Source organism: Anopheles marshallii, chromosome X (genome assembly GCF_943734725.1).
Source record: "Anopheles marshallii chromosome X, idAnoMarsDA_429_01, whole genome shotgun sequence".
NCBI classification, from domain to species: Eukaryota; Metazoa; Arthropoda; class Insecta; order Diptera; family Culicidae; genus Anopheles; species Anopheles marshallii.
In genome coordinates this window covers 6,557,085-6,673,233 of record NC_071325.1, presented here as the reverse complement: position 1 = coordinate 6,673,233, position 116,149 = coordinate 6,557,085, and the positions used below count along the sequence as shown (strand labels likewise).

The 116,149-nt window shown below is 46.0% G+C and overlaps 9 protein-coding genes across 9 annotated transcripts; 6 read left to right on the top strand and 3 right to left on the bottom strand.

Moving 5' to 3' along the window:
• Positions 1 to 3,509: 3,509 nt before the first annotated feature.
• On the bottom strand, positions 3,510 to 4,460 carry LOC128709431 (BTB/POZ domain-containing protein KCTD9). Its single transcript, XM_053804429.1, has 2 exons — positions 3,711 to 4,460; positions 3,510 to 3,626 (listed from the first exon to the last, which is right to left on the bottom strand). The coding sequence occupies exons 1-2, from the start codon at positions 4,455 to 4,457 to the stop codon at positions 3,510 to 3,512; spliced, it is 864 nt and encodes a 287-aa protein (XP_053660404.1). The 5' UTR covers positions 4,458 to 4,460.
• Positions 4,461 to 7,413: 2,953 nt separating this feature from the next.
• Positions 7,414 to 16,485, top strand: LOC128718471 (uncharacterized). The gene is made up of 4 exons (XM_053812096.1): positions 7,414 to 7,470; positions 13,425 to 13,605; positions 13,688 to 13,897; positions 14,573 to 16,485. The coding sequence occupies exons 1-4, from the start codon at positions 7,414 to 7,416 to the stop codon at positions 16,483 to 16,485; spliced, it is 2,361 nt and encodes a 786-aa protein (XP_053668071.1).
• A 2,105-nt stretch (positions 16,486 to 18,590) lies between these two features.
• LOC128718448 (DNA ligase 4-like) lies at positions 18,591 to 21,414 on the bottom strand. The gene is made up of 2 exons (XM_053812075.1): positions 21,274 to 21,414; positions 18,591 to 21,209 (listed from the first exon to the last, which is right to left on the bottom strand). Exons 1-2 carry the CDS (start codon positions 21,412 to 21,414, stop codon positions 18,591 to 18,593), a joined length of 2,760 nt encoding a protein of 919 aa, XP_053668050.1.
• A 629-nt stretch (positions 21,415 to 22,043) lies between these two features.
• LOC128711713 (UPF0184 protein AAEL002161) lies at positions 22,044 to 22,464 on the top strand. Its single transcript, XM_053806598.1, has 2 exons — positions 22,044 to 22,176; positions 22,259 to 22,464. The coding sequence occupies exons 1-2, from the start codon at positions 22,044 to 22,046 to the stop codon at positions 22,462 to 22,464; spliced, it is 339 nt and encodes a 112-aa protein (XP_053662573.1).
• A 10,633-nt stretch (positions 22,465 to 33,097) lies between these two features.
• Positions 33,098 to 38,549, top strand: LOC128717917 (branched-chain-amino-acid aminotransferase, cytosolic). Its single transcript, XM_053811597.1, has 7 exons — positions 33,098 to 33,115; positions 36,425 to 36,649; positions 37,138 to 37,347; positions 37,414 to 37,644; positions 37,736 to 38,039; positions 38,119 to 38,273; positions 38,361 to 38,549. The coding sequence occupies exons 1-7, from the start codon at positions 33,098 to 33,100 to the stop codon at positions 38,547 to 38,549; spliced, it is 1,332 nt and encodes a 443-aa protein (XP_053667572.1).
• Positions 38,550 to 42,785: 4,236 nt separating this feature from the next.
• On the top strand, positions 42,786 to 45,032 carry LOC128718268 (ethanolamine kinase). Its single transcript, XM_053811918.1, has 4 exons — positions 42,786 to 42,938; positions 43,934 to 44,367; positions 44,432 to 44,884; positions 44,960 to 45,032. Exons 1-4 carry the CDS (start codon positions 42,786 to 42,788, stop codon positions 45,030 to 45,032), a joined length of 1,113 nt encoding a protein of 370 aa, XP_053667893.1.
• Positions 45,033 to 50,233: 5,201 nt separating this feature from the next.
• Positions 50,234 to 64,765, top strand: LOC128712578 (syntaxin-binding protein 5). The gene is made up of 23 exons (XM_053807473.1): positions 50,234 to 50,380; positions 53,448 to 53,545; positions 53,617 to 53,805; positions 54,140 to 54,274; positions 54,356 to 54,419; positions 54,518 to 54,725; positions 54,804 to 54,879; positions 54,968 to 55,128; positions 55,217 to 55,682; positions 55,762 to 55,840; positions 55,915 to 56,031; positions 56,347 to 56,483; positions 56,558 to 56,744; positions 58,763 to 59,081; positions 61,507 to 61,623; positions 61,714 to 61,836; positions 61,917 to 62,042; positions 62,119 to 62,310; positions 62,640 to 62,748; positions 63,032 to 63,118; positions 63,707 to 63,802; positions 63,871 to 63,995; positions 64,503 to 64,765. The coding sequence occupies exons 1-23, from the start codon at positions 50,234 to 50,236 to the stop codon at positions 64,763 to 64,765; spliced, it is 3,621 nt and encodes a 1,206-aa protein (XP_053663448.1).
• Positions 64,766 to 68,119: 3,354 nt separating this feature from the next.
• On the bottom strand, positions 68,120 to 70,862 carry LOC128714906 (dnaJ homolog subfamily A member 4-like). Its single transcript, XM_053809789.1, has 3 exons — positions 70,564 to 70,862; positions 69,709 to 70,498; positions 68,120 to 68,242 (listed from the first exon to the last, which is right to left on the bottom strand). Exons 1-3 carry the CDS (start codon positions 70,860 to 70,862, stop codon positions 68,120 to 68,122), a joined length of 1,212 nt encoding a protein of 403 aa, XP_053665764.1.
• A 1,695-nt stretch (positions 70,863 to 72,557) lies between these two features.
• LOC128706922 (contactin) lies at positions 72,558 to 76,988 on the top strand. The gene is made up of 4 exons (XM_053801869.1): positions 72,558 to 75,929; positions 76,101 to 76,503; positions 76,571 to 76,654; positions 76,894 to 76,988. Exons 1-4 carry the CDS (start codon positions 72,558 to 72,560, stop codon positions 76,986 to 76,988), a joined length of 3,954 nt encoding a protein of 1,317 aa, XP_053657844.1.
• Positions 76,989 to 116,149: the final 39,161 nt, after the last annotated feature.

Genomic DNA, 116,149 nt, shown 5'->3' with positions numbered 1-116,149 from the left:
ATCGTCAGCATGGGAACATGCAGCGAGTACCGCAACACACAACACTCCATCATCCGGTGGTTGTGGTTGCAACAACCCACCCGAGTTGCCTTGCGGTAGGCCGTTTTTTCCCTCCCCACACCAAACCCAACGCGAACGCACCACGCGCGACTCCAAAACAAACAAACCACACCGGCAATAACGTACGCGGGTGCCGCTGCTGGAACGAGAAAACTTTTGATTGATCTCCGGAGGGTGTTTCCGGTTCGCTGATAGCAGCAACCGGTGTAGCAAGAAAAGGAAAAAGCTGTCCCCTTTCTGAGGCCGTGGTGCTGTTCTACCTTTTTACGCGTGCGATTCCTTCGACAGTCCTTCCCGTTCTGGTGCTCCAGTGCCCGCCACTTCCGCCCCAAAAGCTCCCCCCGCCGCTGCTAAGTTACGGCGGGCGCAGAAACCGGGTACCCCGGGAGCGCTTCCAAACTTCAACCTTTCGAAACCCCTTTCAATTCGCATCGTTTCCCAACCACTTTCTTACACTTTTAGTCCAGCATGGTTTGCCTTCCTGGCGTGACTTCCCCCATCTATGTGCTGCACACGTACCGTAGGCCACCATCGTTTTTTTTTTAAGTCCGTTCGACCATCAGCTAATTCGCGGTGCGCGTCCTTCGTCAATATTAGCTTGGTCGTATTTTTTGCTGTTGTCGTTGATGTTGTTGCTTTAGCCCATCTCTTTTGCGCATTCCCTTTCCACCCTCGTACGCGTGCTGATCGACATGATTTTCTAGATTGCGATATGAAACGGAAAGCGAGAGAGAGAAAGAGAGAGAGAGAGGGAGAGGAGAGAAAAATGCAAGCACCAAGCAACAGTAGCAAACAGTTCAACTCGAAAAACGGCACCGTATTACGCGATCGGAATGGTGAGATGATGGCGACGTCCATAAGCGGAAGGGGGGAAAACTCATTAACTGTCTTTTCGTCAATGAATATTGATGAGCTGGCTGTAAATTAATATTTTAAGACACGATCCGCTGTCGGGCAACCGGGCTCGGTGCCAGATTAAACGCAACCGGGCGAGAATTTCCTCCACCCGCTAACTAGAATGTGCAGTAACGCGCAAAGTCCAGAACGTTCGGAAAACGGGGACGGTGAAAGCTTTTTCCAGCAGCAAAACGAGCGCACTTTTTACGACCTTCGGCGAAAGGCTACTTTAGGCGCGGGTGAGGGTGGAAGTGCACGGCCGACCCCACCTGCCCTTTCGTGATTACGTTAACGTTGGTCCGTAATGTTCTATCAGTACACCCAAATTAATAGCGAAATTAACCACAACAACGCTGTGTACCCGTTCAGCATTAGTGAGAAAAAAGTGGACATTATTGTCTCAGCCATACCTTCGATGCGAAGAGATTAAATTGCTTGAAACGTGGCCTAACAAGTTCTGTTGCTCCATTTTATGTGCTCAGACCAATACTTACAAACAAACTGTTTATTCAGATTCTCAGATTTCTTTTCGATTTAAAACCTGTTGGTGTTGGTGTTGGATCACTGTCCATTTTTCCAGCGGCTTTCACGGTGACTTTTGCTTCACTTCATCCTGATTTTGGTATATTATAATCTATGTACAGTTCTTGCCCATGCCAACTTCCAATATCACGTACTTCGGAACACGATATCCGAGGACATTGTTGATTCAGGGTGTTTAGAGGGTGTTAGCCGTCTGGGGAAGCTTGTTTTAGTTTTACGATTACTGCTGCCTACTCCGGATTGCTACGATTACCTCGGACTTCTCCTGACTCCTCCGATTACTGAAAATTACAGCCAGGTTACTCGAATTATCTCAGATATGTATGTTTGTCCTGTGCTCTATTTCCACAGAAATTGATTTTTGTAATCAATGATTGGTTATCGAGGGTTGCCCTATTACCACTTCTAACTTATTGGAAGTTTTTTTTCAATTACTTTCCAGTTTTCTAGGAACTCTTCAGCATCGTTTCAAAAATTGTTTGGCACGTTAAATCCAGCATTTTTCTTTGGACTTCTTCTTCAACAGTTTCTGTTTTGTTCAACAATTTTCCAACAATCACCAACAAATTCCTCAGAATTGTATCGATCCGATTATCAGCTTCTTCCATCAGCACCTTAATTGCACGGAATGGTTGCAGAACTAATCTGCACCGCATTTATTTATTTTATCTAGCTACTACCCGTGAAGACTTCAACGCAAACAAAGGAGATTGGACTATGCACATCCAGTTCGAATAATGCGGCAGTAAGATAAACTTCCTCGGAACCTTTATTAAATGGATAATTGCGTCATAAACGCGCAAAATGTAAAAGTGTATTGATGGTATGAATCTTCGGGGTTAGTCAACCGATTACAGTGAGGGTGTTATGTATTAAATCAATTTTTGGCATCTTTAGCTGGAAGTTATTAAATGCTTTGATTTGTTTTTGTTCTTGTTGGAAACCTTTTCAACAACAAATAACGCTTTTTGAACGTTATGTAATTATTGAAACTATAACTTCTAATTTATTCCAATTGTTCGTATTCGAAATGGTCGCTTGTAATCTCCTCGCAGTTCTCCTATAGGCCACCGTTTCAATGTCTCCATTTCACAGCTCATTGCGAAATCTATGACAGACCCTACTATATTTGATAGATCGTACTGGCCTTTCTTAGCTCGCAAATCCGTAGCATCTTCCTTTCAGTAAATCCTAACTTGTACATAAATTCCTTTTTTAGGCACTCATGCTAACCATGCGCATGACATTCTTTTCTCACAACATATCAATCTGCTATCTATCTATCACTGGACCTTTGTATTGGTCGTTGTTCCGTGCCTTCCTTCTGTATCTTGTCCAATTTCTTCAAATGCTTCAGAACAAATGCTACGAATCGTTATGTATCAAAAGTAATTGTGCTTTTGACTACTATTCAGCTAACACAACTTTGTGAAGTAGCACAACAAGTCCGCTTGCTTGAATTAGTTCAAATGCTTACTATCCGTACTTAAGTACGTGAATAGATTGATGTAGGTAAAGACACTCTTTAGCAAATTATGAATAAAGGAACGTTTTGGATGCCTATTTGGTCTTATAGCAAATCGCCAATAACCATAATTTGCCAAAGACCATCGTTACCCACATCAAGCTATTTACGCACTCACGTACGTATAGAACCGACCGGATGCGTTATTTCAAAAAGTTGTATAAACAGTGCTTTGTAAGTGTTTACAATATCAGTTAGTTATTGCTTTAAAATATGCTAGCTGAAGCATTTGAATATTAGAAGTTAATGGCATATCTGTCGTTACGCAAGCAAAGTATCTATACTAATATCGTAAGCAATAATTAAAATTATGTCTACAAATTAATTCTTTTTTTTACAATGATTCAAGGAAAACCTGTCTTCCCTTCTAATCTTGCACCCTTGTCAGTCCAGTGCATGGGAAATAGGACTCCGAATAAGGTTTTGTTACCTTGCTACCGTACCGTACCATAACATATAAATTAGAATACGCATCGATTGATTATTAGATATCGATCTGTGACATATGCACTGGCGTTACCAACTTCTCCAACTGTGCACCCTTTAGATTGGCACCGCGCAAGTTTGCCCCCTTCAGGTTGCAACCGGTTAGATCACACGACTACGATTAAACGAAATGAAAAGATTATGAATAATTTCAGTGACAAGTGTGAGCGATCAATAAGAGATTTGTTACTATCATTACCTCCAGGTTGGCCCCGGCCATGTCCGCATCGTTCAGCGTACAGTTGCGCATGTTGGCAGATTTCAGATTGGCCACGCGCAGGCTCACGCCCTCCATCACACTACTCTCCAGTGTGGCACCCTTCAAATTAGCGCTCTCCAGACTGCAACGCGTCAGATCGCAACCTTTCAGCTTTGCACCCTGCAAATCGGCACAGGCCGCCATTACAGAGTCCAGTTTGGCACCTTCCAGATTAGCGGAACGCAGTTCCGCTCGTTCGAGACAGCAGCCAACCAGGTTGGCGTATGACAAATTGCAATTCGACAGGCACGCAAACTTAAAGTTGATGTTACGCAGATCCAGCTTCGAGAGGTTTATGCCGGACAAATTGATGCCCTGAAAGCGCAGCTCCGTCGTGTGCGAAGACGATGTGAGCGTGCGGATAAAGTCAAGTCGCGTCAGCGGCACGTCCTGCTGCTGGATTTCCTGGATCTGCTGCACCATCTGCTCCAGCCCGTAGTATCTGGCCTCCTCCAGGACGCCCTGCAGATTCACTTGCTTGTCGCACACAACACGGCCGTGCCGCAGATAGTCCAATATCGGACGGAAGTAGTACCCGCTCCGGTCGATCAGATACGCACCCTGTGCATCTTGATCCGATGGTTTCAACTGGTCCTGGGAGAACATTCGTGCGATCATACTATACGGTTCGCGGTTCGTCAACGTCAGCCGGGTTGTGGTGAAGATTTCCCCACCTACGTTCAGCATAATCCACTTGCCAGATTCCAACTGTGGTGGCCCGGTGGGCGACAGATTGCTGGTCTTCGATCTCGTGGATGGAGCAGTACGTGTCGATTTCATTTTGCGATGATTGACGAATCTGTTGGTAGAATGGTACGAATGGTAGTGTTAATATTCACGAATGAACAACAAGGGCGTATTCCAGATGCAAAAATACCACACCGATTACGGGTTCTACTTGTCTTTTTTCCTTTTTTCACCTCCAGTAGCTCTTTGTACACAAGAATCACAGCAAACTAGTTGATTTTAAAATTTCTGTCGTCTGTCGACTTTCGTTAGACATCACCTTTTATGTTTCTTTCGACAGTTCCAATGCATTTACATGCTCAGATTCATTACTGGAAAATAATCGTACCTACTCAAGGTCTATTGAATAATGAGGTCTCGCCAATGTTTTCGTTGATATCTTGGTTTTCTTGGATATCTTGGAATTTTACAGACAGATATCCTTGGCTATGCATTGGTAGATGAAAACTGTACTGGTTATTCATTTAACTCTTAATTTTGGTTAACATTTTTATGCTTTTTTGGTAATATTTTTATTGTAAAATTCACTTAAAATGTTGATCTCATGCAAGCAAAAACGAAATCGGCGCTATATTTTTCAAGCTTAAATAATGCTTAATTGTACAGTCTTTTCCCGAGTTACGCGACACTCGAGTTACGCGAATTCGAGATACGAATTATGACAGTTCGTGTAATTTTGTATGTGGTATTAAAGTTTGCATTTGTCAAATTTCAAATTTTCCAAAATAAACGTCATCTTAATTTTCATTATTATTTAAAGAGCTGCCAAAACCCTTCTGTTACAAGATCTGTAATAGAATCACTTCGGAACAAAATAGCAATAAATCATGCCTGCCTTTAATTGAAGAGAGATAAAGATGAATTAAATTGTCCATCTCCTTCTAACCTAATTCAGCACGGTTTAATTTAAAAAAGTGCTCACAGAAGACGGTGAATTTAAGCTGCTGTACGTGACGATTGTTCTAGAAGATTTTTAATGTTTTCTGTGCAGGTTTGTACTGGTTTGCCATAAATGTTCTCAATTAAAATATTTTACCATCACTCTCACATACATTTATGTCAATGTATATGATTGTTGTTCGGCGGGGCTTTAGTTCGACCACGCGAAGGAAAATATCGGTTATATATGCTTATGAATAGGATCAAAATGAACGTTGTTTCGAATTGAGTTGGATTTATGAACCCGCTCCGGAACGACCCTATCCAGCTCGCATCACTAGTACTACTCTCTCGACAAAGTCTCTCAAATTCACTTGAAATTCAAACAATAATGAATGGCTTAATAACGACTTAATAAAGAAGCGTGAATACTGTATAATAGAACAGGTATCGCTATACCAAAAATCTGTTATATATAACTTGTTATGCGACCGTGTAGGTCAATAGAATACATAAAAGAGCATCCAGACTTAACCGTAGCAAAATTTTGTTATATCATACTTGTTACGCGCAACAAAAACAAAATAGCGAAATGTTGCATCCGTACCAAAACGTGTGCTCGAATTTGGCATATTCGAGTTGTTTTGCAACGGAAATAATTTTTAAACATTATATTATTATATTATTTCAAAATAGAATGGATAGAAAACCATCCATACGGTAGAGCATTTGATAAATCTCACCGGAGAAGCGTCTAGCCTTTGCTCAGCCGCAGCATCACAGCTGAACATTATTCTCGACAGAGTCCAGCGTATGCAACTCAAAGTGTGCACGCGTGTTTTTGTCGCATGGGTTCATCACCACTCATCTCCCATTGGGTTCATCCGTGTTCGACGCTGATAGCCCCACAATTCACGGCAATGTAATGCAAACGTAATGCGGTACGCGCACATCACTATATACCAAACGTTGAGTGAAACGGACGTGTTACCCTTGTGCTGTGCATCCAAACACAACAGTTCCTAATTTGTATTCTGCGAGGTAAAAACCCTCACTCTGAAACAGTTTGCAAAGTGCGAAGTGGTGAGTTACTGTACGCACGGTTCTTGTTTTTAAATTCTACGATACTTTACCGTACTCAGAGCTACCGTTAATATCAGTGGGAAAAAGTACCAAAAAACGTAGGTATTTCGCCATTTTCTTTTTTTAGGTTAGGGAAGACTGTAAGCACAATTGGTACGCGCCGGCCGCGTGTGTATGCGTGTGGCAGTGAGCATCAGCCTCGCCTTTCCCTTTGACGTTGTGCGTTGGATGCGAAGTTGTAAAATTTATTCCTGCAATGGGTTTCTGGGTGTTTTCCTTTTTTTGCTGCGTCCATTTTAGAATCTCACTTGCGATGGGCCATGTTGGGGAATATCTTCTTTAATTAAGTAATCCTTTTTTGCCACATTCGTGCTATCCTTTTTTCTCCACCTATTGGGATTGTACCGAGTTGTTTTTTTACGTACCACGCCGCGCACAGGTGTGTGCGTGTCTTTATTTATTGGGTGGGCAATGAGTAAAAGAGATAGTGTGTGTGTGGGTAATGGGTCGTGCTGCTCTGATCTCTGCAGCCAAACAGCGTAGGAATCAGAACAATGAAAGAAAACGCTCAGTTGTAATGTTGTAAAAGGAAATGAGCATCGCCACATGTTCTGCCGCTAAATTTCTGCTCTAGCCTATATTAACGTGTCCTTCTTTCCCTCCAAATATTCCAGCGTTAGGGCCCTTGGGAGAACGGAGTGTTTAAGAAGAAGAAGAAAGGACGCACACACACATAGTGCTCTGGTGCGCTGCTAGTGCGCGTGTGTGCGTGATTGAGGTTTGGCTGGCATACAGAGGAAGCGCAGCAAACCACTCCGAAAACACCGTTTTGTGAAGGAACCGTTTTCAACTACCCCCAAAACAAAAAAAAACCGGTGCAATAAAACAGCCCCGTGTGCTGTAACGGACGAAAGCGAACAAGCGAAACTCCAAAATGGTAGCCAGCGAGGCCGAGGACGACGTCCAAAAGAATTCTCCACCGGCGACGACGGCAGCGACGACTGCGGCTACGGCTACAGCCACAGCTACGACTACGGCTACAGCTACAGCTACGGCTACGGGTGAGTATCCAGTGGGAGGATCAGGTGGAGAGGTATATGTAGCAGTGATACACAGGAATGGTATAGAAGGGAACCGCTCTATCCGGTTTGTTTGGTATTATGCAGCGTCTTGCAAACGCCTTTATTTCGTAGGGGGTAAAAGAAGGTTCCTTTCTTTGCCCATTTTCGTGGAGAAGGCAACTGCGGCAAAAACACCAACGCCGGCACACACTCATGCCTCCGAACCATGTCCCTTTTCCTTTTGCGCTTAGCCGCGCACACTGCGGAGAAGATCGGAACATTCGCTTGGTTTTTGTGACCACCCTCAGCTTTACCGAAGCACATTTTTCATCATCTGTGCAGCTCAAATATTATAACGAAAATGCTAACTTTTGTCTCTGGGAAAGGGTGGAAAACATTACGAAGAAGTAAACATAACACACAAAAACAACATGGATAAACGCGAAGGCGGCCTCGCGTTGTGTGACACATAACCGCCCCGTAGATGTGAGCCATCATCTCACCTCATCGTTACCTATTCTCATTCATCTCCGGTTTTCTCTAGCTCACCGCGCGCTAGGCAGCAAAACCACCTCCCGTCGATATCGGTGAAGTCATCTCACGCATCATCTTTGTCAGTACACCAGCAATGTGTGAAATCATTCTTATTTTCATCTCTTGTTCGCGTGGTGCCGCTGTTCGCTGGCAGCACAGGTTTTTTTTTGGGTAACCGCGCTTGCGTGTATGTGTGCCCGGAAGTGTGCTTGCATCGAAAATCGCACACACAAACACACGTGTGCACGCGAGTGCGCTATCTCTGTTCGCATTCGTGCTGTACGTTTCTACAGTTGAAATGAGACGCCGGTGAGATGTAGTCAAAACCTCATATTTACGCACACATGGTAAAGCCTGATGAATTACACTGGAGTTGCATTTGATCTACAGCGGATCTGGGACCACCGGGAGCAGTTGAAATTAGATTGGCAGTAGTTAAACTACTTATCAATCTGTGTACTACGGTTTGATGATGGTGATGTGTAAAAATAACACTTCATTAAATCGTGGCGAGAAGATTTACTGATTAGCAGTTTCCCCCTTCGGGATCGTTTATAGCTGCACATTCGTTATTAAAACAATACCGATCCGGTAGGTTCAGATTGTTTCGGTCGCAAAATATTCGCGTACAGCAGGGAGCTGCTGTACCGCAAAGTCGAACTGGATATTACACCCGTTATTCTGCACTCAATTGTCACAAACTTTATGATTTATTGTAATTGGGCGGATGCTCCTGGGTGGTATATGAGGTAGCGGCACTGGTCTTTCACACGACTTTACCGGTACTAAATCTCTCGCCGTTTCCTCAGTACAGATTACTAATCTATCCGACTACTTGGTAACTGGACATTCATCTTCTTCTATGTTACTAGAAAGAATGTATCCTCGTATGTTTATTCCAACTCTTGTTGAAACTACCAGATTCGAAGGCTTACATTCTCTCAATAGAATCAATATAGGGCGGTCTAATACTGTTGTGGGCAACAAGGGCAAACAATGACGACATGTATGGATTTTGATAGTAGCAAATGTTCCGAAGTAATCCGAGAAAGATTTTGTTTGATTTTGCTGAGAGGGAGGGACCGTGAAGTCCTCCGTGAAGGCGGCCGGATGCTTTCCTACAGCATTTTGAATTTTCATCTGACAAAGTTCGAGCCAATTTTGGCCCTTTGCCCAGATAGAACTAGAATATGCCCCGGATTGCATCTGGAATAATTATAATAACTTTTCAACCATAGTCCATGTTTTGTTTTTGAAATTCGTAATTTCGAAACACTCATGGCGACATTATTATTTTATTCCAGATGAACCGTCACGTTTATGTTGTTTAGAGATCATATCTGGACCTGTTTCTCTTTACAATCATTTAAAGTTGAAATATCAATGTTTTAAAGCTTAAACAAAATTAAATATCATAATTAATTGGACGGCCGGTGGTGTATTGGTAGCGGCGCCAATCTTTACACGACAGGACCGGTCCAAACTCCCATCCGGACAATCTCCCGTAGCAAGGAACGACCAACCGTTTACGTGGTAAAATTAAGGCTAGTAAGCCAGAAATGGCAAACATGACCAGGAAGATCATTACACCAAAAAGAGATAGAACACTTAAACAAGCGTTATTTGTCTTTACCAACAAATCATAAAAGTTGTAATAATATTTCTAAAACAAAAAAACCCGAATTTTGCGTCCGACTTTGACTGTTTGGTACTGTAGCTGCTGTTAAAGCTTGTTTTTCTTCATTTGGTGTGTTATTTTTCAATCTTGCGAGTGTAAACTCAGATCTCTAATGCATGTTGGAAGGCAACTACGAAATGTTGTTTATTTAAAAAAAAAATATTACAATATATTTAACTCGATCAAAATTAACGGTGAGTAATCGAACAGGGTTTTGTGCAGTATTTGTCGCACAACGTTAGTAGGTAAAATGGCTGATAAGTATAGAAATTGAACGGTAAGAAGAGGAAAAGCACAACGCTAAAGAAACCATTTCTCCGGTGGTTATTACTCCCGGCTTAGTGGGAAACAAACACAGCCAAACGCGCAGGCTAGACTTTTCTATTCACCTGCAACTTGATTCTCGCTGCACGGCACGCACACAGCGTAGCAAACACCATCCGTATGAACAGCGGGGGGATAAACGTACGAGTACATCACGGCTTGTCTGTGCTGCTGTTCACCCTCATAATACAGCCGTCCCTCACAACACCGTTTGCTCTTCCGCTTCCAAACCAACGCACAAAAATTAGTGATTTTGCTTGCTCGGTGTGAGAAAGCGCCCGTGAGCTGCGCCGTGAGTGACGGGATGAACACATCTCGTACGTACACGAGCGGGCGCGCGCACCTTTTTGCCGTATGGAAGATGCATCTCACGCGTGCGCGCGTGCTCCTCATCATGGTCCACAACTTATACGATGCATGCCGTCCCGGTCACGCGCGCGCAGCAAAATGGTTGCAAATGGACAGGCAGCGGTCGCGCGCGCATGGAACGGAGCAGCACAAAAAGGTGTGTGAGTGTTGGATGATGCGAATAGTGAAATCGTTCATAAAATTGCTCCCAATGTGTGTCGGTGGTGGCTTATCTGGTTAATTTTGCTGCGTGCAAGAAATAAGCGAGATTTACCTTAAACAGTTTTGACATAATTCTTTCATTTTTGTTGCAAAACAGAAACGAAACATATTACTGTTTATTGGTTTTAGAAGAGCAAACACACCGCTGCAAAGTGTTTTAAACCACCACCGAAACTGCTTGCCTGTGCTGGGGCATGCGGTGTACAGCGTTCTGCAGAGGTTGCGATGAGATCATTTCATCGATCGTCACCGTCAGCACCTTACCCTTTCTCCCTAATCGAATGACATGGTTTTTGCTTTCTTGCGATCGAAACTCAGCTCCGATGAAACCAACGAACGCAAAACGCGAGGAAACAGAATGCTTCAAGACACGGTCATCTATTTCTTTCACGCGCATTCCCTTGGTGTGTGTGGTACGTGATGATGGGTATGCACGCCCCGGCATCGTATAAGGACATCCACATTCCGATTACGATTACTCCGCAATTGTTTCTCGCTGGTTTCTTCGCGCATCGCTGCTAAACAACCCCCCAAACCACCACGATGTGTGCAGGTGGAAAACGAAGATACAACACACAAATGCATCACCCCGAAAATAGCGCAACCATCAATGGCCGCGCGGTTGTATAGCGTGGGTTGTGTTTGTGGAGTAACTGTAACCCTCCATCATCCTACAACGTTCGTCGTACTCTATTTGCTCTTCCATGGGTTGTTTTTTTCCTTCCCTACTTTGTACGGTGCTTATGTCCAGCCCAGATTTCCTATAGGTGTTCACCGTTACTACCCCACTTTCTTTCAATATTGATTGCGCGAGACGTTATTCGCTATTTTATCACATGCGGAATGCATCATTCGCACCCATATCTATTCAAAGTTCCGCAAGTTCCTTGGCCCACCAAGTTTACGACCAAAAAAATTATATCGCTGATGCTGCTCGTTATGGTGCAGCGTAATCTAACGTTCTCTCTTTATTAACTTTTTGTTTTAGCACGAGAACTTGTCGCATGCAATGGAAAGGAAAACTTCCCCGTCTAATCAAATTTCGAAACGTATACAAAAATTAAAAACTGAAGACGCTAGAGTCGCTCCTCTACCATGACCAAACCTCCGCAGATGTTGTGGTTTGCAAAAACCATTTAGTTTGTTGGCCAGAACGATTATAACAGTAAAGTGGTGTTTATTAGGGATATGTACCACGTGAAGTAGGAGGAGCTCTGGAATACAAGAAGGTGTTAGGTGAAGGTGCTTTTGAGCTTTTCGATGCTCGTGTTGCAGCTTGACAACTCATCATATTTCACCGCAAAAATACTTAAATCAAAAGCCATTACATATATCATATGGGACATGAACACGATGCATCATTTATGTCACCTTAATCTTGTTAATCTATATTACTAAAGCAGTTTATTAGGTTATGTTTTTCGTCCAAACTTTGCTATTTGTCTAATCTCTTTTCTTTACAATGTCTACAGCTATTAACCGATTAGTATTGTTTTAGTGAGCGCGTGTGTGCGCTTCTGTGTATTTCTGTGGTGGAGGAAAAAAAACTACTGTGACACCACCACATCTAACTACACCTGGTTCTCGTCCATCAATCTGCAATCAAAACTCTGACCACCGTCTAATTATGCTTCTCGCTTCAAAAGTCCGATCCGTGCGGAGTTCGTCAATCAACAACACTCATCCATCAAACGCCTAATGTACACGGCAGAGAAAACACACCTTCGCACACACGCATACTAACTACAATACAAAATCTAGAAATGGCTAAAGCATTTTCTTGAGTTACCATTGAAGTGAGGGATAACATTCTTGTTTACCACCACGTTAGCCACCAAATTCCGGAGCTCCCATATAGGGTGGTTTCGATCCTTATAATGGAACTGTTCAATCACGTAGGCGAATTTTTCAAACAAGTAGTGGGCATTGCAATCGCGCTGTGGAAGTTTGCAATCGTATAGTGGAATCTTGCATACAGTCAGAGGATGTTCATAACGCAGCTGTGGATTGTTAACGAACTTTCTGTAGAAGAGACTTCTTCTTTATCCGCAACAACAACCTCAAGAGGTCTAGGACTGCCATTTCTGGTTTGCTGTGACTTTATTTATCCGTAACTGAATAGTCAGTACTGGGTACGGGGGATTGGTCTGGTCCGTTCGCGTGAAGACCGTTGCCGTTACCATTATGCCACCGGGCCGTTCCAATTGCATAGACTCCCAATTTAAAAATTTACGATCACACGCATAAGTGGTGTCCAAAAATCTGCTTGTTGTACCTAGACGGTGAACTCCTATCGGACATAACAATGTGAGCGCAAAGAGAAGCTTCGATTGTGTCCCGATTTGTTCGATTTCCACATGTTCTTCTTTTGGGCCAGTATTCTAAATTACTTATTAATCCTTTACATTTTGAAACCATTTCCCTCTCTGAACTTCCTTTGCTTTTACATTGGAGTGCAGTCGCGTTAGTTTTGAATGATCTAATTGAAAACTATGAATGTATTGTCATTTACAGATATATATATTTAGTGATAATATTTTAACAGTAATTTATTAAAGTAATTTAAATGTTTGAGTCAAGCTTCGGTAAATGCTAATTTGTGATGGTAAAGGGGTAGGGAAACCATCTCACAAAGGATAACCGTTTCGCGACTGTCGCGATTTGACATTCAGACAGGATATCTATGATACGATTCAGGCTATCGATGACATTTCAGACTAATTGTTCTTGTTTTTTCCTTTTTCCCTTTTTCTCTTTCTGGACAAACACCGCGCAGAGAATAATGAAGACACCGCACCATCGAAACTATTCTACCGGATGGAGGTATGGGGATCGATGAAACCCCTTTTTCCGCAAGGCTCAAACCTAAGCCGTTACGTAAACAGAAAAATACCTCTCTTTCCGGAAGCGGAACAGACGGCTGAACGGCTCGCCGAAACTCCCGAGTTTAAAGATGCGAGTAAGAAACAGCAAAAACTCAACTGGTCCACCTTAAACCTAATCGCGTTCGTCATATTTGCGTCTTTCTTTTTTTTTTTTAGAAAATATTAAAGTGAACATCGATATGGCGCAGGAATCGGTTAAGCTGCAGGTGCTGAAGGCGAACAAAACGCTGTTCGTTGCACCGTCGCAAAAGTCCGACTACCTGTACGCGAAGATTAAGCTGCCGACCAGCCTAGAGGAGATCCCACTGGTACAACAAAGGCGTATCGTCAAGATGTTGGCCGGAGAGGAAACGTACGAGGAGCTGGGTGCGTAAACCTACATTAATTCCCGGACCCGTTCGTATAGGGTCGTTTTTTTTTTTTGTTTCGACACATGATTATTTTCGCAATCCCTAAAACTTACCTTTAATTTCACCCTGTGCAGGAGGTTACAAATGATCGTGACATTTTTTAAATTTTATAGTCAACTGTGTTATCTTTTTGGTTTTGTGATTTGTTCTGTGTGTGTTCCACGGTCACGGTTCACGGTCCCTTCAAAACAATCCAAATACGAACGCCGATTTGGCGTATCATTTAAGATAATTTTAAGAATATTTTCACGACGCAGTGTTTGGATGAAAATTAAGTCAACACCTCTGGTTGCCAGTGCAATTAATTGCAGAGTTGAAATTGCGTAGTTCCATATACGCAGTTGACATTTAATTTTTGGCAGATTTTGGTGAGATTGAATTGTAGGTTAGGTGTAATAAAAACATATTAAGCTAGTTGATGATGCACTTGGTGATAGTAATGTAACACGTCTTTATCTGTTGTTGCAATGGTGTTGGTGAGATAAGTGCAGTTGGGATTTTGCAGCAAAATCGCCTACTGTTTACAAACACCACACCGCCACAAGCGTGCAATCCGGTTGCATAAACTACTTTATCAGCAACCGAAATGTGAAACGGACGTGTAATGTTTGTATTTTGTTTCACTCAACAGGCATCGATCAGACCGAACCACTGGACATGGTTGTGGTCGGTTGCGTGGCTGTATCGGAGCGTGGCCAGCGCATCGGTAAGGGCAACGGGTACGTTGACCTAGAGATTGGCATACTGCACAGCCTGGGTGTGATAACGCCGAAAACGGTAATCGCCACCACGGTCGCAGACGAGCAGGTGTACCAAGAGCTGCCGACGGACCTGTTCCAGAACTATGACTTCACCGTTGACCTGATCGTAACGCCGACCCGTGTGATCCGCGTGGATCCGAGGCCGGATCCGCGCGCGATCGGCGTGCAATGGGGTTTGCTTTCCTCCCGCCGGCTAGAAGTGGTACGGGTGCTCAAAAAGCTAAAGGAGCGACTGGAAAAGGAGGGTCAACATATTGAGCTGAAGGACGAAGACACGGATGTGGAAAGCTTCGCCAAGCGGCGCACGCGCGGTAATGGCAGTGGTGGCGGCCGTCAACAGGATCGGCGCCGCCAGCAGTACCGTCGCCGCCGCTCGACACGCAATAGCAACACCGACGGCCAAAATGACACGAAGGGCGGCAACGGGGAGCAGCAGGGTGGGACCGAGAATGGTGCCGGTTCGGGAATGGCATACTACAACAGCCCGCGCGGGCCAAGGCGCATCCGTAAACCACGCGTTCCCCGACACAAAACGTCCCACAGCCCAGACGAGGATACTTACGAAAAATACCACAAGCTGCCGCCACAGCAGCGGAAGCGTCGCAAGCAGGGCATTCGGGGACGTGATGCCGAGTACAAATACGGTCGTGGTAAAGATGATGATGAGCCCATCCCCGACAAAAACCGTTTAAAGCTAACAGCGGAGGATGTTGAAATGCGCATACAGAAGCCCTTTCTGGATGCCGTCCGCATACGGGTCTCGAACATGTTCTCGGTCCCATTCAAGGAGTTTAAGGAGGAGCTGCGCAACCGGGACTGCTATCCGGCTAAAATTAACCAGAGCCGCAACGGCCGGTGTGTGCTAATCTTCCCGAAGTGCGAAAACGTCGAGGAGCAGGCGCAGGCGGACGAGCTGCTGCAGAAGCTGGCCGATATGCGCATCACGGTGCCGCAGAAGTACGGCACTGAGCTGAAGCAGATCGAGCTCAAGTGCGAGCTGCAGCAGAAGCCGGCGAACGATACGGTGTTGAAGCCGGACGAAAAGACGAATCTGACCAAAATCGCGTACACGGTGCAACGTGAAGCGAAGCGGGTACTTCAACGTTGCGAGAAGCTAACGACCGACACGAACGATCCGAACGCACCGGCGGTGACGAACGTGGCGGAGCTTGTCGCTAAGATACGGACCGCGGCACTGCTCGTGGCAGAAGCGGTCACGGCGGCCAGCAAGAACACGGACACGGTGCTGGAGCAGATGAAACCCATCGTCGAGGATGAGAGTAGCAGGGAAAACACGCAGCTGTTCGAGCATATCAAGGTGATGCACATGGTAAACTCGGATGCGCTTGCTGTGGCAGCGAAAGTGGAAGCGACGGTAGCCGCATTATCGCTGGAAGTACCAACCGACCCGTCGAACGTGGACGAGAATGGAGCGGTAAAGGCGGAAGCGACCGATGCATCGAAGGTGGAGGAAGCAGCCGGCGCCACAGTCGCCGAACCGCTTCCATCGAAGGAAGCGGTGACCGGTGCCACCGCCGCCGAACCGCTTCCATCGAAGGATGCGGTGGCCGACGCCACCGTCACCGAACCGCTTCCGTCGAAGGAAACGGTGACCGCGGTGAGCAGTGCGGTACAGGAGGCTGTCTTTGCGACGGTGGCCGTCGCGTTTGCCGTCCGCAAATTGTACGAGATCGCCCCACCGAAACAGATAACCGTCGACGTGGCTACGGAGAAGAAGCTGACGCGCATGTTCGGTGCCCAACTTCCCGAGGTGCCTTCCTAACTTACACACGCTAACCCAACACCTCCGCTAAACCCCTTAAAACCTCTACCCGCATTGAGGCGCGAAAAGGGCGCAAACGTGCATGGCAGTATCGCACACTCTTCCGCCCGATGCAAAGGATTTGCGCGGAATGAGGTGTGAACTGTGCAATGCAATTATTTTCATTATACCACCTATTTTCTCCCGCATTACACCTGCTTTGGTGTGTGTGTGTGTGTGCAGATTATTTTTTATTGTTGGTTGCAATTTGGCGCTTTTTTGACAATTTTCCACCAAAAAACGTAGTCGGCGTGCGTATTTTTACGCTCGAGCGATTACCGCTGCCTAATTCACCCTTTCATGTTGGTTTTCCTGTTTTTTTTGTTAATATTATACTTTTGTTTGTTTGTCTTCAAACACTACATGTATTTTTTTTTTCTAACGACACGCGCGCGTTTGCGTGATTGAACGAGAAATGGGCCTATTGTTGAGATTTGTGCGAGAATAGTGTACGAACGATTGTCCTTTCCTGTGTGACTTCTTTCTTTTATTTTGTACTTTTTGTAATAGCACTACTTTTTGTAATATGTAAAGTGACACGCAAAGCAAAGATTTGTTTTGCTTGTATTTTCTATTTAATTTTGTGTTTGTTTTTCTGTCTCTCACTTTTGAAATGGATAAATGCGGAAATGGAAACGATAAAATTGAACAGAAGCGATAATAATGCGCAACTCGAAGGGACATATAAGATAAGAACAGCAACCCGTAAAAGATAGGAGTTTTGAAGTAACCTTTGTTTAGGACACACCACGGTTTGTCTCATATTTATGCGGAACGAAATGATATGAAATTGGTTTATGAATAGTGAAACTTACACAACGCGACAACAGAACGTATGCACGCAAGCAGCGATGCTCGGAACATGCATATATGGCGAAGTATATATATATATATAAATATATATGATTAGATATATGTATGTAAAATGTACAACTCAAAAAGGAGGACGAAAAATTGTGTGTGGGTGCGAAACCATTTGACAGGTTTACGCTGGTCTGCTAACTCCCAATGCATGCGTCTACGGGGGAGAAGGGGGGCGGTGGTGGGGAAGCAGGAAAGCTTTTCGACTGCGGGGGAGAGTTTATTTTTTGTTTGTTTGGGCGAAGGGGGTAACAACGCCAGTAGTAGCAGTAGTGCACCACAGTAAAGCACCCACCCACCTACTCATGGGGAGAGAAGGGTAGTGGTGGAGAATCCCCGCTAATAATTATAATAATACACCCGAGAAATAACAGTGCAGACTCCTAGGGGCGCTAGATGGGAAGGCATAAACGAAGATATACATCCAAATGTGACACTAACCACCATTTTTTTTTTTTTGTTGTTGCGCGCCCGTTTCTACGATAAAAAATCTTCATCGTCCATCCCCCAGTGTATAATGAAAAAATGGAATAAATTTGAAGTCTAACACTCTTTTTTTCATAATCTCTTTTTTTTGTCTCTATTCTTATGTGTGTGTTTGTGTACTCGACGTATACGTTCGATTAGGCATTTCTTCGTTGTTTTCGATATCTGCAACTAGGGGCGCAAGTCTACAGTTGAGCAGCATCTTGCAGTGATGTAGAAACAAGATTAAGGCCTGGGGTCGTCACTCCACTCATTGAGTAGTTATATTTGATATATCAAAATGTCAAATATCAATGCGAATCAATGAACAATGGACGACCGAACCGACAATCAACAATCGAACTATTAGACCGTGTAGAATTGATAAAAATGCGAATTCAGATAAAGAACCTCCACAAATAATTAGATAATTCCTAGAATTTAGAGGAAGATTGGTTTTGGATATGTTTACTACTACTCCTCCTACTATAGAAATAACTACGTTTCGATGCAATTAGTAAACTTTATTTAAAGCCGTTAAAAAGCGCACGTGATTTCTTGGATTCGTTTCCCCGGTAGCGGAAACGTTTCCGTTTCGAATGGTAGTGACTAGTATTCGACGGTTCAATGATTCCAATTATTTTCTTTTGCGCCAAAAATGGGCAGTCGTCTCTATTTTTTTGGTGTAACGACCTGCGTAGGTCATGCTTGGCATATCTGGCGCACTAGACGTTTTAGATTCAGAAGTCATTGTAGGTAAAATAGGTCTCGTCATACAGCCGTCCGGCCTCGATGGATCGTCCGATCCATTGCACGCGTAAAAGCTTCGGTAGGACGCTTTTATTCGTACCGGTCACCGTGTCAATCCATTCTTCCACCTCAAGCACCTCGACCGGCGACGCCACAAACACGTACCTGACCGGACCGGGTTCCGTATCGCGCAACCACTGGCCACCGTGCATCACGAACCGCAACATTGCACGCTGTGCCCGGTACGCGTCCACACCCACCAAAGCTTCGTCCTCGCCCGTCCTTAGCACCGGACCGTCCCGGTTCTGGTAGAGCCGTGCGTTAACACCCCGAAACAAACGCCTCCTTGTCGCTTGCCGCACACCCAACAGGGTCGCCTCGGCCCGTACCGTTTCCAAACCGGTCAGCTGGGACGTCATCGGTCCTTGCTCACCGTCCCCGGTCATGCGGCGAAGCAACGCGCCAAAGGTTGTAGGTGTGGTGGGACGCGTGTATGAGTCACCGTAGCGATCGTACTGCTCGGTCAGCTTCATCCGGGTCGTTTCCGTTGCGGCGAGTATATCCTCCGGCCGGAACGGTTCCAACCGGCCGTCCAGCCCGGCCCGTAACAACCAACCGTCCTGCACCACATCCCACCGGCCCGTTTCCATGTACTTGCGCACCTTGAACGTTACCCGGCCGGCAACGATGGCGTACGTGTCCGGGCTGGGGTTAGCAACAGCGCGGCCACCGTGCCGTCGCACCAACCTTTCCAACGCATCGATCGACGGTGCGCCGGTCTGTGTGCCGACGCTCATCACACACACATCCCGACCCTGCAGCATCCCATCCGGCAAGGGTGATACGTCCCGGTGGTCCGCGATCAACGTTCGCTCCACCGTTATCACACGTTTCCTACCGGACTTTGTTTGTTTTACCGGTGCGGGTGCATTTAAATCCTCCAGCGTTACGTGCCGCTTGGCAAGCTTTGTCGCTTTGCGCGTGTCCGTTTGTACCGCACTGCCAGCAGTGTTGGTGCCGAGCTGCTGTAACTCCTCCAGCGTACACACCTCGTCCGGCAGCTTATCGGCACGCGTGGTAACGATGCGCGGGAAGCGTATCGTAAAACCGGCCCCATACGAATCACTCCGTACCAGCTCGGAACCTTTCAGCTGCAGCACGATCGAGTTGGTGGGCGTAATCCACACATCGGGCTGGGTGCGACCACAGTGCAATCCTTCGAGCGGTTCTGTCCGCCAGTGTGGTCGTAGGGATTGGTTAAGCTGTTGCCATTCGGCCACTCCGAGCCCCATCGAAACCTTCGCCACCGAGACGTACTCACCGGGACCGCGAGCCACACCGACCAGCAATGCGTTCACGTACGTTCGGCGCATATTGTAAAAACCGCCTAGCACGAGCAGATCAAAGTCCACCACCAGTCCGTCGATGTAGTCGGGTTTGATCTTGTACCAACCGGTGCCAGCCCGTCGATTCGGTTGGTACAGTGCGTCCTCACGCTTCAACACCACACCCTCCTGCTGCGCATCGATGGCCGCATTAATTAGCTCGATCAGATGGTCCTCATCACGTACCCGCTCCCGATGGCAATGTTTTACAAACCCGAACTGTTCCCGTATCACGTTCGTTAGTAGTCGGGCCCGTTCGGCGTACGGTACGCTGGTAAGCGAACGTCCATTATGGTAAAGCACATCGTACACGCAAAAGCATGGTCGAAGATTTGCATTGCCCGGTCGGAGTGCTTTTACGTCCGTCCCATCACACTTATCCCGATAGCGAAGATCACGCCGATCGAACACCATCATCTCACCGTCCAAGATGATGTCACGGGTGGATGGAGCGAGCAGTGTTGCGAGCATGGGTGTCAATGTACCACTCACCTGATCCGGCGTCTGACCGAACGCTTCACTGTAGTCGTGCCCGTTCCTGGAGTAGTACCGAAACGAAGTTCCATCCCAGTGCACCTGGAACCGCTCCCCGTCCATCTTTGTCTCGAGCCAGTACGTATCCTTACGCAACAACTCACCAACCTGACGAAGTTCCACTCGCTGGCACAGCATCGGACGGATAAAGTGTGTTAGCAGCACCACACCACCACTACCAGCTGCAGTTTCCATCGCTTCTGGTGCCTTCGTTTCGATCAGCTGCACCATCTGTTTCAAATCACTGGCACCATCGTACAGCGTCGGTGCGTTCGGGTGGTACAGCTGTAATATACGACGGTTGCTCACGCCTAGTCGCAAATTCTTCAGTACTATCCGCACCAGCCACCGCTGATCGAGTGGACTGCCCCGTTCAATCAATGTCACCAGCGCATCGCGCGCTGCCACCACTCGACCACCTTCACCGATCGCATCCAGCCGGCTATTTACATCACCGACGGTCAGATCACCGTCAGCCGGACAACGACCATGCAGCAATGGTGCTAACCGTTCCGCCAAATCATTACCCGTTCCCAACAACTGCTGCACTTTTTCATTGCGCCGATCGAGCCCGAGTGCACGAATGTACGCCTCGGCCAGGGTTCGTTCACGCAAACCGTACGCCTTCCGTTCACGGTCCATGCCAGGCAGCAGCAGCCGTAACCATGGGTAGATTGAAGGTTGATTTCCCTACAAGTGGAAACTTCATGTCAGTAAAACCTTCACCAAGATAAGCCAATACCAATAACCTTACCACATCCCCAAACGATTGACGGTAGCGTTCAAAGTCTTGGAAAAACTTTCGCATCACCGTTTCCTTCACGTGCAGCGGTGATTGGCGAACCTTCTCCAACAGGGAGCTTAGCTCACTGAACGATTCCTGCTTTACGCTCATCTGAAAGCGTTTTCTTTTCCGGAACCGTCCAGGACCGTGGGTTAATAACTTTCGTAAAAACAAACAATACTAAATCAAACCTTCACAAGAATAAATTGAAGCGCACGATGGTACTTACCGAGAAGGAAATAATGGTGCAATCCAGCGATTAGAGTACACTTTTATATGTGCTGACATTGCCGGATGATAAATGCTGGCGTACTTGTAAATACAGGACAAATCGTGGAGCTGTATTTTGTTTTATTTATCAGCTGAGAAGCTGTCAACAAGTGTAGGTTGCAATGACAGCTGCATTTAAGTTTTTGTACAATCGGAAAACAAAACGTTTTCGTTTTTTAACTAACTACGACATGTATTGGAGTATTTTCAGGAAAATAACCTTAATTCGGTCGTAAAATTTCTTACCTTCAAATAGGTTAATTAAAAAAAACTGAAAAGTTTACTCTTACAGTATCGAATCTATCATTCTAAACGGCGGCAGACAGCAGAAAACATTTGCTTTCAAAACAAACCACCATCTGCAGCTAAAGTCAGGTGACCAATAAGCAGGAAATCCCAAAGGTAGGCGAAAAACCAACCGTGCCGAAAACAGCTGAACTCGTGTACATAAATAAAACGCACACCGCAACATGCCACCGGAACCGAAGGAAACAAGCCCGCGCCAGGATAATACGAACGATGACCAGCAGACGGAATCGACTGATGAAAACGAAACACCCGCCAACGGAGAGGAAGAGATCGATCTGGAAGATGCAACCGAAGGTAAGCAGATCCTATTTTATGTTTCTAGTCCCCTTGTACTTACCTTGCTATATCTTTCCTCCAATCACCACAATCGATGCAGAAATTTTGGAACTAAACAATCGATTGGATTCGCTGAGCACGGTACTGGACAGTATCGAGCAGCAGAATGATGATCTGCGGGCACAGATTCTACTCCTGCTCGATTCGCAACGGGAGACGCTAAAATCGTTCAAGGAGGAAAATAGCCGCATGGCTGCAAAAGGCGCGGAACCATCCGACAGTGATGAACCGATGCATCAGAGTTAAAGGTTTCCCGCACCGCGCACGCAGCGTGGGAGACGAGTGGAAAAGCGGGATTTTGTTGGGCTAATCATTCCTGTACTGTTTTTGTTTATTTTTACTATCACCTAACATTGATTTATGTCTGATTGGACGGAAAATAAATGTAGAAAGTTATTAAAGACAGCGAGTTTTGTTAACATTATGCAGTGTAGCAAAATTCTGTCCTCACTTCTTTTCTACAGGATGCATGCAAAAGAACGAATAAAAAAGTGAATAGAACATTGTTTACAAAACTTTCCACTTCACAGCTGATGAAGCTTTTGACAGTTAGCCCTTTGTAAAACAGAGCTGGCAGTGGTTGGCAAACTGCTTGGGACAGTTCTGCCAAAAAAAGTATTGAATTTAAAATTTTATGAACAAAAAATCGTACTCGATACTTAATTGTAGTGTTTATTATTGCAATGTACAATTTCGAATTGAATGGACAATTAGAGCTTATCTACAGTTCGTTGCACCTTCAACTTCAACTATTGCTTACCACTGGGATAGGGTATTCAACTTGCTACAAAAGCTTGAACATAGCAAATGTGTTACATGCGTTACTAGAGCTTTTAGAAACGGAGCTTTTCCATATGAAAAAGGTGACTTGGTGAGACCGTTACAACGCAGTGAACGATCAACCGTGAAATAGGTTCATTGAAATCGTAACTCGATAACATCACCATTTTAGAAAATTTATCAATAGAAAATACTACCACCACTGCATACATACAAAACAACAAGTCTTTCATGGTACATGATTCGGTCTGGAACTCTTTTATCCAACAAGAAGCCACTAGCAAACAAACTCCCCGAACAAAAGAAACACCCCAGAGCCCTCCCCCTCCCATCCCCTCCCTTCCCTTCAAAACGATATCGTTGACCGAATGCGTGGGGCAAACCGTTGGCTAATTAACTGATAAGCTCTGCAGCAGGATGAGCATAACCGGGCTGTTGTCGCGTGATGCCACACAAACGTCACTGCAGGACGCGCGCCGCTTATCGTGCGCCAATCTTTTTATCCTTCGCGCACGGTAAGGGCCGCGTGATGCGCGGCACTGCTATGCTGTTATGTTTGCACCGTCAGGAATGTGGTTTGCCTGTTTATCATGCCGGTGTTTTGCGTATTTTTCGGGGCCTGGCCTTGTTAGGCCGAATGACTAGGCACAAGGGTCTGGGAAAGTTACGGCGACATACGGGCGCGACATACTTTGTTATTGCGGTTGGTTGCTCATTGTTGCGCAGCAGGACTCATGTTTTTTTTTGATAAACACGATAGTTGTTGTGTTGTCTTCCCAGTACTTCTTGGGGTGGATGTCTAAATGCTTAGAAGACGCTGCTTGATCCTGTTGCAGATCATCCCTTCGATCTGATTTCTGATGAGATTTTATTCAAAAAACAAAAACATCAAACGAAATGATCTTATGCTACGGGTAGTCATGGTGCGGCCGAGTTTCCGGAACGTTCTGGAACGAAGCGGCTTTGTTGGGGAGGACATCGCGTGACAACCCTTGCGCGTCTTTGTTGCCTGCGCTTACGATCGCACCGACCAGCAATTACGCCCAATCAAAGTGATCTTCGCGCTCAATGAACAGGCAACAGTATGTACACTGTGTGTGTGTGTGTGTGTGTATGAGGGGCAGGAGGGAGGAACCCCGAAGAATCGGCGCCCTTTTTGCGCATAATATATGCGGAGATGTCGTCCGAAACGAGGTTAGGTGACGGCTCTTCCACGCGCATCGGCATGCCGCCGATCGGCACTTGATTGGCCGTTGCGGTTGAGTCGAGCCCTCCGTGAGTTACGCGCGGCTACGTGTGTGCGTGGACGTCCCGTACGCACACATGAGCGACAACGAGCAAACAACGGCAAAAACACACAATTTATCGAGCAAGATCAACTTGTTTACGCGATATTTTCATTTTCTTGTGATGTTCGTGTGTGTGTTTGGAGGGAGGGAGGAAGGGAGGAATCAATCAGGGACGTACAGTAAAGAATAAGGTCTGCCTCAGAGTCAAAGTGGAGGAAAAGGCCGTCGCCGTCAAGATATTGCCGAAGGTCTTCAGCATCCCTCTAGCGTACACTGTGGACGAGAACGTTATCATTGGGGGGAGGGGAAAGGCGCTGGAATACATGGAAGAAGCGGGAGGGGAAACAGCACGAACGCTGATTGGTGGATGCGATTTGGGCTCGACCGAAACCGGTTCCGTATCGGTGTCGCACCGCACCGCACACGGTGATATCGTCGCCTTGCGCTGGTGATGGTAGTTCGCCTTTACGTCACAGCAGTGCGCGCGCACCGTCTGCGCCACCCATCAAAACCCACCCTGGCCACACACGGCAGACAAGTGGGCGAACCCTGCAAAACCGGGTTGTGGTACGGACGTGGACGCGAACCCCCGACCTAAAAACACCTGCCAGCGTTATCCCGTATCCACGTCATCGGCACCGCGCTCGGGTATCTTCCGTCGCAAGCCACCCTTTACACGCGCAAAGATCCGTGCCACGGAGGCGTTTTGGCCTACCGTGCGCCTCCATCGATACTTCCAAACCGTGCCGGGGCGGCGCATGTGCGATAACCTTTACTGATTGGCGTGTACCGCCACGTCGCGAAGGCAGGGTCCGCCGTGGCGGCCTCACCGCCGTCGGCGGCCTGACGGGGCCCGTTGCCAAATTTGCACAGTTGGGATGATAAAAGTGCCTTCCACGTGCCCAAACGGCAAAACCAACACGCAGAGAACACTCGACCATTGCAAAAACCATTGAGAGCGAATTGTTTGCACAGCGCCAGCGAAACCACAAAAAAAAACACATCCGAAAGGTTAGAAAAAGAAGGTAAAATGGCACCGCGAAAAGACCTTGAGCGAACCATGTTCGGCAGTTCGGTGAAGAAATGAACGAAAAGAAAAAGAGCAGCTGGTCGCCATATTGCTTTTATTACAATTTGAATGTTTTATGAGTGGTCGTAAAAACAAAGCAGCACGAGATATTGGGCAAACGAGGCAGGGTGAATCGGTTAAATATTGGCAGAGATAGTGACGGTCCAGTGCGGTGCGCCCTCTGCCGGTTGCGGCACGAAACGTAACCGGATCCGTGCTAGAACCGGCCGACTGTAGCGGCGCGTGGAGAGAATGGAAGCTGCCGAATGCGGAACCAGGCTGCGTCTGAAGAAGAGAATTTTTTGTTGCTTCTTCTTCTCTTTTTTTGGTGATGAAGCATGATGGAGGAGGAAAGTGCAGGAAGGGGAGTGGCAGGTTCGCAAAGAAGGAGTAGGCTGTCTCCTACTCTTCCCCACCGTTCTACTCCCCACGCCGTCATGTGTACCGTGCGATATACAAAAGTAAGACGCAATTTCGACTGATCCTACCCCGAAATTATATAAGCAGGTGGGGAGAAGGGTGACGGAGGAGGAGGAGGAAGTTGGAATGCGAATGAACAAGACCGATAGAGGATGCGGTGTGTTGGGGAACGGCAACTGGAGGAAAGCGAATTTTGGGGTCCGCTCTAACCACACACACATACACAGCCGCGCAACGCTGCACCATCTCTGGAGGCGTCTCTATCGCTGGTTCGTAGCCCGTTAGCGACACTCGTTCCCGACAGCAGAAATTCACCACTTGCCGCACGCACTCACACACCCGCACCGGCTGATTCTGGTCAGGGGCCCATTCCGTCCGAACGTTGCGAAGTGTGTGTGTGTGCTATGGGGCAACAGAGACGGGCCCCTTCACCAAACAATTTGTGTGGCGAAATAATTTTGTTTCTTTGCCACAGTAAACGTGCGCTTTGTTCTTTTTTGTATGTCTTTGTTGTTTTTTTTTTTTTTGGGACGATGTTCGAGACGGCCGTGATGGATGGTGGCCGTTTTGGTACACCTTATCGAGGGACCCTTGCCAGTGATCCCGCTTTTCGGGTCGCGAAAAAGAAAGTAAATCATCCAACAACAGGCTGGCGGTTGATGATATGCGTTATTTTGTTTGTTTGTTTTGTTGCGGTTGCTTCTAAAACTTGTCTGGATTGCGCTTAATCTCCGCTACTTTCATCATCCTGCCACAGTTTCGGTGCGGGTCAGTGTCAACGACCATGCCCGGTATAGATTTGGAGAGCTTGCAGAGATGCTATTTATAGCGCGTGATCACAATTTGGAGAGTTCCAGTGTCTGGAGAATTCCATTTAAGAATCTATATCCAATGTCCATAGAACCCTAATGTCCAAAGGCAGAATATTGGAATCGTTAGTCTAAGTTTCGGGAAGTCTTCAAAGACTTCTATTTAAAGAAGCAGATCACTATTTGGATACCCTTTTCTTCTATATCCAATATCCATAGACTTCTAATGTCCAGGAACAGAAATTGGACATGTCAATGTCAGTTTCAGGAATTCTTTGAAGACTTCTATTTAAAGAAGCACATCACTATTTGGATACCCTTTTCTTCTATATCCATCCATCCATCTATATCCAACCTCCATAGACTTCTAATGTCCTGGAGCACAAATTGGACATGTCAGTCTAAGTTTCGGGAAGTCTTCAAAGACTTCTATTGAAAGAAGCAGATCACTATTTGGATACCCTTTTCTTCTATATCCATCCATCCATCTATATCGAATATTCATTGACTTCTACTGTCCAGGAGTAGAAATTGGACATGTCAGTCTCAGTTTCAGGAATTCTTTAAAGAATTCTATTCAAAGAAGCACATCACGATTTGGATACACTTCTCTTCTATATCCATCCTTCTATCTAAATCCTATCTCCATAGATTTCTAATGTCCAGGAGCATAAATTGGACATGTCAGTCTCAGTTTCAGGAATTCTTTAAAGAATTCTATTTAAAGAAGCAGATCACTATTTGGATACCCTTTTCTTTTGTTAAGATCATTGTTACCATTGTTCAATGTCCAGGAAACAACCATCTCAAGGAGCATTCTTGAGAATTCTGTTCTCTAAATATATTCTCCAAATTGTGACATGGAGAATTAAAACCACCTGTAAATTCTAATGTGATTACGTTCGACGCTCAATGCTATTGCAATTCGTGCCTCAGTGCATTCCATGCGGCAGGTTTGAGCGAGATAAAGATCTTATTTCCGGGGCACTGTACTTGTCGCAACGGTGCCCACGAGCTAGTATTCTTGTTGTTGTAGCAACCCGTACACCCGGTTCAGGGAGGTGTGATCTCGCCATGGTAATAAGGAAGGAAGTGATACGAGATGCCTGTTGATATTAATGGCGACCTGAGGGGGGTTGCCCTTTTTCCCACCGTTCAACCACATTAACGACAGCACAGGACTGTTGCAGGTCTGGCAGGGTGGTGGGCACGCGGGAAAGAAACGTGTGGTGCAATCTGATCCGAACCGAATCGATCCGATTCGCCTTCCAGCGGTTGTTTGTTTGTGCATCTGGGCAACCACTGTACCGGATTCAAGGCGAGCAAAGGGTTAGATTTCTGTACGTGCGAAAAGTTCCGCAGGTTACATCAGGACGACCTCCGGCAGGGGTGTTGGATCATCCTAGGAAAAGGAAGCTTGTGTCGCTACCGTTCCGTTCGCTTGTTTGTCAGCCAGCCAGTCGTCCATGTCTGGTTTCGATCGGGGTGAGAGCGTTTCGTGTTTGTTGCTTTCGAGCGAGCACGGTTGTTTGCTCCTGTTGCTTTCCCAACACCCATCGCACCATACCGTGCGTCATGGGCACTGTGCGCGGCTGTGTGCGCTGGACGCGAAGGATGCTGCGCGTCACGGTGTTTTGCGCTAGATGTGCAAAACACGTCTCAACAACTACCGCTCAATGCCATTTACATTAAGCGGGTTATTGTGCGTCCAGATTGGTCATTCGGTGTGTGCGCCGGAAATTGCAAGCAATGCAGTGGATAAGCTTAAACGTCAATCCAAGATCATCTCCACAGTTGGAAGAAACGGTAATACTCTTACCGTCCTTCAAAGCAGCATCTCTCTACGTGTTTTGTTTCGATTGCCGATGGAGATGATGCACTTCTCGTTAGAAATCCCCTAAATGATGCCACTCAACCAAACAAAATTAAACCACATGACATATTCGTCCGAAACTAAACCAAATCATGCGGATGATTAACAATCGCACGCTTAGCTAGATTAAGCCGATCGTAGAGATGGCTAGAATAAAGCTGACAAACAAAACTTCCTCACCCAACAAGTAATTACGTCAGCGGAAAACAATCGGTTCTGTGCGGTACAGCCGCGCACGCCTGATGTCGGTGGCGTCGACAGCAACGCATCGCCAGCACGGGTTTACCACGAGGTACTGCGTAACGCCGCAGAGCGTTACTGCGCGCTACTTGCACGCTGTTTTTGTCCCAATACGGTTGTTTACGTCGAGCTGTTCGAGCGCGCGCGCCCGCTTGGACCTGCCACCTGATGACGAAATTACTGCCCAGTATTGAGTTTTGATGTTTTGTCAATTTTCAGCCAAACTGACAGCGTGACACCCATCACGGGGAATTCTTAGTATTGTTTCAGTAAACGTACATCAATTTTAAACACTCGCGGAACGCTTGAAAATGGGTAAACCGGAAAAACAATCGTTACAAAGCGTTACAACGAATCTCTAGATCTTAGAGTACTCAATCAGACATTGAATGCATCTTAGGATCTTAGAGTTTTCAATCAGACATTGAAGACATCTCAAAATCTTTTGACATCCGATGCAAGATCTCCCTAAATATAAATTCTCTAACTATTAGAGTTCTCATTCAGATATCATTCAAATTCATTAGGTACCTCAAGAGTTCCCTAGAGTTCTCAATCGGTCATTGAAGGCATCTCAAGATTTTAGAACTCTTTTGGTATCCGACGCAAGATATCCCAAAATACTTCAAATATTAAAGTTCTCAATCAGATATTGAAGGCATCTCAAGATCTTAGCAGTCTTTAATAAGCAATGCAAGATATACTTAAATAAAAGATTCTTGAAATATTGGTGTTCTCAACCAAACATTGGAGGCATTTCACAATCGTCTATTTCTTGAGGTATCCAAATTGATTGTAACTTTGACAACAGAGATACATCAGAATGCAAACTATCTTGAAATATTAGTGTTCTCAACCAGATAATGAAAGGTATCTCACAAACTTCGCTATCGTTTGATGCTCCAACTGATTGTACCTGTTAGATTGAAGATCACCACATATGATTGCGCCTCACTTACCCATTTATCAACCAACCGACTTTGTTTACCATGTTTAATATATTGACCGAAAGTGTTTACACACGCGGAAAAAGGCCGATGCGACACACCCTCGAATTTTCATATCAATTTGCACGCCATTGTGAAACGAATTACTGGCTGTCACCTAAAGACACATCGGCACAGGATGTTTTCTTTTTCGTATATTGGGAGTTATTGAGTAAGAAACGAGAATAAAAAAAAAAAAACAGATACATACTGTCAAAATTTACAGTAGCCCGTTGTTAAAGGCGTTAAAAATACACACATGCCATTTAGACTTCCATTGGCAGGTCCATTTAGCGAACAATCGCGAACAAACAAACAATAAAACTAGCAACCAACAACACGTTACTTTAATGGAGAGCACAGCAGTAAGGGGAAAATAAAACATTTTAAAAAAACCACCATGAGTACGTCAACTTGTTTGGTGACAAAACATGGCGTGCGGCACTTCGTTATGTGTGTAGCGAAAGGGAAATTTGCAACTCCCCACCTTCGTATGTCCTCAGTACATCTTGGCACCTGGTAATGATATGCGAAGGTGGAAGGGTTTTAGTTTTTATATGCTGCATCGCCACATCATCCACTGTGTGGGAGGAGGAGAGGAGAGGGGGGGCGGTCTAATTAGAGGGAGAAGTAGAGTGAATTTGTCCTTCCTGTCGTTTCACGGTACCACTTCTCGCCGTCGTAGCTACATGCGATTTCTGGAAGCTCGATCAACAACTCAATTTATCCCACTTGGCGCAACAATGTTGTGCGCCGTTGTTTACGGGGTCAGGTTCGCTGTTGTTTGTTACCGTCTCTGGTTGGCTAACAGACGATGACGATGTGGGCCCGTGTACCCAAATTGCGATAACTTGTCTCGTACGTGGCGACCTCACGTCAGTGGAATTCCCTAAGTCGCATATCTGAAATATTTTGTCGTCAAAATGGTTGCGTTCTGAGTTTTTGGAGGATCTTTCAGAAATTAGGGTTATCGATGGGGATAACTTTCGGCCTACAGTGATGGGGATGTCAAGACTCTTTTGCAGCTCTCGATCTCTGTTGCTGATTATTCGTACAGCTTGAGTACTCCCTCGCCGTACGCCATAAGTTCTTCAAACGAAGTTGAAGTTATCATGTCAAAAGTAACGCTTCCAACCAAATGTTGACGTTCTTCTGCGCGTACGGGCACAAAATCTACTCAACAACTCCCAGCGGAACAGGAATCGAAAACCACAATGTGCAATATCATGTCCCTGCTGTACAAAAGAAATGATAGATGGGTACAACTTGGGAAACGCGTCATGGCACCTTTCAAAGTACGTCACCGCGAAATTAGACGTGTTTAGATTGCGATTCGGATTGCCACATGTAAATAAAAAAAAAAAAACGCCGTAAAAATACGTACAATATCTTCTAATTAAACGTCAACAAGAAAAATAATACACACGCGAGCATTGTAGGACGTATAGATCGTCCGACGTTCGGGGCGACCGGCTCCAATGTGCGACGTGTTATCAGCGATCCCGCTTCCCGTGTGTGCGTGCACTTAAACTACGGACCTTGTTGGATGGTGCGGTTTTTGTTGTTGTTGTTGCCAAATATGTTTCGCCGAAAATACCTTGATGCGCACGCACACCACGTTTCAGTACTACGCACTAGCGTTTTCGATTTCGGGGTTCACCACTCAAACCGGTCGGGTACGCGTACGGCTCCCGCCGGCACAATGAAGCGGTGAATTGAAACGCGTATCATCCATCCCGTTTACGCATCCGATCGCACCTCGAATGAGTGCGACAATACACGCATACACGTCAAATTGCTGCCAAAAGTTGCAAACTCCAGCAAAATTTCGTGCTCACTGTGTGTGTGTGTTTCTCTCTCTCTCTCTCTCTCTCTCTCTCTCTCTCTCTCTCTCTCTCTCTCTCTCTCCGTCTTATCTTTTGTGTTTGTTCCTTTCATACTGCTCCTATTTAAAGTTCGCTTTATCGAGCAACGAGCAGAAGCAGCACAAAAAAAAAATCCTGAACGCGAATCACACCGCTTTCCATGCATCTTTCCCCTTGCGTAGAAACAAACAAAAAACCACACGTCCCACACACCACCTCCTGTCCCCCTGCTCGCCAACCCGTTCCACTATCAACACCAAATCGATCGTTCGATCGTGCAGAAGCACTAGCCGGTATCTGTAGCGTAGCTGCCCGCTTCACAGTGGTAGTAGTGTGTGGTAAATGGTGGTGGCAACGCGCGATGATTACGCGCCTGTTTTGCAGGCATTAGCGAAGGGTTTCGACCGGACCGGTTGCAGAAGGGGGCGAGCAGCGCGAAATGTGCGCGGAGGAGAGCGCAAAAGGAGATCGCTGCCGGCGGTGCCCGAGAAGCCGGACACTTTTTATTCCCGCGACAAGCGCGAAGGCCCGTCAGTGTCGAATAGCTTCTTCAGGAGTGCACAACAACAGGCTCCCTTCCCTTTTTTTTTTGTTTCGTGCAAAACACCGATTGAGCGGAAACGGAAACCTGCAGCAAGCAAACAACGCCAACGGTGCGAAACTAAGCGAAAAGTAAACGCCTTTTTTTTGTGTGTTGTGTGTCCTGTGCGAGTGTGCGTTGCGCTTATATAGAGAGCATTACAGCAAGCAGAACCACACAGTCAACAATCTACTCGAGAATATTCTTAGTGTAATTCTAATATCTAAACGCTACAAAGCAAGAGAATACCCAGCAGCAAGCTTTTGCACAACAAAAAGGTACGAAGATCCTGCAGAGCTAATGGGAGATAGCATACAGAGATACAATTAACCCGACCAGCAATCATTTCGTGTGCCCGTACTGGTGACATATCCAGGCTACTCATTCTTTTAGAACGATCCAGAAACAGGGTTGTGTGTGTGGTCTTATTATTATACTTATACATAGCTTGCATAGTGTAGTAGTAACTGTCAAAATTGAGTAACTGTCAAACTAAGTAGTCTTTTCACCCAAACCTTCACCCCGTTTCTTTACCAACAGTACTGTTCTGATTCGCAAATACTATTCTTCTCTGCCCCGCTGCTTAAAACAAGCGTGAAAGGGAAAGTGAAGCGTTTGGGAAAGCTCCATGTGCATTAGCTATTCAGATCTCCAGTAGAATAGAGGCTAGAATCTGGCGTGACAGTAGTGTACATTAATTATTTGTGAACTTCTGGCCTGTTTTTTTTTTTGTGTCCAGTGCCGTGTGTCTCCACCGTGTTTGTTGTGTCGAATTAGTGTGTTTTTGCTATAAAATATTTGATTGTGTATGTGAATCGTTTTTATTGAACTTCATCTCATCATCATCTCAACCCCGTTCCAGCTTTCGTTTAAGGTCGGAAATAAACAAGGCATTCCCGCTGCCAGCAAACAGTAGTGAGCTTCTTCATCCTCAACAGTGCGTCTGCTATAACAACCACAGTATCAAGATGGTCCTGCGAAGCAAGGTGAGCACTTGAGTTTCGGAGATCGCGACACACATATATATAACTGCAACAATCATCCAAAGTGAACATGTGTGTGGTGTGTTTTATACATGCGGGAGCACAACGTGCAGATAAGTAGGTGTGCGACGAATTTGGTTTATTGAACCAATAAAGCAAGAATTCCGTTCCCTCCACGACCTCACAACAAGCTAAACGCGTCAAGTCATTGCGCCAGACAGTTCCTGCATGTCTGTTTGGACAACTTTTTTGCTGTTGTTGGCCCACTCCATTAATGCGAGAACTATCGAGAGCGATAGCAGCAATAGAAAGCAATAACGCAGATCGAAGATTCTGGATCTCAATGCGCTCTGTTCCAAAAATGTAATATAGCGAGCAGATATACGTCAGAGCAATCTGCCGGTCGAATTTTGATATCACGACGGGGGCTCGACCCCCTCTTGGACTGTTGCGCATCGTGATGAAACACCCGTTGGAGCACTGTTTGGTCGCTTCCGTGTCGGGAGCTGTGTGGTGCCGCGAGACATTGGAGACTGGTTGCCTTGTTGAGTGCAATGCCAGAAAAGGACCGGGCCAGGGAACACGATGTTGACGATCCTGCTGCTCTGGAAACCGGATTATTTCCTTTCTCTCTCACATGCCGGACGCGGAAAAAAAGCCGGTAGTCCTTCGAACGCTCGAAGGACACTGCACCGTGCTGAATGGTCGCAGTACGTACGTCAGAAACCCAGTATGCAGTACGTCAATTGTGTGATACACAGTTTCTCCAGGGACCAGGAAGAGTTCATCGTACGTCGTGAAGGCCACAACGCTGTGAATCAGCTAGATTGAGCTAATGGAGACACACGCGGAACAGTGCCCACGTGTATGAGCATAGATCTACAGCGTGTTGCGCACCGAAAACAGCGGGTGGAGAATGTGTTGCATTCATTGGCCCTTGGTCTATGCTGTAACTGAACCAAACATGCCAAGGGCGAAATGATGGCGAAATTGGCAAATTGATCTACTTGTATCTAGCCCCGGCGAGGGATGGTTCTGCCCCCTATCTGATGCCACACCGTAGCACTCCGCTGCCGTACCGGCGTGGACCTTCGCATTTTTAATTGCTGACTCCGGGTTCTTGGTCCAGTTCCCGCTAGTGGCTTGACCTCCAGACGCGTCCACCGCACGTTCATTCAGCCAAACCGGTAGAGTTGTACTGCTCTTTTGCCAACTACTCCGTACACCATGGTCACCACTCCTACACACGCTTAAGGGGAACTGCACTTAGCACTGCACTACTTCCCCACATACTGCCTCCATCTCTTCACCGGCTCGCTCTTATTGGACGGTGGGGAAGGTAATATAATTTGCGATCATTCGCTCACTCGTCCACTTGCCGGGCGAGTTGGGCGAGTCATGTCAGGTGGTGTTGTTGCTCCGGTATACTATTATAGCCGCTACTGTCGCTTTTGCTGCCGTCGGTCCAAAAACCCCTTCTGGTTGGCCTTAATTAGGGTGCATGGTAACACGCGCGCCAGTGCATGAACCTGTCAGCTTCGCCGTGTACGGAACGGGGGCGTACCGCCTGTCAACAATCAAACATCTCACACTGGCCACCATCAGATCAACTCTGGAGGCCTGTCCCGGCGGTGTACAGCGGCTACGAAGACGCATCAATCAAAGCGGAAGAACCGATCTATCCCATTTCTGCTGCTGCAGTCAGAATTCAGGTCAGCGTACGCGCTATTGAGGCCATCTTGAATTCTACGATAGCTATGTGACGGAGGCTTTGGTTTATTCAGGTTCACGCCTTGATGGGTTCTTTGTTACGAACTCGTCCATCAGTCCAGAACCTTATCTTCATGGTAGACTAGTGACCTTGTCCACAACAGCAGTATAAGCGGCAAATCTACCAATACCTCCAGAATATTGGATATATTGGAAGACTTCCAGTATATTAGGCTTTACTAGGAGATCTCCCGAAGTCTCCCGAAGACTTCCATAATATTGGGCTATATTAAAAGATCTCTGGACTGTTAGATGTATTGGCAGACTTCCAGAATATTGGACTTTCTTTCTGCAACGAGGATTGCATATATCAACGGAATAAAAGGGTTCGGCCCATCACGACGTCACACAACACCAACAGCACGTCATATGGGCGCAACAACAAAACCGCTCAGTTAGCAAAAAAAAAAAACGCATTACAGAGATCCTGAACCACTCCGAAGCGTAAGGCGGTCCTGCCCTTATCGTGGTGATGCCTGCGACCACGCGCATGACGTCGGCATCTTTCAATCAATTCGCGATTGCGATTTCATCATGCTCCACTATCGCGCGAATCCCTTGGCAACCGGGGTCCAAGTTTTCAATCCTGTGGCTGATCCTCCGCACGCGTCCTGCGCCTTGCGTCCCATCACCCAACGGCGTTAAGCAGTAAAGGTCTCCGGAGGCATGGAACCACATCGTTGGGGCGATTTCTGTTTAACGATCGGAATTGTATGTACAACAAATGATTATAGCGCAGCGGCAAGGTAAACACCGTTTCGTGCATCCGTGGCAAAATAATAATGATTGATAAGCGCACTCGCGTACAGTGCGGTGTTGCTGCCTTATCTGCCTGCCTGATATGCGGGGATAGGGTACCGATTCTGTCTTTATGTGCTTTTTTTTTTGCTTTCGTTGTTTGCTTGTTTTTTCGCTGTTCAATTAATCAACACGCGAGTGTGTATGTGCACTGGGTAAAGGAAGAATCGTCGATACAAAGGAAACCTGCTGAACGGTTCGGGCTCTGTTTGCACAAGTGAAGTTGTCTGGACTAAATGCGCCTAAAATTGGGGCCTGATTCCCCAAAACTTGTCGTAGTTAATACCCACACAATAAAGACTTCAAATGTTAAGATCTTGAGAAGTCGGGGAAGAAGTTGCGGCCGGAAAACAAGCTTACCACCCCAACATGTGGAAGATTTTCTACTCGGGAAATACCAACCCATCAGGCGTTGATAAGCGTCTAAAATTTGGTCAAAGAGAAGCGCACGGTGCGGGCTATGAGCCGCAGCTTACACATTTACTGCTTCAGCGTCATCAAACACGCCTTTGCAAACGAATAGATAACGGCTAGCACACTAACGAGGCCAAACGTGAGTTGCTATTTTTGTGGGTAGTCACCCTTTTTTTTTTTGGCTCTTCCTCTCCCTAATCTTGAAAAGTTCGCACCAAATGATCGCACACATACTGCTGCAATGTAATCCGGATTGCCGCCCGACAGGCGCTAAATTGTGGTCCACATGTAGATCTTCTACTAAAGCGTACTCTTCTCTTCTTCCCACAGAACCTGGTCCGTTACGTGTTCCAGAACCAGCACAAGCTGATCCAGCAGCTGCTCGTACAGGGTGGTCCGGTACGGGCGTGCAGCGGTCATGGCGGTACGCAGCAGCAGGCCCAGCTGCGCGTGGAGGAAGATGACAACTTCCCGAAGATTGCCGAGGTGCCACCGCTAGCGGCACCGTTCCCGATGACGGTCGAGCATGCGGACAACGTGGGAGAACAGTTCAAGGTACGGGCGGGTGATGATGCGCTGCGGGCTGGGTGTTGCATCAGCAGCCCGGGTTGGTGCCGTTGGGCGCTGCATGCGCACACAACATGTCCAGGATTTGATTGCGTCGCAGAAAGACCCGGGGCAATCCCCTTGGTCGTTCCCACAGAATAGGCCACCCGAAAGGGGTCAATGAAATTCCGTCGCTCGTGCGCATTGGCGTACCGAATGCAAATCGCTCAGCGGGACTGTTGTACGAACCGCACCCTGAACTTGACCCTTCGTGTGCCGGGAGCTTTGTGTGGTGACGATTGGCGAATGTCTCCCGGGGTTTTTTTTTTGTGAGCTATTTGCAAACATTGCGAAACTACGCGAACACGTGCATTTGCATGCAGTCTGGTAGAATCGTAGAATATGAGTTTGTTTGTGGAGATACCTCAGGATAATCCGCAGGATTTGGATCCGCTAGTGAGTTTTGTAACTTAAAGATATCCATCGTTTCGTTACAGTACTCCGATCTCAGTGTACGTCTGGCGGCACCGCATCAGCTTAACCCGAAGCCGGACGTTGACGATCTGGCATTCGGGAAGTACTTCACCGACCACATGCTCAAGGTGCCGTACCATCGCAGACTGGGAGGTTGGCAGAAACCAGAAATTACGCCCATGGAAAACCTCAACCTACACCCGGCGGCTAAAGTGTTCCACTACGCCATTGAGGTACGGCCGCTAGCCACCAAATTCGTGGATCTTCGATCATTGATCGTACTTGTGTTATTTTTGCAGCTGTTCGAAGGCATGAAGGCGTACCGTGGATTTGATGGGAAGATTCGTCTGTTCCGACCGGAGATGAATATGGCGCGCATGAACGCTACCGCCTACCGGTCCGGTCTGCCCACGTTCGAGGGTGAGGATCTGATCAAAGCAATGGCGCGGTTGATCATGATCGATTCGGAGTGGGTACCGCATACCGAATCTGCCAGCCTGTACATCCGCCCAACGCTGATCGGCATTGAGGTAGGTGTCCATTTCGTCCCATTCGCTTATCTGGGAATGGCATGCGGAGTGTACCTGTGCTTATCTGTATCTTTCCATTCCCTTCCCACAGCCAACGCTAGGAGTTGCATCGTCCGATTCTGCCCTACTGTACACCATCCTGTCGCCTGTCGGACCTTACTTTAAGCCGGGCGCAAAGGGACTAAAGCTGTACGCCGAGCCCAAGTACACACGTGCCTGGCCCGGTGGTGTCGGTGACCGCAAGGTTGGTTCCAACTACGGACCTACGATCCACGTACAGCAGGAGGCACTGCGTAACGGTTGCCATCAGGTCCTGTGGCTGTACGGCGATGACCATCAACTGACGGAAGTTGGCGTCATGAACATCTTCATGCTGTACATGAAGGAGAACGGAGGTATGTTACGGTCACTTCACGCACGGTTGTCTTAATTGACAAAATAATATGCATATCCCTTTTTGCTTTGTGCCGACAGAGCGTGAACTGGTAACACCACCACTAAACGGACTCATCCTGCCCGGTATCACGCGCGACTCCATCATCCGCCTATGCCACCACTGGGGCGAATTTTCGGTTCGCGAGGAAAAGTTCACCATGCCCGAAATCAAGAAGCTCTCCAAGGAGGGACGAGTAAGTGATCTTTGTGTTTGCTTACCACAAGGCGAAATTATTAGCTGTACTATAACTCTTCCTCTCTGTTGTCTTACCCATCATTAGCTGCTGGAACTGTTTGGCGCTGGTACGGCAGCCGTTATCAGCCCGATCGAGCAAATCTCCTACTTGGGCGAAGACATCTTCGTGCCAACGGAAAGCCACGACAATCCGGTGTACCGGCGGCTGTACAACACCCTCACTGATATCCAGTACGGCAAGCTGGAACATCCATGGGCCTATGTTATAGACTGAGGTATCTCTGCTGGTCTTTCAACCCCGGGGGAGGTTGCACGTTCGTCCGCAGCGAAACAAGCACAAGCGAGTAGTATAGCAGCAGTGTCCCAATCCTAATTCCAGACCCATCCTTCCTATTTCTCCAACAGTAATCGTCTTTGTTTATGCTCGAAGCTCAAAACATTCCAATGCGCTGCTGCACTACACTAAACTACATCCTCTCTGTATATAACTATGTCTTGTTGTAGGTTTACTGCTTAAGCCTCTCTCGTACGTATACACACACATAGCCCACCATCTCTTACCCAACTTGATAAGAATCCAACCCTGATATTGAGATGGCCCACAGTCTAGTGCCTTACGAATGATCCATTACGCCCGGGTGTTTCCAATGATGCAATTCTAACAGTTTGTCCTAGCTCCAACCAAACCAGGTTCAACCTGCAACTGATGAGAGTCGGACACTGTCTCTGTTTGTTAGATTCGATGTCTGCAAAATTTCTTGTGATAGCGACGTGTGTGTAAAGAGAAAGAGAGATGGAGAAAGAGAGAAAGTGAGAGGGAAAAAGCCTCAGTCCTTTGCTAAGATTGATACGATACGCGATAGTCTAGGATAGCTGAATATAGGAGTATAAGTACGCCATTAGTAAGCGCCAAGGTGTACACAACAAAGTTGTACCACCGAACTCTCCTCGGGCGCTCCCGTGAAGGTGGCATGAAATGTTGTGCCAGCAGTTCCGTTGCACTGCGTTGGATAGATGTGTTTTTTTTTCTCTCTGTATCTGTATTGTTTGTGCTGAGCGTCAAACAATCGTTTGTGGCCCAAAACTGGCGCTAGTGTACCACGTTGAACGACTGCATAATTGTATTGCCCTACGGAATGCTTTCCCCAGAAAAAAAAGAGAGATGCTGCTGAAAACGTGCATTTATTAGGACTGTAAGGTAGGGTTCTCTATTCCTTGTATTTATATCTGTAGCTGTGTGTAAACTATCCTCACATACACATCCAAATAGCTACACACTTAGTGGAGGTTTCTCAACGCAAAGCAGCAACTCAAATCGTTCAGTGACTCAAACCCTAAAGCACATACCAACAGTGCGTACTATCTGCTAGCGCATGCTGTTCCATGTAATGCCATGCCGAGGCAGAACCCATCTTACTGTTGGTGTTATCATCTATGCGCCTCACCTGTACGTCATACACCTTTACAGGGTATTTGGAGCGATTTCTACGATCGTACCCCCCCAAGAAAAGACTCACCCCGCAACACATTGCTCCCGCCATAACGGCAGGGGATAGATGGTTTTTTTTCTCTTGTGATAGGGCCTTTCTTAGGTATTTTATTTTTTGTTTGTTTTAATTTTAGATTTTTTTTTTTTTCGTCTTAGTTATTTTCCTCTACGTCGCTAGCCGTGGAACATAAAACAGATTTTATTTTTCTTGTTTAGAAAAGAAATTTGTCGTACAAAGGAAGAAGAAAAGTGCATTTCCCCCGAATAGTTGGCTCTTTTTTGTAAATATAGCGAAAACAAAGGGCCACTAGCTTGCCGGTTTGGACGGATGGAGCATGTTTGTATTCGCTGTGTAATCATCTGTACAGGGTGAGACGGATACGAACATGCTGCACCAGGTGGCACTAGAGCATCCCGCCCGACATTGCACGTTCCCGGACCGGTGCACCGGTTGTTTTATGGCCAATGTGAATTGTTTGGGCAGGGGGCGGATTAGAGCCGATGTCACCGCAAGCATAAGAATTATTCCGTAGGATTAGCGTCTAGTGTTTTTACATCGCAAAGTGTCGTAAGCCACTGAATGTAGCGTTTTACAGCAAAAAGCAAACAGGAAAACAAATAAATAAATTGGTTGTGTTTGTAAAAATTGGTAATATTGATCCAAACGGCCCTTTTTTGATATCCGAACATTTGTAGGGTTCTGGGCGGTAAGTTGGTTGGTGTCTTGGGTTTGCCGATAGATGGCGCTACGGTGGAACACGCCGTTTTCCGTGTTCCTACCAGTAAAATGTGGTTTTCCCTGCAGTTCGTTACGCAACGCAGTTCGCAACATATTTCATTCCGGCTGCTAGATAAGTGCGGTACGTTAAACGATTGCAGCATCCACTATCCTTTACCCAATTGAAACTTACTTGACATACACGCTGCATCATGTTAAATAATACCCCGTGCTCGTCTCTATCAGTGGGAAGGGGGGCCTCGGTGTATCAAGATCGAACGATTACCGCCCCTGACAACAGTACTGTTTTGTCTTTTTTTTTTCATCCCCACTGAACGGCTTGACCGGAGATGTGGAGCAAATTACCGTTAATAGCCATTATCAGGCCACTTATCAGCCGTGCCCTCCCGTTCAATCCTGGACACGTTGATAGCATTGCCCAGCGCCGAGTGAACAACACGGGTCTCGAAATTTGAATAACAACTTGTTTGAAAATGATGCGTTCACAATGGGTGTTGATAACATCACCTGAACAAGCGTCTCATCTGTCAGGACAATCTCTATCTAGTTGTTGTTACTCGTCAGTCTTCGAATTTGGTATAGAACAGTGGTATTGTGTTTGATGGATGTGAAGCACCTGGAAGGTTAGGGATTAGTACGTTATGTATCTAAATACGTTGAGTTTGTTTAAAGATATGTCTGCCATGAGACGGACTTTTTCACAACAATAACTTCCTATACTACTACTCTCTAGCCCTAGAAAGCTCCAGGTATTAAATCGAACTATTAAGTGAGTTCTAGACTAAACACCCCTTGTTTTATAAGATGTAGTTGGTTAACACTTCAAATAAAAAAAACATACACTAAACTTCAAAAGAAAACATTTGTCGCTTTTCGTACCACTTCACTGGCCGCCTCTTTGCTTTCGTGTACTGGTAGCCTAATCGTGCAATTGTGACACATTATTAATCTCGCAGCAAATGGCCTCTCCGTCCTCTGTGGCATTCAAAACGCTTGATTTATTAGGCGTACAATGGCAATACCCTAGCATCCGTACAAGCCGGACATTAGGGAGGAGAATCGGTTAAATAATGTTAGGTTTAAAAGGGTTTCCCATTAGAATAATTATGTTTCAATATTAGATATTATTTATTTTATTTTTTTGAGCTAAAACATCACATTGGGGTATAAAGTATGTAATACGGGATAATTTCATCGCACGTACAAATAATTTGGGACAATCTTTTCAACCGCCTAAATTGCCCTAATGTGACGTTCACTGCAACGAGAACCGCAGAAGAGAGAAAGAGAGCCTGACAACGCCACACGAGAGAATGCGACCGAGCGCATCTCCAGCGGCTCTCAAAACCGCCGTTTTTCTCTCTGCTTCTAAATACGGCCCTAACCTAACCAGTGATCGAATTCGAAACGGCATGATATGATGGCCAGCAGCAGCAGCGGAGCCATATCAACATTACACGCACGCACTCACCATCCGGCACGCGCGTGTGTGTGTGTGTGTGCGTGCTAAAAAGTAAGGCTATCGGTTCGGTTGGCACAGACCGATGCAAGAGGGGAACAGGCCTGCGAGTGTGCGACTGGCATGGTTTGGTTGCGGCACGGATGTGCCGTGCTTAGTCTTCGTGCTGCCCTGCACCGTGATTGCCGCATACGCGCGCAATCCGCTCGTATTTAAAGCGTTGTGTGGACAACACGGCAGAAACAAGCAAAAAAAACGAAGCAACAAAACATACGCAACATTTTGCACAACTTGTCGCTCAACTGCTTCAACTGTACGGCTTCGAGGGAAAAGATTTTACACTGGTTTGGGACCGGTGCTGCTAACATAGCAAGCTGTGTGTTGTTTGTTATTTGTGTTTTTACTCAACCAAAAGGACTCAAGCAGGGATATAACTTTGAAAAAATAAGTCATCGCAGCAATCAACTTAGCCAAGCGCTTCAATCCACAAGCAACATCCCAGTCGTGAGTACGCACGCTTAGTGTGTTGCCGCTCGTCAGGAAGGAACTTTCGCAAACAGCTCGGTTCTGTTCCCGGATGCGTGCCAAAATAACGCAGGAAAATTACAAGCACGGTATTGTTCATCGATTGTGAAGGATCCCTTGTGTTCGCAAACGGAGCAGGCGCTGCATTTCAACGCTAGAGAGCAGAGAGTGTACACAGTGCCCGTGCTGGAGAGCTACACATTGCACAACGTGCCAAACGGAGAGATTGTGTGTGAGAAACTTAGTGGGTGTGTGAGTGAGAAAGACAGAGAGTAAAGGGATAAGCCAGTGCCCGAGAATGTTACGGCGAACGGGTGACTACACCAACGGTGGGCGCACGGACGTCCAACAGCTGTCACTGGTCGTCCGGGAGCAGTCGGTCATCGAAGGAGCCACCGAGATACTGAAGGTTATCAGACCGGACTGGTGTCGCGACAGCGTGCGCTTTAAGGTCAGTGGAGAGTATGTGGAGCTCCACTGCTTCACTAATGCAGCCCCGCCTTCATCCGTCTGTTAAGATCTGTGATTCGACTAAAGATTCATTAGACCTTGCTCTAAAATCCATCACCTCTGGGACAAAACCACCATGATTACCATCTGCTTTCGAAAGCATCTCGGATAGTTGAAGATGTTGCTATACAATATTATTCAACCGTCTCGACAATTAACACTTTCACACGGTATCGATAATGTGTGAATTAGTTTTGCAAACAACGAACAAAGACACGTCACTCTCTGACTCTTTTATTGGAGAGCGTTCGTCCCCTGCTACAGACAGTGCCTTGGCACTTGTTCTGACACATTGTACACCTTGCGCCCGTTACGTTTCAATGCAGCGCGGAATGTACGTACACCATCACGTTCAGCTTCGGCATCATTAGAAGCCCCATTATTACCTCATCTAACGTCTAGCAGACTAATGAGTCATTACACTAGCACTAGCTTATCAGCTACCTGTACGTATTTGGCCTGTAGAATGCTCTCACGGCACGTCTACCTGTGTGTTCCCGGTTTGAAAACCCACCTGCGGCGACCGTGTCGTTTATCGTCAGTGTACAAGTACGCTTTAATCAACCTAACGCAGATACCGGCGAAGAATTCGTGCTCTGGCACATTGATGATGCTGGTGATAGCTCGGAACAGCCCACATCTGTCACTCTCGTGCTGACCCGTCCGATAATGACAATAATGGTGATAATAAACCTTAATATGCTCAAGTAGAACCTACTCCTCCTGATAAGCCTGTGCAGTATCTCTCTGCTATGGTTGATTTCCAGCAGAGGGAGCGAATTGAAAAGTACATCCAATAAAATCTGGGGTGATTTAGTCATTATGTAATGTTTTCTTCACTCTTAACTTCAGACGTAGACTTCGGACCTGACCCCTCCATGATCTTGCCTGCCTGAATCTGAATTTGCATAACTAACTGGCTTCTTCCTTTTGCAGCTCTTCACCGATGGTATCACCAACAAGTTGGTCGGATGTTTCAAACAACCAAAGGAAAGCGATGATAGCAACGGTACACCCGAACCAGAGGATGTCGTGCTGATCCGGGTGTATGGTAATAAGACGGATCTGCTAATCGACCGATCGAAGGAGAAGGAAAACATTCAACTATTGCATCGTTATGGTTACGCACCAGCCCTATACGCCACCTTTGCCAATGGGCTCGCGTACGAGTATGTACCGGGTGTGACGCTAACACCGGACACATGTCAGGCCGATGCCGTTTGGCCACTCGTTGCCCGCCGGATGGCCCAAATGCACAAGGTCCAACCGGATGACCGATCCACCGCAAACGTACCCGCCCTCCCGTCCAAGATCGACCAGTTCCTACGGCTCGTCCCAAAGCGCTTCACTGACCCGGTGAAAGACGAACGGTAAGGCATGTTAGATGATTTCCCGAAACAATATACATCTTAAACAAGAGCACCTTCTTTCTAGCGTGTGGAAGGTATTTCCCAGTGTTTCGGAACTGTGCGTTGAGTTTAATGTGCTGTACGCACGATTACTCGAAACGGACAGCCCGGTCGTCTTTTGCCACAACGATCTACTGCTCGGGAACGTGATCTACGACGAGGTGCGTTCGCGCGTCACCTTCATCGACTACGAGTATGCGGCTCCGAACCATCAAGCGTTTGACATTGGCAATCACTTTACCGAGTTTGCCGGCATCGATGACATCGACTATGGGCGTTACCCAACCCAAGACTTTCAACGGCGCTGGTTGCGCGTCTACCTCCGGGAGTATCTCGGTGAATCGATGCCAGTAACAGACAGCGACGTACAGCGGCTATACGTGCAGGTGAACCAGTACGCACTCGCATCACACTTCTTCTGGGCAATATGGGCCCTCATACAGGCGGAACACTCAACCATCGATTTCGACTTCATTCAGTAAGTCCCCACCCGTCAACCCGACCATTCCGTACCCGGTAGTACTATCACGTTTACCTGCTACTTACTTTACAGGTTCGGTGCTACGCGATTCCTCGAGTATCGCCGACGGAAAGAGGAGTTCTTAGCGCTTCGTTGCAACAACTAAACCAAACCGTTCGTTGCGGATCCTGGAAGATCTTGTGGATATTACTGCACATACACACACCGAACATAACAGAGACAGCAGGCTGTCTTTAGATAGGTTCGCGTCATCTCGTCACGTTCTATACATGGACACCACCATTCCCTTACCCGTGGAGCCTCACCACCAGCCAGGAGTTTCCACCATTCCCAACTCTCTTGGACACTGCTGCTTTTATCACCTAACAATATTCTGCTGTTTTAATTCTCCGGGAGACTCCTAACTTTAAATTCTCGCACAGATACTCGGTGTCTAGTGGAAATGTAACAGTGAGTAGGCTTATGGGAAACTAATCTAATGGTGCTAATAATGATGCGAAATGGAAAACACTCGAAAAGACTCACTGCATAATTCCATACCATACCGCTGGCTGTTTTATTGAGTACCATACCGCTGGCTGTTTTCATTCCAAGCTGTGGGTGCCGTTTGGTGCAGTAAGTCAGTTCAAAATTGTAGCAAAAGGGGGGGAAAAAACAACACACTATAAAACCTACCGACCTGGATAGGTGTGTCATTAGGATCTTGTTCTTTGTTTTTACTACGTGCATAAGAAGCAATAAATAAGATAATTAAACACTAACGGAAACGGTGATATTGTTCAGTTGTAATTCCACCTTCATTCAATTACAGCATCCAACAGTCAGGTGTAAACGAACCCCTCTGGAGCCTTATATGAAGCCTTGTGAGGGCCATAACACCAAGAAAGACGTTACATTCCTGTGCACATGCTCGGATCTTGCGTTATACCAGTTTGTGATTATGGTTGTGGTTGCGATATGCATTTTTCTTTTAAGAAAATCTCTAATTCATTCTTTGACACATTTAGTCTGTTTCCTACATCCTTTGAAACTCCTGTTTAAACTAAGATGAAATGTGACAAAATACTACACGGAGTCATTTTACATGTTTACCCAAATAAACACACACAGATTTATCGTGCGAATATACACACACTAACACATAGATGTCCATATACCTGCCCAACCTGTTTCCAGCCCCATCGCGGTACCTGCCAGCAAGGACTTTTGCTCACAGTTTTGTTCGTTCAAAAGTGTTCTACCGGAACCGGCCGCTCGGGTGCTATGAGTTGGGCTGCGTACGGACGAAAAACGCACGCAACCGTTCGGGGGAAAAACCGTCATGCGGCGGGGAAATCCAACACGTTCGGGTCAAACTCGGTCAAACGTTCGGCTTATACCAGGACGTGCTATAGGAAGCAGTGGTCGCATATAGATTTGTGGTGGTATATTTTATAAAATCGACACTTGTAACGTCAAACGGATGTTGCAACAGCATTTGAAAGCGTTTAACGCCCATACGTCAGTAAGCTCATGAGGTGGCAAACGCCTGTAAGTATGCTATTATTGTTATATATGATTTTTTCAGACTCCATAGACTTTAAAGGACTTATAGCTACATCATGTGACTAGATGATGCACAAACACACATTGCACAATTGCTTCGGGCATTTAGACCACATGGCGAGTCGGGGTGGGTATTTCAATTGAGACAAATTCCTTCCAGTAAACCATCATCAGCTGTAATGAATTTAGAACCATTTTTTATTCGTATACTCAAAAATGCTTTGGAATTATCGAACCTAGAGTTCCAGATCCAGTACGCAGCCGTCAAATTTTGAAATGACAGTTGGAGAAGGTTTAAATAAAGCGTTATCAGGCTAGTAGTAACGGCTAGTCTAGAAACGTTCATCAGCTACATTATAGCAAAAAAATGTCTTTTTTACAATTGGCTTACAGCTATCATTATTGTTTTCATTATCATTATGAAAAATATATGAAATCGAACGTATGTTGTACGTCAACTTAAAACTGTCTTTCTTTAAAGAGTTTTTTATTTCAAAAACACAATTCAGTGATTACTTATTGCGTACCGAAGATGCAAATCTTCACCGGGTTGTGACATTTGTGCAATAATATGTGAAAATTAGCCTGTTTTAAACAACCTAACACCCTCCGATCTTCACAGACACACCTACACCCACACAAGTTACATTAACATTCCCAATTCTTCCCGAGCCACCATCATCGATTGATAAATGGTGGTGAATACAACAGCGCAAAAAAGAACACCCCCACCCTCCTCCCCATTCTGGGGCGCATGCGCGAACCAACATTGCCTCCTCCTTAAACAAAAAAAAAAACATGAAAAACGACGAACGGCGAAAAGGATATACTGTTACTGCTTCTGCATCAAACGGAACCTGGCGCGCTCGGTTCAAGGGTTTGATGCTGTTTTTCATTCCAAACCAATTTCGCCTTCCCGACGGTACGGTTCGGCAGCGGTGTCCGGTGTCCGACTCAGTGCCCAAAGTGTGCCCCTCAAAGGAAACAAACACAACAAACAACAACAAAATAAACAGATTTAACAAACGAAAAGAGAAACGAAAACCAGTGCAAGGAAAAACCCCCATCCAGCGCGGTGCAAGTAGAGGAAAAGCATAGTAAAACTGTGCTTTAAGGAAAAGTCGCAAAAAACAGGGAACAGAAGAAGAAGAAGAAGAGGGAGAAAAGGTTGTAAACCCCTCTTACATCATCTCAACTATACTAACCGGAAAGGAAGGAGAAAAACAAGAAGAAACATTTAAAAGAATCACAGAAGAAGAAAAAAACCCACAACCACGAACAAAAAGGCAAGAAAACGAAGCAGCGAAAAAATGAACACGCAGAAAAATTGCTTTTGTACAAAAGGGAAAAAAAACAATTATTTGCACTACTTTTGTTTTTTTTTACCTTCCCTTCTCTCGCTCTAACGTTCGTGTGAAAGTGCTGCAGTGTGTGATAAAGAAAAAATCATTCATTCATACAGCCCCACCCTTTTCGTTCGTCCTTTCGTTCGCCGCCACCCCCTCCTTCTCCACCCACACATTTGCCATGCCTCTGTGCACGTACGTGCACATACCGATGCGGACGCATTTCACGAATTTTCTTCATTTTCCTTTCTCCCCTTAGTGCGCAAGGTGGAAAAAAAGTGCTACTAATGCTGCACAGGTGTGCGTAGCACTAGTGTGTGACATTCAGTGTGTGTGTGTGTATTTGGGTGCGTAACGGTGCGTGAATTCGTGTTGTATCGAAATTGACTGTGCGTGCGTGCGTTATATCTCGTGTCGCCCGTATCTGCGTGCGTGAAAAGTAGGCTGCTCATTTTCACCTTCTCGCCTCCCTCCCACCCCCGCTCCAACAACACTTCCACCATTCATCTTTTCTCTTTGGTGTGTGCACACTCGCGCACTCGCAGGTAAACGCGCATACAAACACACACAGCGCGACTCGTCACCGTCATCACACGATCAGTCGCTCGCTGGAGAGCGCGAGCACGGGAGCGAACGGTCGCTGGAAGCGAAAGCGAGAAAGGTGCTGCTGGTGTGTGCCCCCAAAAACCCGTACCGCTCTAACATCTAACGCTGTGCTACCAGCCTGAGGGGGGGCTGTCACCATGCGCCATGATGGAGAAAGCGAAACAGCATAACGCATTGCTCACCTGCCGAGCAGACTAACAAGAGAGAAAACCTCCCCACCCCCGCCCTAACGATAAGCGAGCGACAGAGTGAGAGCGAATAGGTGCGCGCGCAGGTGAAGGTGAAAAAGAGAGGCCACCTTTCGCCCGCACACGTACCCAAGTCCGCAGCCGACCGACAGAAGGAACGCAACGCATTATAGCGCGCATTATCAAACACTCTCTTTCTCTCTCGTTCTCTCATACACAAACACACATCTAGCGCCATATATTCGTTGGTTGGAACGAGCGAGTACACGGCGAGCGTGTGAGTGCGCGCGCGCGCTCTCGCACATCGCTTGCGCGAGCGAGAGCGGTACCCTTTATTGCTGCACGGGGGTGAAAGAACAAAAACCAAACCCTAGAGAGAGAGAGCGAACAGTGATGGCGTACGCAGTAGCAGCGGCAGTATCACCCGACCAGTATTAGTGCACCGCACGGTCCGTGAAAGCAACACACTGGCAAGGCAGCGCTGAAGCGCAACGCACACGGGGTTTTTTTTCCGACACGCGGGGAGTTTTTTTTCGTTGCGAAAAACGCGACCCGTTTTTTTGTTTTCCTCTGTTTGCGTACTTCCTTTATCAAAAACGCGCCGGGACATGTAAACAGTGCCTATCAGTGCTTCCGGTGTTGTGAAACGGCGCGGGTGTGTGCGTGTGTGCGCGCACGGTGGTACGCAAAACACACGCAGCGATAATCTACCACGACGCCCAAGCGCGCCCTCCCTTCAAAAGCGGTTAACTGGGTCGCCACCGCCGTGTGTTTATAAGGCGAGATTAAAAGGCGCGCTCGGAGGGAAGACAAGAGGGGGAAAAGCACACCAAAGTCCCCAACAAAACAAAAAAAAAAACAAACACGTAACGATGTACTTTGCGAGGCCAACGATTGATTGCTCGAACAAGAAGAACAGCTGGTTTCGCCCATTTTCGATGCGCTGATCGCGACGGCTGCCGAGTTCGATTAGAGCACACTACACACCACACACACACACACTTCACACTTTCACACATACACACCACCCACACTCGGCTACACCCCGTATCTACGACATCTCCTTCCTACAGTCACACAAAACACACACACACTTACACGCTCGCAACACACCTCGCCACCTACGAAAAACCAATTACCCCCAGAGAGGCTTGTGAACTTTTTGGCGAAATTGTCCGTATTTTCCTACCGCAAAACATACGTGGATCGGGAAGGAAGAGTGAGAAGTGAGGAGAACCCTTGCTTCAACCCTTTTACCGCACAACATCGCCTTCCCTTCTATACGCTTTACGAGACAACAAAGCCCCCTCAACCCTATCCTCCACAAGCGGAAGGTTGTAGGACAAACAACCCCAGAACCCCAACGCAGAAAAACGCCCGACAAAAACAAAAACCCCCCAGAAGCCAACAACAGCAACAGACAGACACATACTAAAGAAAAACCGTCGATCAACTTCTCCCGCCCCGTCCCGCTCCGGTAGGCAGCTCACCCGTCAGCCACCAAGATTTCCCATTCGGTGTTCATCTTCAAATCACACACCTTAAAACACACGCCCGACGCACGCACGCACGCACTCTCGACAACGGTGACGCACCCGCGGGTGTGTGTGTTTGTAAGTCGGGGGGGGCGGAGGCGGCATTGAAACGGAAAGGCGGGAAAGATGAAGAAATTCACCTTCAAGGGCGTTTTGGACGGGTTTCGGTCGTCGGTCAACCAGCAGACACCGGCGGGTGGTGGTGCGGCCAAAATCTGCATCGAGCAGGAGATACAGGAAACGCTCCGTACGGAACACTTTCAGCTGAAAAAGGTAAATCCCTAACACCCTTTAGCCTGTTTTGCTGTATTCAATTTTGATTTCTATCGTACGGCGACACTGGAAACGGAATTGTGTTCTAATACCCGAAATTGATTAGTTTTTTTGTTTGTGATATTTGGGCTTTCCAAGAAGGGGCAAGAGAAAAAGTACAATAGCCTAAAAGGTGTGGAGCGTCATTTGGGTGTGGTGGGTCATTTATTTTTTTGCTTCTTTTGAGTGTGTGCGGGTGCTAGAAGAGATTTGTGGGGTGATGCTGCTTTTGAGGGCGGTCAAAAATCCCACCCCCCCCCCTCTTCCCCCAGTCACACATACGCGGTGTATGTGTGATACATTCCTGTGTGCATCTTGACGCGTCGACTTGCCGCACCCGGCTGCTAACGTCATTTAAAACTGCGCATTCACTCACGTACAGCGCCTGATGTGGGGCGGGCGCGACGTATTCTTCCTTTCTGTCCCCATGATGTCATCCTAGCAAATCCGAAATAGCGACAAGCGATAGAGGGCGACAGGTAGCGTGAAGAAACAAGCCGGAACCGTAATGGTGGTGCAACATTTTCGCAATCAAACAAAGAGAACCGTCGTCTTCTTCTACAAGCAAACAAACGCAGCCTCGCACAGCAGCTGGAACAACACACATCTATCAAACGAAAGGCGAGCTCTCTTGTATGTTCCCTCACTACGATCGGTTTTTTCTTGTTTTAGCTGTGCGACTTATTGATTTCCTTCTCCCGCCCACCCCCTTTGGACGGATAGTATACAGCTTTGGGGACGAAAATCCCCGGAACCCTCGGAAAACCTCGGGCATATGCTGGAGCTAACATTGACAACGGCAATCATCCTGTTTTTGTTCACGAAACCGACGATGCAATTGTCTGAACGACTTTCATCGTGCATCCGTTGCATGATGCCGGACAAGCCTTAAAACCCATGAGCGCGGAATACTACAGAGAAAAAAACTGCATCTCTATTCCATTACGGATCGATATTTTTCCTTACGGATGAAAGGAAGGTGTAAAGGGGTAGGGGGAGACGGAGGAAACGCGACTCCCACCCTCATATTGTCCATCCAAACCTGATGCTACCAACACACGCAGCATCTGGCGGTATAGAAGTTGGGGCTGAGGTATTCTGTGACAAATTCCGATACATTTTCTCATCAATAGCTCGATGAGACCGTTCGGTTTACTGTTCGGATTCCGGCTGCTAAAGGTGGAGAATTGTTGGGAAACAATTCTTTTGCCACATTCGGTTATTTTTTGTAGACAATTGGCAGTGTGTGTTTTATCGGAATGGAGAGAAAATCTGTTTTTTCCATGTGAATCTGCTTCATCATCGACAATTATAAGACATACGCAGATCCTTGCAGCCGCACGAATGCGCATGTCCGTTACCTCTGGTGGTGTTCACTTCTACAGCACTACCCAAGAACGGCAATTCTGGCAGCGAAAAAGAGAGAGGGAGAAATGGAGTGTACCGTGTGTGGGTGGACAGGATTTAATTTTATTATTATTGCTTTCTCTTCCCACCTTCCCGCGAAATGCAGCCCCCGCCAGTGGGTTTTATGTGAATATATATTATGTGGGTAACGGCAGGGAAATTCTGTACGCGTGTACACCCTTTAATCGACCAGTTCAGATTGGCGGAAAACAGCCAGCGTTTGTTTTATTTGGTATGTTACTGTGTTTGCAAGCCATATCATAAGACACACGCGGCTATTTTCCCCAATCAAGCACCATCCGGCGAAGGTCATCATAATACATCATCCACATTGAGCTGAACGAGAAGGCGTTTTGCTTCGACATATGGTATAGGAACAGTTTCATCGGTGGTACTCTGCAGGCCTGGGAATGATTCAAGTGCACATTACACACAATAATCCTTGTCCGTCCCTTATGAGGCAAGAGCAAGCAATAGAGCGGAAAAGAGCAGACTATCTAGCAGGGTCCTAGTTGTTATCCGCAAAATTAAGTTCCCTTTTGCACTCCGCCGGCTACCATTCATCCTCAACCTGCCCAGAAAATGGCGAGTCCACCCCCAACCCCGGTTATGCGATGGCGAACATAAAATCGATAGCCTGACTGATGATGGGGCACAGCACGATCACACCGAGAAAATTTTGTCCACGGTCATGTGAGCAGCATCCCCCCCACCTCATACTTATCAACACCGCTGTATGCCGTCCCTTCGGTTTCCCCTGTTGATGCACCGTTGGACATTTTGTTTTTCCTACCCCAACAACGGTGCGAATCAATAATTCTTGCAGTTTTTTTTTTGTTTGCGTGCCAGGCTAGGACCGTGCGAGTTGCGCTTTCCCGTTGCTGCCTCGCCCCCGGCCTGGGTTGGAGCAGGACCCAATTTTCCAGCAGCCTCGCGCACTGCGCAGATGTGCTTTTGAACTCTCCCGCTCGGGTGGAGTGGGAGTAGTGTGAGGGAGGAGAGCAAGTAAGGAGGGGAAGAAAATGTCCCCCTACCCCTCGCTACCCGGTTCAGGTTACTGTTACCACCCGGAGTAGCTCCCCTTTTATATCATGAGTGTGCGCACAAGATATGCACCGTTTTATGCCCGAACCCATGTGGTGTATTTTTGCTAGCTATCATTTACTTTATTTATAAAAGTATAAAACGTTTAATGATGGAAGTTTGTACACCAGATACGAAGTATAAGCCATGTACTTCACGGAGCTATTAGGTTAAAATCGTTCGAAATTGCGATCCTTATCGAAACGGTACCTTGGGAAGGGGGCGTTGGAATGCCTGTATATTATGATAATCAATAGTTGACATATTAAGATAATAGATAGCAGGTAATAGCTATAATATTTGTTGGCTATCATCATCCCCCCGTACCCATTGCGCTGAACGCTCCGCACGGCGTATATCCGGAAGACTATACTTTTATATTGATTCCATATGGCACCGGTCGGCAGAACTTCTTGCTATAAGCTTTCCAGATATACATGTAAAATTATATGCATCTACACGTACCTGTTCAGTCTATCTCACCACCAGGAACATTTTTTTGTATTCTCTCCTTCTCCTTTCTAATTTTCACCAACAGACCTTTCGCCATGGCTTTCCCTACTCGCCCACGGCGCTGGCCTTCGATCCCGTCCAGCGAATTTTGGCCGTGGGAGACAAGTTTGGCTCCATGCGGCTGTAAGTATAGTGCAACACCACCCCACCCATCAAAACCGCCGATCACTAAGCGAACTCATCGTGTTTTCCAGGTTGGGCAAGTTCGGTGTGGATGCCTGCGTGAAGCATGAGGGTGAATCGGCCTGTGCCGTCAATCTGATCGAGTTCCTGGTAAATGAGGGGTGCCTGGTGACGGCCACCGCCGACGATACGCTGCATCTATGGAATTTCCACACCAAAATCCCGAAGGTGGTGCAGAGCCTGAAGTTCCAGCGGGAAAGGTAACGATCCGAGAGCGTGAGCAGTGTTGGTTGGTCGCAAGGGGGAATTAAGCAGTCCGAGGGAATTTTTTGGTCACTATGTATAGTTACCTCAGTGTAGTGTAGTTACCAAGTCTAAAGCTTGCGAAGCACAAGCAAATTGCACAAAGTACGGCTGCTGTTTGACGGTATTATTGAATGGAAAGTTTGACCAGTTAATGTTCACACCTGGTTGACGCACCTGGTCGATAGAACGAAAAGGAATAAATTCGCAAACATGCTGACTGTAAATCTCCCCTTAAGCGTAACAAAACATCAATGAAAGCACACCTAACGATTTGTTTGATATCCACAGAATATCTCGGCTGCATCTGCCCATCGGTACCAAGTGGCTGTACATTGGAACGGAGAAGGGCAATACGCACATCGTCCACGTCGATTCGTTCACCCTCAGCGGCTACGTTATCAATTGGAACAAAGCTATCGATCCGTAAGGCAATCGCGCGTAGTCGTATATGGCATGATCCCTTAGCCGCTAACGCTGTATGCTTATGTTTTGTTTTCGTTCTAGCATTCGCAAGACGCACCCTGGCGCAGTGGTTCACCTGTCCGATAATCCGCTGGACGCAAACAAGGTAAGCGGCACCGGGCAGCAAATGGGATGGCGCAGGGCGCTAATTTTACACGTGTGCTAACATTTTGTTGTTATCGTTCTTGCGTTCACCCATCACAGCTGCTAATAGGATTCGAGTCCGGTCAATTAGTGCTGTGGGATATGAGAGGAAAATGTGCGGAATTTCGCTGGCTGTCGCAAGAGCCGCTCAGCTCCTGCTCCTGGCATCACGAAGGGAAACACTTCATAACATCACACACCGACGGTTCTTTATGTACGTGGCCTTTGAAACTTTCACCAAAACCCTTAACTCATAGTTTTCCTCACGGTAAGTAGACCGGGCAAGGGCGGATAATCGCAATATCTTACCGAGCACTCCCTGTAACTGAACCCTCTTTATCTGCAGCTAAAACGAACAAGGAAGGAAAAACGGAAAGCTGTAACTCTATTCAAAAAGTTGAAGTGAAAACGAATAGAATAGGGTAAGGGACACAAAGACAAGGGTTTTAGATTTGGTTTTTACTAATCGACTTCGTTCCCCCTTTCTCTCGCTTCTGATTATATCAACAGAGATCAATTTACCATTTTCTCGGGCGGTCTGCCGACGGAGAAATGCAGTCCCAAGTCGCACTGCATCACCGTCATGGTGCAGGGCAAATCGACGACCGTCCTGGAGATGGAGCACAGCGTAGTCGACTTTGTGACCATGTGCGAGAGTCCGTGGGTCAGCGGTACGCCTAATTTCCCCAACGCTAAGCATCATTGAACCTTAACTGAATGCACCCGTTTTTTTTTTTGTTTAACAATACCAAATCCCAGACCTGCAAGAACCGTACGCCGTGGCGGTACTGCTGCAGAATGACCTCGTACTGATCGACCTGCTGACGCCCGGCTATCCCACGTTCGAGTCGCCTTATTCGATGGACCTGCACGAGTCGCAGATCACCTGCTGTACCTACCTGGCCGACTGTCCGTCCGATCTGGTGCCCGCGTTCTACTCGGTCGGACGGAGCGCGGCCACGAACCGGCGCTCCGGCTACTCCGAGCGCGAGTGGCCGATCAATGGCGGCGAATGGCAGCCGACCTCCTGCAGCTACTCGGAAATCATCCTCACCGGCCACCAGGACGGTTCGATCAAGTTCTGGGACTCCAGTGCCGGTACGCTGCAGGTGCTGTACAAGTTGAAGACGTCGAAGATCTTCGAGAAACCCCGAGTGAGATCGCTGGACAGCGGCGAGGAGGACCCGTTAGCCATCTCAATGCTGTCCTTGTGTGCGGAATCGAGGTGTGTGACTGGTTTTCTTATGTTTATTTCGCTTGTCAAATACATTTCCAAGCTCATTGTTTCTTTTCTAACGCTGCAGAAAGCTTTGTGTTGCCTGCAACTGTGGTTATGTCGTTCTGTTCAAGTTCCGGAGAGCCGAAAGTACCGGGGACATTGTGGTGAGTAATAAGAAACGTGGCTTCCATTTCATGTCGCCGAGTTCATGTGCCGCTTATGTGCTTTATCTCGCCAGGTTTTGGACATTCCGTTCACCATGGAAACTTTTACCGAATTTGAAGGCAGTCCCGAATGTGAGTTCATACCTAAATCACTGCCAAAAACCGTTGACTCAACCGAGAGCGATAAGAAGGTAGGTGCGATTGGTACAAGGGCTCCCGTTCTTTCCCCTCAAACATTAGAACTAGTGTTGGGTGTGAATCTGATTCAGATTCATGAATCTGAATGAATCTTTGAAATTGAATCAATGAATCTGAATCTATTTAAATAATTCTTGCATGCTTTTAGATATTTAAATCATGCAAGATTTATGACCTCCACCATAGAGCTTGTCCTCCCCCCTCCTTTAGTAAGGAATGACTCCTCACTAAAGATTAATGTGAATGATTCATTAAGCATAGTACTAATTAGGTCCTTCAATGCTGATCGTCTCTTTCCCCCTTAACAGAACTGCAGTTTATTGAAGGTGAAAACTGGACCACAGCGAAAACCGCCCGGGTTTCAAGCTCAGCTGGTATGCGTTCCGTCGTGGGCGTGCGGCAGTGTGCAGATAACTGCGCTCACCATCAACTCCAACTACGGACTGTAAGATTCTCGCACCTTTATTCCCAACGACGGGCGGGTTCAACGTATTGTTTTTTTTTTTTCATGTATTACAGTATGGCGTACGGCAACGAGTACGGCTTAACGATAGTGGATATTGTGAAGAAAACGTGCGTGCTAAACCTGTGCACCCAGGAAATCTATGGCGCTCAGGACCCGTACTCGCGGACGCCCCGAAGTCCGAAGCGTTTGGAAAATAGTCAATCGAAGGACGATTCATTGCGTTCCCCTAGTATAGATCAGGTACGAACGGGATATGCCTGTACAACCCGTCAGTCGGACGAAGCTTTCGTTCATTTATTAACCAATCTTCACAGATACGCACACATACATACACACAAACACATAAACGGCAATAGCTCATGTACTATATTCAAATGCATCCAATTCGGTAGTCAGTATGGGAACCATTGTATGTGTGTGTGTGTGTGCGTGTGAGTACGTGTGTATGTACGTGTGTATGCAACGCATTACTTGTACAGATGTGTGTGTGTGTGTGTGTTTTGTTTATCACTTGCGAGGAAGGGAGCAGAGAGTCGAAAGGATAATGATTCGGTACCGTACACACCGGTGTTTACTAACCCACCCTGAAATCCCGTATCTGGAAAGGGATGGGGTGGGGGGGGAGGTCTCCTAATCCGCTACCTTCTCGCATTAGACGGAGCAAGGGTTCTAACACTTACACGCTGGTTGCGCGGCCTGGTACGAACGCATTTCAACCATCTCGTTCATCTCACCCCTTAGCACAGCACGTCTTCACATACACACTCATACCTTCATGTACGTTCGCGGGTGAAGGGAGGAGGAGGAGGAGGAGGAAGGGGGATATGGGGCATGTACAGTAGCAAGCGCGCGGAACGGGTACCCATCACATCGTCCCCTCACAGTGCCATTTTCTTAGTTGATGCTTTGAACGCGGCTGCCCAATAATGTCTAAGAAGCAACGAGAATACGCCTAGCGTACCAGCCTCACACCCACATCACTATCGCCTAGGTTCGTTCATTCTCTAAACCCCCTTATCGGCGTATACATCCGATCGGTCGTATTTAGCTAGTTGTAGGTAGGAGCACTAACCCAAGTATGGCAAGTATGGTAACTTCAAACGGACATCTCTTCTCATTAACGCTCCTAACTAGTGTGGCTGTCTGCAGGCAATAAGCTGCAAACTTCCCGCTAATATCGCTACCGTTTCCAATTATTTGGTGCGTTTATTTTGTAATAGACCTCAACGTAAGGGAGATCATATCAGAAAGGGTATGATCCAGGTAGAGCAAGACACGCAAGTGCTTCAGTTTTGCTGAGGCACTAGGAACTTTACAAACCTTCTTATTGTCGCGGCAATCGTCCAAAACTGTTCTCACGCAATCAAACGTCTAGCGTTGCATGATTCCGGGATGACAATCAAGTAGCGACACATACACCTGCAAAAACTGCGTAAAACAGCACTATCGACTCCGTGACTCGTCCGTCGTATAAAAACACTCATGTGAGGTGTGTGCTCTTCCGCGCCCATACATTGACGGCCGGGGGCAACAGCACGGTCAAAATTTCATTCGGAGAAGACGGAACCACCTGTATACGATGCCTTTTGTAATGCCGATGAGCGATACTGATTGGTGTTCGTCTCCTTCGCCTGCCTTTCACTCTCTCTCTCTCGCGCGCGCTCTGTTCCTGTCTGAACACGACACGTAAATTTGTATAAAAAAAATACTAGAGTGTTGACCAATTGCACTATTGAGGAACCGGAATGTACAGCAGCGGAGCAGTACGTTTAGCGTTGGTCCTGTAATGCGCATACCGTAGTTGTGTTTGTCACATGGCAGTGTCACGCGTGGGCGTCGTGGGCTACTAGAGCGCTCGGTAGTATACACGCACCATTGTATTGGTTTTTTTTTTGCTCCTTATATTTCGTTTTTTTCCCCCTAACTCCAAAACTTAGTCGTGCGTCGTTCGTTTTGTGCCGTGTTCTTGTTTGCGTTTACTCTTTTGTTTTTTCTTTGTGTTGCGAGCCACTAACCCAAATGCTCCCCGTACTCGGCCGTACGTGTGCTCCATTAGCCTATACATATACTACCGAACAAAAACCTTCCATCGTAGTCCAGCCACTAACCTGCCACTAGACCAACTACGGGCGTGGCCAGATGCGCTTTTGGGGGGAAAAAAAAACCGGTAGAAAACCCACTGTTTGTGTGCGTGTGTTGAGCGCTAGACGATATGACGTATGAAGATTACCGAAACAAAGCTATCTGTTTGCCTCCAGGCCGGCCCCGATGAGCCGGCACGACCGGAGCAGGTGGGCGAAACGGTGGGTCCCTCGGTTCCCTGTCCGGCCGTTCCGTCCTCCACCTTCGCTACCTGCGTCCCCAGCACCACCAGCACCGAGAGAAGGGAACCGGCCACTATGCTGGACTGTGATGTGGAGGAGCCACCGCCGGTGGTGGGGGCGTTGGCTGGGGTGCCGGGCCCAGTGCAGATGCAGGCACCACCGGTCGACGAAGCAGCGGCGGCGGCGGCGGCACGACGTGCCAAGAAATCTTTCATTGAATCGCTCCCACTGCCGAAGTGGCTGCGGAGTTTGAGTAAGTACCGTGCCCCGCGGCGGGGGTGTGTATGTTAACCATCTCGGTAAACTATGGTCCACCGTTCCACCGCATACCCCGTCGCGTATATTTCATGTGCATCACCCCATCATCATACCTTTTTAACCTCCCCGAACCCCTCTCACTCCACCATTGTTTTTCCCTTGTCTACTGCTCCGTTCGTACTCTGGGTCTTGGTGTCCTGTTTCCACCTCGATAGTGTCGTGTTCTCGGCTAGCTAGGGCAGTTGTAAGAGCTGAGCTACGGTTCTTCGTACACAGGTACACACCTTCGCATACACGCAAACACAAGAATACACTCACAACTCACGGCGCTGTAAGGGTATCTCTGTCGGTCAGGCATTCCGCACAATCCGGGAGACGTCTACTCTTACCTCGGGACACGGTATCTGTAGTGGTGTCAGTGGTGGTCGCTATCCACCAGGGGGGCTAGTGTGCGTGGCACCTGTCATCAGTTCATCAGTTAATTTGTTTTAGTTTGGTTTGGTGCCACCAAAATGCCTCATATCACGTTCTACTCTCTCTCGTCATCTTAACATCCCTTGCTCTCCCCCCCCCCCCCCACCCCCGCTCCCTCCCTCAACAATACGCTACCTTTACCGGCTTCCCTTGCCTCTATTCCCCAAATATTTCACTCCCACCTCGTACAGATAAATGGGCTCGTCGGTGGTGGCAGTGGCAGCGGTGGTGGTGGAGGAGGCGGTGGCGCCGGCGGCGGTGGCAGCGGCAGTGGTGGCGGCGGTGGCGGCATCGGAAGCGGCACCACGTCCAGCTCCGCGACGACACCGAACGCGGTCAACTCGAACATGCCGCTGTCGATGTACGAGCGAGGCATGAGCATATCAAGTGCCGGAAGTCCGAGCAAGCGCACTGGAGCTGGAAGCGGATCCACGACAATAACGGGTCTGACAGACTCGGTCAGGAAATCACGATCGCAAGGTGCCCATCCAAACTCTTCCACATTTTCGCACACACTTTGTTACGGTTGAGTTTTCTTTGTTTTTTTTTTTATTTGTTGCTGTTGTTGTTCCGTTTGTTGTTGTTGTTGTTTGTTTTTTTTGGTCTTTTCCCTGCTCCTGTTTTCAAATTTCCAAAATTTCACTATTTAAACACGACGTATACACCACAAATTACACCCACTAGCTTTGGTTTTTTTCTTCCCTTGTGCTGCTGCTGCACTACATTTCACCCTTTTCACCATACACCTTCCTAGTTCGTTGCGATTTCTGTAGCGGTATGCCTCATGAATCTTTTCCGAAGAGTCATTCGCAGACATCTTTAGCGAAATCATTCAAGATATGAGTCCACATACGAAGGACTCATTCATCTCCCAAGAAAGATGCATCTTCGAAAGTTAATATTCAAAAATTCATGCATTTCTAAAGAGGCAACGACTGATATATCTGCAAAGATTCATGAATCTTCAACGATTCAATTATCTCCAAAGATACTTTTATCATTAAAAAATCATATATCTGCGAAGAATTTAATAAATAACTCCCTTTTTTTTTATTACGGCATCTCCAAAGGCAACGATTCATGTAGCTCCGAAGATTCATGAATCTTCAACGATTCTTTGATATGAAAAGATTGATGAATCTGCAAAGAGCTTTATAAATAGCTCACAATTCTTCATAATAGAGACCCAGTATCATTCATTCGGCTTAAAGACTCATCTTGATTCATGAAGTTGAATCGCGCCCTCATTGTCACTCCTCTTCAAACAAAATTTGCTTCTCAATACTTTTTTCGTGGAATTCAACTCACGCTGAGATGTCCATGCATTTCCATTTCTTAGCGTCTTTTTAAGATGAGTTCGTATGTTTGTTTGATTGTTTGCTGTCACCAACGCATTCTTCTTCCGGATTTTTTTTTTTGCTATCACAATCGTTTGTTTATGGGTCTTATGTTTTAGATTAGCAGTGTGTTATTTTGTTTCTGTTACGTAAAATTTTTTTCGATCCTCCATTCGTTAATAGATGGTAGTTTTGTTGCGATATAGCAAACTAACTGACCAATTCCAAGCATTCGAACAGTTAATTAGTTGCGTTAGTATGCGCTGGGGAAGATAATTTTGTGATGCGCATTGCATACCTTGTGGCGCATAACAAAATTACCCTCTGGGCGCACTATTTGCCATATCCTTCTTCTCCTCTGCCCATTAGAACTGGTTTTGTTTGGTTTGTTTCTCTCAGCACGCTTACTCCGGGGAAAAGTTTTTAGTCACTCCACCACTCCTACTCCCTACTCTTCTACCCCGTTTTTTTTTTTTATCAATCACCAAATATTTCTTCCCTGTTGGGGACACTATTTGAAAACAAATACTAACGTACGGTAACCCGTATACATCGCGCGCATCTCGGGCGGGTCATTCGGGTTGTGGTTCTGCGCTTCTCTATTCACAGATAAATTGGATAACTCATTCTCGAGATCTCGTTCATCTTCTATGTCAAGCTTAGAAAATAATGCAATGGAGGCTGTGACTTGTTTGGCTTTTGCCGATAGTTATGTAAAAAAAAGCGGTAAGTAAAGCTTTTGTTTTCTGCGACCAAGCTGTTCAGTTCATTGAAGCAAACGATACAATTGTTTGCCTGGGTGTGGTACATTTGTAGATCCCTCAATGGCGTTGCCTACTGCATGGTTAGGAACCAGTTTAGGATCGATCCTAACCATCTCTCTATCCATTCCGGAGAACGATCTGAGAAAAGCGAACGTGGTCCAGTCGGCACCTACCGGTATGTTTGCTCTCATGCATGCTGATTGCATACCTCAAGACGGCGCGGATTAATCACATAATCATACCTTACCTTTGCAGGAGCTATGTTCCGGCTAAAGGGGTCCATCCTTTCGATGTCACTGCTTGACTGTAACGGGGCACTCATTCCGTACTCGTTTGAAAGCTGGCGCGAAGATTCGAAGGACGGCAAAGAAAAGCGGGAAAGTATGTGCAGCCAACGCCCCTGAACCGATCGGCATGCAATCACCTTAACGCTTCTTCCCGTGATCCGTTTCCGCAGGGACGCCAACCAAGACATCATCCACCAAGATGAGCCCTACCAACCCGGACGGTTTGTGCGATCGGCAATTCATTGCGATCGCGAGCGAGAAGCAGGCGGGCGTGTTTGCACTACCCAGCCAAAATTGCGTCTACCGGAAGAAGCTGGTCGATTTCGATTTTATCGTGAAGGCAGAAATCATTAGCATGAAAGGTGAGACTTACTTGCCGGGTAGCGGTAGCAAATTCAGGTTCAGGAATTTTAATGAATCGCTCAAACTATTAAATGACTCTCAAGCACTATTGCCGCTGGAATTTGGCCAATCTTTGAAGATGTTTGTTCTACAGATTCCTAATACCTTCAAAGATACATTTTTCGATAGGTGATTTCTTTAGAAATTTACGAATCTTTTAAGAGTCGACACATGATTGTAATTATTATTCACTGAAGATTCATACGAATGACTCTTCACTGAAGATTGAATGATGTGATGAAACCTCGCCGACTTCAACTCACACACATCTTCATCTACCGTTTTGCAGATAGTGTCTGTCTGATATGCTACGCTTCGAACGGGCATCTGATGGTGTTTACTCTGCCGAGCCTGAAACCGCTGCTCGAAGTTGATTTTCTTCCATTGGCCGATCTAAGGTATGTGGGTGGTGGGGTACCGGCAGCCTGCCACATATAATGCGGTTCGGGTCTCCTTGTCCATGTAACTAACCCCACTAACACACGGGCCGGCACGTGAACCAAGATGGAGCTAATGAACAACACCCCATCATTCATGTCATCTACGCTTACTCCACACTTTTAATTAAACACACACACACATAAAAAACACATCCTTGTGTCCATCTCGTTCCTATTCACGAACAACCCGACACCCGCACGGCACCGTTCAAGCTAAATAACTCGTTCTCTTCACACACAGTTTCCAAACCAAGTGTAAACAGGGCGTGGTGGATCCAATGCTGTCCATTTGGGGGCAACAACTTATAGTCAATGAAGATTCGAATGTGTAAGTGATGCTTTGCCAACGCACGATCCTTGAACTTGAGCTGCGCGCTAAAGGAAAACGGTTAAAACGAAAGTGCGCAGATGGTTTCGTTTGTACGTCGTTTTTCTTCTACGTCGAGTGTTAATGCGATATCGTTTCTTCGACCAGACCATACCACGGGGTTGGGGAGTTTGTTTGTTTTTTTATGGTGGGGGTATATAGTTGGGGTTATGAATGTAAGGTTGGTTTGGAAGGGTGACTCCTTCGTTACGGAGCAGCATCCGCCAAAATGCGTTTGTGTCACACATTACCAGATCTGCTTCATCTATCATCTCAACACGAACAGCATTCCGGCGTACGGTTTGCTAGATATATGTAGAAAAAATAGCATCTGGAACACGAAGGTGTTCCAACTTTAACTAACTCACCCACTTACCCACAGCCACTGTTGTGTACCAGGCCAAACTAAAACTTTTCCTTTGTTTTCCTTCCGCTCTTTTCACCCTCTCCGGCGACACTCGCTCTGTTTTCGCGCCGAAAAAAACCAAACAAAAACCCAACCCCCTCCCCCCGAACACCGAAACGTCCCCCCGTTTTTGTCTCCCGCAGGATTTCACGGACGTTTAGCTTTAGTAACAAGGGCCACGGATTGTATCTAGCCACACCCACCGAAATCCAAAAATTTACCGTTTGCCAAGAATTCAGGTGAGTGTTGAGTGGTTTTCACCTAATGTCTCCTGTTTACTACTGTTATACTGTTTTCTGTTACGCAGCCACCAATACAACAATATGCTTGGCGATCTCTACGTACCTCATGAAATGCCGGAAGCACCGAAGGAAAGCTTCTTTAAAGGACTGTTCGGCGGAGGCATGCGCAACCTCGACCGAGAGGAGCTGTGTAAGTAGCCACCGGGAAGCGTACAATGCGTCATCCAACTATTGCGTAACGCGTGTGGAGTACGTTTTGTTACAGAGAAGAGATGAGAAATTGAACTCCATGACAGACTTCAAAATCTAGAGTGAAGCGAGGACATTCTGAGTCAATTAGTGTCTTCAAGACTTCTATAGCTATGTGTTTGCTATATCAAAGTGTGGTGGTGAAGAACTTCTTGATTTAAGAAGTAGACTAGTGTTGGGTTATTGTGATTCTTTCTAAGACATCTCAAGTACCTTTAACGGGTGATTTGCTCTAATAATTTCGAGATTAATGCAGAGGGACAGTTTGGCGAAGATCACCAACCTTTTTTCTAAGGCGTCTCTGGTAGCTTGCGTAATGCTCGTGGGGAAGATGAAGCGTAAATAATCAATTGTTGCGTTACGTAATAAATGGGATGACTAAAACTACTACCCCTACTACTACTGCTCTCTAGAAATCATCATCATTAATTATTGTGTTCACTTTCAGTTGGTGAATCGAGCGGCAAGGCGAACCGATCGGTGGCGAAACACATTCCCGGGCCGAACGCCAACATCCAGGAGCTGAATGCCCGGACGACCTCGGTAACGTCGGAGATCGGTAAGGCGCACCAGCTGATGCTCGAGCGCGGCGACAAGCTGAGCCAGCTGGAGGAGCGCACCGAGCGGATGGCGAACGAGGCGCAACAGTTCTCCAGTTCCGCCCATCTGCTGATGAACAAGTATAAGGACAAAAAGTGGTACCAGCTGTAAATCACCCCGAGGGTGGTTTTTAACACGGCGTGCGGATGCGAAGGACGCGACGGATCTGCGTTATAATTGTGCGTGTGTGCGCGTGTGCTTCGCTGTGGCGCATGGTTGTGGCCATACGTTTTTTTGTTCAATATGCTGTTACGGAGTGAAAACCCTGCACGCAACCATGCACTACCGACACACACACACACACATATTCACATGTCTACACACATGCGCGCCCACACACGCACAGGAAAAAGAAGAAGACACTTTCAACGCATATGCCGCACACCGGTGGTGAGCTAAAACAGAATGGCCGGTTTTGCTTCGTTCCACACACCTGGCAACCCCTTCATTGCGGAAGGTGTGTTTTGTGAATGGACGGGGACGGGGTGGTACAACATGTTTTTCCACCGGTCAAGAGCGGGGTGGAAATAGAGAAACACGAAGAAAACCAACCAATGTTCCGTGAATCGACGCGAAATGGAAATATAAAAACAACAATGGGACACAGACACACCACCACCACCGCCACCACACCACCAAATTACCCTCTAACCATGCAAGCACACACATGTTACACAAAGCAAAAAATGGAACGGTAAAGCAGCGAGTGGGGAAGGGGGTGGTGGTGCGAAACAATAAAAACAAACAAACAAAAAAGCGAAAAAGCAACAAAAAAAACCACAAGCAGAGCAGGGAGCCCAGGTTACACCGTAGAACATTCTGTTTACTCGTTGAAAATTTTTAGCACATAAGCATTAAAAAGAAACAAAAAAGCTGCTATAAAGCAACAACAACAACAAAACACACAGAGGGGCAGCAAGAAAACAAAAGTGTGTGACTAGAGCAAAGGAAAGAAAAAAAAACCCGATTGGAGCGGCTGATGAATGGCAGCAGCAGCTAAAATGGAAAGCAGCAAACATGTTATATTAAATTATTTTTTAACTCAATAACGAACAAAAGAAGCAAAAAAACATGAGGAGTAAAGAGGAATAAAACAGCAAAAAAGAGGAGAAAGAAAGAGAGAGAGAAAGCGAGAAACAAGGATCGGAAGAAAAACCAAGTCATTACTCAGTAAAGATGCAAAATAAAGCAGAACAATACAAGCGAGAAGAAGTAAAATGAATAATGAAGTAGTAGCAGAATAAGCAGAAGAAAACACGTATAGTGAAAGTGTTTGCCAGGCAGTTTTCGGATCACAAGTGGTGACGCGCCAAGCAGAAAAACGACAACAACCAACAAAGAAAAAAGCTAAGGGGTTTTTTTGCCAGCATAAGATATAAAGAAAAAAAAAACAAGAAAAACCAACAAAAAGAAGCGGCGGGGGTAAAAAAGCCACCCCCGCATGTCGCGCTTTTACACAAAACCACACAACAACACACACACAGACATTCGTCTCCGGATTATACACGGTGTCATCCCCGGCAAACCAAGACAGCACACACACAGACCGGGTGGACACGTGGCCGGAGAAGAAGCAAAACGTGGAGCAGAAGAAATTACAGAAATTACTGCGCGTTGCGTATCATTTGTACATAGAACATTTTGATATGACGTGTACTGTACATATGTTGAGAAAAATAGCTATTATTGAAGAAAAAAAAACAAACAAAAAAAACACAAACCACCCCCATTTAGTGTTTTCTTCCAATTTTGTTTTAGGTTCACAATTGAGAAATAACACCACATACAGACACACACACACACGGAAGAATACATTGTCAGACATTTATTTCGAACACTTGTACCGTGCAGGATCGCAGTTGTAACCTTAAATAATAGCAGCACTTGGATTTTCTTACGATTCTTCCCTCTATCTCTCGTCCCACACGTCCAGATACGCCCAACACTTTCAATGCAAGACCGGTACAAAATCATCCATCCTTATCCGTAACACCTGGACCGATAAGTTTAAGGAAGGAAACTTAACTCTATAAAACCGACATCATCCTGTTCGTCTGCATGCGTAATAACGAAAATCTCCTCTATATACCGTGTCTCAACGATATGTACCGGCCGTGGCAATGCTTTTGTTGCGTTCTGCGCGAGCACCATTTACAAGCACACTTCAAAAGGCGCCTTTTTGTACCGACTGATGATTGATGTCCGGTGGGCTGATCACACACACACCAGATACACAGATAATTTGCTCTTACCGTGGGGTCGAATAATACCAAATTCCTGAACTAATTGTACAACCACCCACGCACGTACGTCTTTGCTGCGTGGTATCCGAAATGCCATCATTGTTCGTACAGCCTCTGTCTTATTGGTATGTAATTCCCTGAAGATCCTCCCATCTTTGCACTGCTTTTTGTGAAGCACCTTACCGTCTAATCCTTCCAATATCCCTCCTTCTCACGCGCTCTTTCATAAATCATGCTTAATCAACGCTTAATAACTAACAAACTTTGAATAATGTTACGTGCTTTGCTTGAATCAGTTGCAACAGAAAACAAACAAAAACTTGGCAAACAATACTCTATTCTGTCTTCATGTTAAACAATCAGAAAGAATTTTGCTGACGATCGTTTAATATAGCTGAGAAAGAAGGTAAGGAACCTCAAAATTAATGAAAATACTTAATACAAAACGATTCGGTTGCACATTTAGTAACCAAACCGTCGTAAATTAACTAAAATCGAATATAAGGGGGGGGGGAAAGCTAAACAGCTGCTGCAACTGACCGAAAACTGACATGTGTGTATATGCGTCCCGGACTGCACACGATCGCTTCTCTAATTTTCCTTCTTCTAGCACACTGTTGTCTAGAAGCGTTCTCCAACCTTTTCTGGGCAGTGTCTTTCCTTTCTCTCGAAGCAGTGTGAACCCCGGGGCTAATCATGCTAATCCTCTTTAACCTTTCCTAGCCATTATTTACAGCACGCATCTTATACACGTTTGATTGCAGTGGCTTTCCCAGAGTGCTATTGGTTCTCCCATTCGATAGCCAAAAAAAAAATAAATTGATTCCAATCTAAATTATTTGGAGAAAGCTTGCAAAGAAAAGAACGGGCAAAGAAGAAAAAAGAATTTTTCCTGCTGAGAAACACCACTGAAGGCGTTGGCAGTCAATGTGTGCATGTGTGCGTGTTTTAGACTATTTCGCGATTAGTCGAAATGGATTTCTTCTGTTCGATAAAACATCTATAGAAAGCAATACTAGCACGAACCGAAATCTGAAACCATTGCCTTGTTCTGATAGTGAACAAAAACCCGATCTGATGTAACAAATCATATTTATCAAACGTCTATACTGGTTCAAATACGGCTGCATAAATCGCACTACAGCCTCCCCACTTACCATACGCAACACATCTTTACAGTATATTCGCTATAGTTAAAAAAGAAACTAACTCCGTGAGCGTTTTAACTCGAGTTGCACGACTGCACATGTACTCGTTCGTGGCCACCTGGCAGCCGGCCGGAATCTTGACTGTCCTCCTCATCTTCATCGTACCTCGTTTGGTACTGGGCCTCTGTTAAATCCACCTGCGAAGCAAAAAGATGTGTACATTAATTGTGTGCTTATGCGCCAAGACTGTAAATGTGTTCTACTGCCATATGCAACAGAAGCATATATTTGTTGCGCATTATCGCTTCATTTCTATCATTGGCTCGCTGCGGAGTGGAAAGCCAAACAACACTAGAACTCGACTGCTAATGGTAGTGGCAAACCGATCGTGGCTTAGCAAATCTATACGAAAGACGTCAATCTCTCTGTTCGCTAGTTTTTTTTAGCGTGATCACCGTGCACGTTACTGCACGCGAACACAGAACGCGTAGACTTAATCATTTTTTTTTTTTGACAAACCTCGCAGACCCCGTATGCTTTTGGGCAGAGCATGGCTTACTATCTCCTATACGTTTTTGTGGCAAGGGTGAAAAAGACAATTCAAATAAGAACTTGAATCGCCTGTAGAATCATGCCGATTATACTTTGCGCATTTTACTCTGAGTTGGACACTACTGTAGACGTTATCCAATTCGTTTTATATATATGCGCTAATATTAAGCAGAATGTATATTTTAAGCTTTATCTTAAATTTATCTAGATATAATTGCCTTTCGAGTTTCCACAGTGGTTTGCTTGTACCATAAGAATACATTCTTGTGGCAAAGGGTGAAAAAGTCAATTCAAATAAGAACTTGAATCGCCTGTAGAATCATGCCGATTATATTTTGCGCATTTCACTCTGAGTTGGACACTACTGTAGACGTTATCCAATTCGTTTTGTTTTGGGTATTTATGCGCTAGTATTAAGCAGAATGTATATTTTAAGCTTTAGCTTAAAGTTATCTAGATATAATTGCCTTTCGAGTTTCCACAGTGGTTTGCTTGTACCATAAGAATACATTCTTGTGGCAAAGGGTGAAAAAGTCAATTCAAATAAGAACTTGAATCGCCTGTAGAATCATGCCGATTATATTTTGCGCATTTCACTCTGAGTTGGACACTACTGTAGACGTTATCCAATTCGTTTTGTTTTGGGTATTTATGCGCTAATATTAAGCAGAATGTATATTTTAAGCTTTAGCTTAAATTTATCTAGATATAATTGCCTTTCGAGTTTCCACAGTGGTTTGCTTGTACCATAAGAATACATTCTTGTGGCAAAGGGTGAAAAAGTCAATTCAAATAAGAACTTGAATCGCCTGTAGAATCATGCCGATTATAATTTGCGCATTTTACGTTGAGCTTGAAACCAATAACGAACGATATTTAAGCTCTATTAGCTGTAATTATGCGCCGCCAAAGGCTGACTAATACTAGTATGCGCTCCAATGTCTCTTCACTGCACAATTGCTCAATGATAGTCTGAAGAATTGCCACATTCGGTCACACTGGTCGTTTACGTTAACTCTCATTTCAACCGGTAGTTATAGAGCTCGTGAACGAAAGGGCAAAAACTGTAGTAAATGTAAATACTAACGAATCATACTACTAGCCTACTCACCAAGTCAACTTCCTCGAAGTCCTCCGGGATGGGTTCCGGCGGCGGGTACGGCAGACACTTGCGAATTTCAGGCACTATCTCCGGCGGTAGCGTGTCCGGAAATTCGACGACGAACTGTATGATCAACCGTCCCTTCTCCGTCGGCGAGTTTACCAGTGGCATACCTTCACCCATGACGCACTTGGTCGAACAGTGCTTCACCACCTCACCCGGATACGTCTGGATGACAATATCGCGCCCGTCTAGCGTCTTTATCACCTTCCGGAACCCACACAGCGCTTCGGATAGTTGTAGCTCTACATTCGCTAGCAGATCCTGCCCGGTGCGCTTAAATATCGGGTGCGGTTTCTCCTCCAGCACTAGCACAATGTCACCCGGCCGGTAGTCCGGTTCCTGGTCACCTTCGCCCTTCAGCACGATCCGCTGCTCATCCATCATGCCCTTTACTACTTCCACCTCGAGCAATTTACGGATCCGCACGGTTTTGCGCCCATTGCACTCCTTGCACCGGTCCTTGTCGTCGATCGTTTCGCCCAGCCCACGACAGTTTCGGCACCGTTCCTCGCACTGCTGCACCAGCCCGGGGGCGATTTTCTGCACCTTCGTTATCACACCCGTCCCCCGGCACGGGGCACATTTCTGTGATGCACCCCGCTTGCCACCGATACCCTCGCACGTTTCGCAGATGACGTTCTTCTGTAACGCCAGCTTCCTCTTTGTTCCAGTGTACAGCTCCTCCAGGGTGACGGCAAGCGTGTGAATCAAGTTCGATGACTTGCGCTCGCTTTTGCTAAGAAAAAGGAGCAATTTAATGTAACGAACGTTTGTATCAGTAGAAACACAACGTAAACTTACCGTCCGGTAAAGCCTCCGTTGAAGAACATGTGGAAAATATCCATTGGGCTGTGGAAACCACCACCACCACCGGTACCCTGCTTGATGGCAGCCTCGCCACCTTCATCGTAGATGGCTTTCTTCTCCGGATCGGACAGTACCTCGTACGCCATCGAAATTTGCTTAAATTTCTCACCCTCGTTCGGGTTCTTGTCCGGGTGGTATTTGAGGGCCAGCTTCCGGTACGCTTTCTTTAGCTCTTCCGGTGTGCAACTGGGCTGTACGCCCAAAATATCGTAGAATGCCGTCTCATACACCATCGTGTTGCTGTATTATCTGTATTGTTGCTGGCTGTGGGCGAAGAGATGGCAGTACAACACACATTTAGTACATGAGTGCAAATGAAAAAAAAACAATAATGCAGAATACGCGATTTTCAGTTGCAGAAGCCGCCATAACACGATCTAGAATGTTCGTCGCTACGTTACATCGCAAAATGAACGCTCTTCACCAGGGGCCACCATACGTTAGGTAAGCGATACGAAATCTTTACGTTTCATTAGACAAAACGTACGCCTTTCTTACATGTTAAAATTTCGATGAAATGCTAGTAAATTTAAAAATTTCAATTCAGCTTTCTAACCTACAAATGATAGACCTGCTCAGGGAAAATTTTTCGGCGGAAATTTTCTCGCCGGGACGGCTCAAAAAGAAACTATATAGCAAATATATTCCACGGTATAGCCGTGTATCAATTCTAATTGGCCTCATGTTCCAACGAACACAATCTGCACTTCCGTGCTGTTATCTACTATCTAGGCACGTTGTGGTTCTCGAATTCTCACTTACCTTAGCTTTCTGTGCTTAAACGATGCCGGTGGCCTTAATTGCCGCAAACCGTACTAATAACCACAATTGCTCGCAAACCAATTCCTTTTAACTACGAATACAATTCACAGCCTAGCATTACAGTTGACTATTTGTCGGGCTTTTCTCTACACTAGAACCGCCTTGATTCACACTCACCCATTAAATGGTTCGATCGTTCTGGAAGCTTCTTCCTACTCTACGCAGCAAAGGCACAATGGGAAGCTGTGGTGCAACGCGCGAGAACGAAATCTGACATTTCCCGTGACATTCATAGCTTTTGATGCTGTCAAAATCCAGGACCAGGACATTTTTCGCGGCAAATTTACGCTGCCATTGTTTTTCCTTTCATAGAGATATATTTTTTACGCGCACGTAATGCTGGTTGCAGTTCTGAGGAAAAATGACCAACAAATTTTGGAAATATTAAAGAACAACAAGAAAAACAACAAATATTTCTTCTTGCCAACTGTCATTCCACTTCGCCCTGACAATTTTCGGTTCGCACGGAGCGAATTATTGTGCATGCTCATTGCGCTACATGTGCGTCATATGAAAACATACAAAAAGATTATTTTGAATGCAATTTAGCTAACAAGCTTTTGAAGGATACATTGAGAAAAACTAAACAATATGTTTTAGTCGTAAAAAGGGAACATCCTTTGAACATGTGAAGGAAAGAAACCCGTTCAAACAAATGTATGTGGCCAGAAAATAATTTAAAATCCAACTGACAAGCGGTTGCCACAGTGTTCAATTCATTAGATTTCAAATTGTACTCGCATTTGCTGAAAAACAAGTTTGCTGAAAAACAAGTGTAGTTGAAATTTACCCTATGGGATTATAACGACCCGCTTGTGAAAAACACAATTAAATGAGTTGATTGCTTTTAAATTAAATTTTTCATACGGTTTTTGCTTGGAAATGTCATCGTATGTGTCAGAAGTGGTATAGTAAAAATGGCGATACGCGAGCTGACCTTTCCGTCGCGGTAATGGAAACAACAATTAACGGTGAAACCACACCCCAGCAAATAGCATAGCAGTGAGTCGCTGCATCACAAAGCGCCCAATAACGCGAGTGTGTTTTGTATACTGCCGCGCCCGTAAGTGATTTTTCCCGATGGTTAGCTGGATGCGTACAGAACCATGGCACCTTTATTTAACCCACTTCTGCGGATCGTACTGATCGGCACCGTGCTGCAACTGGCAGTTGGCCAGCAGGGTAGCGGACTGCTGCGCAGCGGCAACAATCCCTTCTACGACGAACCCGATGACTACCTGCTGCAGCAGCAGCAGCGCACGCCCAACAACGTTGATGATATCTTTCTGCGGACGGGCGATCTGCGCAGTGCGGAGGATTACTTCTGCCCGGAGCACTGGACCGCATTCCGGGGCACCTGTTTGCGGGTGCACAAGTCGCCGCGCAAGAGCTGGTACGCGGCGCAGAAGATCTGCCAGGCATACCAGGGCGAACTGGTAAGCGTGGACACGATCGAGAAGCATTCGTTCGTGGTGAAGCTGCTCGATCGAGACGTGAGCAAACTGAATCGGTACTACGTATCGGCGCGCCAGATATCGCCCGGTAACTGGGTAAACGCGGACAAGAGCCAGCTGATCGCAATCGAGGATGCGATCAATTACGAGCTGCTGAGCTCGGACACGAACAATGAGTTTCAGTCGTACTTCGAGGGTGCGAACGTGCGGAACACGATCGAGCAGGAGGAGACGGACGATCCAAGACGGTTCTATCAGTCGGAGCGTTACCGCAACCGTAACTATCTTGTGCTGGGGTTCAACATGCACAAAGAGAAATGGCAGTTCTATCCGGTAACGGGCGAGGAACAGTATCTGTTTGTCTGCGAGTCCCGCCAACTGTACAGCGCGGACAACCTGAACACGATGCTTGAGGATCGGCGCCAGTTTGACTACGGGCTGGAACAGACGGATGTAGAACGTATTCCTCGTGGTCCGTATTTTATTCGACAACCGGTAGACACGACATATGATACGGGCAAGGCAAGCATTACGCGTGACGTCACGCTGAGCTGTCTGGCGGGTGGGTATCCAACGCCCCGGTACAGCTGGTACAAGGAGGAGTACGTCAAGGACAACCTGACCGTCGTTCAAATCGATCCATTGCGCAACGCTCGGCATACGGTCAGTGGCGGAAATCTCATCATACACCGACCATCCCAAAATCTGGACCAGGGCACGTACCATTGTACCGCCCAGAACAGTTACGGCAAGGTGATCTCCGAAAGCGTGCAGCTCAACTTTGGGTACATACTCGAGTTCAATCTACAGCGTGCACCGGAAAAGGGTGAGGAGAATTGGGGCAAGGCGTTGGTGTGCGAGGAACCGCAGCATTATCCGGACGTGAAGTTTTACTGGTCCCGCAACTACTTCCCGAACTTTGTCTACGAGGATCAGCGCGTGTTTGTCAGCCACGATGGTTCGCTGTACTTCAGCTCGCTCGAGGTGATGGATCGGGCGAACTATTCCTGCACGGTAATGAGCACGGTGAGCGATACCGGGCGTAATGGGCCATTTTTCGAGCTGTCCGTATCGCCGTCTCCACACTACCAGGACCTTATTTTTGCGAACTCGTTCCCGAAAGCGTTCCCGAAGGTACCGCTCGCCGGGAAGGATGTGCGGTTAGAGTGCATGACGTACGGATATCCGGTCGCATCGTACAACTGGACACGTCGGAACGGTAACCTGCCCCGGATGTCACGGTTGGATAACTACAATCGCGTACTGCTGATACAGAACGCAACGGTGAACGATAATGGCGAGTACCTGTGTACGGCACGGAACGGGAAGAAATCGATTACGCAGAGCATTTTCCTGAACGTCCAGATGGAACCAAACTTTACCATACCGTTGCGTGATCGTACCAAGGACTTCCAGAGCTCGGTATCGTTCCTTTGCGAGGCGTACGCAATGCCGGACGTGAACTACACTTGGTACAAAAATGGTGAACTCATGGAGGAGGACGGTGGAGGTGGTAGGCTCAACCGGGACAAATACACGGTGCAGGACAATCTGCTCAAGATCAACTACCTCGACCCGGAGGAAGACAACGGCATGTACCAGTGCAAGGCAACGAATCAGCTGAAGGGCGTATACTCGTCTGCACAATTGCGCGTACTCAGCATGAAACCGTCCTTCAAGAAACATCCGCTAGAGTCGGAAATTTACAGCATTGCGAACGGGAACACGACGATCCGTTGCGAACCGGAAGCTGCCCCCACGCCAAAGATATTGTGGAAAAAGGACGGTAATTTAATCGGTAGTGGTGGACACCGGAAGATCTATCCAACCGGTACGCTACACATTTCGCCCACGTCCCGTGATGACGAGGGTACGTACACCTGCAGCGCATCGAACACGCAAGGTATGGCAGAATCGAAGGCACGGCTAATAGTGCTGCAGGAGTTACGCTTTATCGAGCAGTTGCCACCGAAACAGATAAAGCAGATTGGCGAGATGCTGTTTATGCGATGTGACGTCACCTACGACCAGCTGCTGGATGTCGCATTCGTGTGGACACACAATGGGCAGATACTGACCGGGTACGACGACGAAAATGAGCAACGGCGCTATCAGCAACCGACCGGACCGGCACCGGAAGGTGCACGTATCCGCATCCACTACAACACGCTCGAGGTGCACAATCTCACGCTGGTGGACGGTGGCGAGTACGAGTGTATTGCAAAGTCATCCGTTAACCGCATCGTATCGAGAGCAACCGTCCTCATCCAGGGTCCGCCCGGTGCGCCGGGTGCAGTGAAGGTGATTGATATCAAGAAAACGGAAGCACTGCTCGAGTGGACGAATGGAAATGATAATGGGCGCCCAATCCTTTACTACAACATACTCGGTCGTACCAACTGGAACCGCACGTGGACAAACGTTTCGATGCACGTGGTGGCGCAGGAAGCGGATCGCTACAATGGTCGTCGTCAGGCAACGGTGACGAATCTCACACCCTGGTGCGAGTACGAGTTTGCGGTCGTTGCCGTCAACGATCTTGGTCTCGGTACGCCCAGTTTGCCCTCGCCAAAGCATAGCACGAACAAGGACCGTCCGTACATTGCGCCCCGTAATGTAGGCGGTGGCGGTGGTAAGATCGGTGATCTGACCATCACCTGGGATCCATTGCAACCGAACGAACAGAACAGCATCAACGTGCACTATCGCGTGTTCTTCCGTTTGCACGGACAGCGCGAGTGGGCCACCGAGGAACTCCAGCGGCAGGGCAATGTCGGCAAAGCGATCATACACGTCCCAACCGATAAGTACTTTACGCGTTACGAGGTGAAGGTTCAGGCAGTGAATGATCTCGGAGTCGGACCGATCAGCGAACCTGTCGAGATTTTCTCCGCGGAAGATATGCCGCAGGTTGCGCCACAACAAACGATCGCACGTAGCTTCAACTCGACGGCACTGAACGTTACTTGGGTACCGGTTTCCCAAACGCGTGAAACCATTCGTGGAAAGCTGATTGGACATCGGGTAAGTTTAAGGCCGCTACTGTGGCCAGTGGATTCATTTCTATGGATAACAAATACGCCTAGATGTATGTAAAATATTTTATAGCCAGGTGGTACTCAAAGTAGTAGAAAAATATCTTTTAGCATTTGTTTTTATGCACATTTCATATTCATATTTATTTATTTATTTCAGCTTAAGTACTGGAAGAAGGAACACAATGAGGAAGACTCGGTTTACTATCTGTCGCGTACCACCCGACCATGGGCGCTCATTGTTGGTCTCGAGCCGGACACGTACTACTTCGTCAAGGTGATGGCATACAATGCGGCTGGGGAAGGGCCGGAAAGTGAACGCTACCTCGAGCGTACCTACCGAAAGGCACCACAGAAGCCACCATCCTCGGTACAGATTTTCGGCATCAATCCGTCCACGATCAAGGTGACGTGGCGTTACATCGCACCGTCACAGGACGAGGAACCGGTGCAGGGGTATAAGATACGCATCTGGGAGATGGACCAGGATATGTCCAGTGCGAACGATACGGTTGTGCTGATCGGTCGCAAGCTGGAGAAGTACATCGACAATCTAACACCCGGTAAGGATAGGCACACGGTGACCGGGAGTGTTAATCGCTAACCACATCTTATGTTTTAACCCCGCAGGCAAATCGTACAATCTACGTGTTCTCGCATACAGCAACGGAGGAGATGGTCGCATGTCCAGCCCACCGATCCAATTCAAGATGGGTAAATAAACGCGTACTATTTCTAATTTCACGTCCCATTTTGTGGCGCGAAGTGCAATTAACGTACCATTTAGCACATTATTACATTATAGCTGAAATATAGATGTATACGTATCTACCTCACAATTCGCAACCCATACGCACGCATCCACACATACGCACAGTTTCGCATTTTCAAACCAGTGACAGCACCAATTGCCTCCACCGATATCGCTCTGTTCTTCTCTTTCTTCTCTACAGGCATCACGCAAACGCCTCTGAACAGTGCCACCAATCTGTCCGTTTCGATCGTAACGCTGATCGCACTGTTGGGCGCATTGTTGTGTCTCCCGTAGCTGGCCGGCGGGCCTCTATTCCAGCATTTTCCCCAGCCATTCCACAGCTCCGTGACCTGATCAATCCCGACCCTTGGTGGGATGTGATGAAGGGAGTATTGATCCACACACGGTTGCCTTCAGGGAAGGGCCTCCCCACGAAAGGGCCATGGATGCCTAGCTTTAGTGTAGATTACTTTAGTTATTATCTGGAGAAAGAATTTCATGCTAGACAGAGAGTGAAAGTGAGTAAGACAGGAGGAAATGATGAAAGGAATCAGAATGGTATTTTGACGCGCGGGGTAGGTATAGTGAAACATAAGTATTTACACACAAAAAATATCAACATCCGTCCGTAGATGAGTAAGAGTAAAGAGGAGAGATAGAGAGAAAGAGTAATAAGAGACGATCCGTCCATAGTGAGAAAGCGCAGCGAGGATGACAATGTTTACAATCTATTAATTTACAAACAAGCAAAACGAAACTGCTGAAATAAACTAATCATGCGAGCGATGGAAACGGTACTTATAACACGCAATTGTTTTACTTTCTTCATTGTAGCCCTTGCTTTGTTGCAAATAGAACGCGAATCAACAGTGAGCAGCCAACAAGCAGTAACGCTAACGTCTTGTAACGCCACGCAACCCTAAACTGCGCCCAGATGTATGCAAACGCATGCATTCTATGGTTTCTACGTTTGCCCTAGCGGTTGGTTGGGGCGCATCTAGTCAAATTTTTAAAACGCACATCACGCAGATGCTTACAGGTCAATGAACCCGGTGTGCAACTAGGTAAAACGTTAAATAACAGACACCATTTGATTGTGTCTATCTTTATTACCATAATGCATTTGCTTAGTAATAGCAAAAATTTACTACAAACACATTTTATATTAAATTTCCTTATAATATGTGGGGTGATTTGAAACAAAGAAGCGTAGAAGCGAAGAGAAGGGAAGATATATTTAGGCCCTGTTAATCGTCGCATTTACACGGCAGCTGTAATAAACCAGGCGCACTCTCGATAGGCGTGTGTGAGGGGATGAGAGCAACACGTAAACAACCATCACGTAAGATAAACAGAGAGAGAGAATGAGAGCTTACCGATATAGGAAAATGATACTCGCACACACATGCACATGTTGGCGTGATTGTGCGTGCGCTTGTTCTATTGCGTACATGTACGCATGCAACCGTCCGTGCAAACGTGACATTCCGCATTGTTCCTGCAGCAGCGGAAACGTTGCAGAGTGTCACACGTTTGCGTGCGTGCGACGAGACACGGTGATGATGGGATCTGTTATTTCGCTCTAACTCACCCGCGCACCCGCAGCGGGACGGCCAATAGACACATATTTCACCTGCACCCCCAGCACCGTGCCGGCAGTGTCTGCTTGTATGGGTGTGTTTCTTCATTCCCGCAGAAGCGCTTGTCGCACGACACGGCACTGTTGTTGCGTGAACTGTTTGACACACAGCAAACAACCCCTCCCGGGTTAAGGGATGCAGCATCCCCAATTGCGTACCCCTTTTTGCTAGGGGTTAAAGATGTTTTTTTTTTGTTGCCGTATGAGGCAGGCATTTCTACTGCTCTTAAAGCTTTTACGCAAGCCGCACACCAAGCGGAACCCTACAAATTGGTTGCCGTTCATACATGGATGACACATACACGCGCACACCTCGCACCTCTCCCGTGCCCCTCCACCTTCACCGCGCACTCAAGCGTTCAAACACACTCTAACCGACCGTTGGTCAGTGGAGTCGATAAAGATAGCAATAGCGAATGGTAGCAGCAGACCAACGACAGGTAAGGGAGATAAACAATGTCTCCTGTTGTTCCAAAAACACTACTGCGCCGGTGTGTACCGATATGTTTTACCGTGTGCGTTCCCTAGTGTACCATGTGTATGTATGTGTGTGAGTGTGTGTGTGTGTGTGTGTGTGTGCCGAACTTGGCATTAAATGATTATGATGCTTTCCGAAAAGCTATTCCACTTTCGGTCGCTTCTACCGGAGGGGTTACCAAAGGGTACACAAGCGTCGCCGGCCATTTTCTTAAGCAAATTGATTTGATCTACCAAAACAAATAAACGAATGTACAGTATTTCCCTGTCGTTGCAATAATGTGGTATGCCCGTCTGTAGAAGAGTGTCCCCTTTGATGCATTCCGGCCGTAACCAAAGGAAAAAAGGCAAACAAAACGCATACGCATACGCAGGTCATCTATGAAGATATGTCACAAGCAGCAATATTGCAGGGGTTTTCATGTAAGCTTTTTTTTTTCTTTCAAGCATCTTCCATTTTTTTGAGATGTTGGTTTGTTAAAGATAATTAAAAGCTTAGGTGTTTCATAATTGTAATTGAAGTCCACTCTTATGATGTCCTTAATAAATGACGTCCAAAGTGATGTCGCTAAAGCTACAAAGTTGTGTGGTACCCTCTTTGATTTCTGTTGCGTTGCAGAGTATCCAATCGACCGGTGATTTATAATTACAAAGCGATTCAATTCGCAGGCTTTAAATACAACATCATAAGAGTTAATTTTGTTGCTCTAACTTTACAGGCAAAACCCCTAGCGCCACACGAACAATCAACTAAGCACAGTTTATCAGAATTTTCTGAAATTCCCTGCACTGATAGATCTTGACAGGCGAGAGCCCACCCTTGCCAAATACGACCTACCTACCATACCCAAACCCATCAAGAGAGGAGGTTAAAGTTTGTCGAGTTGCGTGAGAAGATTATGATTATTGAAGGTATCGCGTAAAGCAAGCTGGGAAAAAGGATGTACAGGCCGCTTTGTTGTTTTAAGCACATAAATTTATACTACCATGTCTTTCTTATGGATAGACACTAGCAAGGACATCCACCACGAGACGGGAAATGATCCAATAAGCAGCGATTCCTTAAAGAGCTTCGCTAGTTAAGAAGCTATCAACGTAGGGCACTGCATACGAATGGACGCGGGGATGCCATCAGAATTCCAAGGCAAAGACGGCTTCATGCTGCTAGACTGTTGTGGCATTGATGACCGGTAGCATGGGGCAAAGTGCATCGTTTGCCATATGAAAAAATGCAGTAATTAAAGTTCTTTCTAGTTTCCGATGATTTATGATGTGGATATCGCCAATTCGATGTTTTTTTTCTGCAGTGTTCCCCAGAAAGTCCTTTAAAAACGTCATAAAATCTGCTTTTCACAAACCACTACATATATTTTTGAATTTATTCGCAAAATTGTTACCAATTTATGGACAAAAGACACTAAATCAACGAAATGACTACAACTGGATTTATCTATCTTTGAATTGGATGAATGAATCTGAATCACCATTTCGAAACTTAATGATTCCTCTATGACTCTTGAATCATCTAAGATTCATGAGTTTTGTGCTACTCCCTCCCCCCCCCCCCCCCCCCACTCCCCCAGGCCCTCAGCATTAGTTGCCATAATGGGCCCAACTAACAATTCGTTCGAGGCTTCCACGGGTCTTGATCCAGAAGATTCATGAATCTTTCAAAAGTCGATTCCGGATGTGAATGACTCCAAACAAAAACAAAATACGAATAATTCTTCTCAAAAGATTCGATAAGCACAACACTGAAAAATAACCATTGCAGCAAACACAAAACCAACGACATCAGGAAAACCCCTGCAGTACACGGTACGCAACACACATCGTGCTACCCACCCGGCACACAATTACACAATACCTATTCGCTCCGTATTCGCTGTTTCGGTCCCACCTGCTGACCTTCCGCATAAGTGCGTCCTTGCCACTGCCCCCCCCTTGCTGCCTTTCGTCCGCGGCTGCCCAGAAACCAAACCACCCCTCGGTTTACTGCCACACGAAACGCCATTCAAAAGCGTTGTGTGCGTCGTAAACGTCCAACTTGCTCTGGTACGACAGGCACGTTAGAGCGACAGAGCGAAGAGATGCCGAAAACAAGATGGATCATCATTCACAAAAACGGAGGTGTACGACGGTTGTGTGTACACACAACCGCACTGTATGCTGAAATTCACCGCCCTGGCTTGTGCCCTGGACGTGTGCAAGCGAGAAAATGGACACAGGGAAAAAAGGGAAGAAACACACACACACACACACACACACACACAGCCACAGTCACACAACCATTCAAAGGAGGCAAGCGTAGGTAGATGCGTATGATGCTCGCGTTCCACTCTCAGGGGGTTGAAAGTTGTGCCGCACGGTTCACTCTCGTGTGCAGTGATGGTGAATGGTACGCGAGACGGCAAATACATTGCAACCGTGTGTATGGCGTCACGCAACGTGCCTTTTCAGCCCGGGGGCTATATAGCAGCAGTAACGTTTTGTGTTGTTTTTTTTTGCTGCTGTTGTTTTCGATGTTGTTTGTTAAATGAAGCAGCTTCAGAGCAAATAGCAGCTAGACTGGTTACAGGGGGGAGGGAAGGATGTAAATGGGACGGGGTAGTAAGCAAGGGAGCCTGGGGAAGATGCTATCGATCTCGCTCTGTACGCGCGGTCCCCGGTATGGTTATATCACCTTTTTGCGCGGTCTTTCGGTCAGACGGCCGTGTCACGTCGCACGTCACCCGGCTGTCAAGCGCAAGCCCAAACGCAACCACATGAAATGACGAAGGGAGAGCAGGAAAGGGTGGACCTTTCGAGCGGGTGTTTGAGGCACCTATCGTACCTCCCCCTCGGGCCACATGCACCTCCGCATCGCAAACCCCCCTCCCCGCCCCGCAGGGACGGACCGTTCTACCAAGCGCGTGCTGTGGTGCGACACGACGCGCCGACCAGTACCGAGAGCAACGAAGCACTCGTTTTGGGTTTTTGTTGCCCTGTACGAAGCTGAAGCGCAAACGAATAGATACAACACAACAGTGTCCTGTCGGTTTTCTCCCTGGTCCGGTCGGTATGTGTGTGTCTCTCCGAGCCCATTGAGTCTGAGGTGAGAAGCAAGCAGCAGCAGTAGCAACACCAGTAGCAGCAGCAGCAGCAGCAGCATCCAAAAAGTCATCTCATTACAATCTGCAGCCAACCACCAAAACAATTGAACGAAAAGAAAAACAAATATCAAGTGAGCAACACAGTTTTACTATAAAACACCAAACAGTGGGAAAAAATCAACAAACAACGGAAACGACAAAAAATAGCAGGTGGGAAACCCTGCAATGCAACAACGCACAAGCACAAAAAGGGAAATAAAAGCGAGAAGCAACAACACAACAAAACAAACAAAACAATCACAACCCAACAACCACTAGTGCATACGCTAGCGGTGTGTGTGTGTGTGTGTGTAAAGTGGTTTGAATGAAGAAAAAACACACACAGATACAACAAAAAATAGGGGTTGGAGAAGGATATAGGTGAAAACAAACAATTGTGCAACATTGGCGTACTGTAAACAATCGTTCACTGCAAGCAAACAAACAAATGTGCAACAATCAATTCACCAGCAACATTACAATACATCACAAAACACAACGCAAATAATTAACCCTGTGCGCTTGTAACGCGTCGTACGTGCCAAATGCAAATGTGTTTGATATTAGGTTGAAAGTGTTGAACAAAAATTGGAAAATTCGATTTTAATATAAAAAAAAAATACCTATTTCCGTTTCGTTTTGCGTGTAAACGTTGAGTGGTTTTTGTTTTGTACGTCGGTGAAACAAAAAATATTTTCCTTTTTTTGTTTGTTGTTGCTGTCGCTTTTCTTAGCAAATAGAATTTTCTTTTCCGATTTACGGGTCATTATTTGAGGGGTCAACTAAGGCGAGTTGGGACAAAGGATATACAATTAGAAGGAGTAAAGAATAACCCCCCCGCCACCACCCACCACCACCCACCCACCTACCCAAAGGGGTGGGGACCCCTTTTGCAGGCAACAGTCAGTTTTCCCTCTTTTTTTTTTGCTACTTTTCATCGTGTTACAGTTTTCCATCCCTCATTTTCCAATGTTGCGTTGCGCGGGTGGTATACAGCGCACACACACACACTCCACACGCAAGCAACGCTTCATCATCCAACCATCATTGCGCTCATTAGCAACCCGCCGATCAGGCAAGAAGGAGATCGGTAGCATCAAACGGAAGGAAAAAAACCCGCCGAAAAAAAAGGTGCTTCTTTCGCCTTCAGTTTTTCCCACCCCCAACTAGGGCGGAAAGGGCGGTGGGCGGGTCGTGTTTCCATCCGATCCCTAAAAAGGAGGGTAGGGGTGGGGGTATAGATTTTGGGAACAGCATTCTTTCCTCATCCATGTCTTCCTCACCCCCCCTCTCCCCCGCATCTCCTCCGTCTCTCCCGCATACACCCAAAATTACACACTTCAAAAACCGTGCCGTGTGTACCGGCGCCAACCTCTCCCTTCTTCTAACATCTCGTGTTTTGCTTTCTCCCTTTCACCCATTGCCTATTAGGTGTGTAAGTGTATGTGTGTGTGTGTGCGTGTTGAGATCCGACGAAAAAGGAGGAACTGAAACAAAACAGAAACAAAACACACAAACGTAAAGAAGACAAGCGAAAGTAAAAAAAACAGTTACGTGAGTGTGCGTGTATGCTTCCGATTTATCCGCGACAAACCCTGCGATAAGGAAAACCCGAAGGCGCGTGGCTATTGTTTTTCTTTTCTTCCTCCTTTCTCCGCGACTTTTCCGAGTTTTTCCTTTCATCCGTACGGCAGTGTGAGTGCATTTTGTACTACACAATAATAAGCCACACGCTACGAACACACGCATACACCGCCAAACGCTCAGTGCGGGCGAACCCTTCCTTTCGCTGTGTGCGGGTGTGTGGGTTGCGTACGCGCGTGACAAGCGAATGGTGTGTCAAAACAAGTGATGCTAAAAAGGTAACAAACGCAACAAAACTACGCCACAACACGGTGCGAGGAAGAGAAGGGAGATAATAGCCAGCGCGCGAGAGAGCGTGAAAGAACGAAATAAAGCGTTCAAACGCTGTGGTGTCAAAGAGAGCGAGAGAGAGAGAGAAAGATAGACAACGTCTCGCTATAGCGCAAGCGAAGCCGACGCAACGAAAGTGATTTCTGCAGCGAAAGCGAGAGAGAGAGAGAGAGATCGAGTGAGCGTACCAAGCAGTCCATCTCATACTCGCACGTTCAGGCTTGGGTGGTACGCGGTGTGTGTGTGTGTTTAAAACCGAAGAGACATCCAAGTCCGCATCCCAGCCCGCGCGCTCCCGTGTGTGTGGGTTTGTGCATGTGTGTATGTGGTGTTTGTGCACGGTAAAGTGCTTTTTGTTTTGTATCCGCGAACCCAAAGGCATCATTTTCATTGCTATCGGATTCTAATCGAGGATAAACGTGTTTTTCTCTAGGCCCCGTGTGTCACTCCGCTTGTTGTGTGCCGTGTTCTACAGACCCGTGCTTTCCCGCGCGTGTAGCTGTGTGTACTTGTGTGCGTTGGTGCACACACACGAGTGTTTATGCACTCGGCATTTGCACAATTGTCGCGTGCAAATAGCTCCCCCCGCCTTCGACGCCCCTCCGCTCCCCACTCGATCACCTACTCCTCGAAACCCACCACCCTCAGCAACCCCATCATCGCCTGCCACCCAACCAACCCTGGTTCGTAGCAGAATTGTTCCGAAACATATCACCGGTCGATACGTGTGGTTTTTGTGAGTGCGCGTGTGTGTATTGTGACTATTGTGTGAAGTGTGCTGAGTGCAACTTTGATTTTGATCCCGGCAAACACACGGTTGACAATTAAAAACACGGTCCGCACACAGTGCGCAACCAAAGTGACAGAAGCAACAACAACAACAACGATAACAAAAAGCAAGAAAGCGAAGAACCCCGCAACAACATTCAACTGTCCGCAACCAACAACAACCACCTACCACCCACCCCAGCGCAACCTCCCGTTTTGGCCAATCATAAAACCACACATACGGGCAGAGCGTGCGATACGCCATACGCGTGTGTAATCAACCTCTCCACCCCCCCCTCCCTCCCCCCGTTTTGCGCGTGGAGGCGTTCGGCGACGCGCTATCATCTCGTTGATAGCGTACACCGCACAGTGTGTGTACGTCAGAGCTTTACGGCAAACACAGCAAGGCCCGGCACTAGAGACGACGACCCCCGGAGAAACAGCGGAACCGGAGACAGAGGACACAGCGTTCTCGGCTAATACTATACGGCAAACGGCGCAAATAACAACCAAGATCCAAGATGATGATGGTAAGTAGCGGTAGCGAGTAGTATGGGGCAGGCATGTCGTGCTTGCCCCAATGTGAGCGTTGGTGTCTTTTTGTTTCATTAATTTTATATTGAGCTGTATTTTTAATTATACTACACCGCAAACATACTACTGGCGCATTTAGGGAGGAACTCAGGAGACAATTATACTCCTATTCTACTTATTACCGATAGACCTGTCAAAACATGTCCTACTAGTAGACCTAATGTCAAACCGCTGTCAAACAGAAAAACAAACATGTGAGTGTATTGATTCTGGCTCGTGCGTACCGTCCTATTGAGGTAAACAATCAAGCAGGTTTGTTACTAACCCCAGATAAGTGTCGCTGTGATGTTGAAGCGACTCCTATCTTACTGAGATGTGAGATTCAACTTGAAGAATGGCGAGCTGTCAGCGAAGAATACGCACAAGAATTGTAAGGCTTTGTAAGTGTCATATTTCCACATGGACTTTGTCCCTATCTGACGAAGACCCTCTTAATCGCGTACGAGAGGAAGATGCTCAGAATGGTTGGCCTCGGAAGGATAATGGAGGAGCCGCTACAATGACGAGCTCTACGAGATGTATAACGAACTCACTGTCGTCGGGCGGGCCAGACTCGCCATACGCCTATGGGCTGATCATGTCATGAGAATGAGACCGGACGACCCTGCTTGGAAAGTCCTCTTAGGTCATCCACATGCACTGAAGAGCGGTGGCCGGTGACCGGTTTCGAGGACTCCCGCAGCAGTCCAAAGCCCTGCGAAGCGGTTGTAACGCCGTGTCATAGTCAGCAACAAGGACATCTTCTTGGGGAAGACTTTCCATCTTGGCGCAGCAGAAAAACAAACTGTATCGCCAAAGGAACGGGCTGTCAAAGATGTTCACCCCTTAGAGGGTTGCAATTCAGGGTGACTTTACGGATCTTACGGTAGTCCCCAAGATCCACCTATCTCGAATGTTCGAGTGCACCATATAGGATATTCACAAGATCTCGCATTGCATAGAAGGCATTGCAACCATAAAGTTGAAGAATTAACATTGAATGTTGTGTCTACAAACTGTCATGAGCTGTCAAATGTCAAAATCACATGAACTGCCAATCCCCGTTTAAGAGATAGCAGCTTTCTCTCGGCGACTCTATACATACGCAATTCTGAAACTGTCAAAGTTGTTGTACGAAATATCTACTAAATATTCCAGTATCTACTGAAGTATGGCTGTCAAAATGCACAGAACTTGTTGCGAAAAGTCAGTGACTTGACAAGAGAGCAATGATTAGCTATTGAAGGATGTAAACCAATCACCCACACGCGTAAAAACTTACCCTTTGGGACGGGATTTTTGTAAACTATTTTCGTCTAGGAATCGACTTAAAAACCTCCACCTTTGGATGCTCTGATTCTGAGATGTCTGAGATATTGTGATTCTGAGATGTCATTTCGTCCTGCGAACCTTTACCTTCAACTTTCATCGTGAGTTTGTTTTGCTTTTATTGTGCAATGTTATTATTACTTAACGTTAAAGGTTTAGTAAGTCAAATTTTCTCCAATACTCGAATTATTCAAGAATATGCTGGAGGAATGGTAATAACTGTGCTGAACAAAAAATACAAACAATTTTCCTGCCTGAAACAGTAGCAAATTGCGGTTTGGAAGCCGAAAAGGAAGTGTACGGGCGATGGAAAAACATCCCCTAGTCGTAGAAAAGGAAACTCGTAAAGTTTTGGAGGGGGCGAAGAATATGTTTATACCCTCGAGAATGGAATTATAAGAACGAGCGACAAAGATAGTTACAGAAAGAGAGAGAGAGAGAGAGTCCAAACTAGTAAAAGCAAATGAGATGGGGGAGCGTGGTTGTGTTTCTCATTCTACCATGAAGGTAAAAGGGCTTCCAACGCGGTGGAAAACCCCCCTGGCATTCTTCTTCATCGGTCATCGGGTCCGACCAACCTGGCCCCACCACCAGTCAAACCCACCCACCCCGCCCAAACCAAAACAAGAAAGAAACACGCTACATCGGGGCGGTCGGCCGAAAGGAAAAGCCATCTTCCATCTAGGCAAAACCGCCCCCCCCCCCTTTCCCTCTTTTCCCGCCCGCTCTACCATTTCCCTTTTCCGTCTTATGCGCTATGGTTATTGTCTTTAAGATTAAGTGTTAAGCAGCGGAAATGGAAACGGAAACGAAGAAGAAACAGGACGCGCGCGCGCGCGTGTATGCTAGTATGCGTTTTCCCTCCCCCTCACCCCCCCCCCCCCCCCCACCCACATCCACCACCCCCTTCCACGACAGGTTTTACCAAAAGTGTCTTCCATCCGGTGGGTTGCCCCACTCCCATCGTCTCCCGGGGGGCGCTTGCAAAGGGCGGTTGTCCTTTCGCAAATATTTCTGTTTGCGTGTATGCACGTACACACTCAATCGCGCCCGGTACCCTTGTGTGCGTGCGTCGCTCGTAGGCGTGCAAAGCGTGGTACGGTTGCCGCTGCAATCCTTGCACAACCGTCCCTGTTTGTCTTGCACAATTTTGCTCACCGACTGCTAGATGTGTGTGTGTGTGTGTGTGGGTTGGCCCAAAGACAAATGTTGGAAGGGGGGGGGGAGGGGTGTGTGCGATTGAAGAAGTTGGAAAACCGTTACTTCTTGTGGTTAACGATGGTACGCTGTGGTGTCTTTGTTTTGTGCCGCCACCGTGCAAAGTAGCAAATGGTGTTTTTGTTCATTTTTTTTTTTGCGAGTTAAACGCCGTTCGCCTCTCTTTCTCGCGCGCGCGCTCGTTCGCTCACAAACAAGACACACGCTTGCTGTTCTGCTTTCGCGAGTGCGTGTGTCCTTTTCGTTATCCTGTTTTTTTTTTTTTTGCTGACAAAACCCGGGGAATCACTCCACCGGGTCGCGCCGAACTTGCTTTCACTTTCTTGCCCTGTCGTGTTTGTGTGCGGAGGGTGTGCGAAAAAAGGGGTGCGAATTGGATTTGGGAAGACATTCCACTGCTTGTTATGTCTCGCTGTTCCTGGTGTTGACTTTAATGCGCGCGTGTGTGTGTGTATGCATGTAATAACGGAGGTAGTATCCGTTCCTCGTGCCTCAGAAGATGAAGATCCGCACGAAACCTCACCGAGGAGAGAATGCTACTCATTTCATCCCTGCTTCAAAAATAGGGCCCTTCATCTTCGGTCCACAACTCGAAGGACATACAGCCGAAGAACCCCTACATTTCGCCAAGGCGTGCGCTGGGTTTGTGTGTTGGTGCCGTCGTTGCTGCACAGTAGAGAAATGTCCGTTCGTATTTGCTTCCTTTACTCCACCTACTACCGGCCCAGCCCCGACCCAAACTCCCCCCGCTGGACACGATGGTCGACACAAGCGTAGACATCTTTGCAACGGATCCAGCTCCATTCGTTCCAGGAGTGGGGGAGGGTTTGGGAGATTTTACTGGGAATTGTTTGTCGCACGCAAGGACTTAAAGGACAAGAGCCACGACCCAGCCCCGGTACATAGCTCCGTTTCGCCCAAGGGGGTTTTATTCCTGGGCAGGGTAAATGTGCGTCGCTTTATGTTGAGTACATAGGCACGATGGTGACTATCATCCTTTTTTTTTTGTTTTGCACATACCATGGCATTCATCTTTCGACGCGTCCATCTGTAGGCCATTTTGTAGGTTCAGAGTTCCGTAGGCGCAGCATGGCAAAGCACACACACCTTCGTACCGTCCCATGTTGGCAGGCTGTATTGAGAGGTATCTTCAGGAGGGTAAGCGAGTGTACTCCCAAAACCTTGGACAAGATGCCTTACTAATGTCCAATAAAATGTTTCATCATTACGTAGACTTATGAGCATGAAACACGATACATCTTCAAGATTAATCGTTTCGGTTAGGTTTGTGACTCGCCGATAGGTGAGTTCCAGCGAAAACCTGGTGAATTGAACGATTCAAGCTTATTGACAGCTGTCAACTACTTCCTATTGCTCCTATTGGTGAGGCTACAGGTTGATCTCGACACTGATTGATAATTCAAACCTTAACTCCTTACCAAGAATCCCTACCGTGATACAGAGAGTCCTCAGATATTCCAGTACTTCCCTAACCTTAGCTTCTTTTGCATCTTCAGTTAGCGTTCCTTGGTTCAAGTGTGAAATTTCAAGATGGTCCCATGGTACACTCTATCGGGTTGTACGTATGCGAGGCACCAGTTGCTGGGCGATGCCAGTACTTCTTGGCAACACCCGAATTTGCTGACCGGAACACATCCTTTTACCGGTCGGTGGCTTTTGTGGGCAGAGATGTATGTGAGGCCAGTATGACTAATGCTTGCCCTGCCCTTGCCGTTGCTGTCCAGCACCTGTTCCACACCACACAAGACCATCGTCCAGTTCTGGACACAGTAAAAAAAAACACGGTATGTGACCGAGGTATATGCGTTAGCAATTTACACCTCAATTCTTTCCAACATTCCACCGCTATCACCGACGGAGACGGGGGGCGATGTGCAGATTCAAATGGACAGTCAGGCAATGGAGTCGTTTGTTCTAGACGTTGCCTTCACGCACTCTTGCTGTGTGAATACAGGTTCGGGAGAATTCACACCTTACGCTGCCGTGCGCCGGTTGACAACCTCCAATGCCCGTTGTGTTGAAGATGCGCACAGTGCGTGGGGACACTGAGCTCCCATGCGCTTTCACACGCCACGTCTCCGAAAACGAGCACCGGATGCTGTGTGTCAAATTTTGTTTGCCATTGTTTTACAGTGAGCAAAACATGATGTCCATTCAATGTTAAAGTTAGAGTAGGCATTCCGTGATGCTTTGGACGCAGTTAACGATGGTTTGCACACAGCTTGAGGCTGTGATATTGTAAGTACCTCTCAAAAATAGAACAGTAGAACTGCTATTCTAGCTCTACTTAAGTCTAGTTCTACGGCAAAGACAAGGAAATCCAGAATTGGAAGATCAAGATCTCCGAGGTTGTTGATGTTTTATGTCTAAATCACTATGATTTCTATATTTGGAGTAACAGTCTATCAGTATTTCTTCTTGGTATAACGACATCACTGGCTTACTAGATCTAATTCTTACCAAATAGTCAACCGAGGGCACGTTCTGAATAGAATTAAGGGTCGGTTCTATCATGTCTACACTCCCAGACCGTCCAAATATCTTATCTGAAATAGAATTCTACATCAGATGAATCTAATTAAAGTTCAAGAATATGAATACATCTTGAAACTTGAAGACCCTGAATTTCTAGTGTAAAGTTTGATTATATTTAGGATCTCCAAAGATTCAGACATCTCTGAAGACTTTTGCTCCGAAAGATGGGGAGCAAGCCTTTGTTTCTGCTGCCATTTTATCAATTTAGCCTTATCTTGGAAATACGAATCAGAATAGCAGCTAAAAAAAAGGCAATACCATGCGGTTGCGGTCTACATAGTTGGAGGAAAACAGTTTTTGAGCTGTCTTATATATATATATACAACCTAGAAATCCCATGAAATAAGTCTTATTTCGAACCCTAATAAAGCAGAGTTGTTTAATATTTAGAATCTTCAGATATATCTAAAGTTTTATGGCTCTTTTAGTTATTCAACTTATGATTTATATTGTTCGGAAGATTCCCAAGAATGAATCTTTGGAAAAAGATATCTTACTTACTACGAGTGGCCGTTTGAAATGAGTTTGATGTCTCATGGGTCTCAACTGGATTAAACCGCACGCCGAAGTAGAGAGGCTTGGCTCCCGCCGAGGAGAATACATTTACACAAAAGAAGGAGAAGAATTCCAACAACCCTTTGGTACAACCCAATCTCGGCCACTTCTAACGCTCGCTCCTCGCTACTTGCTGTATCGTTGTGCCGTTGCGGTTTTTCGGTACCGTTCTAGCCGGGGACAGAGCCCAGCAAACACCGATGTCGCCTGATCATGGGTGTTCGTACGGCACACTGGGTAGTATTAGTGTGTGTTCTATATGCTCGGTGCGCACTGCTCAAGCCAACCGGCGGCCGGTTTTGTGCGCTTTGTGTGTAAAGCATTATTTCGTACCTCGCAAGCGTGTGGGTGCGTTGTTGTATGCCCGTCTGCCGGACGCGGGGTGAGTGAGCAGAATGCGACTGATGCGCAGTTTAGGCTGGGTACACATGTGTGAACATTCGATACAGCCTCAAACACAGAAAGAGTGGAAGGGAGTGTGTGCGTGCGAGAGAAAGAAGGATAGAATACAGGGGTACCAAAGATCGTGTCGAATTGATCATTATCGTACATCTCTCGGTCACAGTAAACCGGTAATGTCACCTTATCTTTTGATTTTCGCTTGCGCTTGCTGACGATATCATATTTTGAATGCAACAAAGTAGAACACTGGAATGGATCGAGAATGGAAATCTCCACGAAATCTTTAGCAGCAAGTACGTTTTCTTAAAAGTTCCCTACCATTGAAACTTCCAAGCCATCAGATGCGTTTTTAACTTATTAAGTTATGTGACAGATGTCAACCCGTACAATAGAGAACAGATTAGTAGATTTAGGTTTATTCTAGTTCATAAGCAAAAAATGGAGCGAAGAATCAGTCTCTTTTCGGTTTCATTTTCCAAACTCTAAGCTCTCACACTGCATCACTTGCTTTGCAGTAGACATTGTTGCTTTTATTTTTTTTGGCTTTTTCTTGAGAGCTGATGGTGTCACGCAACATACGATATGCTACGTATCATCATCACCATCATCACCATTGCAACATGATTATTGTTTTACTTTCGTTTCCGTTTTATTTTTGCTCGGAAATTATGGTATTTTAGTGGTGATATAAAGAGATATTTGATATTTATTTTTGGGGTAATTAAACTGTCACTTTTCGCTACTGTCAAGTCGCTAATAATCCTTTCTTTATCGGCACAACCACCTCAAGACCTGCCATTTTGGGCTTCCTTGACTTTATTTACCCGTAACCGGATAGTTAGTCCTGCGTGAGGAGGATTGGTCCGGATGGGGGGTTTTGGACCAGTCCTGTCGTGTGCAGACCGGCAAAGAATAGAACAAAATCTATTTTACGAATATTACAATCTGTATCAGTTGCAATTTCGCCGGTTGGCAACATTGGCAGAACTCTCGGGCAAAAAAAAAAACCACGAATAACAATTCGACCACGTGCACTGCCGCTGCAACGCGTTTTTGCTGCACTCCGCCGATGCTGCTCTCTAATGTTTCAGTTTGTGCCGCCTTCCAAACCCCCGCGCGTCACAGTGTGTTTTGTGTTTATTTTATTCTTTCTTTTTGTTCCACACACAGAAATAAACACTCTCCCTGCCCCGCGATATGGCGCGGTGTGAATGCGCGGCATTTTGCGCGCGCGTTTTTTGTGTGTGTGTGTGGTTTTTCACTGCTTTTGTTTTGTTCTTTTTTTATGCAGTCGAGAGTGACGGTACGGTGAAGCCAGCCAGCTCCTTGCAACTGCTGGATGTGTTCCGGGCATTCCGAGGTTTCGGTGGGTGGTACAAACCAACGAAACAAAAAATCACCCAACAAGAAGGATAAGAAATTTACACCCGCTAACACACATACATACTTGCGCATAGGGTTAAATTTGCATCGTAAGCAGTGGGAAAAGATGAAATTTGTGGCACAACGGTTTTGGCGGGAAAATTCTGCGCCATTCGCTATTTTTTGCAACAGCGAGCAACCTGCAGTCCTAAGTGTAATATGCAAAAATTTCTGACCATTTTTTTTTCGTGTTTTTATTATCTTAAAAAAAACTTGCTACACAAAATGGGATTTCTTATTCTGTTTTTTTTTTTATTTAAATAGTTTAAATTAAAAATTTTGTTAATAAAAACTGTTAAATATGTCATCCAGCTGTATGACCCCTGCCAGAGAGTCAACGCACAGCGGTAATGCTAACCAGCAGGTTGTTTAAAACTTTGTACCAAATTGCACAAAATGGAGCTCGCTCGCTCTCTCTCTCTCGCTCCTTCCTTCTCTGCCTCTACACAGTTGCGCTAGTTTTACAGGTGTGCGTTAAGATACAGCGACCGTTTTCGGGTGCTTTTACACACAAAGCGCGACGCATTTCTAGCGACGATATCGATTGATTATCGCCTGACCAGAACCTGTCTCTCCTTTTACTGGACTATTTCAAACAAGTCCTCCCTCCCCCCTCACCCCACACTGCTCCACAGCATGGAAATGCTCTCTTTCTGCTTTATCGGACGGTAAGCAAGTCTCTTTCACTCATGGCGGTGCAAGCAACAACAGGAGAAAAAAAAACAAACAATGTATGCGTCCCGGACTCTGCGAGCCCACTTATTGTTAGAGGGGGACATCCCTTTTAATACAGGCGTGTGACGTCACAATGCCGGACCGTGAAGGACGGGAATGTTAAATGGGCCTGTGTTACACACGCAGGAACCAGGAACACACGCAGATTCTCTTCAGCTACATACACGCTCATATAAATAAATGGTGTAGGGGGGGTTGGTGGTGGGGAGGGGGATGGGGGGAGAAGTGGTGGAGGTATACTAGAGGGAAGATGTGCAGACTAACCAATAATCAAACTGATCAGGCAATCGATTTTTGGACGTGCACACACATACACACAGAAACACACACAGGCATACACTGTACGAATCACATTACGCTACCCTAGACGGGATCCACACACCGTCCTCTTTTAGATGGTGATGGCGTCCAGCAGTCATGCTGTCTTCTTCTCCATGCTACCAGGGATAAGATACCTTACACCGGGTGGAACCTTTAGGAAGCAGGAACTAGGTGAGGGAGGGAACTGTTTGAAGAAGAAATTGAGTAGAGATGTACACATCTCGCACACATTTCGACCAGAGAAGATTATACCGGCAGTTTTCGGGGGGGGGGGACCCTTTGTCCTTTGTCCAAAGTATCTCCCTATATATTCCTCACCTGCTTCGACGTTCGAAAATAAGCGGATGGTGCGGTCGATGTGTACCACCCACCGTGGCGTCATAGTCAATCCCTCCACCCCGAAGAGACCGCTCTAGAGCGGGACAGAGCAGCAAAAAGGCATTCGGTTTGGTGCATTAATTATTGGACGCGCTCGCATGCGCGCCAAGAACAAGACACATCTCCTCCTCCACACGCAAACCCAGTGGACGAGTGTGTGTGTGTGTTTGTGTGCGTCTCTAGGGTGGTACATTCATTGCGGGGTCTACCAAAAAGGGCAAAGGCTTCGGCAAAAGCAGCACAGTCGGTACAGTTCTGAGATGGGACACTGCGGACTGGTTCAGATGACTTGATCGTTTTTCCGATATCTTTCAGAGTTGCCCAACCTGCGGAACATCCAATATCCCTAATAATAATTAACGATATAACGTGCACTGTTCAAAGTATTATAAGTAAGTTGAAAGGAACTTCCAAGCTATCGTATCGAAGTATCGAAATAGAACCTTGGAAGAGATCCAGAGCTCTGGTGCGACGGAAAGCACACAGGAATTCTCCACCAGTCGCAAACGTTCCAAAGCTTTCCCCAGCATCCTAAAAGCTCTCAAATGCATCACGAGCTTTTATCCCAACCTCCGGTGCAAGAAGGTGCCAGATGATAAGGACATACACGTAGTTCAACTATCATAGCCCCAGGGAAGACACCAAAAACACGGGCATAGCACACAGCCGTAAACGTGTATTGGGTGTCTAGTTGCACACACACACACAAACGGACACAAAGCACCAACGCAGCTTTAAAGCTTTAAGCTTCCCGACTAAACCGTGAAGTTCAGTCGCATACCCTGGCTGGAAGCTTTCTCGCCACATTGAAAGCTTTGAAGGCGAACGGATGACAGCTCGCGGGCAAATTTTAAATCCGTTTTCCGTTGACAGATCCTTTTCTGGATTTTGAGTTTATAGAAGGTCGTTGCGTGTTTTTTTTTTGGTTCGCTTTTATTTAGGTAGCGTGGCGTTGGGACTTTAATGTCGAAAAATAATGTTATAAATTCAACAATTATTTTAACATCCTAAACAAAGTTTATAGACGCAACAGAGACAGCTGCTGTTGGATATTCATGTACCGTGTGCTGTTTACTTTGTTCGTTTCTTCGTGCTTCTTCGTCGCAAGGAGAGTCACCCTTATTGTGATCGCATTTTAGATTTTGCTGTATTCCGGTTTCGAAGGCACGATTTTTCGTGCTGCATTCCCTCGCTCGTTCCCTTTCTGGCAAATGGTCGGTTTAATGGCAAAAACAAAAATAAAGATGAAAATATAAAAAAAGAAAAGTTCCTCAACAAACGTTCAAGGCGCGCCCTGCTTGGGCCTGTGTTTTGGGCCCGTTCGAGAGGGGGTATGCAGAGGAAGGGCACCCGAACTTCAAGGTTTTTTCCCTTACCCTTCGCGCGTTTGTGTCTTTCCTTCTTTGTGCTTCCTTGTTCTTCTTGTCTGTCATTTTATTGCTTCTTCTTTCTTTCCCTCTTGCGTTTGCTTTATCCGCGCGTTCTCCTTTCCCTCCAATCGTTCTTGGAGTTTTTATTGTTTTATTATATGACTTTGTCCGGGCTGGTTTTTTTTTCTTTAATTTTTCCCTACCCTTCCCTACACACATTCTTGCGTACACCTCTGGGCAAACCGACTGTGTTCCTCCCGGTTCTTGACTCTCCTGTGCTTCGCCTTGCTGCACGGTACTCTGCATATATGCTTCGATTCTTCCATTCCAAGTCGGCACACATAAACGGCGTCGTTTTGTGTGGCTCCCCCCCCCCCCCACTCTTTCCCCCCAGGTGTTCTTTAACACGTTCGCGTAGAAACAAAAGGGAAAAGATTGTGGAATTACAATAAAACAAAAGCAACAACAAAATAATAATAAAAAATGGCTCACGACGCCCGGTTTTCGCTCGAGACGGTTGTTAAAAAAGAAGCCTTTATTTGCGCACATAAAGATGTGTGTGTGTGTTTTTATTTTCTGAATGTTCAACGCTCACATTTTGACTAGCGGTTTTTGCTTCCTCGGAAAACGGTCCGATTTCGGTGTGCTGACACACGGCTCTCGGCGTTGACCATATGATGCCTTCAAGTAATATGGCACAGCAGAATCTAAAGCAACAAAAAAAAACTGCACAACATTCTCACGCTGTCACGCGTGTAAAGGCCGGGCAGAATGCGTGCGACGCTTTTGAGCGGTGTTAATAGGCAAATCATGCACCACACACACACACACACTGATACGGTTCGCTCTCCCCCGCCAGCACACGCACACGCAACACCGACTGTGCGTCGGTATTTTCATGATTCCCTCCCAAGGAGCAAACCGTCCACGTGGAGTGGTGTGGAAAATTCTTTCCTTAACCATCGAGACGAACCGATTTGCGACCAAACGGGGAAGGATGGTTGCGTGTATTTCATTGCATTCATCTTGGCTCCTTATATGTTTTTTTTTATATGTCGATCAAGGGAGTATCAGTGAGAGTGTAAAAAAGACTAGCCAAGAATTCGATTTGCTTAAAAGTAAGAACCCCCACCCACCACCCCACCCCACTCCCCTCTCACTCACTGTCGCGTACACCCGACCGAGAATGTCCGTTCTGGTATAACGCTGTGTTTGCATATTATTTTTTCCTTAGAATCTTGGGTACCGACCATGATTCTGTCTCGTTCCTTCTCACTGTACAAATTCTTCATCAATCATACTCACCCGTGTAATAATAATATTAAATATTAACCGAAAAGAAGCCCCCGCGTGTGTTGTTGTCTTCTCGCCCGCAAGTGTTTTAATCGCAAAGTCGCAATTTGAACGTCGACGCACTAATACACAGTAAACGCGCTCTTCCCTCTTCTTCCATCCGTACGCATTCGCCATCTTTTTTTTTCCTCCTTCGGGTGTGGAGCTGTTTGCAGCGAACACGCTCTGTGTGCATGTGTGTGTAGCGTGGAGCTCAGCGATCCGATCGATCAAGCTGAGCCGCGACGTCGTTTGGTACGCCGCCGTGTGTACTCAATGCCCTCTGGCACAACGAAAACTGAATGCCTGAGACAGAGTGAGAGGGTGAGAGAAAGTTGAAAAGGAAATAGAAACTCGTTGGTCACAAGGGCCTGTGTGTGTACAGCCCGCATCGCACATCCCGACCCGGTGACATGCCTTCTTTTGCGAGCGGTACGGGGGAGAAGAATTCAATGCAGGGTTGGCCGGTCGCTCACTTGTCGGAAGCGTTAAATTTCTTATCATTTATCCCGTTCACATGCAGAACAGTGTGGAACGAAACCGTCTCGGCTAGAACCCCTTTTTGTCTCAATGTTCGATGTGCAAAATAAAAAATAAAATCCGCATAGAAACCCCTGCAGCGGGGTACGGTTACGTACCCTACAGCGCACACGACGCGCATTTATTCTACGACGCGAAAATGCCGCAGCAAAATGCGTTTGCAAAAACGAAATGAAAAGAAAAGGAATAAAAGGGGGGTGATTTATTTTTTTTTCTTTTTGCGGTTCGTTCACGATATTGTTCTCCGCGTGGCCCCGACGCCATTCGTTTGGCGTCGGGAACAGTGTATTTTTTTTCCCCGAAAGGGACGCGCGCCGCGCGCACACGGCCACGTAACACAAAACCCAGGCGTCGCGATAAACTGTGGCGCACCGGAGTGAGACCGCCTGCTCTCACCCATTCGCTATCCCCCTTTATCCCATTCTTGCCGTGCGCAGTGTACCGCGACCTCAACCGGTTTTCCTGTTTGCTTCTTTGGCTTCTTTTTTTTTGTCGTGTTCGCGTACTTCCATTCCCAAACGCGGCAGGCCACCGACCCATCATTCACACAGCCTGTTCTTGTGCTCTTTTTTTTCTGTTCGTTTCGGGCCACAACTTTCTATAGAAAAGAAGGAACCCGTTCTTCACTGCACAGAAACAAACACGCACACATGCATACCACGGAGTACAGAGAGATATATACGCAGTGTGAAAAACGATCCCCTATTTTCATTGGCAAACCAGGCAGCGGTAACAGCACGCATCAGAGACTAGGGAACGAAAAAGAACGAGCGAGCAAGAGAGAAAAAAAAGAGAGGGAATGATACAGAACTCAGAAACGGCTAAACGACAGAAAAGAAACGAATGGATAACCCTGCAAAAGATCCGAAATAAAGCAAGGAGAAAGAAGAAGGCAAACGAAACCCCCTTGTGAAAGGTGCTGGACGAGGGGTGCCAGTACAGCGCAGGTAACGGGAGGAGATACAGAACAGAGTGAGCAAGAACAGGAAGGCAGGAAGACATTATATGGGAGAATATGGCCATACCGAAAGGGGCCATAAATTATGACCAGTCAGCCCCTGTGCAGCCGTTTTGCCACACACACACACTCCCTTGCCTTGTTTTTCCCTTTTCCTTCTCATTCTCTCCGTTTCTCCGTCTCATTTGCTCCTTACAGTTTCTATTTTATAAATTTCTACCTGACAGAAATATATTCCACCTTTCCTTTGTGCTGAAGCTAGTTAGTTTCATGCACCCCTTGCTTTGTAAGCAAACTGTTACTGTTCTTACGGGTGCTGCTCAGTCGCAGTATGATAAATGCTGACCTCATGTACGTCTGTTGGCGTGTTTTCTGCCCAAGCCAACCGAGGAGTAGCAGTCGTTTTATGTATTTTTTTTGCAGTTAGTAAGACTGACAATTAGGTAAAAACGACGTCCAAAAACCTGTCGATTGCACATGAGTGTTGTACAGGATCAGTTGGTAATAAAAAAAAAAACTAATTAGTGTTGGGTTAATCTGATTCAGATTCATTTATCTGAATCTGTATTCCAAAGATTCACGCATCTTCTAAGATCCAAGAATCATCCAAGATTAATGACCTCCCAAAAGCTTTTCCTCTATGAAACCTCACTCCACCCTGGTCATGATCCGCCACCACTTCTGTGAAGTGTCTTCTGATTTGACTGACTCCTCCTGACTGATTCATCTGAACTCTTCTCAAAAGATTCATTAAGCACAACACTAATGTATCGAGCTTCAATCTGAGATTTTCTTTAAGCATTAGGGTATAATGTTGAGGATTATTGTAACTAAAGAACACTGTGCACATAAATAAAAGAGTGCAATAGATCCTCCCATATCCGGGCCCTATAGGACTTCATGGAGGTAGGAAGTCTTTCTGAAGACTTCGGCTATCTAATGTCATTTGTTAAATTTCTGTGGAGTATGGTTAATCAAACATCATAAACGCCATTTTAATGTTTGTTTACATTATTAAGCAACTATTGAACGATTTGTAAAAAACATTCACTCGCTCGTTGACAGTCAGCTTGACAGCTGTCAAACGCAACAAGAAACCCTGCTGTTGCCGGTTTTCGATCAGGATTGATAAAAAATTGAAGCGCGAAAGCATGTTCCACATGCGCTAGTTGAAAATTAACCCGAAAGATACCTTAGGGACATTAGTTTGCTAATCCACAACAACTTCCAGAGAAACAACAGTTTTCTACCAGCGCGCCCCCAAGGGTGATCGTATCACGAGCACTTGTTTTCCAATTCGATCGATGGCCGTGTGCACTGACAAAAAAAAAAAAGAAGGAGGAAACGAATGCGTCAGCGTTATAAACCCAAGCTATCGCTTCTCACATACAGCCACATCTCAGCAGCTTCGTAAGAATAGTACGTTTTTATATTGGGTTTTGCAAGGCCACAAGGGGCACCGCGGAGAGGGGTTGGAGCCCAAGAACACATGGTGCGCCTGTTGGATCCGTGTTCTGGCTGTTTTAGTCTGTATGTGTGTGTTTAGTGTAATGTGGAGTCTAACAGTCTGTAGTCTGGGTCTTCTAACCCCCTTATTCCTCCCCCTTCTTCCTCATCCTGTACTGCGCAGTTATAGCACGGTCCAATGTTGCTGGTTGGGTAATTGATGGGTGTTGGGGTTTGTGGGAGGAGAAGGGGGGGGGGGGGGGGGGGGGGGGGGGGTGGAAGAAAGCATTCGCATGATGTTGCCAAGTCTCTATGGCGCGTGCGCTCGCATTCGTTACCCAGTATACCTCCCTCCCCCCACCCCCCTCCCACCGCTCCCGCCCCGTGCGTCATGCACAATGTTCGATCGATGCTCAGAAATGGTGGTACAACGCCATGCTCTAGAGCGTTTAGTGGCAACAGAAAACATGCTACCACCACTGTTGCACACACCCAATACAGACACATGCCGCCATTACAGATGAGCTCGTTTGGTAGCGTCGGGAGGGATAGGTGGCGGTAGCGGCTAAAGCTATTCTGATCGTGTATATATATATATGAATATATATATATATATATATATGTTTATATATATATCTATATATATGTGTTTATATATATGGAGGATAGCCGTACTATGTACAACACATGCGTGGGAACCAGCATCTAGCGCGCGTTGCTGGAGATGGACCCAAGGAAGGAAAAACGCGACATGAGATGTGTGTGCGTTGCCAGCCGTCGCTCACCGTGCCCTCTGCACGTTCCCCAAAAACCGGTCATCGCCGGGATGTGTGGTCACACATCTCGTGAGTTCTCAGTAATGCAATGTTAAATGAGTTGCTCGCTCACCGCCCCCCCCTTCCTTCACCCACAAGATGCTACCGAAATGGGCGAAACTGTATCGCCTTTCTCGTGTGTACCGGGCAAAAGCCTAATAAATTGGGGCCGGGTTTGCTTCCCTCGCATCCCACTGCCGTCCACATTCGCATACCGGTCGGCGCAGAGACATCGGAGAACGCAAACATTTTCATTACGTTCCCGCTGTGCGTGTGCTGCACCATCCAGGGAAAGTGTCGTGGCCTGGCATAACTGGCAACCCGGAGATGAATATGCTTATTCTTGTTTGTTTCCCTACCATTTCGTGTGTGTGTGCGTGTCTGTGTTGTCTTTTTTTTAGTCTTCTTTTAGTCTCCCAATACGGCTCACGTGCGCCAACCATGCCAAACGCGTTCGAAAACAGAGAAGATAACATTGGAAATTTTGCCTTTTCCTTATCATTCGCCGCAATATTGATTCCGTCTGGGCCACACAGCCTCGCGGTGTGATGACCGCTCCGGTGCATGTGTTTGTTTTGGCCAAATACACAAATACGGCATCGTTAGCTACACGCGTGCAGTTTTGGTCATATTTGTGTCGCTCCGGACGAATTAAAACAAAAAATGGACAAAAGCATTGTTGCACACTCACATTTCATTACACTTTTTTCATATTTGAACACTAGAACTACCGGATCTGTCATTTTGATTTGGTGCGCTTTTCTTTTAATAATATAATAGTTTTTAAATTACTGTTAATGACGATTTGTATTCTAAAATTTTACTTTACAAAATAAAATATAATACAGATGTTTAATGGTCTCAAGTAAACACCTGTACGAATAATCTTTTAAGAGTAGATAAACTCTCAGGAACACGTACAAAAGTCATTTTTGGGATTTTTTAATGGTGATGCTCGGTCCCACCTCTTACTCCAAAACCGGACCGTTCTCCCGCAGTAAGGAGGGACTTTTTAGCTACGGTTAAGTAAAAGTCAAAGAAACCCAAAAATTACAGACATAGGCCCCTTGAGGTTGTAGTGCCACTAACGAAGAAGACTACCAAAATTATTAACTTAAATTATAAAATTATTAAGTTATTAAATAAAATAATTATGCACATCATTTAACGATTGTCCGATACAAATATGTCCAAGTCAGGTCCAATCACACAGCTCTACAAATTTCTTTTCCTTTAAGTAAAACCACATCTCAACATTGAACATGGCATGGCGTTGCGCTGTTTTCCTTATTTTTCTCGGGTTATAGATTTCAAATTTGTCCCAGACATTCCTAATATCCAAAGCTATGCAACAATTCAACCATTAAATTTATTTTGGATTTTTTCGCAAACGTTCACTGTTTTTACTCCCCTTAAAAATGCTCGGTAGTTCTAGTGTTCAGCTACACCCGGAGATGATGTTTTCGCAATGGGAATACTTGCTGGGATGGCATTTTTGCTCGAGTGTGGGTGCATTCCATAATGAGGGTGTGTGAAGGTGAATCACTTTACACCATCTCATCATGTTTTTGAGGTAACATATGTCAAATTCCTACATCTATGCGCTTTGTATCTAAATTATATCGTGCGGACCGGTAAGAAAAAAGTGATTTGTAAGCGAGAGCGAGCGACGAGCAGGGCAGAGAGAGAAAGATGGAGAGTATAAAGCGTGGTGTGGCCGCATGTGCATTAGCAGATAAGATTGCGGCCCGTACGCGCCATTGATGCGCATGTATATGTTTGACGTGTTGGGAATGGATCAAATTGTACACACTCTTCGTGCGCCCGTTGCACAGGCGGTTTGGGTAATTGGACGGGGCTAGAAAATTGATGCATGGAAGGCGCCCCCGGTTTATTTGTTTCTTTTTCGCATTCGTGCGGAAACCGGTCGATTTTGCCGGTTTGTTTGCCTGGCGTCCCTGTTTGTCTCATTGATGTTTTCCGATCGTTCAATAACGTTCAAAACACACGGCCGCGCACGCTTTTGGGGCGGCGGTGTGTGCTCTTTAAACGAGGATGCTGCGGGGTATGTTGCTGCATATCACACGTAAACGTCAAATGTTTTAAAAAATAATTTATTGCATGTAATTTGTTTTCTAAAAAAAAACATAAACCGTTAAATATGCTTTATTCTTGAGAAAATTGCATACCATACGTTTAAAAAAAGTTTTAACACACAAGAAAAATAGTTGGGAAGCATTTTTTTATCCTCTCGATGCAGTAAAGGACATCGGAATCTGCGTGTGAGGAACCCCTTTGGTGTACAAAAAATAATTAACAAACTGTAGATTCAAATGCTGCAGATTGTAATACTATTAAAACAATCGAGAGCGAATGCTTCTAGCCAATAGCTAACACATTTGAACATTTCTATTTTGCGCCTCTGTTTGGGATTTGAATTAAAATACTGTCAGATCGAAATGTCAAAATTTTTAAATTTGTTCAAACTGTCAAATGGTATGTTGGATTTAATCTTACTAATCTCTAATCTTTTTTTTAAATATATTTTCGTTACTGCAATTTTGTTCCCCACAGCTTGTTGAACTTAAAACTAATGAAATGTGTTGGTGTGCTTATGTTTATCGATTATCTACCTGATGCTTTTATGTAACTGATGCTTTTATGCTGACCATGATGCGCTGTTATCATTGTTTTGTTTCTCGAGTAACAAACAAAACACAAATGCTTCGACAGCTTGTACGTGCGCGTGTGTGACAAAAATGCACCCTTAATTCATTCCACTATTTCTTTCCTTTTCACTCCTTATCATTGTTTTCTTGGTTGAATGTACAGAGGTTTCCCTAGCCGCCCGTGGATCGATATATGAGAAGGCAAAGCCCTGAGGGCTTCGTGTGCATTTCATCGCACCAACCAACGCAAATCTCTTTCGGATTTCAGAAACCTGCGAGACTCTCTCTCTCTCTCTCTCTCTCAGCAGAGGGTTTTAGAGGATTAGAATAACTCCAGCACGAAGTTTTTTTTTCCTCATCTTTTTCACTCCAGCAGCATTTATCTTCCATTGCTCTCATTCATCTGGGGGTCAAAGGTTTTTACTTGAGTTTCTACTCTCTTCTCGCAGTATGTTGAGGCGAATGACGCATTCTCGTAATACACAAGCAACAAAGAAATGTTGGGAAAACGTTCGATCATGGTATTAGAGAGAGGGCATTCACCAAAGCCACCTCTCAAGCCCGCTGAACCATTCGCAAAGCATATATTGGAATTTTCGGTCGCATACATTCGCGGGGGAGTACCTTTTTGCTGAAAACAAAAGGAATGGAAAAGACTTTGTTTATATTTTCTTTTTTTCCTAAGGGAATGTTCATCATTTTTCCTGGAGAAAATTTGGAAACAGTCTGGAGGAAATGTAACATCCTTCTTTTATATCCATTTTGTTCCAAAAGCCATGCGTTTGCGCGCGCTTAAGTATATGTGTGAGTGTTATTGCTGGTGTTGGGTTGGTAGTTGGCGGTGGGTTGGTGGGTGGTAGGGGGGGAGGAAGAGAAGATTTAAAAAGTATTAGAGCGTATATCGGCGTTTCCCTGCCGGGCGTATTAGTATTACGCTACCCCGTTACGCCATAGCCATTTCTCTATCCGCTACCTTAAACCCCTCACGGGTCAGAACATGGGATAAAAGAGAAATAGTGAACGTGCGAGTGAAATGGAATGTGCGCACGCGGTGGAAGAAAAAAAAACGAAGTGGGCTTTTGCTACCTTCGTGCCTTTTCTTTGCTTATATTATATTACAATATACACAAAAAAAGAAATAAAAAAAAATTCAGAAAAGAAACAGATTAACAGGACCTTAAGCGTATCTCGTGTAGCTGCAGCGTAAGCTACAATTATTTGATTGAAATATTAACAAACAAAAGAAATGACGCCAACATACACTGGGCCCTCGTCTCGGGATGACGGCGTTGCTTTTTCGCAGGCAATTAAACTTTTCACACACAGACACATACGCGCGCGCAAACGCTGCGAGCGTGTGTGCGTGTAGTGTTTTTCCTTATTGTTGGCAGTATGTGTGTTTGTGCACGTATTGTTTCCGATTGAAATTCACACAGCGCGCGTGAAAAAGAGAGAAGACGAAAGAAAAATCCAAACTGTAGCTTAGGTATTACTTTTAAAGGCAAAGTGAAGCCGCAACTACATGTGCCAAAATACAGCCACGGATTTGACGTGACGTTTGACGCCGCGTTTATGCGTATATATTCGTTAGTAATTCTTTTGTTTGACGAAATAGTATTTGATAGTGTGTTGAAAAATGGAGGAAAAATTCATACACTGTCTCGTCTTCTCACTCGCTCGTGCAAGGAACCGTACACATACACACAGAAAGTCGATGTGCAGTAGGGTACAAACACACACGCGGCGAGGTAAGCGATGGGTTGAGTTTTTTTGAATAGGTACAGGAGAGGAGGGTTCGGCGGAAGCGGTGCGCAGATAGCGCTGTCCCGCTCACACTACCCTCGCACCATACGCACGGGTAAAGTATGGTTTGCTTTTTTCCTTGACCTCCGTTAGGCTACGCTTGTGAATGCTTACCGTATTTTCCCATTGTACGGTGAGTGGAGTGAACATACAACAGCAGCAAGCGCGTGCAAGCACCAGGCAGCAGCGTTAGCCAGCATAGCAGTAGGAAGCAGTAGAAGCCAAGTGCCTATGTAGGCAATAGACAGAAGAGAAGAACCCCCGAAAAAAAAGGCAGGCACACAGCAAGGAGGCAAATACACGGTACAATTCAAGCTGCTACGAAAAAGCACGAGGTATTCGTGTAGCGGCTCAAACAGCTTCCCAGAGCGGTATCACCCCGCAAAACACCCACCTTCGGATTCTGTTTCGACTCTTCCATTCCCCACCCACCTGGACAGCAAGTGCGTGTGACCTAGAGTGTGTAGACCCCTAATGTGTGTGTGTGTGTGTTTGTGTGGGGTAGGAAAACTAGTAGATGGTGGGGTGGGTGGGCGGCGGAGGATGTCCTTCCCGTTAAAATTATAGCCTTATGCTCCGCGTGGTGCTATAATCTTAACCATCCTTTATTAAACCCTCGCTAAAACAAAAAGGGTCGTGCCAGTAACCTTTCGCTGTGTCTACGTGTGTGTGTGACAGTGTATGATGCGTGCGTGCGATGTGTTTGTGTAGGGTTACCTATCCTGTAACTCAAGAAAAAGCAATCGATACCTTATCCACTCTATCAAGCATTAAAAACAAATGTTACGCATGTTTTTAATCCAAAACCTGGGCAATTTGACAGATAGAAACATCTGTCAAAATTTAATTTTTGGAACAAAAAACTGTACAATCAACGCGTTGTGAGAGCGCACACACCAAACAAAAAAAAAACAAGCGACGAGACACTCACTTTAAATTAGATACATGCGAGCGTGTGTAAGTGTGTGTGTTTTTAGAAATAATTCGAAAGTAACTATACCAAAATTTCTGTGTGTTATTTGGAAAAACAAAGAGAAGGACCCAATTATCCTACGCTCGCGTGCACAGTGGCACGCATCTCGTATGAGCAAACGCACAAAAGTCCTTTCGTTTGTTCTACTGGTCGAAAATTCTATCGTCTAAACACACATGTCCAATTATTAAACACCAAAACAAAACAAACAGTAGGTGAGAAGTGTGGTAGCGTGAAGGGAAGTAGCGCAATAGTAATAGATAGTCCTTAGCTCCGGGCTTTGGTTTAGTGTGTGCGGCAGGTCAACAGCGATCAAGCGCTTTTGCCCCAGAACACGCAGCGCCACGCCGCGCATGAGCAACGTACTAAAAGTAAGTGACGTGCCAAAGTGAGAGGAAAAAACCCCGAGCGCTATCTGTTTCTCTCCAACGAGCGAGCGCGCGCGCAGTATCTCTCACTTAAGACACACGCTACTCGAATCGGTAGTCTCGTGCGTGATAGTAGTGGTAGCATTTAATGCTCGATGCGTGTAATATAGGGGACGAATTAGTGCCAAGTGTGCGAAAATAACAGCAAACGCAAGAAACAAAGCGCGAACCCACCCGCTATTTCTCATCCATGATGTCTCACTTTATGCGTGAGTAATCCGCGCACACATGGCGTTACGGGTTACACGCGTTACTATTAGAACACGATTATTTGGCACGGATTAAGCCGGTTTGTCTAGGAGTTAACGCACACGCGTAGCTTATTATGTTTGACACTTTCCCTGTATTCTTTTAACATTAAGAATTGGTCAAAAATACAAAGGGAAATAAAATAGTGATAATTTAAGTTTTGTATCACTTCGCTTTTGTTGAAAAGCAAAAAAATCCAAAACGAGAACAAAAACATTCAACATGATTATAACTTGAAGAACAATATGTTCTAAATGGGTTTTATGTTTTAGCACAAACACGCACTGAATGTTAGGAAAAGAATAAACGCAAGGTAGGGAAAATTTCAAGACTTTCTCTTTTTCTCGAATTATAATCGAAAATAGACGAGAAATGTCAAACCTTGACTCTGGTAATTACTCTACTCCAACTTCAACTGAAGTTTTACACTTATCATTGAATGATTTAGAAATTTGCTTGATTTTTGCAAAACTCAACGTGGTAAAAGCATGTTATGAAGTTATATATATATTTTTTTTGTATCATATTTTGTACTTCTCACATAAACTCACCTTTCCTATGGTTAAAAAAAATGAATAGCAAAAATGCAAATCGCGCACATTTCGCTTGTTTTTTCATCCGATGAAAAAAAAAAACCCTCATTTAGGGTGCATTTTAGAATATGAACACGTAGAAAAACAATGCGTGTTGCTATTGCTTTCCATTCGACAACAACACAGCAGGGCAGCTGCAGATTCCTCCAGACGACGGATGGTGGATGTGAGATGAGAATAGCTCATTTCTCACCAGATCGAGCTCATAGTGAGTAACTCAGAGAGCTTGATACTCGCACTGAAAGGTGTTTGACACACTGTGTAAAACGCCAGTCGACACCAAATGGCGTGTTTTTCCCAGTTTTACGTGTGAGATGAGATGATATTTTGCTTGCGTGTTTTCGGTGCTTCACGCACACGAAACTCACTTGGGGGGACGCGCGCTCGATAAATGAGATCATTTTCTAGCTACGCGCGTGCCTGTGACACATCCCTCTTTCCCGTCGTGTATGGTTGTGTGTGCTTGTACACGCGCGTGAAAAAGATGCTAGCGATGGCGCATCTCCAATTGTGAATGCGCGCACATCACACCGTGTGTGCGTCAGCAGCACACAACATCGCGCGCGTCATGTGTATCGACCCAAAGCACTCACTGGGCGTTCGGGATTTTTTTTGTTTGCGGTGCTCGCTCTCTCGCGCGCACAATTCTCACTGGCGGGTGAGTGCCGATGGTGCCTTCGTCCCCACACTCATGGTATGGCGCGCAGCGGCCCGTGTAGAGAAACCGTCTATTGGCACTGTACAGTTGCTGGTCGACAGCAGGCAGAACAGCAAGCAGCAGTGTACGGTGTCTACTGAAAGCACTATAAAAGCGTTACCAGCATCATTAGTATCTCGTTCTCATTCGCTCTCACCACGGTTGGTGCGCAGCTGATGGTCCGCGCGCTCTCTCTCGCTTTGTCTCCCGAATCCCGGATTGTGGTACTATTTGGACGCTTGGGAATCAGGAGGATTTTTTTAAAACAGGACATTTCAAGATCCCCAATACGAGAAGATTGAGCGTGTGTGTGCGTGCGTTTGTGTGTATATATATAAAATATGTAAATGTGTGTGGAGTTATATGCGTTCAAGGCAAAATTGCGATCGATTATGTGTGAAAAATGGAGCCTTTACTCCACCATTTTCGATTCATTTGGGATCCAACAAGAAGAAGAATACGAAAGCGTTAAAATAGTTTCGAACACAAAATGGGAGCATATGTGTGCGTGTGTGCGTTGTGTGTTGAAACTAGTGAGGAAAAATAACCATATCCAATGCAACCCTCGGCAAACAGACAACCGAGGGAAATATAAGGAAATTTACAAAAATTGTAAAATTGAATCACACTGTGTAGAGTAAGATCTTTTTTAAAAGGCCAATAGCAAATGATGAAACCACGCGGCTGGATTGAGCCAGGAAGGAGATTGAGAGGAAGGGAGTAGCGCAGCAACTGCGTCGTCACGTCGCGCGAGAGGCTTCACAGTCTCTCAGTGGTGTTAGTTTCCGGTGTGTATGAGGAGGCCTCACTGTTGGGCTGTAGCAGTAGTTTTGCCAGTGCCTCTTTTTTCAGGATTGTGTGAAAAAATTAGGGAGATACCCACTTAAAAATCCGCACAATTGAAAATGGTTTGTTGGGTAGCGCGCGCGCTACTACCATTTTACTTGCCTACTGCAACAACAAAAAAGTCAGCAACAGCTACTATACTACCCATCACTACTACCACTACCGTGCCCGGATCGCATTTGCGAAGCGAGTTACTAAAAATGGAAGTGTTGTATACTAGCCACTAGCGACGCGCTACTATGGCTTCCAAATTTTGTGCGTCCTTGTCGCTCCAACCGTTCTCTCTTTTTGTCAATCTTACACCACCCGTCTCTCTCGTGCTTGGCACCGGATTTTGTTCACTATCAACCGCTCAAAAAAAAAACGAAGAAAAAGAAGCAGCAGCAGCAGCAACACCACTACCAGCATCACACAGTGCCAGTAGCAGCAGGCAGCGTTCTTTAGTGGGGTGAATAAGTGTTGTTACGTGAGTGCCGGTGCAAAAAGAAAGATAGGAAGAGAGATCGGTGGCGCCCCCGGTTTGGTGGGGTTTTCTTTTTTATTTTCTAACAGAGAGGAAAAGGAAGAATATTTGAAATTTTTCAGTAAACCCCGGGTTGGAATGTTGTGTTTTAGTTTTAAAACTATTCGGTCAAACGAGAAAATCACGCACAATCAACCTTCATTAAAATGACACCACACAATTCAAACAAATGCCCATCACCAGCTAATGGGCTCCCCGAAGCTGCAGCGACCCAAGCAACAAAAACAGCCGCAGCAGCAGCAGCACCCAGCCTTCTAAAAAGAAAGCCAGCTCTCATCTCTCGTTTAAAACGTTTTTAAGGAGGTGCGGGAGAACGCTAAAAGAAGCTGGGATGGAACCGAAAATGAAAATGTTTCGTGCGTGTGTGCTCGGTGTATTGTGTGTGCGTGAAATACAGTGTGTTGCTCTCTCTCTCTCTTTCTCTCTCATCCCATACACGGTTTTCTGGCGAAAGAGGAAATGCTTTTTCCAAAGCCCCTAAAGCCTAATAGAGTAGTGATTTTTCTATAACCCTGCAAAGAAACAATAATTTTAAGATTAGGAAAACTTTTACTCTAAAAAAAGTCGTAAAACCTTGTGCTTCGCAAATGCCGGAAGTGTTAGTGCGCGCCTGACGTGTGAGGAAGAGCGGTGTATTTCTCTGCTAGGTTTACGTACGAGTTATATCTCGCGTTCTCACTCTATCTCATCCACCTTACCCTAAACACCACTCACACACACGTATGCACATTTCACATCAACGGGGTTCTCCTTCCGGTGCCCCGTCTCTTTTTAGTGTATTTTGGGTAAATTTTTACGCTATGATATGTGAGTGCTTAATACGTGTGCGCCCGCGCGTGTGTATGGGTAATTTTTCTTCCCTCCATCCGCACTGTTGTTTTCTTTTGTTGAAAAAAAAAATGGAAGTCGGAAAAGGGAAAAACGTGGTTTATTTATTCCCTCATTATGAAAGGGTATAAAAACCTGCTTAAACCTAGTTTTAGTCAGTGTCAATTGATCTTTATGCGGTTAGAGCACTTGATTGAAAAATTCTTCCTATTTTCTCTTTTAGTACTAATTGGAAGCGCAAATGAAGAATAATACAGCAATGGTGGTATCTCGCATTAGTTCGTTGAACTTTTCGTTGAACGTTTAAAAGAAAAGGAGACAATGATGGTGGATAGCACGGGCTAAGTTCACAAAACTTCAAAGCTCAAATTTAGCATTTCCAAATGTTATTAGCAATTTGCTTTATTATCCTCTTCTCATGGATGGAATTCCATTTGGAATGGTAAAAATAAAACAAAATCGTCGTTATTATCAAAACGTTGTTCACTTTAAATAATAACATAACATAAATTGTATCAGGTAACGGAAATTTGTGTTTATCCGGTGCAGAAAAATTAATTAAACGCGCGCTTGTGAATAAAACACATTCACTGAAGGGGTGCTCGCGCGTTGTTTGGTCGGTTGTGCGTGCGTGTTTTTTTTGTCCTTGATCGTTTCCATAGTGAACGGTTCACTCGCTGTCCCACCGCAGTGGTGAGAAGACTGGCTCACTTCCATGTTCGGCACTCACGCTCCCATCTCATTCGCTGGTTGGGTTATCGGACCTAACGGCGGTGGCAGCGTATTGCTGCGAGCGTTAAAAAACCACTCACACGCTCTCATAACACTTCGCTTCGATCGCTCACCGCGTGCTGCGTGCGCAATGGCGTCCCTGTGTTCGGGTTTTCGGGGCCGCCATTATATGTATTATCCTCGTTTTTTTTTGCACTTAAAAGAGGCGATACATACGATTGAATCGAAATATGTAACGTTTCGAAATTGTTTTGAAATATATTTTGAGAAATTTTGACTTTCAATTTGACTGCTCTGTGTAACTTGGGTATAATTTTTGGGTTCTTGGATATTTTGTTTCTTTATCATCGATTTGACCGTAGGAAGTGGAAACATCACAAATCACGTTTATATAGGATGGTTATTGAGTTACGTTTTAGCATAATCGAAATCGGCCACCATCTAGATGCCTGGTAACATGGTGAGCCTTTGTTTTGATAGATTTTCTTTCAATCAATAGCAAAAACTCAGTCTTTTAATACTTATTGTGCCAAAAAAAACTCAAAAGTCATAATCATCATCATATAAAAACACTGTGCCAACACAACATGGTGGCTAACAATCTCGCGCGCCCGCTTCTCATGGTGGAAAAAGAAAAACAAGAAAAAACATCACGAAAGAGCGAGACAGCTCCCATATGCAACAAAGGAAAAAAAACGAGCCATGCTGGCGTTGCTGTGTGTAGTCTTTTGGGCTCCATGTGTGGAGGTATTATGTTTGGGATTTTCCGCGAACAAATGTTGTGAAATATGCACACGGAAAAACACGCTCGTTTTGTTTAAAAATATCCCTTTGATATTACCTAACTAATACGAAATGAAACCGAGCATGTCTGAGATATAAAGCTTACGACAATGAGGTAATGCCTTAAGAAATATGTACTTCAGCCCAAATGCGGTTGATAATACGGTGAAGAGCCATCATAATCGAAATAAATACATATTATTCCATAGAATATCATATTCTTTTTATAGAGTAATTTTTGGGGGGCATAAAAATGTGTTCCTTGTGGTGCGTTGCTCCCCCATTGGATGGTTCCACATCCAGCGTAAAAGAAAACGCAGCTGCAATTCGCGCGCGCTTTTCGGCTGCTTACGCGTAATATGACGGCTGTGTAAACGCACCGCACAGCATGGCACACACTCACATTCGCTGCCGCCATGATGGTTCGCGCGCGCATTTACCAGTCTCCTCTTCCCTCCCTACTCACTGTATCGCCAAGCGATTAATACGCGTTTTACGGTATGTTATTTGGAGGCAAAAAAGAAGCAGACATTTCGATCCCAGCGAAGAGAATATTAAGAAGCGAATATTCCCAGCGAATAGAATAGAATATTTCCTAAATATCAGAAAAAAAACAATTGAAATTTTATGTTTTCACGTTTTATTTTTCGTGTACGTGACATAATTATCCCTTTTTGCTTTTATGATTTTACTACTTTTGTAACCCATCAGTACGTGTGTGTGTATGCGTAAAGAGCCCGAACCGAAACTCGCTAGAGTTGGGTGAGAAAAAGAGAAAACCCAAAAGGTAATTTATGTACAGTTTAACAAACGCAAATACTTGACATCTTTCACACTTAATGCTTAAAAGTAATTAAAATTTATTTACTTTTTTTTAAAATATTCCGCTGATTTTGTTTTTATTTGAAACGCGCGGCGCAAGTACTCAATTTTTGGATCGATTTTTCACTGAGTACCTTTCCGCCTGGTGTTTTTTTTTCCTATTGGCCCTCAATTTGCCATTTGCCCTGCATGCCCTCACCAACACCAACGGGCACGCTTGTACGAATATGCAGTTGTGTGTGCGTCGTGTTCTCTGCGCGTGAGAAAGAGTGCGCCCGCGCGCGCGTGTGCTCACGTTCCGGTACATGGATATACTCACACACACAGTCACTCATTCACTCATCCGTTACGTGGTCGCAATTGAGAATGTGTGTGTGCGATGTGTTTCGGCTTGCGTTGAGCGTGTGACGGTGAACACACGATGGTCCCACTTGCCGTCTCGCTTGCACTGCTGCCATTTTGTGTTCGGCGCGGTTAATATACAGCGCGCGTCCCCATGAACGGCGCGCATCCATTATTATCCGCCCTAAAAGCAACACACGCACACAGCAGAAGCGGGTATGAGGCACCCTCCGGATGCAATTGTTATTTTGTGACCTTTTTTGTTGTTATGAATTGTTTTAACAACGCAACTAAGGCACTGTTGTCTGGATCTGTCGCGGTTAAATACCGAAACACATCGCTCTAACCCGGGCTTGTAAACAATCGGCATGAAGCTGCGAAGCGTTATTATCACCACCATACCACGGGGCCGACGCACACACAGGAAAAAGGCACGCGCGTAAGCCGTGTCCAACGTGTTTTTTTCAGGGATGCAAGGAAAATTCCTGGAATTTGAGCGCCTCTAGAATGTTGAATTATTTTCTTCTTGCATTGGTGCTACGTGCGTGTGTATATGAGCCCGTGCGTGTGTAGTGTTTATTTGTTAAATTGCTACAAAACCACTCTATGGTCAGTGGAGGAATTTTCGACTAGGAAGTAACCTGCGACGGAGTTCTCCTTACTTCCTCACACTTCCTTTGATGCGTCCACCATTTTGCTTGGATGATGAGGTGTGCTGCCGCTGCTATCGCACATACACACACACGTATTAAAGCGCACACATTCACACACACGCACGCACGCGTATGGCGGTTGTTACTGTTGTTGGTTGATCAAAACCGATGCTCCGAAATGGATACACCTATAGTTCTGGGTCACACGTGGCGAAAGTAAAAATTACATACGTGCTCAATCAGCGGTTTTGCGGTAGAACATTAGAAGCATATCGCGGAATAAAAACAAAAAAAAAACATAAAACGAGCCAAACGATGGAAGAAAAGAGAAAAGATACGAAGAAATAGCGAAGAACAAAGCCCTGAAGAAAAGGGTGAAGAACTATTTCATTTCACTGCATGTTTTTACTTTTAAAACATCAGGAATATATTTTTTGTGTCCCTATTCTACTTACATGTTAGTGCAAGTTTCTAATGATTCTTGCGAAGAACGATCGAAAACAACAATACTCATGCAGTTTTTACTTACTTTCGGATAACCTTACGCGACAAATTTGAGGAAAAACGTCGGAACACTCAACACTATACGCGCGCGCGCACCCCTTTTTTGCCGCACAAAGTTTTGTACTGTCGTGCGCAATTCTTCATCAACTTCTTCTAGAAAATACTTCTCCGTTTTTGGCATGCACCTTGATGCAATCCAAAACTGTAACATCGGATGTAATTTCAATGCCAAAAAACCACTTGCTCGCGAACTTCTCTTCAGACTTCTTAATACGTCAGCGTTCACCGGCGAAATGGCACCTCAAGGTTCTAATTTGCTGTCCAAAACTGAGCCTGAGCGTTGGGAGTCTGCGTGTGTGGGAAAGGTGACTTTACGACGAACGCCCGACTACAAACACACCGGTTTGCTTTTTTTTATTTTCAAACAAACGATCGAAAAAGGGGATGAGAACAACTTGCACACTTGTAAGCGTGTGTGTGGAAGGCGCGTCAAAATTTCGGCGAAGCAAGATTCTTTTGTTTTAACCCTCAAAGGTGTTTTTTTTTGTCGGTATTTTTCCCTCGAAAAACTCGAGCGCACAGGGTTTGCGTTCAATATTCTGTGTCGCGTTGCGTCTGTGCGGGCGTGTGTTGTTATTTTATGTTATTTTTATTGTTATTTTGAACAATAACGAGGAATTAACTGGAAATATTACTGTCTTTCCAAAAGAAAGGATGCCATTGTATTATTTTTCTTTTGGATTTTGCGAGGGGGAAGGTGAAAAGCAATTATTTAAGGGGGAGAACAATAACACTCACATGATAATTTCAATATTGTTTTGCACAAATTTATTCGGGGTAAAAAGAAAGATTTAGAGAGTGTTTTCCGTTATATATATTTAGAGTGTTTTTTTTTTTTGGGATGATAAGGCTTTTTAATTTGAAATTCATCATTTCCCGAAGGGATGCCAAAACATATTCCAACTGGCAAAGGAATTTAATGTGAACGTCCGTAGTAAACTTCCCCTTTTTCATTTGATCATTCCGAAGCCGAGATATTCCAAACAAAATTTTAACTTTAACAAAAATAAAAAATCCTATGGTCGTTCATCAATCGATTCAATCCGACTCCGAGCTTATGTTTTTTTTTTAATTTAATAATATAATATCGTATAAAATTATTGAAATTAACATGGAATGTGTATCGTGTATAATGGCCTTAAAAACGCATCAAGCGCTCATTCAGCTGTAAACGGATGAAGTGAAGTAGTGTCCTACACTTATTCAGTTTTTTTTTTAGAAGAAGCATTTAAAGTTTATAGTATATAATGCACACTGCTCGTAATAGTGATCGCTGGAGTAAATGTTTCGAATTTAACGATGATGAATGCGGAAAGCCATAACATTTTATGGCAATGTTCGAAACGTCGTTTTCAGCGTGTAGCATCCAATAAAGAAATTGAATCACTTTGAGGAATCGATTTTTTAAACGATGCTGTGAAATAGGTTTTAATCCCACCCGCTTTATTATCGACTGCTAAAACGAACCTGCGAACAATCAATGTACAAATGCATATTATTTGCTATGTCGCCCGCACTGGCCTTCAAAGATGCACCTCTAGTAGGGTGACGGGAAGGGGGAAGGGGCCTGGGTTGTGGGATGAGGCAATGTACAAAGCAATAAATCTGATGCACTGTGAAAAGTGCACTCACATCACACCACCGTGCATAAGATGTTTCTGTTTGAAAACGATGTGTTAATTTCATTACCCAACAACCGCACAACCACACAAACCAAGGGATGATGGAATTAATAAAGAAAAACGGGGTGTGTGTTAGTCATCATCTCACATGGCTATAAAAAAGCAATTTACATAAATTGTGCAATTGCAAACTTTTTGCCACCAATCACACCCCTAGGTGTGCTAAAAGTGCATTTAAATTTGCTAATTGAAACGTCATAAAGATGTGCTTTTAAACTCGCACAAACACACATACACAAAGGCCAGGCACACACCAATACACAAAGAAAAGTGCAATTTAAGATCATTCCTCTTCTTTGTTTTCTTCGCAACTGTAAAACCCTGTGTGGGAATGGGTAAATATTAGTTTGCATCTCGCAACTCGCCAGACGGTGTTAAAATTCACGATG

Excerpts from the sequence above, each read along its gene's own strand:
- LOC128712578 (XM_053807473.1), top strand. The coding sequence starts at position 50,234 with ATGAAGAAATTCACCTTCAAGGGCGTTTTGGACGGGTTTCGGTCGTCG. Across the intron at positions 54,880-54,967 it reads GTGAAAACGAATAGAATAGG|AGATCAATTTACCATTTTCT; the intron begins GTAAGGGACACA and ends TTATATCAACAG. Across the intron at positions 63,996-64,502 it reads CCTCGACCGAGAGGAGCTGT|TTGGTGAATCGAGCGGCAAG; the intron begins GTAAGTAGCCAC and ends GTTCACTTTCAG.
- LOC128714906 (XM_053809789.1), bottom strand. The coding sequence starts at position 70,862 with ATGGTGTATGAGACGGCATTCTACGATATTTTGGGCGTACAGCCCAGT. Across the intron at positions 70,499-70,563 it reads AACGGAGGCTTTACCGGACG|CAAAAGCGAGCGCAAGTCAT; the intron begins GTAAGTTTACGT and ends CCTTTTTCTTAG. Across the intron at positions 68,243-69,708 it reads ACTTCGAGGAAGTTGACTTG|GTGGATTTAACAGAGGCCCA; the intron begins GTGAGTAGGCTA and ends TTTGCTTCGCAG.
- LOC128711713 (XM_053806598.1), top strand. The coding sequence starts at position 22,044 with ATGCCACCGGAACCGAAGGAAACAAGCCCGCGCCAGGATAATACGAAC. Across the intron at positions 22,177-22,258 it reads TCTGGAAGATGCAACCGAAG|AAATTTTGGAACTAAACAAT; the intron begins GTAAGCAGATCC and ends CAATCGATGCAG.
- LOC128718471 (XM_053812096.1), top strand. The coding sequence starts at position 7,414 with ATGGTAGCCAGCGAGGCCGAGGACGACGTCCAAAAGAATTCTCCACCG. Across the intron at positions 13,606-13,687 it reads TCCCGAGTTTAAAGATGCGA|AAAATATTAAAGTGAACATC; the intron begins GTAAGAAACAGC and ends TTTTTTTTTTAG. Across the intron at positions 13,898-14,572 it reads GGAAACGTACGAGGAGCTGG|GCATCGATCAGACCGAACCA; the intron begins GTGCGTAAACCT and ends TTCACTCAACAG.
- LOC128717917 (XM_053811597.1), top strand. Across the intron at positions 36,650-37,137 it reads ACGTGGGAGAACAGTTCAAG|TACTCCGATCTCAGTGTACG; the intron begins GTACGGGCGGGT and ends GTTTCGTTACAG. Across the intron at positions 38,274-38,360 it reads AGCTCTCCAAGGAGGGACGA|CTGCTGGAACTGTTTGGCGC; the intron begins GTAAGTGATCTT and ends ACCCATCATTAG.
- LOC128718268 (XM_053811918.1), top strand. The coding sequence starts at position 42,786 with ATGTTACGGCGAACGGGTGACTACACCAACGGTGGGCGCACGGACGTC. Across the intron at positions 42,939-43,933 it reads GCGACAGCGTGCGCTTTAAG|CTCTTCACCGATGGTATCAC; the intron begins GTCAGTGGAGAG and ends TTCCTTTTGCAG. Across the intron at positions 44,885-44,959 it reads ATCGATTTCGACTTCATTCA|GTTCGGTGCTACGCGATTCC; the intron begins GTAAGTCCCCAC and ends CTTACTTTACAG.
- LOC128718448 (XM_053812075.1), bottom strand. The coding sequence starts at position 21,414 with ATGAGCGTAAAGCAGGAATCGTTCAGTGAGCTAAGCTCCCTGTTGGAG. Across the intron at positions 21,210-21,273 it reads GTCAATCGTTTGGGGATGTG|GGAAATCAACCTTCAATCTA; the intron begins GTAAGGTTATTG and ends TTCCACTTGTAG.
- LOC128706922 (XM_053801869.1), top strand. The coding sequence starts at position 72,558 with ATGGCACCTTTATTTAACCCACTTCTGCGGATCGTACTGATCGGCACC. Across the intron at positions 75,930-76,100 it reads GAAAGCTGATTGGACATCGG|CTTAAGTACTGGAAGAAGGA; the intron begins GTAAGTTTAAGG and ends TATTTATTTCAG. Across the intron at positions 76,504-76,570 it reads CATCGACAATCTAACACCCG|GCAAATCGTACAATCTACGT; the intron begins GTAAGGATAGGC and ends TTAACCCCGCAG.
- LOC128709431 (XM_053804429.1), bottom strand. The coding sequence starts at position 4,457 with ATGCTGAACGTAGGTGGGGAAATCTTCACCACAACCCGGCTGACGTTG. Across the intron at positions 3,627-3,710 it reads TGGCCGGGGCCAACCTGGAG|TCGTGTGATCTAACCGGTTG; the intron begins GTAATGATAGTA and ends GTTTAATCGTAG.